At 36.7% G+C, this 126,989-nt stretch overlaps 1 protein-coding gene across 4 annotated transcripts; it reads right to left on the bottom strand.

Annotated features, from left to right (window-relative positions):
• Positions 1 to 11,017: 11,017 nt before the first annotated feature.
• RFX3 (regulatory factor X3) lies at positions 11,018 to 124,364 on the bottom strand. Of its 4 annotated transcripts, none has more exons than XM_014252298.2 (17): positions 124,158 to 124,364; positions 67,653 to 67,777; positions 59,588 to 59,685; positions 50,958 to 51,216; positions 38,823 to 38,897; positions 34,423 to 34,604; positions 33,750 to 33,869; positions 31,149 to 31,270; positions 29,841 to 29,953; positions 28,968 to 29,083; positions 28,244 to 28,398; positions 24,035 to 24,132; positions 23,622 to 23,771; positions 21,931 to 22,139; positions 20,812 to 20,965; positions 18,692 to 18,734; positions 11,018 to 17,788 (listed from the first exon to the last, which is right to left on the bottom strand). In XM_014252298.2, exons 2-17 carry the CDS (start codon positions 67,767 to 67,769, stop codon positions 17,550 to 17,552), a joined length of 2,250 nt encoding a protein of 749 aa, XP_014107773.1. In that variant the 5' UTR covers positions 67,770 to 67,777; positions 124,158 to 124,364; the 3' UTR covers positions 11,018 to 17,549. The 4 variants fall into 4 exon arrangements, with proteins under 4 accessions (XP_014107773.1, XP_005522752.1, XP_087910304.1 ...); XM_005522695.3 differs by lacking the exon at positions 124,158 to 124,364 and adding an exon at positions 123,851 to 123,909; XM_088054178.1 differs by lacking the exon at positions 38,823 to 38,897 and having other exon boundaries at positions 124,158 to 124,256.
• Between the last annotated feature and the right edge of the window lie 2,625 nt (positions 124,365 to 126,989).

Here is a 126,989-nt window from a genome sequence, read left to right as displayed (position 1 = left end):
AAAAATCTTGGAGAGCATGAACCTGGTGTAAAGTTACCAGATTTGCAGAAAGAGAAGGCCACACTGCTTTTCTGATTACAGATATATTTATTTTTACTTTATTTTTGCTAATTCTGTGTCCACACCCTTCTGAGAATATCATTACATTTCAACTATAGTTTTATGTGAGTAAGACTTAAAGAGAATGAGCTACATAAATAAAACAGTGAAGAAAAGGTTGTGATGACACATGAATTCTGATGCTTTAGATTTCAACCATAACAACAAGAAGACTGAAATTATCAGATCATCATAACCTCAGCAAAATAGTTTGCTTTCCAGACATCTGTATTAAAAAGCTGCAATTTGCTTTCAGCACAAAAGAACTTAATCCTATAAACACATGCAAGTGTAATGCCACCCATGCACCTTCCAGGTATAAACTTGAAGTCAGCTGAAGCTGACTGAAGTCAATGGCAGTAGAGTTAACTGATGATGTTGTTGGACACAAAAAATTCAATATATCCACACTGTAGCATCGATCTTTTCACTTGCATCCTATGTGAGTCCTTCCATTAATATTAAAAAAATCCCCAGACCAAGAAATTGTTAATTTTGAATTTTTCTCTGCTTCCAGCAGGTCTTTCACATGCAAGAATGTGTGTATAAAAGGAAACACCAAGAGAACAGTAGCTACAGATCAGTCTTCTAAGGAATACAATGCAAGACAGAAGCCCATTATCAGCTGTGATTAGTGGTCAATTTATGCCTTCTTAAATGATATGTTAGATGACTGAAAACACAAGTCCATATGCCAACACTAATACTGATTCATTTACATTGCTGACCAAAAACCAAGCACAACTATAAAACATCTATTCCATCAATCCTTTCAAAAGTTACTGAGATCCATTTTGAAAAACCAAAGAAAGCAACAGGCACTGCATGTCTAGAACAGCTCCAGATGGGTCACATTCATCCACCTCACTAACTACTTTCAATACATACACCAATTTCAGGTGGGGTTTTTTTTTCACCATCTTTCGCCCACCTAGATTCAAGCAGTTGGTTTTATTTCAAAATTTCAGCTGCGCTGTTGCCCTTTAAAGGCATAAATTTTAAAGATAGATTGCTTTCAAGAAAGTCAGTAAAGGTGTCCATGCAGACTTCACTTGAGCATCTTAATCCAGTCTACCTACAAATAGCAGAGCCAGAGAGAATTTCTTCTCATGGGCTAACCATGGACAAATGTCTGGACAAATTTGGATTTTCTCAGCAGCACAGTACATCTGAAGGCACTGCTGTGCTTTGCTGCCGTCTCAGAAAAGCAGTCCAGCTAGCAGCAGCAGGAAAACAAACGTATAATGTTCGTGCAACTACAGATTGGCTTCCGTTACTTCCCTTCCAGCTGGTTATTTTGTCTCTCCTATTTGGCTTCATAGCAAGAAAAGACCCTGTCCTTCAGGTAAAGGGGGTAAGACCTCTTCTGATCATCCCTGCCTGAAGTTGCAAACTCAAGAACAGGGAACAGAAACGATCTTGACATGCCAGTCTGCGTTTCCCTGACGGAGCAGCTTCCGACAGCCGAGAAGCGTTTCCCCGTTGCTGGACTCGCTGCTAGCCGGGACACCTGTGCCGGGGCAGCGCTCCCAGCGGCTGCCGGCTAACCCTACCCTGGAGTGCCAGAAGACCCTCCAGGATGTTCGGCAGCAGTACCAACGTCCTCGCACAGCCAGTGCTCCAAGGGCTGAAGTGACCCCTGCCTGGCCGGGGCTCTCGCTGCCGAGCCCGGCATCCCCCGGCGCAGCGCCGAGCCCCAAGCCACCGCACACCGGGAGAAACGCGGCCCCGGGGCCCCCCGGCCCCGCTTCACGGCCACCGCCAGCACTTGGGGAAGGCGAGGGAAGACGGCGGGAGCCTCTCGCACCGCACCGGGGCTGCGTGAAGTGCTGACAGCCCGTGAGCCACAGCACCTGTGCCGGCCGAGCCGTCAGCAGGAAGTGCCCAGTGACCGTAGGGACCAGCTGCTTCCCGGCGGAGTGAGATGCGGAGTCCGCCCCTGGGAGAAAAAGCTGAGAGGCTTCGGTACCTACCTACCGAATGTTACAGTAACCTCCGCGCCCCCTCTCTCTAGCTGCAGGACGTTCTGGCCGGGGCTGGCGAACTGCAGTCCCGTCGGCAGCTCCTCCCTAGCGTGGAGCATCCTCACGCTTCAACTCTGCTACTGCGGAGACAGCACAGCCGCGATCCCGCGCCTCCCGCCCGTCACCCCCGTCCGTGACCCCCGTCCGTGTCGCTGCGCCCAGGTGAGGAAGCGGGGCACGCGAGGCGAGGAGGCGGTGACACCGTGAGACCCCTCCTCCCTCCCTCCGTGTATCCCTGCTGAATGGGCACGGCCACTGGGGGCAGCCTCGTGTTAAGACCGGAACTTGAGGTTCGCAGCACCCCTTGCGAGCTCGGCTTCCTTCTCCCTGGCGTTTTTCCCTTTGCTTTATTTTCGAGGAGCGTAAGGGTGCAACTGTGATGTGCAGCAGTGGGTGTCGCTGTTTTGCTATAAAAGTTTTTCTGGATTGTGTGGGGTTTTTTTTTGGAGTTCGGTAGTGCCACCCCCGCCCCGTCGTGGTAAAAGGAGAAAAAAAACCAACCAAACAAAACCCCAGTTAATTAATTCGGTATATACGCCTCTGTGTCAAAAATACAGTAGGAAGGTTAATTAATCAATATTTGAGAAGTGCTCTTGGGTTTAAAAGTACCGTGTGAATTTTAAGTTGGCCTCAGCTCACTGTATTTACAGACGTTTGTAGCATGTATGTCAGTAATGTCTGGGCCCAAATGGTTACTTGGGCTGTCCTGTCTGGAAAGGAAGCAGATGTACCCATCCTGACTGCATTCAAAGGACTGTATGATTGTACGAAGTGATGATATCCAGCTACATAGAGAACTGTTCATCAGAGAATTGCTCCTCTGAGCTTCTTTAGCCACAAAATGTACAGAAGTGGCACACACGTTGCTGAACCTCTGTTGCACTAATTACTGAGAGGTTTCATCTATAACAATTACCTCTTGATTGTTCCGTGAGGGAATTTGATGTTAGCCCTGTGTGAAGGAGGAACCAGGCTGTCTGCATATGCCATCAGGTGCATAGTGCACTGCACACAGTACTGCAGCACTAAGCAGGATTATTTACACCCAAAACCAGTTTCACAGCCTCTTAATTAACATCTAGTCCAAATAACAGAGATTTCTGGGCTGTCAAATTTATTATTGCAGTGAAAGGTTGAATAAAGACAGGTAAGGCAACACTGCATTTGTTTAGCACAGAAGAAGGTATCTACAGGTAGCTGAAATACAGGGCAAATGCCAGCTAAGAGTTGTAGAATTCCAGTGAATAAGCAGGAAAGTGACATGCAGAGAGATTTTACCTCTCCTAGATGTGAGAACTTAATGACACACCAGTAATAAAATGGAGCAACAGGCAAGATGTTGTTGTTGCTCACAGCGCTCTGAAAAAGATGGTGGCAAGGCTGGTTTGGAGTTTTTTCACACGTACAAGGAGACAGAAGAGTATCTTTTTTTACCAGGATCTTTACTGGATGACTACCTCACCTCAGCAGAAGTGTGATATTGATTACCTAGTCCTTGGCAACTTCTCACACACCTTAAAGATAAACAGTGTCCCGCAGAAGAGGCCAACTTCAGGCAATGGCTGTCGCTGCTTTTACTGCCTCAGCTTCAGCTTGCAGCCTTGGTTCCAGCTTCAGGCACCACCACTAAACCACTGAACAGTTATATGCCTGTGGCTCCAGTACACTAGTTTTTAGCTTCAAGAGTGAGTGTAAGGCAACAAGCTTGCTTCGTGAACCAAATATATGTGTTTTTGAGGAAGGAAGTGGGGAACGGGGACATGTGGGGAAGAGTTAGGAGATAATTTCTGTATTGCAGCCCTTTATCAAACATACAGTGGGCAAATGTGTTTTCTGAAGGCATAAATTATTTTTAATTATCAAACAAAGTATGAGGGCAACGTGTCTGAAAAACCCTCCTGTATTCCTAAAATTTTGAAGAATACCACCTCGTGTGAACTTGGACTACTGAAGAGAGGAAATTTTGATCATTCCTTTTAGCCTTTAATGCACATGTTGAATTCTTTGGCAAATCAGAAAAAAACCAAAACAAAACAGCACTAGTGATAATCAATTAATGTTCTGCCTTTTTAATTTCCTATCATTTTCCTATCCAGATTTCCATCAGTCTCTTTAAACTATGGTGTTATTCAAGATTGTGAGGGAATAACTTCAAGGGTTATTGCTCAAACAAGTCACTACAATATCCCTCATATGGTCAATTCCATACAATTTGCCTGTGAATACTATACAAGATGTTGCTCACCTGAAACTGCTACCTTGTTGTGAATGCTTTTTTGTGTGTGCACCATTTTGGTTTCAAAACTGATCCGTGGAAGTAATGGGAAAACAGTTTTTAATTCAGTTTTGTCTTTCATTGGCCATCAACAAAGTCAGCAGTATCTGGAGTATCAAATTAATGCTACCAACAAGCTCATCACTAATCCTATAGACACTAGATTTTCAGTGTCTCTTGCTAAATCAAATATTTTGTACTTAAAACCAAATATAAGTCCAGAGGTGCAACAATATGTTCTATTAAACATTATTGTTGAGCTGCTGCTTTGACATTGAAGACTAGAACAGATCAACCAGCATTTGTTCTGTGGGCATACTCTGTGCTGTAACACAGAACTGGGTTTGAATGTCATAGTCTTTCCCATCTGGACTGTTGTCTCTGCAGAGACACACTGCTTTTAAAGTCGAGAGCAACTGCAGTTACAAACCTGCTTAGTGGGTTTAAAGGTATCAGGTCTGGTGGTATTAAATGAGAACAGTTATTTCCCCTTCAGGCAGCACAACAGGATTTGGATTACTATTTGACCACTTTTTAACAGAAAGAAAAGTCCATCCACACTTTAAGGACATTTAAATCAATTAAATTCTCTTTAACAGGATTGATTGATCAGTAAAGCTTGATTGGGGTACGTTATTCAGCATGGATGTTGTTAGCTATTCTGTCAACTTTGTCAGCAGAAACATCCAAAACCAAGGCTTTTTTTGTCTACTTGTTGGTGTAGTAAAGCATGGATTTGAATTTGCCATAATAAATGAATGGAGGTAAAGTGTGCAGATAGAAGAATTATGCTTCCCAAAGACACACAAAATAGTCCAAGTTAACAGGAAAGGAATGTGGTCATTTATGTGGTGATGATTACAGCTGTCCCATTTTCTCACAATTTTAATTATTGCACCTTTTGATTTGGGCTGTTTGTCTTTCTTGGGTGAAACTGGAGGAAGAAGGGAAGTCTAAATTTTTCTCTGGCATTGGAAACCTGTTGCTAAAGGACACAAAACAATTCACATGAACACTTTTCAGTGTTAGAACAGGAAAGAAGTAACCTTTATTCTCTGACTCAAGTGTTTATAGATTCGCAACAATGACCAAGGATTGGATAATTAAGTTACCACCTTCCCAAGCACACTGGTCATGCAAAACATCCATCAAAAGACATTTCTTAGAAGGAATGTGATAAACAACCTGTGTTTATAGAACTTTCATGGAAAAGTAACTAAAACTATGAAAACATTATCAGAAGGCTTTAATTTTCAGGGCAACAGGAAACCATGTAAGACCAGGGAAATCAATTGGTGAAGTGATTGCTACTGTTCTGAGCAAGTCACCTTGTCACTCACATGGACCAGTAAATTCAGTGCCTGTGTTGCAACGACACAATTTGTGATCCTAACTTCAACATGTTATTGCAGCTTTTTTAGCTGTTTCTGACACTCTGCCAGGACACCATTTATTGTGGGGAAAGGTAACATCCAGCTGCAGAATATTGTGACAGCAGTCTTGTAATATCTCTTCCATCTAGATCATTGAAAATAAGTCTGTTTTACTAACAAGTAGGTTACCAAGTAAGTACTGACCAACTACATCTGCCATGAACTCTGAGCATAAAAGCAGCAGCAGCTCTTGTATACAGTGTGCCTGTGGCAAATACATAGTTACTCTTACTAGAACAGTTCTGCTTATAAAACATTTCAAATAAAATGTAAGCAGTAGCACACTTTGGTCAAGAAGGGATTGTTTAGGTTTTTGCACAGGAAAGTCCTACATGTTAGGTTAGTTAATGTATTGGAAAGTACATGTACAATGCAATTTAGCAAAATTTGAAACGAGACCAGTAGAACCAAGTCAGAATAAAAACTCTAGCATTCTGTTAACAGTGCCAAAAATAGATCTAGGTTTCTGCTTCCTCCATGCCTTGGTCAGATGCTTTTGTGGAAAAATAACTAGCTCACATTTCATGTGGTTCTTGGCATAGACCTTGATACAGGATTAAACAACTGATGCACACTGGATTGCTGCAGGCTCTATGTGATTTTACATAATGAAGTGAATGTTTTAGGTAAGTCAAATTATACATATGTTATAAAATAACTCAATGTAGAATGTATCTTACTTATCTGACAATAACATTGTGCAGAAAATTACCGTTCAGAAGTAATAGAAATAATTTATTACTTTTCTTACACTTCCGTTTTCTTACAGTACCCAGTATTTTCAAGTTTCTCCTACATTTTACCTGTACTTCATGCTTAGAAGTATGGATCTGTGGATCTGTTACTGTGAGCAAAACTTTCATAGTAAAATCAGTTAAATTACTATGAATAGCAGAGGTTGAATTTTGCAAGTTCTTCCTGGTAGCATTATCAGTGGAAAAGAGCTGAGCAATGTAGGTTGTTGGCTATATCAAGAGTTGATTGGTGTGTAGATGATCTAGGTCCCTCTACAGATTGTTTTCCCATGTATGTGTTAGAGAAAAACCTATTTAGTCTCAGCAAGGCACCTGCTAGAAAAGAAAGCCTCATCTCAATTAGCAAACCAATTAGGAGTATTCTGTAACCATAGAATAACATGAAGTAGCACTCTTAGGAAGTTATTTGATTGTATTGAAATTGATGATTATGATGAAGATGACAAGGTTGAGTGCCTACAGTAAGACAGGGGGATGATCAGTGGGGTGAAGTCATGGTGGGAGTCTATTACAGACAGCCCAACCAGGAGGAACAGGCATGATGAAGTGTTCTTCAAGTGGCTGGCAGAAGTCTTGTGGTTGCTCTTTTATATGAATATAACTTCAGCTTGCCAAATGTCTGCCAGAAATAGAACACAGCAGAGAGGAAGCAGACCAGGGTGTTCTTGCAGTTTGTGGAAGGTAACTTCTTGATACAGTTGGTGAAAGAGCCTACCAGAAGAGATGCCTTTCTAGACCTGGGGTTTTTTTTGTGTTTATGCTCATTCTGGCAGGGGTAGCGTTAACTTTCTTCATAATGGCTGGTAAGGGCTGTGTTTTGGATTTGTGCTGAACACAGGGTTGGTAACACAGAGATATTTTTGTTATTGCTGAGCAGGGTTTGCACAGAGCCAAGGCCTTTTCTGCTTTCGGAACTGGTTTGGGGACTGAGGGTGCTTGGAAGGCTGGGAGGAGACAGAGCCAGGACAGGAGACCCCAACTGACCAAAGGGAGATTCTAGACCATGTGGCATCATGTTTAAATGCGAGTGGTTCTTATTGGATTGTGTGTATGGCTTTTGCTTTTCCTATTAAATTGCCTTTATCTCCACAAGTTTTCTGGCATTTACCCTTCCAGTTCTCTCCCTGATCCTGCTGGTGGGAGAGTGAGCAAGTGGCTGCCCGGGTTTGGCTGATGGCTGGGCTTAAACCATGACAATGAGCAAAGAAGAACTGGTGGGTAATGCAGTGGTTGGTGGCTGTCTTGGGCAGAGAGACCATGAAATATTAGAATTTTCAGTTCTGGGTGGAGTAAGGAGGGGCACCAGCAGAACTTCTGCCTTGGACTTCCATTTAGCAGACCTTGGCCTGTTTAGAACATTGATTCACAGAGTCTCTTTGGAGTCAGTTCTGAAGGACAGAGGAGTCCAGAAAGGCTGGATGTGCTTTAAAAATGAATTATTAAATATGCAGGGTCAGGCTATCCCCTTGTCTAGAAAGACAAAACATCAGGAAAATAGACCAGCCTGGTTAAAGAGAACTTGGGGAAAAAAAAGAGAATCTATCATTTCTGGAAGGAGAGTCAAATAACTTGGGAGGACTGCAAGGATGTTGCAAGATCATGTAGGGAGAAAATTACAGGGGCCAAAGCCCTACTAGAACTTGATTTGGCCAGATCAGTTAAAGAGAGCAAAAAAAGTTTGTATAAATACAGTGATAGGAAAAGGAGGGTCAAGGAGTGTCTTCATTATTTGTGGAATGCAGAGGGTATAGTGAGTGACAGGACATGAGAAGGCTTTTTTGCCTTGGTCTTTAATATCATTCTCAGTTGTCCTTGGGATACCCAGCTTGAGAAATTACCAGAGCCGGAAATTGGTTGACAGGAAGATGAGTGATGTCCCCATTATCCAGGAAGAAATGGTTAGTAACCTGCTGTTGCAATTAGACACTTACAAGTCTATGGGCCCTGGTGAGATCCACCCCAGAGTAATGAGGGAACTGGTAAAACAACTTGTCAAACCACTCTCAATCATCTATCAGCAGTCCTTGTTACCACAAAAGTTCTAGGAGACTGGAAATTAGCAAATGTAATGCCCATCTGCAAGGAGGCTTGGAAAGATGATTCTGGGAACTACAGGGCTGTCACTGTCAGTCTTACCTCAGTTCTGGGCAAGACTATGGAAGAGATCCATGAAGCCCATTACATGGCACATGCAGGGCAACCAGGGCATCAAGCCCAACAAACATGGATTTACAAAAGGCAGGTCCTGCTTGACCAACCTGATCTCCTTCTATGACACAGAAATCTGCTTAGTAGATGAGGGGAAGGCTGTGGGTGTTATCTATCTAGATTTCAGTAAAGCATTTGATACCATTTCCCACAGAATCCTTCTAGAAAAAATGCTTGTGGCTTGGATAAGTGGACTCTTTGATGGGTGAAAAACTGCCAGGACAGCTGGGCCCAGAGAATGGTGGTGAATGGAATTAAATCAAGCTGATGACCTTTCACCAATGATGTTTCCCAGGGCTCTTTTTGGGGATGATTTAAAGATGTTTAACATCTTTATCAATTATCTGGGTGTTGCAACTGAGTGTCCCCTCAGTCAGTTCACAAACAGCACCAAGCTGTGTGGGAGTGTTGATCTGCTGGAGGGCAGGCAGGCTCTGCAGAGGGATCTGGACAGGCTGGATCATGGGCCAAGGCCGTGCTGTGAGGTTCAACAAGGCCCAGAGCTGGGTCCTGCCCTTGGGTCACAACAGCCCCAGGCAGTGCCACAGGCTGGGGCAGAGTGGCTGGAAAGCTGCCCAGAGGAAAAGGCCCTGGGGGTGCTGGTGACAGCAGCTGAACAGGAGCCAGCAGTGCCCAGGTGGCCAAGGAGGCCAATGGCATCCTGGCCTGTGCCAGCAATAGTGTGGCCAGCAGGAGCAGGGCAGGGATTGTCCCCTGTACTCAGCACTGGTGAAGCTTGAATCATGTGTTCAGTTTTTGGTCCCTGACCTTAAAAAGGACATAAGTTGCTGAAGATTGTTCACAGAAGGTCAACACAGTTCGTGAAAGCTTTAGAACATGTCATATGAGGAACACTTTTGAGAGCTCGGTTTGATGAGACTTGAGGAGGCTCAGGGTGGACCTCACTGCTCCCTACAGCTGCCTGAAAGGAGGCTGCAGTGAGGTGAGGGTTCATCTCTTTTGCTGTGCTTGCAGTGAGAGGACAAGAGGGAATGACCTTAAGCAGAAAGAGGGGAGATTCAGATACTAGAAAAAATTTTTTGCTGTTAGGATGGTCAGAGAGCAGACCAGTTTGCCCACAGAGGTGGTGGAGTGACTATCCCTAGACATGTTCAAGAGGCATCTGGGTGTGGTAATGCGGTTTGGTGGCTCATGGGTCACAAGGATAGTGGAGAGTGGACAGTTGGACTGGATGATCTTGAAGGTTTTTTTCAACCTTGGCAATTCCATGACTCTTTAGTTGCAACTGGTTACTGGTGTGGTTGTAGTCTTGTAAGGTATGATGCAATGCAGGGATCACTATTGTACTATACTAAGCTTTTGGTCCTTATTTGAAATTAAAGATTAGGCAATATGAGTGTACCATAATTTATGGCTGAACATCCTGAGAAAAGTAAGCTTTAAGGTGGAACTCTTCTACCTTTACCACAGTTTTGTGTAAAATGCCTGTTTTAATCTTGGTAGCCAATAGTTATTTTGATGTTCTGGCTTCTATCACTTGGTGGGTCCTCCCTGTTAAAATAAAATTCAGCATTTCTTTATATGGAATATATGAAACATATATGGTGCCTGCAACACATACTAGAGATCCAGAGAATATATGAATCAGTAAGATTAGGCCTTCAACTATATTTTTTGAAATTGTCAAAATATCTAACACATTAGCATATTGCAGAATATTTACAGCAAAAATCGCAGAAGTAGGTTCTGCTGGTGCCAAACTGACACCACTAATTCCCGGAGGCCAAAGTCTGCATGCCTCTCACTGTTAGCTGTTAACTACACAAATTTGTAATGGGAACTTACTGTTAACATTGAAATTAATAAATACATTACAGTCTCTATTTACTGGGAATATGACAGTAACTCAGTTGAACTGGCACTTCATAGGTGATCCTGCCTTGGCAGGGTGGGATGGATTAGATGATCTTCAGAGGTTCCTTCCAACCCTAGCAGTTCTGTGATTCTGTGATTCAAAATTTTTGCCATCTGAGACACAATTGTTACTTAGTTTTGTTGTTGTCAAATAAAAAAAAAGTGATCTCATTTCAAAGGTGTAAGTGAAATAATTTTTCTCTCAAAATCAACAGTACAACAGTCCAAAATATCTAGCTATATAAAAACTGAAGCCATTCAGGTATGTTTGTAACAAGAAAACAAATTTATTGATTTTAAAAGACAAGACACAATTTTGTTTTGAAAAACACAAGAAAGCTAGCCTGAGTTCAAGTCTGAAATATTCAGAAAAATCCTACTGTCTTTAGTATGTTCCAGTCATTTTTTATACAACACACTAAAAGTTAATATATATTTTTATAATTATAAAAGGTCCCCAGTTATTGTACAGTACACAATACAAATTGCCAACAAACTATTATTTAGCTCCTGCCAGTTTTGAGAGGACATTATATACTAAAGATTTAGCATTTGTCACAAAAATCACATCAGGAAATACGTATTTACAAAATCAAATACATTATACAAAAAAAACCATCACGTTATTCTGTAAAGATGTCTTCTTTAAATAATTAAAAAGTATATTCAACTGTAGCCCAAAAACTGGAAAAGAACATTACATTATCTCACACATACAATCTACAAAAAGTTGCTTACCTCATTTACATAATATATTCAGTCAACTGGAAAATAAGAGTTTGAATATGTCCTAGTGTTATGATGTTTCTGTGCTGTGGGACTGAATAATGTAATCTGCCACTTACTAAGTGAAATTTAAATGATGGCACTTAAAAAAAATAGCGTATAAAATAAATGCAACAAGGGAAGTTTCCTAGAAGGTAAGAAAGCCCTGAGTGATGATAAAATTACTGATTGGTAGCTCTAGAATTAACCTAATTAAAGTTTACCACCTCAGGCACAATTTTCCAAGTTTTTAAAAGGCACTCGAAGTTTCTTTAACAGCCTCATTGGTTATTAACTGTAAATCCAAATTTTCAGTGGATATGAGTGGAAATGGGCAACTTGCTTTGGTACAAAGTGATATTTTCCCAACGTATTTTAAATTGCTTAACTGGGTCACTTTAAGATGGGTATTTAATGTTTAAATACAAGGCAGTCACTTTAATATTGTATGGAAGGAAACTTTACTTGGGGAACCCATTAAATATTCTTTGTGTAAGAAGCTTTTGCTGGTATAAGTGAGTCAAAAAGAATTGAACTGAGTTCCTGTTAAAAACCAATCCATTCAAGGTTGTTCCTCTGAAGTCTAAATTCCTCCTAAAATAACATTTATTATTTCAGAGCAATATTAATCTAGAACTGAAAATTCCTGTAAGATGTTTGCACCATAACCAAGAAAGTGCTTAAGAACATACAAAGAACTTCTTCCTGAATTAGTGTTAAGTGAGGCTCATTTGATGCCCACAGTTTTTTTCTGGGCCTTGTTTTCTACAATGAATTTCAGCCTTAATGAGCAATCTCCAAGAACAATTCTTACCAAATATTTAACTACTCAGGGCTTCCAATCCCAAAATGCCAATTTATTTTTTTTTTCAACAGGAAAAGGAGAAAAAAATCAGAATAAAACGAGAGTTAAAATGATCATTTTCAAACTAAGGCATATTTTACTTCAAACAAACACTAGGCAGTCACTTTGTAAGTGGCTTTTACTATTTCTTAGTTAAACTGGTAAATTAAACTCAGGTCTACTGGCACATAAAATCACTAGCAGCAATGATCAAGGCATGCAAACTCAGAAGCATTTACAGTAAATTATGAATAAAAAAAGTTGTTAAATTAAAACCCTTTGAGTATTGCATTTATGTTAATTAATTATGCATTAATTTGCATGAACTGACTAAAAATGTTTACAACTTACTTGCACTATACTACTGACGCAATTCCCTTAAATAACTTTGAATGATACCCTTTTTCTTTGCCCTCAGCTGGACTTAAATAAGTACAGCTGCTTTAGTGTTTGCTGACTGATATTGCAAGAAACCAGTAGAAAATGTACTGTAGTCTCACTTAGTAAGTTGGCATCAGTATTTCTAAGTTAAAAGAATCTTTACTTGCTAACACTTGTTCCCTTGTTCCTGTAAGCAGTCATTTTAAGAACAAAGGGGCTTTTAAAAATATTAGCTCGTGCAATTTCTAGGTTGCTTTTAAAATTCTGACATTCAATAAGGGCCATCCAAACTATACCCTTGTATGTGAAATTTAATTAAATACCTTCATCTTCTAGCTAGTCATTATTGCAGTGACTGAGTTTTAAAAGGAATATTAACATAATTGTGCACTTTTTGTTCCTGTTTCTCACAAACACTGCCAAAAATTTCAATGCAAACACATCAAATATTCTGCAAAATTTATTATTACTAAACCTTCTTTTAGTCCTAAAGATTTCTCTTTTACAGTACCAGAGTATTCCAACACTAATCTATCTCAGGAAATTTTCAAAATAGCTGAATATATTTTCTAAACCTTTATCTTCTAAAGGCATCTTAAAGTAGACAACTTCATATCTGTAGAATCATGTTTGATTTTCTTTGTATATATATGCAGTTACGAAAACCAGGGAGCTGAGGTACTGCTTTATATTACACAGTACATATCAATGGCAATGAATATTTTGCCTACATCTACTGAGCCCCCTATTAATAAAAAATCCCCATGTTGTATGCAAGTTTTTGCAATCTATTTACTTTAGACATAATAAAAAAAATTTACAACACTATAAACTATTTCAGAGTATATGCTCAGTGGACTAGTTTAATTATCTAAAAATCTTTGTTCTCATCATGTTACTTACAATGCTCAAAGGGTTAATGCAAGGCATTATATCAAATTAATTTCCTAATTCTAGAACTAAGCACTGTGTGTTTATGCTTCTATTCCAGTTTTCATTGTCAGTGTTAAATCACCAAACAAATTAGCAGAGATACTAGAATTCCATGTATCAATTTGCTTTAAACTGTATACAAAGAGCATGTCCTGTTAGTGTGACAAGGGCCCAATTTTCAGAAATTCATCTTGCTCTCTCAAATTTGTATTTTAAACTCTGAAATGATTGTTGTATACTTATATTACTAATAAATCTGGGGTTTTTGTCAGCACATTTATGGCTCTCAGTGGTTCGTTTTGTTTTGTAAAAGCATTCTGAACTAAATTAGATTGCAGTGCATCTCTAACATGGATTTTTTTCTAAACAGTGCAGATGTCAATGGTGAGAATGATAAAGATATCTGATCATTTCTTCTAGGGAAAACAAGATAAAACAAAAGTGTTACAGATATTTAAAAATACCTCGCTTTAAATTAAATTGGTATATAGACCTATGAATTCCTGAATGACAGAACATTATTTTCTTGGTTTTTTGAACTAAAGGCAGTAATGCTGTAAATAATAATTTCATAGGCAAATAATTTAACATCTATTTCCCAAATTTTTATGGAACTTTTTAAAAATGAAGGTGCTTAGAGCATGCTACAGTACAAGCAAAAAAACTGAAAAAAAAAAAAAATGTTGAAAACTGATTTACCACAAGATGAAAACAAGATGTAACAAAACACTTTAACAAATACAAAACTTTTGAAAATTGGGCCCTGTGCTTTGAAAAGGTAGTTCAACAAGACCTCTTCCCCCACACTGTTCACCGTGCTATTTTGTGCTAATGGGGGAAATGCCTCTAAAATAATTATTCTGGATTCCATTTCAAGGTTAGATAAAACACACAAATCATGTCAACTCTCATAATGCCTACCCTGTGGACACATGCTACACCGCTCCATAGCATTGACAACAGACTTCAGAGCTGGTGTGGCAATGCAGCCGCACGCTACACATTGCAGAATACACACTGAGGTATTCATATCTCTCTACTTCAACGATTACTAAAATCCAGCTATTAAACAGCAAGAGTGTGCAAAAGGTTTTATCTAAGTGTTTGATTGAAATTTCAGTAAAAACAAAACAAAAGACCCCCAAATCTGTAAGTCTACAACATAATAAGATAGTCGCTCTAAAAATATCTGGTAAAAGCTTTAGAATTTAAGCATAAGAATACAGACTCCAGTCAGTTTTCTGAACCTGTGAAAGTTTCAATTTGTCTTGATAATTCCTTGTTTTCAGAAGCTACGAAATACATTCCATTTCATGTATTCAGATTTTTGTTCAGTTTTGTTTTTTCACTTTATGACAGTTAACAACTGAGTGGAGTGGAGAGCTAAATAATGAAAGAAGACTCGAGTCCCAACATATTTAGCAATCTAATTTACCTTTTACAATTGTAGTCTTTTCTCAGCAACAACAAATTCAACATTAAAGCAAGAAACAATAAGAATAAGAGAACACAAACAAACACAAAAATTTAAACAACTACTACAGTATTAAAAAAAAGTTGAAAATTAAAAAAATGTTGAATTATTTTACTTTATTTTACGTGTAAACATCTTATAATGCACAATGAAGGGGAGTAAATATTTATCACAGCTTAGTTTTAGCATTTTTGGTGAAGGGTACAGATGTGCTGATTTCTAAGCAAAAATCAGGACACACTGAGTGATATATGTGACAACAAAATCTATAATGAGATTCAGTGCATTTATGAGTTTAGAAATAATGAATATAAACCTCACTTTTACTTTTTACTGAGGCAGAAGCCATCTACTGACATTAGTAGGAATTATGCCAACACAGAATGAGCTGGATGGGTTCACAATTCTGCAAAGGAATTAAAATTTATTTTTGTGCATCAATAGTGTTAGGACATTTTAGTTTATGTGCAGCTGTATTTGGAGCATATGTAAACTCTAGCAACAAACTTGTTTGCTATAAATACACTTCCATTTTACATGCTCTTCTCCCATTTGGTATATATGACTTAAAAGTCATTTTCAGACACACTAGATAAACCAGAATAAAAGAATCCTAATTTTTTTACAAAGTCTTTCCTGTAAAGTTGATCTTTTTGTGTTCTCATTCACTTTTTGGCTTTTTTTTTCTTATGTAATTTCACTACGTTAGTGTAGCAAATTCATGTGTCTGCATAATGAAATGTTTGTGAAGAAAAACTCGAGTTCTTTTATGTTAATTAATATGGTTTCTATAAACTGATATTATTTAACCATTAAAATGTAATATCTGGCTGATACACCACAAAATATAGAAATTGAAAACATGCACTGCATTATGTACCTGCTCATTTATTTCTTTTTAGTTTTTAAAATTAAAAGTAGGCAAGGGTTTAGAAAATATATAATCATGCCTGGGACTATGGTCAATCTATTTTGACATTTGAAGTTGGTATTAAAGCTAGTTTTGCTTTCCAAATTCCCAAGCAAATTTTATTTCTATTAAAGTGAAATCCAGCTAGAAACGAGAAAAAATAGGTCTATTGTCATTCTAAGAGGGATATTAAAATCATTTAATAATAAAAAAATCCTTTTATTCTTTTGAAGGCTGTGTAACCTGTCCTTACTTCTTAGGGAATTTGAAAATGACAGGCACACCTTGTTGAATTAATTTAAGAGTTAAGAATAACAAAAAGTACTAAGTCTTAGCTTCAGTTCTGTTTAAGGCACCATGTAATAGCCGAGGTACAATGATCCCTGATGTACATTCTTAAATGGCAATGGTCCATCTAGCCACCTATTCAAATTCTACACAATTGGGAATAAGTACAAGTGAGGTGTGCCAGTTACACTGCCTTGTCTAATTTTTGTAAAAATTTAAATCCACTTTGACAACAAGGAAATGTTTTTGAAAGGAAAATGATGCAGGTTGCTACATTCCTTGCATTCTATAAATCATCTTTTCTAAGAGCAGCAGATTGAACCACTAGTAGGAAAAGACCTGGAATAGAAGAAAGTCATCCAAATGGAATGTTTTCCTGTATGTCCAGTTCAGCATAAGTAGCACATACACTTAAAATTAACAATAATCAAGTCACTTCTTTTTAGCTTCAGTTTCTAACATCTGCAGTGCCACTGAACAATCAAAAGTTCAGTGGCCTCACATACAGAATCAGTAGTCTTCAAAACAGAGGAACTGGTATGCAAATAATATCTGAAACTGTTGATTATAAATGAAGCTTGCATTGTTTACATCATGTTCAGATAATTAGGTACATTTATGCCATTCAGATTACCACATTCTGATACAATTCTGTCATTTAAACAGCTTCTTCCTCACAGGAAGAAACTAGGAGATCTTCTCAACCCTCCAGCATTATTACAAAAAAATCCCCCTGAATACTCACAATTTTATCAAAATAGTGTCTTCTCGTAGTACGATGAAAAGCACCTTTTATAACAAATTTGATACATCTGCTGTCAAATAAGTATGCCTCCAGTGTAAATCAAAGAAAATAGTTCTTTTGATATTTCACAGAAGTGCATCTAATTAAAAACCTATCTATATGAAATCAGCATAACTAATAATTAACATTAAAATATTTTTTTAAACTATGAAAAAAAAATTAAATTATTATAAGAGGACACAACATTAACATTAAACTTTGCAAAAATCTTCCTTGCATTTGATACAAAGAAACCTCTTCATATTGAGTGGCCAATGTAAAATGATTTCGTTTACAAAAATTTTTTCTAAATTTTTCTAAACAGACCTGGCAAAATACATACACCCATTCCATTTAACAACTCCAACAAAATAATGATCAGAACAGTTACATTTGACAACAGTCAACCTTCGGACTTATTCTCTTTTTTTTTCTTTTTCATATTAAACCTAAACAGCTAATGCAATGGGGCATGTGTTGGAGGCCAGGGGAAGTTTCACATTAGACTGCAGTATATGTATTTCCAGTAGCACTGCATTGTCTGATAGTCTGAGTAGTTGCAACAATGTGCTCATTATGAATTGGGTTCAGGAGATTCTGCTGGACTCCACTCTCAAGCACCGGCTGCATGCAGCCCACCTGGAATGCCTGGTTTAGCTCAGTTTTCTCTCTCTTAGCTTGTGGCTCTCCACTTTCATCCAGCTCTTCATCTATTTCACTTTCAACTTCGCTGCCCTCATCTGCAGAAACAAACCAGCATGTAACTACCACAAAGTGAGAAGTTTCTAATACAAGGCTCTTTATTTTGGAAATAATAGTTGAAATACAGGGGAGCAATCTGATAAAGCACAAACTGAAAATTAAAATTTTAATGGAAAAAAGTCAGCTGTTATCTCAAATAGACAAACAGATTCAGGTTTGATCACTTGAGCTGCACACTTCTGATGTGAAAAAACCCCCTGCTATCTCAAAAGGTCTAACAAACAATGTTAACTTCACATTGGAAAATGCCTCATTTCCTAAACATGATGAGCAAGAGTTGCTACTTTTAGGGATAGATATGGAAACTGAGGTGAGGAGAGTTGTGGTCACTTAACCCCAAATTTTGGCAAACATTGTTATACTCACTAGTTGAGTGTTCTGAGGTCAAATCACCGCAAATCACTCAAGCAGTCAGTACAAGAATGCATGTCAAAATAGGGCATAAAGAGAATATAAGGAACTAATTTCCCCCTGACTACCTGCATACAATTCTGCTTCCTGACTTAGCGAAACATTCACTACAGTTCAACATCCATAAGCATACTCTTGTCTTTCTTCCCACAGCTGTTACCCTCCTCCATCCTATTACATATAACAAAATTTGCATAAAAATTGGAATATTTCTTTGTGACAACAATAAATATCTTTAAATTATTACTGTAGAACAAACCTACAGTATTCCAGTCATTATGACATGTGGCATATTATATACATAGCTATTGTGTTATATCAGTGTATCCATTAATCATATACATGTACTTTAAAGAAGGATACAGCTCTAAATTCTGTTTGACTGTGTTTTTGAAACATAAGGATTTATTTTGTTCAGAGACACATTAGCTCTACACAGAAATACACCCTGGAGATACTAAAATGCTTACCTTTATCCATATTTCCAGGGGACACAGCATTTAAATCACCAAACTGTAAAATAAACAATAAAAAAAAATGGACACAGTCTTAAGGAAATGAGGACTTAGAATATCTATGATGTAGGGAATCTGTGCTCCACTGGTTTGATGGTTGCATTCATTCAAATGCATGATCTTAGCTGCAGCCACATCCATAGCAGAGCAATTTCCCATTCCATTTCAGTCTTGTGCTTATTAAGACAATTATCACTAAGTAAACCCTCAAAAATTAGAATGGAGAAGACCAACCTTTTTTAAAGATTGCTTCCTCAGGGCCTTTGTTGTTTCAAGTGAACTATTTCTGTGTTTTATAAAGCCATAAATTATATTGGATATTCATTCTGAACTGCCAACATTACAACAAAAAACTCCTTTAAAATTTCCCAGGCACCAGTTTAATTGTGCTGGAACAAAAATGAAGCATGTCACAGTGTTGTTAATCCACCTGTAAGGCAGATGAATGGCACTGCTGAGAAGGGGTTTATAACTTGGTAACTGATTTACTTCAAAATTTTCTTTTAAAAGAAGCAGCATGTAAGTTAGAAACCTTCTTCCCTTTCCTTCCTCCGTTTCTTTTGTGTAAAATTTGGAAGAGTAAAATGCCACCAATGGATATCTAAACATTGTTTAGATAGATACATTTCTAACTTATAAATGATGATACTAGTCTTTTTCAGAAGAACTTTGCCGATACCTGTGTCCACAGGTGGAAGAAGAGGAAGGGAGAAGTATGAGAATGCTTTTCTCAGCTGCAACCAGTTTATACTGTTTTACAGTGCTTGTTGGACAGTAATCTTCCTCATTTTATTTCAGCCATTGAACACACAGAAATGTAAGAAGACATGCATTTCATGCATTACTTCTATTCTGCCCTCACCTCCAAAAATTTTGCAGTACTTACTTCTTCACAGTATTTCCACCTTCAGTCTCGTAAACTTTGTGGAAGGCCCTGTGCTACATTTATGCCTAACATATTAAAGTATGCTGAGACAACAAGAATGTAGTACCTGCATACTTGTGTAGTACCTTCTGCAAATGTAAGGCAAGAAATGTAAGAGCATGTACACTGATGGTGGGTCCTTCTACTAAGTAGAAACATTATTTAATTTTTCTGAAACATGTCATGACACATGATATAAAAAAATTGACAAAGCAAGATGAGAGATTATCCAACTTCCCTTGAAAGTATATAATATCTTTATAATATTTGGTAAGTCTATCAATATATCTTGTGGGAAGAATGACAACTTAACTGACAAAATTACCTGTAATTTATAGGTAACACAGAACATGATAGAGTGACTTGCAAGTGCGAAAATGTAACAAATCCGTCCTATTAACAATTTAGCATATTTTCAAATCTATCCATCTTCCAGCACCTTTGAAGCATTATTCTTTGGGAACAGTTCATGCTTTCCTTACTTTCTTACTCAAAAGAAAAGGTCAGATGAACTACTGAAAGGAAGAAGATAAGAGAAACTTTGCCCTGCAGATACCATAGCTGAGTATAAAAAAAGAGTTATGAATTGAGACTCTAGATCTGCTTTTTAAACCAATTATCTTTGAAACAACTGTATGAAAATGAAATGCGTTGCAAACCTCTATGTATGTCTGCACTGGTATGTGAACGGCCAAAATTCCGTACAGCCAAAATTCTGCATGTAAACCAGCTTTCATATGTCAAAGAGGGTATACATTTTGTGTGGGAATTATGTATGCAAATGCATGTAAACATATCCACAGAAGTAACGTTTTCCTATTACTATGCTCTTTTTTATTTTCACATAAAATGTTTGGATTTCAAAAAGTGGAAAATGGCTGTGGGTTGATCAACATGCTTCAAACTATGCACATGAATCTGTGTGCAGATTCATAAAAGAGCAAGTTCATTTAGAAATAATTGATTTTAAGAATTCAGTGTGATTTTAGTATTCTTACAATGAACCAGTGAAACAAGTTTGAAACCACTGTATATATCTGTAACTTAGTCTATTGGCCTACCATTCCACAAACACACTTAAATATGTGCAGAAACACTTTCTCCAATTCATCACTAAATCTATCAGTCTAGTCTCTTACAATTATCTTACCTCTCCCATAACTGCAATAGGTGTCTCTCCTGTTGCCTGAGCAACACGATGTTCTACTAAGTAAAACATGTATTCATCGTATAGCAAGCGGATCAGATGAAAAGAGCCAAAGCTAGCAGCACTGCGCAAGGTTAAATCCCGAATCACCATTGAGCTATTCGAAAATAAAAAATATATATATGTTTATGTATTATATGTCACAGCCATTTTAACATTTATCCATGTAGACAGACATTTCACCTCAAAACCAATATTCTCAAAAGCAACATTATCCTCAAATGTCTGATTTAAAGGCATGACCAGGAAAGGGCAATTGTTTGCTTCTCTCCTTTCTCTGAAGATACTGTTGGACACCACATAAGAAATAACCAGACTGGATTGGTTTTGGTATTGACCTATGCATAACTACCACTAATTCAGCAAGTGTAAAACTTAACTTGAAAAAACTTTGTTGAAAAATTAAACAACTAAAATGGTAAGAAAATGATTTGATTTTAAAGAAACTATTGCTTAAATAGTGTCTCTTGTGTCAAACTTTCCAGGGCAATGGTTTTAATTGCCAGAATTTAAAAAGCTTTGAATCTTAGAATTCAAAAACAATAGGCTTGTGTGTTCGTAATATCTTTGTATCTTCAGCAAGCAGTTGCTACAGTCAGGTTCAAAGAACAAGGTTTACTCTGATAACTGTTTCAATAAGCAGCTAACATGGAATGCTTGTCTTAATGTTCTTTTCATATATTAAAAACAGCTTTTGCCTTTCTTATCTAATAAACATTAATGCCACAATGTTTTAATAAGTAATACTAAAAACAGTGACTTGATGACTGTGTAGTTTTTTAACCAAAACAATTCATAATATGTTTTGAACTCTGGACAAAATTACACCTGTATTCATTTTCAGATGGCCTTTAAATCAATAAACAAGGGCCATTTAGGTCCCTGTTAATTTGCTGATAGCCTTGAGTTCAATGTTAGTAACAGAAGTCCACTGAAAAAAACCCCATGTTTTTCATGATGTACCAAGCCACTGTTTGATATTAGATTTGTCAACTTCAGTACAATGCACAATTCATCAATTAATAGAATAGTTAGAATGTTTTAAAATATATTAAATACTACCTGTAGAAAGACCATTTTAACAGAAATTGCCGTGCTGCTTTAGGAAAGCTGGGTCTTCCTTCATATGGTTTCAATGCTTGCATCATTACATTATCCAGCCAGGCAGCCCACTGCTCCAGAGTGCTCTGCTGTTGAAGAGTCATCTTGAAATCTGTTTCCAGTCTCTGAACCATGTTGTCATCACACTGGCACACCCAGGAAGCCTGCTCCTGTTACAGCACATGGCAACTCTTGAATTGACAATACATAAGCCAAAGCACACAATGTAATTGTATCTCAAAGGTTAAGCTTTTCAATGGGTGAAAGAGATTGGACCCACTTACTAGACAGACTAAGAAGTGGTTTTTATTTTACATCTACTGTAATTTTGTTGAAAGCAAGTAGCTGGGAAAAGCATAGCAAAAAAACCAGACATCAAATAAAGTAATTAGAACAAACAATGAAAACAACAAAGGTTTCCTGTTTCCCACATTAATTTGTGAAAAAAGGCTTCTACTTTTGTAATTTTTCTGCTGAAATACTTGTATCTTGTAATTTTTTTCTGGGATTTCAGTCAGGGCAAAGAGGAAGAAGAGTCAAATTCAGGGGGCTAAGGTAATAAAAGAAGTAGCAAGAAATCAAATGCAACATTCCTTTTATTCTGAAGAAGTTAAGCTTAAAGACAAATCCTCTTACATCTTCATATAAAAAAAAATTTGTATGCAAACAAGGATTGTTTGCTGATTCTACGCAGTAATAGATTACACATTACTTAAAGACAACATAAGCTGCACACAAGTGGAGAAACACATTATGCATATAGTAATCAGCAATTTAGTCAGTGTTACCAAGTTTAAATAAAGCTAACTTTTCAATTCAGAAAATGAGAAAAAATGACAGCTCACTAACTGCAAGCCATTTCCATTTAAACTCTAGCTGTCATGTGCCACGTTAACATCTCATTCACAGACTCTGTATCCATGTCAACATATTACTGTACTTAATATATTCTATCTTTGGTCAAGAACTTTTGACTAGATTCCTGTTAAGTGTGTTAGCAAGTAAATATTTGTTCACAATGAAGAGAAACAGAGAACTACCAGGAATTGGAATTTTTCACATTACTAGCTAAAAGGACAAAATTATTTTTCCTCAGACAAGCAAAAACACATAGAGAAATTAAGCTTAGTAAAAACATTCATTTGTGCTCTATAGGTTCTAACCATACTAATCTAATCTATTATTCAGGAGTGTTCAGGAGATCTTGTAAATTCAGGCAGAGCAAGGTAGAAAAAATATACTAATGTATAGGGTTTTAAATAATAGAGACAGTCTCTACTGAAAACACAATGCATTTAATAACTTTAAGAGACATTCAGAAGATACGCTACTGTGATCAAATCCTAAAATACCATTTTTGCTATTAGTAAGCCACGATTCATGGTGAATCCAAGAAAGTATCTGCTCTACATTTGCACAGAAGTTGGAAGAATATGTGCATTTCAAGAGAGTAAATGGAAACCAGGTAATGGTTCTGAGCTCTTATCTTCCTAAAGTGTAAGCTGTCACATTTGGACTGAGTCACTACATATATGAATGAACAAAATATTAACGCTTGACATTCTTGATAGAATGACGCCTGACAATGATGTTCAAAAATCACAGACGAAGTAACACTTAAAAAACCCCTGCTATTCAAAACTAAATTTTACCTGAACATTGGCAAAATCAACACGGTTGAGATCATTGAGCATCTGGTTGATTTGTGAAGTATTTTGAAGCACAGCACGAGCTGCTTGAGCCAGGTGATTAAGAGATGTGTATCTTCGCAGAGTCTGGGCAAAGGCACTTACAGCGGCAACCTATGGAGAAATTTATTATTTTTAAATATTGTACTCCACAGAGTAATTCTACAGATTGGCTTCCATCTCAATGGTGTATATTAATGGATTGTCATATTTATATTATATCATGTAGCAGATCAAATAATGTTATTGCCTCTCCCATTATCTGATGCTTGATGCTAAACATGAAATTTAGCATTAAAGTTAAAATGCATCTCCTTGAAAATGCTATTGCCCACTTGGTTTGCCACTGCAAGAATAGTACTTCAAGTTTCATCTACCTTGGTTTGTATCATCCTCTGTGGAATATTGTTCATGGCATTTGAAAGCCAACCTTCAAGGCTTTTTGCAAAATTGCGAATGGCTTGGGTCAAGGCACCTGTGCATTGGAGAATAAAAACAGAATGAAAAGAAAGCAATGTACCTGTCTTGAAATGTTTTACATCCTCAGAACTCTTGAACACAACTTTCAGGTCTGCTGCGTTTACTTACTAGACAAATCTAGTCTAGGTTCGAAATGCCTAACTGAGAAAAAGATTACACAATCATGATTTTAGTTTTGGTTTAATAGGCAGTTGTGACTTCTTCGCCAGACAATCTTCCAAAGAAGTTTGCGAATTTGCAGTATTGTTTTGGGCACTCCTATACAAGAACAACACAAATTGCAGCAGTTGTGATGGAATTTTCCATCACAAACTTTCAGCTTTCCATTTTACCTAAGCACCTATTTTAAAAAACGAAAGTCTGGGGATAAATCCACTTACAGGAGAACTGCAGTTTTCCCTAAGTCCAAAGAAATCTTAAACTATGTTGTAGCACTGCTTAATTCAGTTTTAAAGAATAAATTCCATTCACATGCAGTACTTAAGGATACCTTCAATAAGCAAGATACAGGAGTGTGTTTCACTGACAGAAAGTGAAATTTTATAATTTCAAATTACCACAATTTCATGTTACAAAGTATTTGTGTTAGCTGAGCCCTCTTACGATATCAGTTTTTTTTCTTCTTTAAGGTTTACACATGAAGAAGCAGCTTTTTTCTTCAACTGCCAATCCCCTAGCTCACTTGTGCTGCTTTGTAAATTATTTCTGTGCACTTACTGACTATGTATTCACCCACATTTTCTTAACTACTAGACAAGATGGAAGTAATATACATAAATTCTGTATGAATGGTACTTAGACATTTAAGAAAAATATTACTGCTTTTTCACTTCTGGTGTTCTCATTACTCCTTTTTACCCAAGTATATATATGTCACAAAATTATTTGCATCACTGCAATGCTGATGTCCTTTAAAAATAAACATGGAAAAGCAGCTCAGGCCTTAAGAAAGGCCTTTAACTAGAAAGAAAAATAGACAAATAAAAGGAATTCCAAGTTCTGAAAAAATAAAATAGCTAAAGTAGCTAATCAGGTACCACTACTGTATAGAACCAACAGGAATTTCAAATGAACTTTGGAGATATATTAAACATAGATTTTTCTCATATCCGTATGTATACATTTAGCCATTACCAAAACCATAAGTACCTAAATCCTTGAACTTCTTGAATTCCTTGAAGTTCATCTGAACCCTTCCAGAGGATTGTTGCATGATAAGCATGATGCAAAGTAAATGGCCTAAATCATTAACTATTACTAGTCACACACTAAATGATGTGGCAATGGCTGAAAGTTGATTTGCATATGTACCTAAAAAGCTTAATTTCTAAACCAAAACCCCTCTGACTTGTACAAAACTGAACTCTACAGTCTTTCCAGTACTTTAATGTTTTGTCTGTCTGGAATTGTGTAATATGGTGTGGAAGTCTATTTTGCATAAATTCTCCACCTATCATGGAAACTAACTCAGAAGCAAATTTGTTACTGGCCATTCTGCCATGTGTGAAGATGCAAGATGTCCATTCTAAAACATAATAGCTCTTGTCTATTGTCAAGGACGTTAGATAATTATGGTATTTATTCCTGACTCAAAGGGACAGCATTTCACCTTTGTCAAGAAAAGGAATTTTGTTGTTTTATACACAGCAATTCTTCACATTCTGTGGCTGCGAAATATTTCAGCTGACAAATTTAATACAGAGGTTAAAAATAAAACCATTTTTTCCCTCAACAGCCTCTTTTTTCTGCTCCAGTAATATGTATCAACAATAGGACTTGTCTAAAAGAAAAAACACTGAAGATCTAAACAAAAAAAAAACCTTTGCAAAAATTATGCTTTCTTCAAGCCCCTTTCAAATTAATATTTTTCCCTGTTTTGAGCAGCAGCTGCTGCTATCTTTCCATTTATTTAAAAAAAACATAAACATGCCTTTAATGAAGCATTTACAGTCCCAGCTCCTCTACTGAGTGCAAACTTTCCTACAAACTACTATTTTCCCACAGAGGATGATGAATTTGTCTGCTTCATCCAGCTGCATTTTTGTTGTATTCAACCTTAATCCATTATCTCAGTCTCTTGTAATGACTGGAGATGCTTTTATTCAAAAACAGGAATTAAATTGTAAGATTTTAACCATTTAATAGTGAAGAAGAACCTCAGATGGCCCGTCATTAAAGGAAAGCTGCTTAATAAAGCCATTTAGTTAGCTGGCCCTAAAGGGTAAAGCAAGAAAATATGTTAGCGGTCTTCCAAATTGCCAGTGAGTGCAATTCTAAGCATAAAACCACTGGACCATTCACAAAAAAGAGGCAGAAGTCTCTTGGAATGAATTTGTCCAGGCATCAGATAATGTATTTGAACCCAACAGTCTGATAATCATTTCCAATAACACAGTAGGTATTAATTATTTAAATATGACTGGTAATTCTAGAAAGAAGGAAATAGCATGAAAAGGACACGATGCATCTAGTTATTGATATTAATTGATTTCGTCCCATTTTCTTGAAATCCTGTACTGGCAATGTCCAATGCACCTTACGAAGCAAGGCAGGAAGACAGCATAATGTCATTTAAGCAGCTGTCTAGGGATTGCCAGGCTTTGCAGGAAAAGCAACTGAGAAGGAGAGGAACAGGTTTGATGAAAAACTGTGTCTGCATTACCTTTTTATTCAGAAATTAACTTGCTTTTGCAAGTGAGAATTTTCACTCAACCTCTTTAATTTATAATTAAATTTGTGGGGGTTTTTATTTAACAATTATTACTACCTAATTGTTTATGATACACTGTATTACTCTAAAATCCTCTAAAATACATAAAGGTATTCTCATTAGAGAAGCAAAACCTGAAATATAAACCAATGCAAAACAAATTACACAAGTAATCATTGTCAATAATGGCATGCATTTGAGAAAACATTTTTCCTCTTTTCTGCTATATAGATGCATAAATTATGTCAATTGCTACCAAGAACTTACTTGTTCCTAAAAAAAAAAAAAAAACAAAAAAGTAACATGTGCATTGTAAATGGCAAACATTCATATTTTATACATTTCCAGTTTCACTTTTTTTTGGTATTATACACAATTTGCTAAAACCTGGTTTTATTCCACTGGCCAGCAAGAAGTCAATAAAACTTTTTTGCAAGGCGCTACCACCAAATATTCTTACCGAGTGCTTATTACTGCTGGAGTCACTATAGCAGAGGAGGTGTTCACAGCATGAAAATACAGCTTTGTTACCTGAAAAACTACTTATGGCCCTAATTGAAAAAAAAAATAAAAATCCAACTTTCTAAAGTAAATACTGTTTTTCATTGGAAGAAGATAATACATAGGAAATATGAGGGTTTTAGTGGATTGCTAACATGATTTCTTTATAATATTTAGGACAGTATATGTGAGACAATAAATACTTCATGAAGGAGTTGAACTTCACATAAATTTGTTTTCAACCAAAGATAGCCATAAAAATACACTGCTAGAGCAATGACAGGTTCCAGTAAAATTAAATTTAAAAAGAAAGCTCTACTCCTGGTAATGATGGTATGACTGGACAATTACTCACTATTTCATGCAGGATGTATGACAGGAAAACAGTAGATTGGAGTAATAAATTGGACTAGGAATTTCTCATTGACTTAACAGAACTGACTTCAGCAGTCAGGGACAAAGGACCTCTCCAAACATGGAATCACAAAGACCACAGTTCTCTTCCAGACTAATCAAAGATTAATATGTGATGTTTGAACTGAAAACTACTGAATTTAGTGGAAGGATTGACTGACAATAGTGCACATTGCCACAGGACTTCCTCCTATCAGGCATCCTGGAGCCAGGGTAAAAGGGAAACATTTTTACCTGAAGACATAACAGATATAGAGAAAGAAGTACATTTAGTATGAAATTTTATCCTAAAAACTGGATCTACCAACTTTTAGAATTCAAGGCATTTCCCAGCACAACTCCTCATACAACAAACTAAGGATAAACTATACATGGTATTTTGTAATTTTCAAACTTTTTTCTTAAGCTGCCCTGTGAGGCACAAATCCACTACCATACACATGCTTGCAGAAAAATGTAATGATTTAGGTGTTGAACTTACTAGGAATAGGTCTAAGGACGTCAGGAATGAGAATCTCCACCAAAGCCTGGTACATCACATGGTCACAGTTACACATCCATTTCAGAATAGACTCATTCTTGCACAGAGTAATCAGCTTTGCTTTAGGAAGTCGACTTTCTATTTCACTCAGATTGCTGGTGTTAGAAAAAATGTAGCAAATTATAAATGATAATGCAATTATGGCACCCAGGTACATGGTTTAGCGCTAACACGGCAGTGCTAGGTTAACAATTTGACTTCTCTGACCTAAAGTTTCTATGATTCCATGATTTACAGCACGTAAAAACCTCGGTGTTAAAACATACTTTTTTATACAGGCGTCATGGATGTCTCAGTTGCACCCAATATAACTTATTTATGTGTTGTCTCACACGGAAATGGATTTAAGAAATGTCTCCATAATTCTTCTACAGCTGATAAATGGTGCAGACATATGAATGATCCTTTTGGCTTAAAAGAAGTGTATCAAATATTGGGAAGAGACACCTTCACTACAGCTGTCCATACCCCCATGGATGACACAACCGTTTCATGACTGCCCTCTGGCATATGCCCAGACTATACAAAACTGCCAGACAATATAAATTTAATTTGGAAAATAATTATAGGAGAAAAAATTATTAAGTTAAAGCTAATATGATTTTTTAAATTTCACACTTAGATTATCATGAGACACATTAAACAAAGAGAAACATCTATTGACCTTGGTTCATTAACAGGAGTGCCATCAGGTGGAGCAGAAGGAGAATAGCGCCAGAAAGTTTGCCACAATTTTTCTATCAGGCTGAATTGAAGATTAACAACCACATCCAGTATTGCCTGAAAAAATAAAACAAGAGATCGTACTGCCTTTTACCCAAAATCCCTCCACTCCCTACTCCAACTAGATCTACTGCTCTTTTCCTTCACCACATAGTGGAACCAAGGCAAACTGGACATTTTATAAATGGTATCTGTTTTAATACCGTTGATATCCATAAATTACCCAGCACTCTGTTGTGCACAGAGACTTGCAGAAGACTTGCATGGAAGCCTCCTGGAACTAGTATGGCCTATGTAAACATATCAGAGGAATTTAAGCACAGGAAATATTTACTGCTACTGCAAATAAAATAGTAAACCTGACATGTTGCTCCTTTTCATAATGCCTTATAAGTTGGAAGCGCCTTCAAAAATAATTTTAAAGGACGTATTGTTCAGTATCAAATGCAGCTTAAATGTCTCAATGTTTCTTTGATAAGAGAAAAAAGTTATTGCTTATAATGTCAAAGAAAATAAAATTATAATCTATCCTGATTTACATTTCCTATTGACTAAACCAAAGATCTACATGCACAATCTGAAGTTTAACATTCTGAAACATTTAATTCTCAGTATCTATTACATATTACTCTTTCTCCTGAAAGGGGATCCTCAAGGAAACCCTTTTCGTTATCCTTTTCAATGAGATAAATAAAATATAGTGGGGAAAGTCACACGCCACTACCATGGCTGCAATATATTTGGCACTATTCTCCTGTACTGACCTTTGGTAAAAGTCGTGGAGTTTCAAAAATAAATGGTTTAATAGAAATACCTCACAGTGCTCTCTATAAAGACTCTGTAGTGATTTGATGTCCTCAAAGGTAGTACCATCTGGCAGAGAAGATATTTCAACTTCTCCAAACTCTGGCAGTACTCGAGATGCATCTGTTGTCATGACAACATAATGACAGAGGTGCCAGTTACAGTATGGTTAAAAAAAAAATTAAGGATTATACAAAGAAATAAATAAATTCCAAAAGGTCATAATATTAAAATATTAAAGTATTTAATATCTATTGTATGCCAAAACACTAAATACATTAATAATTTTTAGTGAAAAAAAATACAAAGTTATACTTGAATAGATTAAAATGCTATCATGTACACAGTATATCTATATAGAGAAGCTAACATGCTTTTTCAGATTATTACAGTGTGAAAAGAAAATATCTAGAGTCAGTGCAGGAGAGACTAATTCTTGAGTAATTTTTTTGTTGTTCAGCTGAAGAGTTTCTATGCTGCCAGGTATGAAGGGGCTTAATAAACTCAATATACATTTTTACTTGACATTTACTAGACTTTCAGGTAGAGCTAATATGTGCTTTTACTATTTGCCAAATGTTTCCAAGAGACAAGCTGTTAAGATAAAAATACTGGACTGAAAGGTACCTGGAAAAGAAGACTCAAAACATTTTAATGCTACCCTTATGCTCCAAGTAGTTTTATTAAAAGCAAAATCCCAACCAAATAAGCCTACACTAATAGCAAACTCTATCAGCACAGCCAAGGACTCCTTTCACATGAACAATTAACTAAATTATGATTTATTTCTATGACTGGAATACATGCTTAACTGGATCAACAAATCCATAATTTGGATATTTTTAAACATGACCTTTAGGGTTTCAGTTGAAACTATTTGTCTCTTTCCACTTGCAACACTAGAATATCTGCTCAAAACAGCCAGGGGTGGCTAACCTGCATTGAACATAGTAGTTCAATGCCATCCTTCTACCCCAACTTTCATGAAATAAAAGACACTGTAATGCATGTGAAGGAAACAACTTTCATAGCAAGAATTTCAATAAGCCCATTTAATATAATTATGCAAAGCAACTTCATTTATGTAATATGAAGTATATCTCACCCTATTTTTCCTTTTATACTTACATGATGCATATTAAATATTGCATAAAGCTCACATGTGTGAAAGTGCCTTTCTGCTCTGTTGAGAAAAAGGATTTTAGAGAGGGCAAGATAACTTCAGAAGCAACTATTGTACTTGTCTGGCTTGATATTCACTGTGATAACAAAGTTCATCTTACTTATTTATATAGCAGTATAAAACCTGCTTTCATACCTAGAAACTGCTGATGATGTTGACTTTGGGCAATTACAGTTTGTTCAACAGATGTGCCTGTCTGTTGACCACTTCCTGTGAAGCCATCTGCAACTCCATCCACTTTCTGCATAGGCTTATACCTGCAAAAATATCAAGTACAAAATTATCCTTTCTATATACTACTTCATAAATGGAACACAGAGTTTGCTTTTTCCATCTCAAAATAAAATTTTCAGGACAAGTGACAAAAAAATTTAGAGATTCTTACTTACTTTGTAAATAATAGAAGAATAATAGAAGCTAGAGTGTTAACAACACATTACAGAATTCACAAAGGTGGTATTCCAGCAGTGCTCCAAATTTCTGGTAGAATTTAGCTTAGTAATAGCATATTGTAACACCGGCAAATTTATATCAAAAACAATCAAATCCTTCCCTTTCCACACAGCTTGACATAATTTTGTAATACAAAGGTAATGTTTCATTCCTTTTAAGAAGAAACAACATTACTGTCTAAGGATAACGAAGACTTCAACATGAGCACTTTGGGATACTGAAGTTATGCAAATAAAAAAGGTGCATGGTTCCCAAATTAAGAAAAGGAATGAAGAAAAATGATGTGTGGCACACATTCAGTCTACAGCCTTTGCTGAAGAGGACTAGAAATGTTTATTCTATTAGACGTACCTGACAGAGATGGTAGAATTGGTATAACTACCCAGAAAAAATATTGACTGCAATTTACCACTAATTTAAAAGACAAAAGAACCACGAGAAATATTAATAAGCTGACAAAAGAGCAATATTACTATAATCATAAAAATTACAATATTCGTTCTTTTAGTTCTCTCTCAATAAATCCTCCTAGAATTTTTCAATACACTTGGATAACAATGCTAAAAACACATACAGTCATATATGAAACACTGAAGTTAAATACTAAGCCTCCTATAGCACAGTATTTTTCATGTAACAGCTACCTATTGTGCATAATGGTACCTTGCAGTTCCCACCCCTCATCAACACCTTTACAGATTCTTGCAGCAGAGCTTAGGATTGGTGTGAATTGAGCCCTAATTGGGTGCATGTTGGTGCAGGTAGATGTGTGCAAGTGCACAACATGAGGCACAGGAGAAGTGTGCAGGAACTGCACACAGAGCCATATGTGTGATTTCAGATATAATTAAGGAACATACTGACACAAAGTTAAGAAAATGATGCCAAACAGACTTAGGTAAGGAAAATAAGGGAACTATGTAAGACATATGGTGGTGTTAAGTAAAAGAATCAAGCAAATAATACAGAAAGAAATATGCAACTATATAATGAAATTCCAAAATCACTTTTTCATTGTGAATCATGAAGAAGACAAGAGATATGACAATGTTTGGCTGACTAGCATAATTTTTCCAGAAATAATTCTAGTTAGACCACTGTAGCAAACGTTTTGGTGCACATATGTAATTCTGAATCCAAGTGAATGAAATGTCTAAGTCAATGACATTAAGTTGGTCAAGTAAGCTTGCTGGGAGATTTTGTAAATATCTATTATCATTCCTTACTATATAATTCTGCCATGATTTTTGCAACAAGCATTTTCTACATAATGTTATTATGAGACATCTCTTGCTCCTGCATTATGCTCAGAAAAAGGCAGTTAAGACCATATATCCTACCATGAGCTTCCATTTAGTGTTGTAGCTACTCTGTACTGTCTGGAAATGACAGTAAAATAATTTCAGATAAAAGTGACCTTTGTGTTTGAAGTTAAAGTTTGAAGTTCCATATCTCAGTCGTGTACAAGGACACAAAATATACTTAGTACACTATACCAAACAGTTCATTCAACTGAATTTTTTTGAATGAATAAGTGTTCTAAAGGTGACTTGCCTGACATGGTGCTCTCCTATCTGTGAGTGTCATGAAATCATGCATCTAATATATTTTACTTTAAGGTAATATGGATGGCTAGTGACACCTGTCAAATCAAAATTAATTTCAAAAAATTTTACTCATTTCCATTTTTTCCCATAAAATTTTCTGTATAACATAATTTTTAATATGCATATTCACACATTCTTTCACCACCAGTACAGCCCTGTGCCACTGCCTGCAGCTAGTTCTGAGCTATCACAGGTTCCTCAGGAGCCACAGATACTAAGGGAATATACTTACATGTACTTGGAGGCAAACCATTGTGGTCACATTAATTCTTCACAGGGAGATGAAATAAGTACCAAGCAACTTAATAATAAGTTCTCTGATACAAAGTGTGAACATAAAATGATACAGCAATGAAAAGAAACAGGAATGTTTGAATTTAAAGCTCTTACTGCTTTTATTCAGCTTGTGGGACAAGAACGCAGTATAGTTAAGAAGAATCTGTTCATATTATAGGTCATTTTATTATTATTTATTTTCTAAAAATTTACGACAATTTCTAAATAAATATTCTTTCACATTGATTGGTGCCTGACGTCACTGACATCAACTGGCTATCCAGCACACTTTTATTTTCACAGCAGAAAAGCTGAACAGGAATTCCAACTTGTCCATGTAAGGAAAAGTAAGGCTTGATGAACTAGAAATTGCAGTGAATAGCTGTGTTTCACACTTTACCTTTGTTTCTGCTGCATGGGCTGCTGTCTCATGGCCATATATTGCATGTCCTCTTGTAGTCGATTAAGAGGAGAATCTGGCTTGACACGAATCCCATAGTAATGATATTTGGAGTTCCCCCTTTATGAAAGAGTAAGAGTTAAAAGAGCAGTAATACTAGTTTTACATATTTACATTACAATTACTTTACAATTTACATTGACTGGAAAATAAAACACAAAACAGATCTGGCCCTCCTGTCATACCTGTTTTACATGAATGTCATTTTACTACCTTTGGGAAATTAATTTACTCTCTTAAATATTATCAGCATATTAACTTGCACTTACTAGAGTAACAAAATAAAATGCAAATAAATGCAATTTATATAGTTATGGGTAAACAGTATTCTTAGTGATTTCCAAATGGCAATTTATGTTTTATTTGTAATGATAAAAATCTGAAATGTAGGTACCAAAATATAAGCACAGAAACCTTCAAAAGCAGAAGAAATAAAACTATAATAGCATCTTGAGAAAACATAAAACTCTTCAACATGAAGAAATATAACCGACAGACAAACAATAATATTTTAATGCAGGTTTTGTGTATTCTCTTGCCTGGCAGACAAGTTTGTTATTCATAATTACTACCTTGTTTTTTTACTATAATTCAGGATTTTAACGGCACAAACCTAGTTCCAAGTCTTCTGGTCCGCAGTCCCATGAAGATTGACCGTATGAGTTTTCCAAAGGAGGCAGCATTGACTGGATCCAACTTGTGCTCCTGACAGTGTCGTAAGTAATGGTTGTAAAGGGTACTTCTTGGAAGGCTCACTCCTTCTGCAGTTTCATAGTTGTCTAAAAGCCACTGAAGCTATATCACATACAAAACAGAAAAAAACCACCCTATTACATACTTTATTAAAAATATTGTAGCCATACAGCATTAACTTCTGACTATCGGAACCACTCTTCTGGTCTATTAAAAAATTACTTCCTTCCTAAGATTGTCTTTAAATGTTAATTAAACAATAATGCTTTAATATATTCAGAATTACCAGGAAATAGCAGAACTCATTGCACTTGTGACCTCAAGAAAGTGTCCTTTTCTTAAAATACTTTTGGTTCAGTACCACACATCAGTACAAAGTGACAAAGGTATCTATGCTTTGAAGACAAATTGTTAGTACCACAAAGAAATAAAGTAGTCATGAATGTAATGCACATAAATTGCAGAAAACAAACTCCTTGGACGCAATAGGTAGTTAATGTATTTTTAAACCTGGAATACGATACAGTTGGTCAGTTATTAAAAACCATTAAGATCCAAATAAGATAAAAGTTACTGCATAAAAGTCAAAAAGCTACCTAGGTAACACTGAAAATAACTGGTACAATCATTAGGGATACAAACCCATTCAGCTGTAGCCTGCTTGCCTTTGACTTCCAAAAGGAACATAATTAATTTCTTGGTAATCTTAGTAATCTTTTCATGTAATTGTGGTAGATAATTAGAAACATGCAAGAGACTTTATGTAACATCACAGCATGTTCTAAGAACAGCACACTCATGAAAAACCTCTAGTTATTGCTATTATAAAAAAATGTAAAAAGGACAATTTAATACTCCTAGATTAAATATTAAAGGAAAATGGCAAATTATATAAAAACCAATATAGTCTGAAAATATTTATTTTTTTTTATAATGAATATTATTTTTTTTATAATGAAACAATTTTTATTTTTTTTATAATGGAACAAATTTCATTGTTTTAGTTTTTTTGATAAGTCAATATTTTCCCTATATTTCCCAGTACTTGTCATGGATCCCTAGCATTTTCTAAGCTCTGGAAAAAATACAGAAAGAAGATGCAAATGATTCCAAAACAAAACATTTTTAGCTTGGTTTGCAGGCAATTTTGCATTTCAAATAAAGAAAATGGAGTACAATAAATTATCTCTTATCGTATTATTGTTTTATATGTCCTAACACTCACAAGTTCTTCCAAACTGAGCGTCTGTCATTTTGAAATAAAGCTGAAGAAAAGGTGTAACTGTAAATATTTGAGTTTTGTGAGAATGTATTAAAGTTATTTCACTACTAATCTGACATAAACCTGTCTTGGCTTACAAACAAAGGTAATTATAACTTTCAATGGTTGCAATCTATCCATATTGAAAATCTGTATTACATATATATATAGTATACATATATATATATATATATATATATAGTATAGAGATATACTATATCTATATTTATTATATAAATCTGATATTGAAAATCTACTATTACAACTCTATTTTTATTAAAACATTTATATAACATTTTTCATATATTATTGGATCTAGAACTGAATCAAAATGATACAGAACGTGAAGTACTTCTGCTTTCCCCAAGGGGGAAAACTCTGTCAATCCCCAAAGACTGACAAACAAAAAATAATTATTTTGTAATTAAGTTCTGCATGTATCATTAAAGATATTTTCTTCCAGATGGTTTCTAATATATTATTAATCACTTTGAGTGCACTTCATTAATTATATGAATTTCTAACAGATGTTATTTCAAACATAACTTGCATTATTCAACACACAAAAAGCTCCAAATCGAAAGTTAAGTTCAATATAAGAATTTTTGGTCTTGGAAGGAGTTACTAAGTAGCAAGGGCTTGAAATCCTTACTTGATAGATTATAGTCTGGAAAAAAAGTGTAGTTAATTCATGATTTTAAGAGAAAATTGAATCCAAGTATTATTGTAAATAACTTTAGAAATAACCCAAACATTTGTCTACCAAGCTGAAATACAATTCTAAAGCTGTTCAGGTTTGAGTCTTGGCTTATAAATTTGTAGTACTGACCATAATGTATTGGTAAGATGGAGAAAGGTATGAAATATTTACAGAGCCAGACCTGTTAAACTGAGTGTCACTTCAATTAAGCTTCAATGTTTATAAAACACTCAACTATCAATTAGTTGAATAAGTTGATCCCATGCAGAAATACACCAAGAAACGAAAACAGAGGAGAAATGACAAACTCCTTAAAATGAGAACTCATATATTTAGGAAGAAAAAAATCCTACAAAACATTGAGATATCAAAGGATGAAAATTTAAACCTGAACTAAAATATTCCCACAAATTAATCACCTGCAAAGTGTATAAGTTAATTAAAAACACAATTTTGAATTCTATTTTAAAATCTGTTAAGCCAATTATTTTAATAAATGCCAAACCAAACCATTAGAAGACAAATTCAAGAAAAGTTTAAAGAGACAAAGTGTACATCTACACTTAAACTTACTTTACACTGTCCTTGAGTTTAAAGAAAATAAGCATTGCTTTAAAAACAAGCAAAATATCCTGTAGGCTTGATCTAGATTTTAAACGTCTTTCAAAATGACGAAAAACAGAAAAGACTTATTGCCTCTAAAATATTCACAAGAGTTGTTTTAAATTTTTCTTTCCCCACAGAATCAAAGATACATCCCTATCAGAGTTATTTTTCACGAAGTGTTCACAGTCAAGAAATACCATTGTAAGTCTTTACAGCTGGAAGGACTGTGATCTTCTGTGCAAATCTTCTTATTAGGAAGACACTGAATAGTGCCTAGAACTAGAAATGAGTGAAACACAGTTTACTGAGGCACTGCAGCTTATCTTTTGATCTTTCTTGGTTTTACACAAAGACTGTGGACTTCCTAACATGTTTAAGCAGAAACTTACAATAGTTCTAGTGTTTTAAGTCTTTCCAGAAGGTTCTAAAACATTACCGAAAAAGTTATGATCTGTTAAAAATTATATTTAAACAATGACTTTGATATTATCAGTCTAATAATATCTATTATTATTTAAATAATAATTTTGATATTCTCTTATCTTCAAAATAATTATTTTGTAAGCACACAGCAAATCTAAATGTCCTACTGTATATAATTTCCTGTAAATTTTTATAATACAGCTTTCTTCTTACAATTTAAGATTTAAGAAAAAAAAAAAATTACCTAAATTCTCAACAAAACATTTTAAATTTTAACTTCAATAAAACCGGACTCCTACAGGGAAAAGAAAATAAAAAATTCAAACCCAAACCTTCTAAAGCATACATTTTAAATTTGATTTCCAAAGGACAATCTCTACCATCATATTCTACATTCAGACTGCAAACTAAATTTCAATTTCTTCTGTAAAGCAATAAGGGTATTTGAATTTTATATAATAAGTAAAGCTGAGAAGAAAAAAAAAAAGCAATATGAATACAAACCAATCAACATGGCAAAAATACAAACTTCAAAACTGTAAGTACCAACAGAAAAAAAAAACATTTCAGAAAGACTAACAAGTTACAAAGTAATAATATTATTTATATAATAAGTTTAAAATTAACATGGTCTTTTTCTTTTATTTTAAGATTATATATAATGAACTTTTCACTCTATTTGGAGATGATGTTTTTGCCCAAACATATTTTAGTTTTGTCTATGAGAAGTTCTTAACTTTAAGACTTGCAGGGTAAGAACAAAGTAAAAGGCAGATGAATAAGACATTTCTGTGTACTCCAAATTAAGGCACTGATTTCAATTTTTACCAGGTCATCATAAGGATCCTTAGGATTCTTAAATAAGTAATTTCAAAATACAGTCTCTAGTCAGAATAAATGAAGAAACACCTAGGAATGACCTAAGTAATTATTTAAGTGTGCTGTTTGTTTCTTCTCTTCCTCTTCACATGCCCCAAAATTAGTATATGGTACACAGTTCTTACGACATAGATAAAATGCCAAAAGCCAGCTAATTTAGAATTAATTGAACCTTAGCTTGACATTTACACTGTAACCCGCAAAACAGTCAAATGTGTTAACTCATCCTAACACAGGTGTTGAGCATAGGGAACAGGTAACACTCTGCAATATACCATAAAGACATTTAATCTGACAAAATAAAGCCATGGGAGGTGTAGTAAAAGATTACAAGCAACTAAGATGGGAAGATTAGAGCAAAAAGTAATAATAAAATAAAACAAACATTTAGAGGCAGGCTAAGCATGCAGAACAAGCAAGAGAGAGTGTATGTGAAGAAGAGACAACTTACATGGCTGTTGAGAAGAGAGCTTCTGTGAGTGGACAGACCATCAGACTTTTGCAGTGTCTCAATCGCCATTTCAATCTGATAATAGATGTCATTAAAAAAAGGACTCAAGATGGGATAGTAAAAAAGCCTGATCAGAGAAGTTTTGACAGATTCCTTACAGATCAACAGAAATGCCTGCTTTATTCCTGGCTAGGGCATATATTTTATCAAAAGGCCTCATTCTAGTGTCCCAGTGAACACAAGCCTCCTCAATGAGGTCAGAAAGTAATTTTGTTTTCCTTGTACATATACTGCAGGATCACAGCCTCAAAGTTCATTTTACCTTCCAAGCTGCTCAGAATGAGCTCAAAGAAGTAGAATTACTGGTGAGCTGCATTGAAATAAAAATAACCCAGACTGAACAAAAATATAATCACTGAAGTAAAAATAAAAATCAAATAAAAAATCCCTAAATGATTTTCAGAAAGGCCTCCATATGTTTTCCCTTCAACTAGACCAGGAAGAAACATGCAGAGCTTGCAATAAGAGTTGAATTAGAAACAAAATTTTAACTATCTGAAATCACAGAATCAAATCCCAAACCAAAGTAATTCAATAGGTTTTACTCCGTTAGCTTCACTGGGACAGGACATCAACCCTTACTCCTGTCAGCACCCATTGAAGATCCCCAGCTGTCAAAGTAAATGGAAAGTCAGGAGTTACACAGACTGCAGGATCCAGCCTTTAGAAAAGAGATTTGTTCACAATAATTTTGCTTTTAAAAAGGAAAAGAAATCACAGTATAACTAAAATACAAAGTAGATTTTTTTTTAAAATGCAAATGTATGGTTACTCTCACATCCATTTTCTTTCTTTTCCTTTTAAATAACAATGGGTATTTTGATTTTGATCAGTTTGGCAACAACATTAAAGAAAAAAACCTAAGTGCAATTTATCTGGGGGGCCAGAAGAGCAAAAACCAACAATGAAAATGACAGAGACAATGGAATGCACAGTAAGAAAAGGCACACAATTATTAGCTACAATAAATGGCCAAAATGAAAGCAATGGAACCACCACTTACACTTTAAAAATTACTTATAATTATCTCTGTAAACATTTTTAATGAGCCCTCTCTTTCTTACTTCAAATACCACAGTACTAATTATAATTTTAGTGACATATTTATCAATATTGTCTGAATTTACTCTCTGTATACTAGAAACAGAAAGCTGCTATAGCTGATATTTGAATTTACCTGTAAAATTAGTTTCTACTTTTTTTCCAGGGCAATTGACAAGTATTTTAATGTATTACCTGTGAGGAGTAATTTATTTTAATTGTATAATAGTAACTTTGCAAGTCTTTAAAGAAAGGTACATTATTAAATATATACAATTATTATGTAAGAAAACTTTCTTGCCTGGCAATTATGTTCTTCCTTTTAACAGTCTGACTTCTTCACTGACTTGCTTCCATGGAAAATACTATGAGGTCAAATTATTCAATCACACAGGAAAGATCAAATTTTAAAAACATGCCACATGACAACAACTACAAGCTGAAAAGATCATCATAAGGTCAGTTTACTATATATTGTAGCCAGAGAGTTTCCCTCCCTAACAAAATGCTACAATCAAACAATTGAGACTGTATAGACATTTAAATCCTAAATCTGAATGTCAGGTCACAAGTACCACAGTGCTTAATCCCCAGCAGCACTGTACACCAGGGTTACACGGCCTGCTACCCATTCCCACTACTGCCTTACTCTCATTTTGTTACTGCAGCTTGTGGACTTCTTTGTTCAGGGAACCAAATTGTTAAAAGATTGGCATCTCTAGTAATATCTCTTGAAAAGTGGCATTACAGATGACACTGACTCCTCACTGCCATGTTGATTCCAGAGCTTTTGGGGATTTGTCGGGCTTTTCATTATTTGGGAGATTTTTGTTGCTGGAGTGTCTTTTAGGAGATTTCATCAATATGACCACTGAAAATGAAGAATCTGTGTTCACATTTAGTACATCACACAAGTCAAGCAACACTAATCACCACTAAAAGATGTTAATTACTTTATCAAGCTCAGACATGGGATCTATATTTAAAATTAGTCTCCACCATATTCTATTAGGAAAAGCTTAAAGAGAAATTATTTTCACTACTAATTATTTTGTTCATAATTTTTAGGTTATATTTTGATGAAATAAACTTTCAACTTTATCTGGTTTTTTAAACACTAAGTGATTCACTTGCCCTTTCTGAAAACTTACGGCTGCTTCTTGTTTTACTCTATTGGTCCCCTGCAGGGCTCTATTCTAGGGCCAGTTCTGTTTGTATTTTTATCAATGATCTGGATACAGGAGTTGAATGCACCATTAATAATTTTGCCGGTGTTATTAAACTGGGAGGTGCTGCTGACTCTCCTGAAGGACAAGAGCCCTTGCAGAGTGTCCTGGGTTGATTATGATGTTAAATTGTATCCCCATTCGTCCACCTAACCCAGACACAGGTTTTGTATTCTTAAAATTCCATCTGAGAGTAAAAGTGAGTGGAAAAGAAGCACCAAGTCCGTTATCAGAGACTGTACTTGCTCCCCCCGCATCGGGAGTTTTGACTACAGCACAGACAGACAACAAGACACAGATCGCCTTGGCTTTCCAACTAGCCGGAGCACAGAGGTCTTCCTGGACTGTTTTCTTTCCCTTTTTTGAAACGAATCGAACCTGCTCTGGACTGGGGACCCGGGGGAGCACCGGGAGCTTGCACCCGTGGACTACCGGGAGCCCAGTCTGGGCAGCGGCATTCTCCAGCGCCAGAGGGACTGATAACAGAGCAAACACCCACAAGAAAGAGGTTTTGTAATTTGATATTGTTAATTTTTGTGCTGGGTAGTGCTGTGCCTGTGAAATAAACAGGTTTTTTCCACTTCTCTCAGAGAAATCTCTTCCCGAACCGGTTGGGGGGTGGGAGAAAAGGGCCACGTGGGTTTCCTTCCCGGGGGGAGCCCCACTGGAGGTTTTCTCCCAAATTTGCCCTAAACCAGGACAAATACACAGAGTGAGGGATCTAAATACAGTGGAGCACTGGGCCATCACCAGTGACATGAAAATGACAAGTCAAAATGCCAGTTTCTGCACCTGGGATAGGGAAATGCCAGATACAAATCTAAACTGGGAGAGGGGCAGCTCTGGGGTTGCAGGGAGGGCTCTGGGGGTGCTGGTTGGCAGCAGGCTCTGTGGCAGCCAGCAGGGTGCCCTGGCAGCCAGAAGGGCAGCAAACCCCATCCTGGGAGGACCAAACCCCATCCTGGGAGCACCAAACTCCATCCTAGGAGCACCACCCCCATCCCAGGTGCAGCAAACCCCATCCTGGGAGCACCAAACCCCATCCTGGGAGCACCAAACTCCATCCTAGGAGCACCAAACCCTATCCTGGGAGCACCAAACCCCATCCTGGGAGCACCAAACTTGGCATCTCTGGCCATCCAAAGAGGTGACCGTCCCTCTGTGTCCAGCACTAGGGCAGGGCCTCCCTAGTGCTGGGCCACCAGTGCTGGGTGCAGGTCTGGGCTCCACCATTTCAGAATGACAGGAAGGTCCTCGAAGGTGTCTGGAGATGGTAAGACAGCTGGTGGAAAGACTGGATACCATGGCCTGTGAGGAGCTGCTAAGGGCTTTGGGCTTTCTAGTTTGGAGAAAAGGAGGCTGAGGGGCAACCCCCTTGCTCTCTACATCTTCCTGAGGAGGGGAAGTGGAGAGGGAGGTGCTGATCTCTTCTCCCTGGGATCCAGTGATAGGACGGGTGGGAATGGTTCAAAGCTGTGCCGGGGAGGTTCGGACTTGCCATTAGGAAGCATTTCTTTATAGGCATCCTATATAGGATGGTCAAGCCTGATGATGCCCTGAGCCTGTCAGTGTGTAAGGGGAATTCGGACAGAGCCCTTAACAACCTGTTTTACCTTTGGGTCAGCCTTGAACTGTAGCAGTTGGGCTAAATGATTCTTGTAGGTCCCCCACAACTGAAATGTTTTATTTTTTTTGTACTCTGTTATTCCAAGATTTTGTGTTTTCAAGAGACTCTATGTGGCACAGAGTACCATGTGTACAGGAAATAGAAGCTACCCAAGTAAAAAGTTCCTTAAGTGAGGGATCTGTTCCTTCAAGCTTTTAGATTCTAAGTTCTGGCCAGGGACTTTTATTTAGGCTCTAGAAAAACTGAACATTACATCTCTATTCAAAAAGCACTTAAGCAAAACCACAGAATAACTACACAGGTAATACAGCGCATATTATTGTGATATTTTGTGGAAAGATGAAAGTAATTTTAACATTTAAAATTATATTCTGTGTAAATACAAAAGAAAGACTGATATCCTTCCATTTTTACATAATAAGCAGCAAGAGATTCCAGGCACAACTTTCTACATATTTATCTGATATATAAAATAAGAATTTCACATATTTGAATATGTGATCAGTCCTACATCCCCCCTTTTCTTCTCTTAATAAGACTAAAAACATTTCTTTAGAAGTTCTGATAACTGAAATGTACACAATCACGCCCACTGCAATTCCAACTAAACCATGTTAAATGTTACACTACATGTAGGAACACTAATCAGTTTGTACAGTTAATAACATAGGCAGTCACTAAATTAAGAGCATTATAGATGAGAAAACTATAATTGTGAATTTCTTATTCTTTGTTTGCTAGCTAAAATACCACCTTATATTCTGACACAATCATTAAGGAATAAGGATATTCTCCTGAGGTTAAAAAATTCAGCAGTTTGATCCCAGTATGTGCATCTATAATGTAATCCTTACATATCTACTGATTTGGAAGTTATTGACTGGTTTTGCTAGGTTGTCTTAGTATTCGTTAACATGTTACTTAGATAAACAAATTACACATAATAGTCTAAGATGCATATAGCCCAGACATAGAAAATACCTATCCCAAACTAACTTTGGAAAAAACTCCCTTCCTCTTAGGAAGAAGAAAGAAATAATGTTTTTCCATATGATTCAACTGACAGTTTCCATGATCAACTAACAATTTAACAATTAGTACAAAATGTTTATTGTAGTGAATAATCCAGGTATCCCACAATTATTTTTTTCTTTATCTGTTTACATTTGAAAACCACCCTCTACCACCAGCAGGGTAGGCAGGTGGTATCTTAGTATTCAATATATTCTTGCAACATGGTGCAAAAAGGATAGCTCCTGTCTCTTTTTCCCCAGGCACCTCTCATTCACAATGCCCTTTATCCACTTCCAAAGGTTCACCCTTTTAGGCTTTAAAGGAAGTGAAATTCTAAAGCAGCTATCATCACAATGCTCCATTATGAAGGAATTACTAATTCATCATATGTATACAGGAAAGACTGATTTGGTGGTACTGCTAGCTAAGTCCTGAGTACTTGTGGCAATTGTGCCTACCTAAATAAGGCAGAACTAATCTGAAAATAGAGGATAAATGGACACAGGCCTTTTGAAAATGTGGCACTTTCACCCTTATAGGATGTTACAAACATGTTTTATGATGGCTTTCAATTCTATTTCAGGTCAGAGTATTCATGTATGTCATACTGTTCTCTGAAACCTGTGCCAGTGGGTTGTGTTAGGCAGACAAGTGTGCCCCCAAGAAAAGCTTGAAAATGAAATTGTATTGTATTGTATGTGAGGAGAACTCCAATCTAGACCATACAGCTGGGAGAATTAAATCTAAAAGATTTGCATTCCTGTCAGTAGAAAAAGCTGTAGCAACACCTGCAAAGAGGTTCTGTGAAATTTTGCTCAAAATATTGAAACTATACTATTAAGAGAGACAGAAAGATAGTTCTTTAAGTCTGTGGAATGAAAGAAATGTAAATATGCAGAAAGAAAAAAAGAAAAAAAAAAGATGTAAAATAAGTGCATTATTTTACATAAAGATGGCCTTAAAAAAATACTGATAAACCTTAAAAACTTAGAAGAATAAGTGTTTTTTTTATTCCTAAAACTCCCCCCCTGATTAAACTCTAAATATGAAAGTTTAATATACATAACATAGGGGTCTACAGGTATGTAAGGCATGCATCCTGACTAATGAATACAGCACGTTCTCTAGTAATTATGAAAGAATATATGGTGTTGTTTGGGAGAAAAAGCACCACAGACTGGAAAAATTAAAAATGCTTGGAGGTAAATCCAATTACCTTTTCCTTCCCAAATTTTCAAATGTAACATTGCTGTCCAGGTCCCGAAGGACCATGACACACTTGAAGTGGGCTGATGCAAATCTCATTAAATTCAATAAAGTGAAGTGCAAGGTTCTACACTTGGGTCATGACAATCCCAGGCTACAGGTTGGGTGGAGAAGTGTGAGAGCAGCTCTACTAAGAAAGATTTAGGGGTGATGGCTGAGGAAAAACTCAGCAACAGCTGGCATTGTGTACTCTCAGCCCAGAAAGCCAACCATATTCTGGGCTGCATCCAGAGCAGCGTGGGCAGCAGGGCCAGGGAGGGGATTCTGCCCCTCTGCTCTGCTCTGCTGAGACCTCACCAGCTGTGCTGCATCCAGCTCTGGGGTCCCAGCACAGGAGGAACATGAACCTGTTGGAGCAAGCCCAGAGAAGGGCATGAGGTTGATAAGAGGGCTGGATCACTTTCCTTATGAAGACAGACTGAGGAATTTGGGTTTGTTCTGCCTGGAGAAGAGAAGGTTGTTTGGAGACCTCACAGCAACTTCCAGTATCTGAAGGGGGCCTACAGGAAAGCTGGAGAGGGACTCTTCATAGGGAACTGTAGTGATAGGAAAAGGAGTAATGGATACAAAATGAAAGGGGAGAAACAAAGGTTGCAAATTAGGAAGAAATTCTTTACTGAGAGGGGTGAGACACTGGAGCAGGTTGCCCAGAGAAGCTGTGGCTGCCCCATCCCTGGGGGTGTTCAAGGCCAGGCTGGATGGGGCTTTGAGTAACCTGGTCTAGTGGGAGGTGTCCCTGCCCATGGCAGAGAGGATTGCACTAGATGATCTTTAATGTCTCTTCCAACCCTTAACAATCTATGATTCTATGCTTATCTTCTTTGCTAGAAGTTCTCAGACATTGGGTCAAACCAACTAATTGACTGTCTTTTCCCCAGATCATGCAATTATTTGTATAACTAATGTCTCTTTCTTTAAACATATTTTAAATCTTTTTCTCTGTGGTCATTTTCCCTACATTTAGAAAACAAAACAAAAAATCCCATGTACAAATCTGTTGTCAACCTTGTCATAAAGACTTAAACATTCCATAAAGACATATACATTCCATCTAACACTGAAAAATACATGTAAATACATCAGAGTTATTCACACCAGAAACCCAAAATAGAGAAACTAAAAAGAAAATTCAATTCAGATTACTATTAAAATCAAATTTGAAAACATGCATGGCACGACAGCCTCAGTCTCAGAGAGTGGCCATATTAGGACAAATGTGTATTTAATCAAAAACAAAGACAACCCATAGTCCTTTAGAAAGGTGATGCATCTATGCCATTGATAACCAGACTGTTTTGAGAACATCATGGCAAGTCTCCTGGTATCAGGTGATCATGCACTTTCAAACAAAAAGAATTAATACAAATTCTTCCCATGGATTAAAAGATACCTATTTTTGACATTTTATGATTAAAAAACTGTGTTTCTTAAAATCTTTTAAAAACAGAAACTGGAATACTACATTGGAATAAACAGAGTTTCCAACAACTTGTGTTTTTGATAAACAAATACCAGAATAAACATTCAACTGCCAAAACTGGAAACACTGTAGTTGCTACAGGGCTTTTATGCAGAAAACACACTAAAAGCCAATGAGGCTAGCCTGTATCAAGGAGAAGCAGGGAGCATAGACAGATGAAGCTAGAATGCAGTTCGGATAGGTGTGTCTGACCTTAATAGCAATCATGCTCCTTTTCCTCCCACATTCCTTGTCTTGTTAAGATGACATAGTCTCAATACAAGATTTTACAGTGTAGCAGCAAGGCACTCAAAGGGGCAGAGAAATGCATAAATTATTCTGGTGACATTGCTACACTGAAACCTCTGGAAGAGAGGGGGAGAAGCCATGATGCTCCACAGCTCTGAAGTAGAAACCAAAGCAGGAGATCTATCCAGACACAAGATGCACCTGTACCTTTTTTTCACAAAAGAAGTCAATGTGCTCAGTTGCAGAAATTTGAAGTAAATATCTTGCCTGTATATGATGTCAGACAAAATGATCTAATAATCCTTTTTGCATAAAAGTCTGTGTGTCTTTGATTTCATCAGGAATGTTTTATTTTATGCTAAAATAGACTTAGGTACATCAAAATTACCAGAAAAGGGAAGAAATGGAGGAGGAAAAACCTCCTGTACTGAGAAAGAAATTAATAAATAAAATCCCATCTCAAACTTAAATCTAAATTATAACCTTTATGCCCTTATGTAAGATTTTCAAGTTTCTTTGAAATAGTTAAAATACTTCCACTAGGATTGTATTATCAGGAAATCATATTTACATTGGGCTTTCTTCTTGTTGTTTTCTCACCAATAATTACAACATATTTTCAGCAGGTATCATCCTTCCTTTAAACTAAATAACAACTTTTGCATGCTGTGTTTACTAGAAGAACTAATGGTTTGTGGTGATACACTATATGCATATTAATTTTGATTATATTTTCATGCAGATTTAGATTTGTACTGAAATAGGATGAATTTCTATAACAGCGTGAGTGGAGACCTCCTATGGCTGGTGATGACTGCTGAATGACAACTGTAAATTGAGGATCAGTCATAAAGCTTGTTAGAAAACAAGACTAATATATGGGAGCCTCTCACTGACTGACAAACATAACAACACATTTATTACTAGAAACTATGAATTTTTTAACCTTGTGATATTATGAAATATGGTGATTAGAGCACCCTTTTCATCACAAGGACAATCCTTCGGTGTTTACATATCAGAAAAAAATGGAAGGTGATTTACATTTCATTATTAACATGGCAATCCAAGTTTTTGGAGAGTCCCTTAAATGTAGTGGTTCCTTATTTAATGAGAGCTGCCAGTAAACCAAACAGATGACTCTTTCATACAGGTTTCAAAATGCAAATTTGTTTCAAATAGACATCCAGCTAGGCTAAATCAGTTCTTCTTCAGTGCAATCACAATATATTCTTGACCAATCCACAAACATACTCACATGAAAATGATAATTTTGGAAAGCTGCTAATCTACTGAGCATCTTATATAAAAGTTGTTATAATCTGAATGCCTTTCTTGTTTTGTGAAAAAAAAACTTTTTACCATGTACAGAAAGTAGTTTAATAGGCCAGCAAGGAATATAATGGGAAGAAGCAGTGAAATCAATGGAAATAAAAAAAGGAAAGAAAAAGCTAACAAACATTCTTCATGCATACCAAAAGAAACCACTACTGTATATATGTTGGAATGCTTTTGACAGAGCACAAGTCTTGATATTTTGGCTATAAAAGCAGTGCTACTGCATGCTATGGCTTACTAAGGAGTGCTTTCTTGTATGAATATTTGACAGAAAATTTAAACAAATTAAATATTAAAACCAAAATATTAGCTCTTTATATTAAAATTCTGAAGCAGAACTCAGAATTACATTAAACCATAAAGAAAAAAGTTGAAATAAACCTAAGTTACAAAGTCTATATTTAATTGAATTCTGCATAAAACAAATCGCTTACCTGCTAAAGAGTAAATCAGAGTTTTAGTTTAATTTATCTAAAAGACAGTTAAGAAAATTTACCTATTTTATATATTTGACTTTTAACCTGAATCTCTCTTGTTTCTTTCTTTCTTTTAACTTAAGCTAGATGTATCAGAAAGAGATAACATCATTCATACAATGATTTACCTATTACAGAATGTAATGATTTGATCAGTGAGGGTGATAAATGACAAAACAAGTGAAGTTATCAGCTGAAAAGAGTGAACAGAACTAGTGCCTCTATGGCAAAATAAAGAGAACTTGCGATGACCACATATATTAATAAATAAATTCTTATTAATTCCTATTTTCTTTTTCTCCATATGAAAATTCTCAAAACTAATTAAAAATTGGGGAAAAAAATCTGCATATTATTCTAGAAAAACAGTCTGGATAAAGGTTACTTTGATGGCTCCAATATATTATCTACACAAGAATGAAAAAAGTTATGATGGTAAAGATCAAATGAGGATCACAAGTGAAACAAGCTCTACCTAAGGTGCAATCCAATTGAAGTATTACATTGCTCTATTTAACTCAGTTTAATTATGCCCCCTAGTAAAATTAAAACAGACTTGATGCTTTCAAGTAAGTTTAAACTGAACCTTTAGTGATTCAATTAATTCTTGAATATTTCAGCTGAAACACATCTAGTCTAAAATTATGATCTAAAATCACGTTATGTCCCACTTCCTTAGCAAGAAATGTACTTCTGACGTACTCTAATGTATCATTCTTATAAAACTATATTATACAGAAGAAATAACACCCTAAAAAACAGAGGAAATCACTTCAGTGCCAAAATGGAATTTAATTTTAATTGCTATGTAACCAGTATTATGTGTAAGCAGTATTTTTTCCTATTCATAACAGTGAGTTGATACAGCAGTATGGAATATATTTTGGTCAACTAAAACAGGCTATTTCATTGACACATAAAGCAAGAGAAAAATTCTGCTGAAGACATGAACCTTAGCTTTTGTTCAATGTTGCTAAAAACTACTTTTAATTTTTGAAAAAAATCAAACCAGTTTTTAATTTGCAAAATATAGTGTGGAGTTCTGACATTCAAATAATTCTAGGATTTTCAGCTTAAAAGTAACTCTACTACTCTTCATTTGTGTTTACTGGATACATTTAATGTGAGAACATTTCACTTGTTTTCACAGTCTGTTAAGTATCTGAAATCTGAAAGAGGAACGACACTTTTTTCAGAAACTCTGTTCTTCTATTAAGTTATGCAAAATACAGGCAAAAGTTAATATACGCTCTTTTTTATAACTCAAGTATAAAATTCTCTGTTGCTGTGAAAGCTCCCACTATGTTCAAGTGGGATAGTTATACTATTCATGAATTATGATTCTTCACAATTTTTGTTTTCAGGAAATAATCCTGAAGTGTTTTTTTAGATAAAGTAGTAATTTCTAGCCTAGTACCAAAAATTGTATTTATACATACCAATCACCTAAGATTCAAAGTGGAGAGAATTTTCAGATTATCTAAATTATCCAATGCTTTTACATTAGTTCCTAAAGATTAAGTCCCCTAACTTTATTGTCTTTTTGAATAGTGATGACTCTGTATTATCACTGATGCTTTATCTCCTTTCTATATATTTAAACTGCTGCTACCCTATGTTTCACAATTCTCTTCCCCAATTATGTCCACATCTCTACATGCAGACCAGAATAATCAGAAGAATTATGGTTTTGCTCCTTAGGGCACCAAAGGTAAGATTATTATAAACCCAGTTTCCTAACTGAAATATAGCCTGATTGAGTAAGTTCTCAGGTAAAACTCTCCATGCTCATGTTTATGTATCTATACCACAGTTGTAACAGAATGCATCTTCCCATAACACTGTCAGACATTCCCACAATGAGCTTTTAATCTGGAACAGAATTTGGAGACATACCATAGATAAGTAAGAATGAAGTGTCAAAACATATTACCTCAGTATTCCGAACAATTGAAAATTTTTTGAAATAAGATACCAAAACTATACTAATATCAGGTAAACAAACTAATTAAATGCAGGGAAGTTACAGATACTGATCTATGACTTACATTATTTAACATTTACAACTACCATGGTTACACTCAACAACAATGTATTTTTCTTATGTTTTCAGAAAAATTATAGAATGTTAAAATTTAACATATGAAATGTAATTATTCACAAGCTGTTAAGGGAAAGGTATGCCTTCATGTATTCTTACTCCTGTATCTTATATATATATATATACAGTGCTTTTTTTACAAAAAGTACTACATAGTCCTTATTCTGTCAACATAAGACCACAACGCATTCTGCCACAAAAACTGTGTCAGTCTGCAAGAACGTCTGAGTGACTAAGAGACTGGTCTCAAAGGTTTTGCATCAGTCTGAAATACTTACTGTCGCTGGGGAGGCCCGCGTTGTGTGAGTCACTGTATGACCAGAATTTTCCATTGAATTGCCAATCAGATAGGTGCCTCCTGAGCTGCTAATGAGTTGTCCTCCTGTTACGCCCATCTGAATCCCTCCAGTGCCCACCATGCTATGAGACGAGACCACTGTTGTCACCTGTGCAGAACTTCCTTGAGTATCAAAATAATTTCCCCCAGTGTTTTGACTGTACATCTGGGTTTCTGTGTAAGGATAAGTTGTTGATCGGCTTCAAGAAAAGAAAACAAAAAAAAAAAAAAAAAAGAAAAATACATTATTTGTATTTCATTTAGTTGAGGGTAATGTTATAACTCTAGAAACTGATTTATAAAACTAAAATCAAATCAAGTAAGATTCACAAACAATCCCTGTCTCCTCAGAGAATAACAGTTAATCAAGTCAAAGCATGAAATAACTAACTCAGTGTCAATGATGTCAAGTATCCATGGAACATTACAGAAAAACTGTCAGTCCTACATGAAGAACAAGAGAGAAAGAAACAACAAAAACTGAAGGCAGGCACATAGAGCTAATCCAATTATTAATATATTGCAAAGTAATTTACAAAGTTCTGCCTGAATCAATATTTTTTAAAATTTGACAATAGAATTTCTATTTCTAGTCAGATGTTATATGTTTGCAGTTTGCAAAACTACAAACAATTCATACAAATGTCAGCTAACACAATGTTCAATAATCCTCTGTTGTCTATTTTTAAATCCATTGAAGCTCTTGACTGAAGCTTGAAATTCAGAGTCTGCTGGTATTTTGGGAAACGCAGTTATTTTTACAGGGCAAATGCAAAATTAGACATGAATTCATGTAATGATAAAAAATGGAATTTAAGAAACAAAACCAAACAGAACTATAACTCATAAAACAGTTGCAAAGATTAAGAAGGTAAAGGAATGCAACAGTAACATTTTAAAAATAAAAGTATGAAACATTCACACATCATTAACTAGTTCACCCTAATAAACTACTCAGCTACTGAAAACTTCTATCATGTGTTTCATGTTCTTATTCACCTATTTTGAATCATTATTCTTCATGTGTTAAAATCTACTTATAATTTTTGAATTTGTATTTGTTCCCACAAACTAAATTTGATATTTAACATATTTGAAATTGAAATTTTGACTTGAATTGAAATCTTTTGTATTTCAAAATGATAAAAGTTTAATTCCTTATTTCGAGGACTGCATCTCTGTATGTTGACAAGCATGATACCAAGTAAAAATCAGTTTATCCAACCATTAATTTTCTTATTTAAACATAAAAATCTGTAACATTTCTTGTAACCATAGGCAGTATCAATTTATATGGCATGTAACTAAACAAGTTAAAAAAACCCCAACAGCCAAACAACAAAACCCCAGACACTTTGGTACAGAAACAGAAGAGGTGGATGCAGCACTCATGTTTTATGCAGTAAACTGATGATTAAGACACCTATGCAAGAACCTGAAGTCAGGCTTTTCATCTCCCTTTATCTATGCAACACTTATTTTTTTAGTAATGTAGAGAAAAAATCAAGGCAATTTACTGTTGTTATTTTTTTTTAATTATGAAAACTTATGTAAGATTACTTAATTATTAAACAACAGACCCAGAAATTATAATTTCTTCTTTACCTTCAGAAAAGCATTTGTTCTGCATAACTGTAAAACATAATAGTCAGCAACAATCAAAGCCAGAAATTTTGCTTTCTTAACTAATAGCTACAACAGCTTCTCCCTTCTCCTGCAGAGACTTCCACAATCTGTAATTAGCTACAACAGCTTCTCCCTTCTCCTGCAGAGACTTCCACAATCTGTAAAACGTAAGTTTTAAAATCTGAAATGTTTCACAAGCCTCACAACTCCTTACTCCCTCTACCCCTCTTTAAGCTACTTAAACACATTCCATTTTATTTTGGATATTTCAAAAGCCTCAAGATCAGTGCAAAGTGCAAAAAACCTCAAAGCTATTCCAAACGCAATGCCCTGCAGTCTGCTGAAAACATAGCAAAATAGTTCTTTCAGGGACTAATGCTCAAACACACATTTAATCTATTAACCTTTTTTTTTGGAAGTTAAAATCAGTTGATCTTTACATTGCAATAACCTACACATATGTTGAGGTACTGCACATGTCCTGATTAATCTGTTCTCTCCAGCCAAGGTATCATGATGATACTTTGTGATACCTCTGGGATACTGTTTATCTTAGAACCATAGAATATATTTACTGAGTTACTAAGGTTGGAAAAAAACTTTGAGTCCAACCATTAACTGAAGGCTGCCATCTTTATCCCTAAATCGTGTTCCCATGTGCCTAGATGTTTTGTGAACATTTCCAGGAATGGTGGCTCCACCACTTCCCCAATCACAAGGTGGCTGGCACTGAAACTTATCCCAAGAGAGGAAAGAAAAATCTTGGTATCAACTTTCAGTAATGAAAGGATAAGATCATTGTTGACAGCAAAAACAGACATGGCTAGAGGAAATACATTGTACAAAAGGTGCAAGGAGAAAAATCTCACTTGCAAAAGTGGAATTGAATATTGGAAGCAATGCAAATCCTAGACAATTATTCAAATTTGGAAGAAAATTAAGTCACAGACTTGTTGTGGAATAGGAGACAAAATATTTGTTTGCTTTTGCCTTGTTTAGGTATATTTGTATATCATATGTATCATATGTAGACCTCCATATCACACATAGTCTCGAAATGTACAGCACCTCAGAGTGTAGCAGCACCTACTTCTGCTTATAATAGCACTCTGTATCACTGCATCAACTGGACGTATCAATGGGTTTGACTCCAAAATAAACACACTCTTCTGTTTGGTCCAACAACCAGCAGGCTTTTCTAGAACACCTAATCATTGGAGATGATTTAGCAAACCTTTCACAACAGAGATCAACCGTGTACTTAAAAGTGAGATGAAACTATTATTTTTACATGCAATAATAATTGCAACTTAGCAATGAGACGTTTAATTTAACCAAAATTATTCAATCTGAAAATTAAAAATGCAGCTGGATAAGATGATGTTTTAGAAAGCAGTTTTGAGAAATGATGTTTTTAGAAAGCAGATCTGAATGTTTTGTGGTCATTGCACATGATAACACGACCCTTAAAAATAAAGTTGCAGCAAAGAGGAAAATAATTTCAAATAAGAAGTAATCCTCTATTTCTTCGTATCACTTGTAGCACAAATACATTATACTTTCTCAAACGGTCTTACACATATCATAGTCAGTTCCTTCCCACTGCAAAGGTTGTAAAAGCATTCATAGCCCTTCTTTCCTTTAACAGCTGCATGTAAAATCACACAGGGAGTAACCTCAAAGATTTCTTGCTCTTATTGAGAGCATATTGATGATTAACTCTTGCTTGAGATAGCAGAAAGGCAACAGAATTTGATAGTTTCTGCCACTGAAACAATACGAAGTTCAGTGCTTACTAGAATGTGGCACTAGAAAGCTTATCAGTTACAAGTAAACTTAAAGTCTACTTAGTTAGGCTGCAGATTCCTAGTTTCCAGGAGGTTGTGCAAAGTAGATCATGTTTACCCTGAGAGCAAGCAAAAAAAAGTCAGGCACTGTGTGAATTCAATTTAGATTAAGCAAGCCCAGAACAGATGACACATGTTAAGGTCCCACACTGGAAATTAACAATACCGGCAAGAGTCGGACTAGCATTGCAAGGTACAATAATTCAAGGCATTTCCTACTATGCCTCATTGCTTGCTTACATACATTTTATAATGATTTAAAAAATAAAATGCTAGAAATAAAAGAGATGGAGTTGTAGTACAAAGTTTAAAACACTATTTTTTTTGCACACGAAAACAGAAAATGATTGATTTCTACATTCACTAAGTCCCAGCATTACCATGCAAATCAATTGCAATGCCTTGCCCTACATTACAGACTCTAATACAATGTTACTGAGCCAAATTTTTACAGACGTTTTTGTCTCTTCAAAGACACATTCTGAAAAAAAGGAGAAAAGTAAAAACAATGGCACAGAAAGAGTAAACTTGTTCTTATCCTCCCTTAGTCTTCAGTGTGCACTATTTGAATTATTGGAAATAATTTATTCCCATCTACACTTACGCAGATTCTACATAAATACCCAATGCACGACTATTATGTGTCAGTGTTCAACCTTAGAAATCCTCCAAACCAAGAAATTCTTTCATGCCAGAACAATATGCTCAAACTCCTTTAAGTTTTTAGGATAATTCTGTCCTTAAGCTAACACTGAGCTTCACGGAAACTTTGTCTAATACTGAGGGAAGGCCTTACCACAGCCAGATTCTGGAGGTGAGGTATCCTAAGCAAAGGGAAGAAAAGGAAGTGCCATACACCCTGAGACTGTCACAACAGAACATGATACAGCCATTAAATTATAATAGTGAGGCATTTATTAGCCATAAAAAAGAACTGAGATCTTCAATGCTCAGTCCAAGACCATTTTCCACATGGAAAAAAAGCAATAAAAGCACACACAATGCACAGCTACGGAATACCCTGCAAATCAGCGAACATAGTAAATTAAAACAAAGGTGCAATTCTACAAATTCTGTTCTCGGGATCTGTAATTTAGACAGTTAAGGAAACATTAATTACATACTTCTAAAATTCTGATGAAGTACAGCAGACTTGTGGTCCAAGAAATATGGTATTGCCACTGCTAGCAATATGTCAAAGGATACATACTAAATCTGCAAGACCTCAGGAGTTGGGCTTGTCAGGCTTTCTTTGTCTAGGCTTCTCAGTGTTAATCTACAGTTTTGTTCTAGCAGTGATTACTGAACAATTAGATAAATGTTACTTAATCTGTTTCCTTTTAATCTTACCTTTCTATGATTGTGTGGTATGAAACCTATAATTAAATGCTGAGGCATTGTTCTATCTAACAGACATAAATATCAAATAGCTATTCTGTACACAATGAACAATCCATGACCCTAGATCAAAACCGTAGCAAAGAGGACCAGGAGCTGGCATAACAGGATTCAAGAAGTATTCATTCTGGCAAAAACAGACCACATAAAACAAATTCAGATGAACTGTGGAAATGAAAACCCGTGAAGAACAGGTAAGATATAGACTGTGCTAGAACACATTAAAAATTGCTGCAAGTGGACACACTGTGGAGTGGCCCTCACCACCCATACATCCTCCACATATAACGCCTGCACTGGTGGTAAACTGCTGTAACTCTGTGTACAGGAAGACAGGAGCCTTCACCTTAGTATGCAAAAGGGTAATAAAAAGAAAAGGAGAATAATAAAGTGAGTAAGAAAAGGAAAAGGAGAATGCCAGAGAAAAAGGGATAGATACTAGTAACTAGTAGAAAGATAACAACTTCAACTTTATTGATAATAATTACTTCATTTAACCATGAAGATTTCAGTTAAGGTAGTACTAAATTTGCATAAATGGTGTGTTTTGCTAACATAAACACCACAAATTGCTGTACAAATTGGTGAAGAATGTGGCTTGGATCCAACGGCAATAGTAATCCTTGCACCATCCCAGGAATTCAAACCCTCTTTGCAGCATCAGAACTACCAGGTAAATGGCTCCATTTTATTCACGTGTTACAATTTGTAAGAAGAAAATTCCCCTCTAGTATGCGAAATCAATTGCCTTCCTAACATAGGTGCAGCAATAAATCTTAAAATATTCTGAACACCCAGGTAAGCCTGTACATGCCATTGCAACAACAATTCACTTTCGTTTCAAGATAGTGACATGCTTGACAAGCAAAACTGTTGTTAACTAGAGACAAATGTAGATAACATAGCTCAAATATTATACCATACAATGTATGAAACATACAAAGTTGTGGGCTACACCCCCTGTATTATTATATTGCCTCCAATTATAATAAAACCAAATAACTTTAAAGTGTAGACAACTCATGATATAAAATGAGTGGGAAGATTTGTATTAGGAGAATGCAACAGTTACACTTGACAAAAACAGTGAAACCTGATAAACTTCTTATTTTTATAATGCAAAGAATTAGGTAACATTTTCCTTATACATATTGTAACTGCGCCTTTTGTTGCTATTGAATATGTATTTAAATCAGTGCTAGTTTGTAAATGCTGTATTTTAAAATAGAGGATAATTCTTTCACAGAACTGTAGAATAGTTTAGGTCAGAATCGTCCTTAAGGATCTTCTAGTCCAACTCACCCTGCCATGGGCAGGGATACTTTCCATTAGTCCAGGATACTCAAAGTTCCATCCAACCTGGTCTTTGAACACTGCCAGGGATGGGACATTCACAGCTTCTCTGGACAACCTTCCTCACCACTTTCTCAGCCAAGAATTTCTTCATAATACCTGACCTATCTAATATTAATCTCTCCTCTTTTAGTTTAAAACATTGCCCCTTTAGTCTATCATTATCTGCCTGTACAAGAAATCCCTCTCCCACTTTTTTTGTAAGCCCTCTTTAAGCAATGGAAGGTCACAATAAAGCCTTTCAGCCTATTCTCACCTGTCCCCATAAGAGAGGATGTCCAGCCCTCTGGACATCTTCATGGCCCTCCTCTGTACCTGCTCTAACAGGTCCATGTCTTTCTAATTGCTGAGGACTCTAGAACTGGACACAACACTTAAACTGAGGTCTCATGAGAGCAGAATGGAAGGCAACGTCTTTCATCAGGCATGCTGTGACAATTTATTCCAGAGAATCCCATATGAATTAATGTCTTCACCCTAACTATGGTTTGTAGAATTAATCTGTTGCTAGAGCAGTACTGTTTCTTGACAGATTACGGAACAATCCCGTATCTGATTTTGAGTTAGAACTAAGATTTTGATTTATCATAAAGGATATCAAACACATAGGAAGACTACAGAAAATCTGGTGTATAAAAGCATACGGGAAATGTGCTTCTCTGTATAGAACCTTCAAAAAGTCTGAGTAGAAACACAGACTGGGTCCATTCTCTGTCAATGAAATTACACTTTTTAGAAAGGCTAATCTTTCTGCAAGGATTCAACAACAAATTGCCTGTCTACTACATTGCTGCTCACAACAACACAGGTAGAATCTTCTTTGTAGGATGGAAAAACAATCTAGATTTGGCTCACCCGCTAAAAGCTTTCTTCTTTTCTATCCTATTGACTGATTTTGCAGCAACTGACAGAGGGATTCAGATATAGAAATACAATAAAACAATGGAAACCTGAAGATTGATACCAAGTAATCAGTCACACCTGCTTCTGTTTCTCCCTTGGACTGTTATTAGTAGGGTAGTACACTTTCTATACACTGACAAAAGTCCCAACAGCACATATAAGAATTTAAAAGTAGTGAATGAAAAGAGAAACTTGAAAAACAACTTATTTAAGAATGATCTCTTTTGGAAGCTAATAGTAGACTACCATGGTCACAATGACGTTATGCGGCTGTATGTGTGTGCTGGCCTTGGCTGGGATAGAGTTACTTTTTTCACAGTAGGTATTATCAATGCCATTTGTAGCCTGAAACACAGCTGTGTACTAGTTACTAGGAAGAAAATTAATCTATCTCAGACAAAATCAGTACAATAGAGAAGTCTAATGCATATTTAAAATACATTGTTTAGGATTTACAAGAAAGAAAAAAAAACAGAGAAGACAGTATGTGAAAAATTAATAAATCAAAATTTGTTAGTAGAAGGGACCAAAAAACGCTATCAGTGATAGCATCTTAAGTCTCAGAACTCAAATAATATTACTCTTTTGAACTGCTTTTGGATTACCATCAATATGTAAGTACCTCAGGCAATCAAAAAGCTCTCTAAATTGTACTTCCTCATAAAGCCAGTTAGAAAGCAGAAATAGTAAATGAAAAAATGATGTTGAGAAGCTCCTTTCCAAGCAACACAGTCTACTTTGAAGTTTGAGCCAATTTCAATGGTGGTGTTGCTCCAAGCCTGTTATTAGACTAGGTAATGTCCAGAGGTCAGACCAAATCTATATTTTTTTTTTTTTTGCTTCTTTCTTAACTTGTGTATTGAAGAAAGAAACTTGATGAGAACGCTCATTCAGGAAAGCAGAACATGCAGAAATATGTTAAAGAAGCAGCAAAATGAGGCTGTTAATTTCCCTCCTCTGCTTTTCCTCATTCCTTCAGAAAAAAAACAAACCCTGATCTCATTTTATGAAACACAGGAATGAAATTACATTACTACTTTCTCTAGATAGTAACTACAACTGCTGCACCTTTCTATCATTTGCCACTAGGATTGCAGCCAGGAAGACAGAAGGCCCTGCCTTTTGTCCTGAAGACATAAGTTATACAACATGTCTTTCAGACAGAACATACCCATTAACTAGAAGATATTTTTTTAAACTAAGCCATACAGGCTGCAACTAAAACAATCACAATAATTCTACTTACACAAAACTTCTGACTTACTAAAAACAAATAGTGTGAATTCACATTTTCATCAAAAAAACTATTTTGACGCTAGAAGAACTGTAATTGATTAAGTTTTCTTTCCAATTTAATATACAGTAGTTGATAGAATATAACTGAAAATATATATTTGACTTCATACTTTAATGAACATTAAAATTCTGACCATATCCAACTTACATAGCTCCATTAGTGTAGACTGTGTCACTTCCCTCCACATACTGAACCTGGGCTGGATAGACATGCTGTACCTGTTGCACAGTCTGTACTTGCTGTACCTGAAAACAAGAAAACCAAAAGTTTGGGATATCATAAAGAAGTACAAATGCTTCAATGCCTCACGTGGCTTCTAAACAATTTGGGATATCTCTGTTCTCAAGATTGCTAAAGGTGTATCACAGCATTAGCAAAGAAAATTACTGTTCTTACATATTTGTGCTGGAAGTTTGATAAACTGAGCCCTAACACTGAAGATGCATACTCATGATGCATACATATCTTCAGTGCCAAAGACAACTACCTGAAGAGCACAAAGATGAGATGAAGTGTAACTTTGCTTTGCACCAAGCTGAAGAATTACATTTACTACAGAAGAAAGTATCATTTCATTACATTTATGCTTTTTCCATGTAAGTCCCAAATAACACAAGCCCTAAAATCATAGCTCAAGTATGTTACAGTAAGTTCAGAAATAAATGTTCTCATTAAGATGCTTTAGCTCTTGTTTAACTGGAGTTAAATTACAGTCATACAAGAGGTTTTTCTTTGCAGTGTACAATTACAGGCCAAAACCCCCAGTCCGAGTAACCACTTCCCCAGAATATTATCAGCTATTAAAAACTCCAACAGAACCTGGTTTTACTTCAAGAGCTAAGCAACAAGAGGTAGTAAGGCAAGGATTATCTTCACATGTAAGGACAGTTACTCATCAATTAGTTTGATTCATATGCTATTGTAGGAATGTTTCAGGTCATGGCAATTTTCTCTCCTGTCTCAATTTTTTGTCTTCTGCCACAGTCGAGATGGAGAATTTCACTTTTTACACCTTCCATCTTACAGAGAAGCCATATTTTGGTCTAAGAGAAGTCCAGAATCTAAAACATGCTAAAGGAGTTACAAAGACTTCACAGATTGACAAAATTTTGCCCAAGAAATTTAATCAAGAAAGAATCAATGCTTAATTATTCAGTAAGTAGATTTAACATTAGGTGACAATATTTTTTCTTTTATTTATTGTTATAAGGATACTTCAATCTAATTTAGTTGGTTCTTAGGACTGCAAACACCATAATCCTAGATCAGCCTGGGTTTCATGAATTTAATGAATCCCCTCCAAGAGCTCTTTAAAAATATCATAATCTAATACTTTCACCTGTGTTTTAAAAAGTTTTGCAAATAGGCACATTTCCTACTTTTTCATAATGCTGACTGACTTTGAAACAGAAGTCTAGATTTTCAGATAAACCTTCCCTTAGGTTGACAATAAAACCCAAAGTCTGAAAAAGAGACAAGATAGCCAGTTTAGAAAGTTTAGAATACAGCTGAACTACTACATATCTGATGAAAAATCAGATGCTTCTGTCCATTAACAGCAATGAGACAAAACATGATGGCTAAGATATATATTAAAATCTAGTTTTCTGATTTCCCACGTGAATTACATAAATTGAGAAATACACCTGAAACACAATTTTTCTACTTCAAAAAGTATACTCTGAAGATGTTTGCTTAATTATTAAGGTAAGGCAACAGTGTACATTTCTTCTCCTAACAATATTTAGTTATTTAACAGAAAGGTTCAATTCTGAAAGTAAACACAAAAAACTCCAATCAAAATTATTCACATTACTAAGACCTTAGAAAATTCTTTGAATTAAAATACATAAATAGCTGTATTGTGCAAACACCTTCCAAAATTAAAATATTCTATTTCCATCACTTTTGACTTACTAACTTAAATTAATTCAAATCCTAATTTCATGGAATGGGCTTGATCCAAATCCACAGTAAGAAAGACCTGTAAGCTCGTTATTAATCTGTACCTCTCAATATTCAGATCAGCCAAGCTCTGACAAACGCAATAATTGGCCAAAATACATATGTGCTTTATTATGAAACATATGTGCAACTTACTGATACATTTTTTAAGTTTAACTCTAGGCATATTTCTTCCTTTTGGGTGAGTGAATTGTATGACCTTCAATCAATGGGAGAAGGGGAGTCATTGTTAATCTGCCTATTGCAGAACACCAGACTGATCTACTTGACCTATGGTGTGAGAAAACACCTTGAAAACAGGCTTTGTTCTTAAAACCAGTAGCTTGTCACCTGACATGTAATGGATATGCCCCATATTCTCTCTCAGTAGCACAGCTGGGGAAACACTGTGGAAATGATGCTGTTGTCAGTATCAATTCCATGTTCTCATCCAACTACTCCCAAAATGCACTTTGTTCCCTATTCACACACACTGAATATGGCTTATTATTCCTATTAAGAATAACCCACACTATTTTGCTGTTAATAAAGGAGACATGATTTTCTCTCTGTAACCTGCATATACTGATAAGATGGACCTCTACATTGTATACAAACACAGCATTAAAACAGAAAGGTCACGTTCCCCTCCTATAGAAGGCATTATATCCCCCCATTATTCTTGAATACAAGCTGCTTCCCATTTCAAAAACATCAGATTCAGCACAGTGCAAGACCTTTCCATCAGAAGCAAGATGATGCTGCAGGGACAAAGTGTGTATACAGTACATCAACATTTGCTGTCTATTGGACAGGAAACTGAAAAAATCCAAAATGTGTTTCTCTTCTAATATGGAGTAAGAACAACAAAAATTTAAATTTGAAATACCAACAAAATACCAAAATCTGTTAAACTTAAAAAATTTCATTGCTTAATTTCAATTTTCCAGCAATTTTTATGGAAGTTCTTTACTAGCCTAATATGTAGTACTACTAGAAACTTCAGGACTATTTATGCTAGAAAGTAACTTATTTTTTAACTTTAAACTAAAGAATGGATATGCTATAGTGCTATTAAAACATTTTACCTACTTTTGAAAATCAAAACGTTTCTTGTTCACTGAAGTTCAATACAAAGAGGACCACTGATTTTTTTTTTCCAATACAGTAATTTAAAAGGTTTACAAAAAAACTTACTTTGCTTCAGCTTCTTTGAAACTCAGTACTGCTACAGTTAAATTTATTATCCTGCCAAATGAAGCTGTAGTCACTACATGGTATTGCAATATATTTAGAACTTTAGGTTAGGGAAGGTTATAGGCAAATATTTTTCCTGTCAAGCTATGACAAATAAAGTAAGTAAGGAGCCTTTAGGATGGCCTTGTATATGAAACTTCTGCCATAATGAAAATCTTTCTTATTTGATATTTCCAGTACTAATTTTATTTCTTATTTCATTTTTAATGCTTTAATGAGAATTAAATCTAGTGCCTCTGAATTTTCTTTTTAATGCTCAACAGAAAGAAATGAGACACATATATTTAGTCTCTATGAACACAAAATTATTTGAGAGAAGTTAGTTATAAGGAAACAAAACTCCATGAAAAAATGTGGATAATATGAAAAAAGGGTTTTTTTCTTCACTTCTGTTTTATTTATCATTATCCTTTCGCCTTTTAGTAAGCTGTTAAAGGAGTGGTATCAGCTGGGTCATGTAGTTTTTGGGGCAGAGCAGAAATTGTTGACTATCTTCCCAGTGTTTTCCAGAGACCTACACCTAAATGGCCTTTCCAATAATTAATTGAAGTGAGCTCAAAACAGAAAACACAATAAATAAAATATTTATTAAAGAGCAATAGTATTCAAATTCAAAAATTATGTTCTAGCGTGGACCAGTGAACTAGCCATGGTAATTTTCATTATTGTCTGGCTGGAAAACAGAAAATTAATAGCAATTTTTGACTTAAATAAGGTCAGCCAGTAGAGCATTCATTCCTCCTGCTTCAGTGACTCTAGCCTGAAATAAAAAACTGTAATAGGAATAGAAGCAAGCAACTGAAATGTTGCAGGACAACAAGAGGTGAATGAAAACTTAATTTATTATACATGTGTAGTTATATTTACTAGCTGAAAAAGAAAAAAAAAGGAAAAAAAAAATTCTATTTTTAATTATACTACCTCAGAGGAATAAACAAGGGACTAAGTTGTATTTTATCTATGAAAGTTTGTCAACAAAAATAAAGTATATAAAAGCATACTGAAATGCTGAAGAGCATGAATCAAGAGTGAAGTTTTATTTCCAACAAACAGTGTGTCTGTTCACAGTACTACTAAGCAAAGACTAGAACAACAGAGCAATATACAAGGATTTTTAAATTCCATTTTAAAAAGAACATATAATTATCCACTGTGTCTTTGCAAACAGCTTGGATGTGCAACATTTTCTGTCCTTGGAGATAAAAATAATTTTTTTCCTTCATTAGTATGGATTACTTTTGGCAAGTAACATATAAATAGCACATGCTCTAATATTCTAAGCACATTCATATTTATATAATGGCTAATGTCAGCTCATGATTATGTGTTTCATATGCTAAACATGATTTTGCATTAAGAGCAATTTTGATTAGCAGAAGTCTGCATCTCCAGTTAATGAATGACAGAATGCTTTGTGAATGTGATGGCCACAGAATTCAGTGACTGTGAAGAAATGCTTTGCCCAACTTCAGTTGCATGGATATATTTTTATAAAATAGCTTATTTATAATTTTATTTCTCCAATTCTTCCACATTGCATGGCATAAACTCAAAAGTGAGTTTAATTCTGAATCCTTAGATGCATACTGCACTGAGCTGAACATTGCCTCTTGAAAAGGGAATGATATATTAAAAAAAAATCCTTGTATTGAGAAAACAGAAGACTAAGAGAATTCCTCAGATTTTAAACAGAATTTAACTACATGCAAACATTTTTGGTCTTACTGTTGTTTTTTGCTTCTTATTCTCCTCCATCCCATCTCAATAGTGACTTCTGCTGTTTTGCATGAAACCAGCTGCTACTAGAGCCACTTTTGCAAGAAGAAAAATCCAGGTTTTCATAAATGGTACCTTCATTGTTCCTATTATTGGAACATTACAGCAGACTTTCATAAGCTGCATATTAATAGCAGGTATATGGAAATTAGGGATTTGTTTTAGCCGAAAATATCAAAAGTTACTCTTTTGTTTATTGCTCAAAAGACAGGATGCCTGTGTACAAACACAGCTGAAGAGAAAAGGCTCTTAGTCTGCCTTCTACTTATTCAGCTTGCCCTTTTTCAGGGAAAAAATGTATAATTTTGAAAAAAAATGTGCATTCTGTATGCATATGAAATCAATCCCAAATTAATGCATTCAGGTGATGTCATTTAAATATGGTGAAAATACATGAATAGAAACATGGGAAACAGAAACCTCCCTAGAAAAATGAAATACTATACATTGCTGTAATATTAGTTAAAACCAGATTCATCTAAAATTGCATTATTCACTAGAAAGCACTAATAAATTACTGCAAATCATAACATAGAAGTTTCAGCTTACATCAAATTGTTCTATATACACGGATACTCATGTTACAGTATCCTTGAATTTAACAAAATCCCAGAAGTGTCCCATTGTTTTTAGCAATGCATATTCACAATATAATATAATCAAAATTTGAATATTCATATGTAATTTAGATACAGTTGAAATCATTATGCATGTCCATTATAAACCTTAAAAAAAGAAACCATATTTTATATACTCTTGCCCAAAACCTTCTCTCCAGCTTTCATCACTGGTAACTCTGAATGTGCAGAAATAGTAAGTCCTCCCTCTGCCATCAAAAGAATGTCTTTATTAAAATAGCCATTATAATGGCTCTTTCTCCTAATTTTCTTTAGGCAAATAGGCCCATTCCTACCAAAGGTCCATAGAGACAATATTACTTTAGGCCAATGCAATCCATACACAGGTAATTCCTCAGGACAGATCATACCTGTTATTTCCTCAACACAGCAATTGTTTTTATATTTGCTATTCCTTTTTTTTCCCAACCCTGCAATTAAAATTACCTACCCCACCTACATTCTTCATCACATCTTCTACTGGCATACCATATTCACATCTTCACTATTCTCTTTCTCCTCACTACTTCTATAATCTAATCACCTCTCTCTACACATATCTCCTATATATATATATGTGTTTCAATCACTGTCTGCATTGGATTTCCCAACAATCTTGTTGGATCTTCAATCCCCAATCCTTTAGATTTCTTTTCTCAAACATTATGCTGATTATACAGTCAGTGTTAAGAGTCATTCAGGAAAGTATAATTTACTATGTCCACAGGAAGAAACAATCCAATATAATGATGGTGTATTCAATACAAACTGACACTTGAAAGTAGCAGTACTAAAGAAAATGTACATAAAGGTGATCAGGAACAGTTTTACACACTCAGGGCAACAAAAAAATACTGTTTGCTGCTCTTACTAAGGTATAATCAAAGAAGGAAAAAAACCATCTGATCCTCGGCTTCTATGTTTTGACACAAGTGTACCATTATTAATGGACAACTAGCATTACTTTAGAAAAGATACAGACAATTGGTGACAAAGATTAATACATTATTTATGTGGGAAAATACATTGAGGAAACTTCCCAGTCTGACCATTCATGAGCCTCTCTGGAAATCACACTTCCAATGCAGAGACTTCAACTGCTGTGTTTGAGGCCCCCTTCACAGCAGGAGGCTCCAGTCAACAAACGAGGAGACAATTCTATCCTAGAAGTTTTGGAAAAAGTAGAAACTTTGCACAAACAAAGTTTACAAATACCAAAGTCCTGCTCATTCTTCATTTGCTGTAACTTCATTTGCTGTAAGAGTAGAACACAAATACATAGAACATGACCTTACAGTTCAATCATACAAACACTAGGACTGCTATAAAGTATCCTATATGGCACTAATTGGTTACCAGTTTTCAGTCCTTCACACTGAGCAGTACTTCACAAATTCAGTATGTAATATTAGACTGTTATATGTGTATCTGATATGCTGAAAACAAGCAACCATGTAGCACTACCAAACTGCCATGTTGTATCTGAAAAAGTGAAATACAGGAAAAAAAATAAGTCATATAAACTACATGTATGAAACATCTGTCATCATGAAAGAAGACATAAATCAAACAAATTGTCCCAGAAAAAATGTCTTTCACTCACAAATCTGACAACAAAGCTACAGACAAATCTCCTAAAAAGTTAGCTAAGTTCAAGCATCATATGATAGTAATGGAACTACTACTCACTACAAACAGTCTACACAACAGGAAAAAAATATAAATTAAATGTATGAGACTGTGAAACACATATATAAAAATGCACTGGAATTTAATAACTCAAGAAATAGAGAAGTTTAATTTAGAGGTAAGCACTCCACAGAAATGAATGGCACTATTTAATAAAATATGTGTAGTTCTCATATTACTAATTTGGAAAATGGGAAGACAGATTTTGATGAAAAACATCAGATGTCATCCAAAATACCCATCACGTGGACAGCTAATTTCTGTGTTTTCTGGAAAAGCCCTGGACAGCCATCACGGCTTTCATACTGAGTCCCCATTTTCTACCTCCATACTTTTTCTTTTTAGCTCCCCATTTTCTTCCAGCTCCATTTCTTCTAAAGCTCATGGGTGCTGCACAGGAATAATCACCTCATGTAAAAGAACAGTGCACTGTGCTGGCTGCTACACCAATCTTCTTCCTTCCCTGGCAAATTTACATTATGAGTTATTGATTGTCATACCACAAAATCTTTCATGACATTGTGCATATATCTGCAGGCAGTCAAGCCTAGATGCACAAAGAACAATGCTTTTAATATTTACATTTGTATTACACTTGGACATTCAAACAGATGAAGAAACAATATCATCGATAACTTCAGAAACATGCAGTATTCAAAGGAAAAAATGTAAATATTTAGTAACATAAAGCAAACTTCTGTGAGCTACTGCATTAATTATATAATAAATAACAGTTAGAATCATGTAAGAGTACTAACAGAGCTTGTCAGATGCTCGAGTTAAGGAACAGATCCAGCAAACTAAAATTGATAAAAGCAGAGCAAAAGTTCCTTTAGCAGTCTTGCACAAAATCAAATTCTTCATTATATTGTAAAGAACTATAATTAGAATTTTTTTTTTTAATCTTCTCAAAATTAACAGCCACATACCTGTTGCTGAACTGGTACTTGCTGTACTACCTGTGTGGGCACTGCTGCCTGGCCAGCCACAGATGTCTGTAAAGTAACAGTCGAACCTGTATCCGCCCCAGTCTCTGATGTCTGCATTGTGATCTCTGAAGAAAATTAAAACATAAAATCATAAAGTTAGTGTATAAATGTTTTTATTTCGCCACTTACATTAGCACACTAATTTGTCCCTTATTTCTATTAGTATTTTAAAATCAACTAATAACAATCTTTTTAAGAGAAAAAAGATTTTTTTTTCCCCCCTACTAAGACACAAGTAGTATAAATGGGGTTTTATGTTATTTTTATCTTACTTATATTTGAAATATCTTTTGCTCACATATAAAGAAATGTGTCCCTTATCTGAGTTTTTTTTTTTTTTGCTTTAGGAATAACTCAGAAAAATCAACAGCAGATCTTCTCTCAGCTTGTAAATAACTGGTCAGCATTCAAAACCTTTTTTTCTCTGTCTTACTGAATGACACTGAAATCTCTATACATTCAAATTCAAGTTGAAGCAGGCCACAGAATGAAGATCTCTACTCCAGAAAGCAAACTCTGAAAAGCATCTAATGAGTCACAGTGAAAAAAACACTCAAATAACCTTCTTCAGTAGAAAGCATTAAAGCAATTAGTAAGAAACTTTTTGACACCAAAACCACTCAGAAATACATAAATGGTAGACAAGTGCCTATGATCATGGCCCTGATGTTTAAAGGGAACAACAAAATTTGGGTAGAATGAATAAATGGTTCAAGAATCAAGGAAAATGCCTGACAAAGAAAACTTATCAGAAAGACAACCAAGATTGACGTGCCTTCACATGAAACATAGATTGTGAGCTGCAGATTCCTCAATTTCGCATAGCCAAAATGACAACACAATTGATTGGTGACAAACCAAAATTAATTCAAAATTGTGAATCAGCCTTTTATTTCCCTTTCTTCTTAAATTAGCTACAAAATACTTTGGCAATTTGAGAACCACTGTCAGTAAAAATGAGTAGCCTTACCATGCATAATAAAAGAGATTCATATGAAAAAAAAAATCTATATATACTTAGAATTACCTATGCAAGTGATTTTTTTTACTCATGAGACCCAGATGGCTGACAGTGAAGAAAATGGACTTTAATCCCTACCACCAAACAACAAGCTCCTCCAAAAACTCTACAATTTTTTTTTGAGACAAAACCATAATAAAAAAATTGAGGGACATACCACTAGATAGCAGGAGGAGTTCATTACTGTGCCAAAAAAATTTCAGTGTTCTCCTTGCTTGACAACAGAACCACCTGTCAACAGCAAACTTTCATGTCAAAGCTGGGTTCCACAGCAGTTCAAGCTGATTTAAAGCTGGGTTTCTGAAGTTCCACCCTCAAACTATCTCTAGCTCACTTTGCATTCAAATGCAGCCACTGCAAAGCAGGAAACAGGTATATAAATATGGTATGAGGTCAGGCGATAGGGCCAGGACCTTGCCAATTGTGACCATTCTAGGTTTAAACTCCAGGAAACCATGCCTAAGGCACACCTGATAGATTTAAATTCTTCTTCTGAAATATTCAGAAAGACTGACAAATTCTTAATCAAATCAATTTCAGATTAATCAACAGACTCTCAGTTTCACGTTAACTGAACCCTCTACTTTTAAGCTGTGGATGCACTTCAGGACCCAGCGCACCCAACAAAAATCAGCATATGAAAGAAAAAGAAGAAAGAACCAGAACTTCAGATTACATTTACAGATTACAAAATCCTAACAATTAAAATGGATGTCCACATGATAAATATGGAGGATAAATATGGAAGTCTCCATGCTGCTAGAAAGTTACGACCTAGTTGTCATTATTCAAAGTTGGTGAGATGAACCCCATGGCTAGAGTGCAGCTGTCAATGGTTACAGGCTGTTCAGAAAAAAGAGGTAAGGAAGGGGAGATGGGTGTATTGCGTTTGTCTGGCAAGGTTTCAGTAGCAAATGAGGGGGGACTACATGGGTGGCTTCTCTGAGAAGCTTCCCCTATGTCTGATGAAGACAGTGCCAGCTGGATCCAAGATGGAACCAGCCCTGGAAAGCTGAACCTTGAGCCCATCAGTGACAGTGGTACTGCCTCTGAGATAACATATCTAAGAAGAGGGAAGAAAAAGTTATTGGGCAGAAGCAAACTGCAATTGCAGAAGAAAGGAGTAAGAATACGTGAGAGAACCTGCAGACATGTCAGTGGAAGAGCAGGAGATGGTGTCTGAGCTGAGACTAGAGCAAGTTTGCTGGCAGGACTTATGACTCCAGGGGAAAGCCATGCTGGAGCAGTCTGGTCCTGAAGGTCTGTACCCCATATAAGGGACCCATGCTGGAGCAGTTTGTGAAGAACTGTAGTCCACTGGAATGACTCACACAGAAATGCATGGAGGACTATGTCCTGTGGGAGGGACCCTAGACAGAAGCTGAGGAAGAGTTTGAGGAGATCACCCCCTGAGAAGGAAACAGCCACAGAAACAATGTGTGACGAACTGATGTTAATCCCCATTCTGAATTCCCCTGCACTGCAGGAAGGGAGAAGGTAGAGAATCAGGAATAAAGTTAAGCCAGGGAGGAAGTGGAGGGTAAGGGGAAGGTGTTTTGAAGATTTAGGTTTATTTCTTACTATCCTATGCTGGATCTGACTTAAAATAATAAATAAAATAAAATAAAATAAAATTATTTTTAATAGTAATTAATATTTTATATAAATTAAAATAATTTCCCTCAAATCAAATCTGTTTTGCCTGTCTTTGGTAATAGATATTTCAGTTGAAAGATTAATTAATTGGTACTCGATCTTTCCCTGTTGTTATCTTCATCAATGAGCTTTTAGTTACATTTTCTCTCCTTTGTCCAGCTGAGGACTGGAGTGATAGAGTGGTTTTGGTGAGCACCAGGCATGCAGCCAAGGACTACTTCCATTGTTCTGGCTTAAATCCTAAATGCAAAATTTTATTATAGCTCAGTACACTGTACAGATTTTTCCCTCTAGGTGCCATACAACATGGCTTGACAGTCAACCTTAAGTATCTTCCTATTTACTGGAAGTTTTTCTAGCATCATGTCAATGATGAAGTCAGTGTAATTCCTTTACATTGCATCAATACTGAGAACACACTTCTGGTTTTGCCTAGGGTAAAGTTAACCTTCTTCACAGTGTCTGGCATGGGGCTGTGTGATAAATGAACTTATAAAAATTCGTAGAGAGCTAAATAAATATATTTGTAGCGATAATAATATAAAATATAAAGTACAGTGTGGCCCACAAGTCCTTCCCAGATCTAGTCGCGAATTCCCACTCGAGAGATAACGACCCTAGCCGGCGCCCATCAACGGAAAAGAACGAACAGGACATGGGCCATCAGGCTGACAGGGAAGGGCTCGGACGAGATACTCATCACCCGACCTGAACACCCCGCCTTGCAGGCCACTGTTGGGGAAGCAATCAGGCAGACAAAGGGAAAAAAAAGTCCAGCCGAGATATCCATCAGCTCCAACCCGGATCCAACCATCCCATCCAGATGGCCTGAACCAAAATGAAATCAAGGAACACTCAGAACTTCTTTACATATGAGGAGACTCTGCCCGGACGTCTATTTGACTCTATTCTCCAACGCCAGGAAATCAATTCATCCAACAATCAAGGACCCTTGGTGAATGGTGCCTGCCTGGAATTTGGCCTCAGGACACAAAATCCCTATAAAAACCCCGGACAGTCTACCCTCCTTCGTGGATTTGGGAACACCTATACCTTTGGGTATAGACCCCTGTCCACCCAGCGCTGCGCTGTTTATTTTATTGTGGTTTTTCCTCATTGTTTATTTTTATTATAAAAATTGTTTTATAATAAATTGTTCTTTTATTTAACCCAAATTTGCCTTTGCATTTATAGCAGCTGTATTTTGGATTTGAACCCTGAACACAGGGTTGATAATACAGAGATGTTTTTGTTATTGCTGAGCAAGGATTTGCACAGTGCTAAGGCCTTTTCTGCTTTTTGTACTGCCACACTGGGGAGGGGACTGAGGGTGCTTGGGAGGAGACAGAGCCAGGACAGGTGACCCCAACTTACCAAAGGGATATTCCAGGCCGTGTGGCAGCAAGCTAAGTTAAGCTCACTATAAAGTGAGAGGAAGAAAGAGAAAGGAGGGGACATTTGGAGCAATGGTGTTTGTCTTCCCAAGCACTGTTACAGGTGATGGGTCCCTGATCTCCTGGAGCTGGCTGAACACCTGCTTGCCCATGGGAAGCACTGAATTAATTCCATGTTTTACTTTGCTTGTGTGTGTGGCTTCTGCTTTCCCTTTTAAACTTTAAATTTTACCATGAGCTTTTCAGCTTTTTGCCCCTCTCATTCTTTCCCCAGCCCCACTGGTGGGAGAGTGAGTGAGTGGCTGTGGGGGCTCAGCTGTTGGCTAGGATTAAAGCCACAACAATAATCTAAATGAAGACTCTCCCAATTTTCCTCTAACACTCCATGTAAGTAAAGGAAGTGAATCGTCATCCTTGCCTAATTGGACCGTCAGGTGTATGACAAACAACAGATGAATGTTTGACAAGGTCCTTTTTATTCTGCCTAATTAAGCAGTTGGACACACCCATCTGTTAATGGTATTGCTTTGTATATCCAGTGCTTGTTGCAGGATGTGAATGTAAGCTAAACAGGCCACATTCTGAAAGAAGACTAATTAAACCCTCCAAGTGGGAAAAGATACTGTTGGGACCCAGCTGCTGAATGCAACAAGGTTAGTATTTCCTCAGTATAATGGGCAGAACTTAGGCAAAGCTACTATGCTGAAAATTATTAATTTCCTATACATTCTGTGCAGTTCCATGTTGTCTGTTAAATTCCCTAAAGACTTTTTTAATATACCGAAATTCTCAGTTGGAATACTTCTGTTTTCTAGACTTGAAATGTGAAGACAGAATGATTTAAGAGCATAACTTGCTCTATTACTTATCAAAAGAGATGGTTAAAATGTGTCAGATTACAGTTTATTTTGTTCCTGGACTACTTCACACTGAACTAATTTACTTTTTTTAACCGACCAGAGTTTGCAAAGTTTTGTTCAGCTAGGTATGCTTTATTGTCTAGATCAAATAATGTAGCAGGCTTTTATTCAATGCAAAAAATGAAAGCCTGTAATTTAGCCTTTCAAGTGCAGCAGGAACTTTCTTTTTTCTCCTCTAGAGCCTAAACAAAACATCACAGAAGATAAACTGAACTAGATCTCATAATCACATGCAGTAATGGGAGGCTTTTAATAGTCAGAATAGAAGGCTAATCTTAAGATCTTATCTATTTACAATGATGAAAAGCCAATATACTAATTAAGAATTTGCAGCAACATAATGTGTTTCACAATAAAGAAAAACTTCTCAGAACATTAAATTTCAACAATTAATACAGAATGCTTGGTTCCTGAACAAGAGTATAAATGGAAATAGTTTTCAATAATACACTAGCTTAACGTAAGCATTCCCTTCAATTTTTGTATAAACAAAAATTTTATGAATAATTGACTTCATAATTGTGTTGCGTTAGAGCAGAAGATAGATTACGCAAGCTATTCACAGAGGAAGAACAGAATATTACAACAGTTTCTAGATACTAATGTATTTTCATGTTAGAACCCCAGTTTCTTACTGAACACTATATGACTGATTGTCTTCTCCCAAGGTTCTTGTGAATATCAAAGTAGGCAGCTGGACTCTGCCTGGTACTACTAGTAGCTGCTATATATTGCAGTTAGTACTACACATTTCCTTACTCTTATTTCAGCTTTTCACAGATTTATGGAGGAGTAACAGTTAACGGAATGGCACAGAATGAAGTTTAGAAGCTGCCTCTCTGGACTTATATATATATATACACTTCAGAGTAATAAAACCGTGTAAAAGTGTAACAAACAGAAGGGTGAGATACAGAGATGCACACTGGAAGGGACCTGTGTAAGTAGAATCTCCTGGTAATTCCTTCAAAGAAAGTTCATACTAGAAAAAGCACAGTCTTAATGATCAGTTTACTAAGTACCTAAGAACAGTCTTAGTCAGTAAGTCATTATGAAACTCCATATTGCCAGCAGATAAAAGCACATGGGTGCTTAGATTGAATGACTATTTCAAGATTTTCTCGCTTTGATCTACTTACTAATTTTACCTTCAAAACCATCAAAACTGTATTTACTCTTGCTGGCAAATAAACAGTATTACACAACAGCCCTACCCATTAGTACACACCAGCACCAAGATTACACAAACTATCCTGTCAGAAGGATAAACCTTCTCAAAATTTTTGTTGTGAGAATACAAGCAAACCATCAAACAATTACATTTATGCTATTCTAAAGGATTTGTTTGTCCATTAGAGATTCTGTGAGTAGAAAAGTCCAAGTGGTATTTTCCTTCATCCTGGGTAAAAGGGTGTTGGGAAGAGGACACTGATACTGCATTTCAGTGCTTAAATTGTAGAATTGGCACTGGCAACAGGACTTTGGTTTTTATGATCATAGGGCCTTCCCTAAGGCTAACAGCTTGGGAGAGAGGGGATGCACCTCATTAATTGGGGCACAGTTATTTTTGCCAGCATGATAGCTGACCTGGTAAGAAGGACTGGAGTGATATGGGGAGGGAAAGAGTTTCCAGCTGCTCTGTGGAGGAGTGGTGGACAGGTTCGACAAACAAAGGCATGAATGAAAGGTGACATGAATGAAAGGCAACACATAATCAAAAAATGAGGCTTAAGGAGGGTCCTTAAGCACATGCATATGAGCAAGGAAGCAGCTACAAAGCATCTTTATGAGAAAGCCACGCAGACTTTCTTTCAGAAATCAGCATGCTGAAGTGCCTGTCTGAAGAGCTCATATGCGAAGGGGTGTACAACAGACTCACACTCAGCACGGAGAATAAACATCAGGAATAGAGACCTCTCTGCACTTGCAGGACTATTATCTTGTTGAGATGAGAGTGATGTCCTGGGATAGCAAATACCAGTGAAGGGCAGCAATAGAGGGACATAAGCTATCTGACCTTACCATTTGTTTTTTTCAGAAATAAAAATATCTTCAGGAAACAATCTAGGATGAAGTTTACAGGAACATCCTTGTTGGGATGGTATTTTGTAGCTTAACCAGAAACAAGATTTGATAAAGAATTTTATTACAGCATATCTCTACAAGTTTAGTGTGCTTTCTAAATTGCTATTTACACCTCTAAGTCTAGTATATTATGGCTTTTAATTCACAGTTAGTCAAGTATTATCCATCTTTAAATAGTACTCAGATACTTTTCAGATACTGAGGCATCTGTCTTTATTATATTAGCATATATATATTAGCATAACTGTCATGGGCTGGAATGAGCATGCTCACAATCTCCCAAAAATATGTCTATGCAAAAAGATAGTTACAATATCAAATGAAATTTCTAGCTTGAGCCAAGATCTTTTTCAAAGGCACTAATGATAACAGCAGAATTAATTATAAAGTCTAACATGTATAATGCCACTTCTTCACATCTTTCAAAGTTACTGACAACAAAATGTATTTTGATTACTTTCTGAGGAAGAATATGAAAGCAGGAGAACCACCTGGACAAAACAGCTTTTTTGCTTCTGCATAATTAATAGAGTTATGAAAGGAGATCTTTAGGTTGCTTCAGAAGTTAGTTATGGGTGTTTGGGTGTGATTTTTCCTCCTAGTATGATATTGTGCTGCAGTCCTTTCATCAAAAGGCTGAATGCGTGCCTGATAATAATGAAATAAAGGGAGAAAAAGTGATGTCAAAATGGAGACTATTTATTTTGACTACTCAGTAGATCAAAACATAAAATGAAAATTCAAAATATTATAGCTGGAAAAATCTGCTTTATTAACAGAAAGAGCAGTATTAGAGGAAACAGCTTATGTTCTCCATGTGTCACCTCTGTGTCACAGATTTTCTGTTTATGATTCTTACTGTTGGACTTCCACCAAATGACAGTAGAGTTCCAGAGACTGGAAGGAATCTGCTCAGGCAGTGCTATCTAAAGGCTTCTACCCTTCTGCCCAGGACCACATCCAGGTGACTTTCAAATACAGCCAAAGATACGAACTCCACAGCCTCTATGGACATCCCGTGCCCATCCTTGGTCAGCCTCACACAAAAAGCTTTGGTTCAGGCTGAGAGAGGACCACCTGTTCTTGCTCCTTGCACCTACACTGGGCACCACTGAGAAGAGTCAGCTCTGCCTTAGCCCATGTCATAATTTAACACTTAAAAGTTATGATTTTAGTAATACAATGACATCTTTCAAATGCTTCATTTAGCCATTTCCTCACCAGGTACAAGAAGGAAACAATTCATGCCAGAATTATTGCCCCAATGGCTGTGTTAGTTTTCTTCCTTTACCCATCACCTTAAAAGTAGTTAAACAGATGGTGAGACAGGTGACAAACCATGGTTCCCCTTTGAACAGGGATGGGGGAAGCCAATTAAGAAAAAAAAAAAAAAGGAGAGAAATAAAAAGAGAATCTAGTGGGAGACATATAACACTAAATTACAACTTCACCACATCATATTCAGGTTACCATCACTATCATTTGCCAAACTAGAATTTACAGTCACTGGAGAGGAAAAAAGGCTTAGTATAAAAACTGACGAAAGCTGATGAAAGGGCTATTTAGAGCTCTTTAGAAACCAAAATTGATTCAATATTAAGATATCTTTAAATGTTGGAACATATACAGAATAAGAAGATAAAGAGCATGATGCTGTCTTGCTACATCATATTAGAGAACAACAGTTATAATGCAGGATTGTGCATCTAAAGGAAAAAGAAAATTAAGAGAAACATGTTTTCCATTATTCTGAATTACAGCAAAGTTTGCTTCAAAATCCATGTATCACAAAACTATCAGATTCCAAGTAGCCAAATTTTTGGGTTGTTTTAGTTAGGATGCATAAATCTTAATATTTCAGTTTTTGAGAAGTTGAAGCAGTTGAAAACATTGAAAACAGTGTTACAGGCTCACACATACTTCACATGATTTTCATGCAGACAGCATGATACTGATCTATAATCCTAATCCTCACAATATTAAACTGAAGTGCCTAGTACACATACTATAGTTAGTGTGTAACTGTGTGATGGCACCTTGTGTATACAACACCTTTGAGTTAGATGAAATTCTCTATTTTTGCTAGAAGTATTACATTACAGTACAATTAAAATTTTAAATTCTTTTAAAATAAAGTGTTTTGGTAGTAGCACAAAAAACTAAGTTTATGCTAGAAAAATTTACTAATAGGAGTATGTTAAGTAGATGTTCAAATAAAAAAGTATCACATTGTCTAACAGCATTATACCAAGTTTTGGACATTTACTCTCTGCAGTTCCTCTTCTACTATGAAGAGTAGAAGCTCTTCATAGCAGCTTCTCTGCAGCTCCTGCTTCTACTATGTAATACTCTCTCTTGACTAAAATACAGAATACTGCTCTGAGATTTGAGGATATTAGTGAAAAACACTGTTGACACACTGAAGATTATTTGGAGACTAATACTGTAAACATCTCAGGTTTAGGCTGTGAAAAACAATGATAAATTATAACGGAATCGTAGAATCACTAATACTGGAAAAAACCTCCAAGATCAAGTCCAACCTTTGACCAAACACCACCATGGCCACTAAACCACAGCACAAAGCACCATGTCTACTCATTGACGGAATACTCCCACAGATAGTGACTCTAATGTTCCCTGGGCAGCCCATTCTAATGCTTAAGTACAGCCAAAATTTTTTTTCCCAATATCCAACCTGAACCTCTGCAGGCAACTTGAGGCCATTTCCCCTTGTCCAGTGACTTGCTGCCTGGGAGAAGATGCTGACCCCCATCTTGCTACAGTCTCCTTTCAGGCACTTGTAGTCAGTGTTAAGGTTCCCCTGACCCTCCTTTTCTGCAGGCTGAACACCCCCAGCTTCCTCAGCTGCTCCTCATAGGACTGGTGTTTCAGACCCTTCCCAAGCTCCACTGCCCTTCTCTGGACATGCTCCAGCACTGCAGTGTTCTTGCAGTGAGGGGCCCAAACCTGAACACAGGATTTGAGGTGTGGCCTCAGCAGTTCCAAGTATGGGGGGACAACCCCTGCCCTGCTCCTGCTGGCCACACTGTTGCTGATTCACATCAGGACGGCTTTCTTGGCTAACTGAAATCCTTTTGGTTAAATACAGAAGTACAAGCTGCAGAAGAATACAGCTGTCTTCTATCTATGAAAGTACAAGGAGGGAACTTGAATAATATTCAAGAAGAATATTATATCTCTGACACCAGTAAGGACTATATTGGCTTAAAACAAAGAAGCAAGCTAAGACAAATCCTTTCGATATTGACCTGGGAAACACGTAAATAGGCTTACAGCTGGGATATCTGCAGGCTTACTTCAGGGATAACTATATGCAATCTACTTAAACAATGAATAAAATCTCACCAGTTTCTCCCATTCCTTTCTTCCTCAATCTGCAATTTTATTTCATAAGGGAAAGATGTGTATCTTGTATGTCAAGAGACAAGTTAGTGACTATTTTACTTTGCTAATGACTGAGGCATCACCTGAGGCATGTCTTTTCTTGGAGATCTCGTTCCTGTACTGAGAAGGTCTATTTGTGAAATATATCTTTTTATTCTTCCTCTGAGACATTACACTACTTGCTTAAAACAGAAAAATAGAATAAATTCTTGTTCACCTTATACCCAGATACCAAAAAAGAATGAATTAGAATCAGAAGTACAGTATTTTATCACATTGGATTGTGTTCCACAGTCTGCAACTATATGCAGGAAACAGATGAATGGAAAGATGTCTGAAAAATAGGTATCAACCCTCTGAAGAAACCTGAAGACCAATGTACTTGATTAGTGCTTGATTCTTAGCATGTAACAGACTAACCAGCTGGTAGTAGAGCATAGAAAAATGCATGCCTGAAATCTGGAGATTTGATCAGTGTCTCTTAGAATATTACCATTACATTACATTACCATTACAACAGTCCCCAATTACCCAGTAATAATAGCTGCAATAATACACACTTAGCTCCAACCACTCTGCTTGGTGTGGTGTCAACTCACTTGAAAATGGAGAAGCAAGCACCGGGAATACAAGATGATTCTGAAATGCAATGCAATTAGAAAATAATTAAGATGACAGGGCAGGGAATGTAGAAGATGGTGAGAACATACTGTGTCCAGATGAACTTCATCATACTCATTTACATTTGTCATTTTGCACCTAGCAGATGTGTAGCCAAACAAGCCTTGTTTATCCTTACACCTTCTCTCAAATTACCCTCCTATCCTAAATTATTCTTACTCTTGCTTATGTTCCTGATGAAAGAGCATTAATTAAAGAAAAAAGAAAGAAAACAAGAGAAAAAGAAGTCTATAGTCATCATGTAATTTTGGCTGGAATAGAGTTAACTTTCTTCATGGTGGTTGGTGTGGGACTATGTGTTGGATTTGTGCTGAACACAGGGTTGATAAAATAGAGCTGCTTTTGCTATTGCTGAGCAGGGCTTACGCAGAGCCAAGGCCTTTTTTGCTTTTGACACTGTCATGATGGTGAGGAGACTGGAGGTGCACAGGAGGCTGGGACGAGACACAGTTGGAACATCAGCACATGAAGTGAAAGGAAGAAGGAGGAAGAGAGCGACATTTGGAACAATGGTGTCACCATTATGTGTGATGAGGCCCTATTCTGGAGACAGCTGAAAACTGCCTGCCCATGGGATGCACTGATCTAATTCCTTGGGTTTTATTCTGCTTGTGTGTGTGTGCCTTTTGCTTTTCCTATTAAACTGTTTTTATCTCAACCCATGAATTTTTTCACTTTTCCAATTCTCTTCCCACTCCCTGTGGCAGGGAAGTGAGTGAATAGCAGCATGGGGCTTAGCTGGCAGCTGGGGTTAATTCATAACAGTCCTTTTTGGCAGTCTATGCAAAGCACAAAGGGTTCAAGATAGCAACAGATTTGACTTGAATGTACTAGATCAAATTTATAGCAAATGTCCTTTAGCTAGTAATGAGCAGGCTCCTGTGCTTGCCATGGGGCTTTTTTGCCTGACTGAGTATTAGAGTCTAGTGCTCATTAGTAGCCACTTGTTGCCTTTGCTGCTCGCTGCAGTGCTGTGCTGCTGATCACCTCACTGTGTTGTGCCCAAGAGCATTTCAAAAACAGCCATGGCAAAGTGCCTGGGCTGGTAGGTGGCCAGGGTGTTGCTGCAGTTTTCTGCACTGCTGTACTGGACAGGCTGGAACACCAGTGTGGACTTGAGTAGAAGGATGAGTCTATGCAGGAGCAGGTATCCACTTGCAGACCACAGAGGACCCCATGATGGAGTAACTGAAAGCAGCTGTGACCCTGTGATAGGCTTATGCTGGAGCAGATTCCCAGCATCTGTGGATGCATGGAGACAGGAGTCCACCCTGTAGCAGGTTTGCTGGCAGGACTTGTGACCCTATGAGGGACCGATGCTGGAGCATGCTGTTTCTGAAGGACTGCACCTTGTGGAATTGACTCAGAGCAGGTCATGAAGAGCTGCAGCCTGGATAAGGACCCACATTGAAAAAGTCTGTGGAGAACGGTCTCCTGTGGGTGGTACCCCATGATGGTGGGGAAGCAAGAGATTCCCCAGCACCCTGTTTCAGTGAAGACCATGGTGAGGCACACTGTCTCTCTGCAGCCCATGGAGGTCAATGGTGGACCACAGCAGGAGCCCCTTGCTGTCAAGCAGGGTAGGAACAAGTGAAGGAGTTAACACTGCAATGTTAAACCATTAAAACATGGCCCAAAAGGATGAGAGACAGAGTTTGTAATGGATATACCTTTAAACTGTTGCTGTAAGCTATTATTTGAGTTGCATCTTATAGGAATTACCATGACAGTAATGGAGGAGAAGCCTTGCAAGAAGAAGTTTCAGTGCAGCAGTGACCTGAACTGAGCTGGCTTTGGTGCCCAGTTACTCCATGCAACACACCTGTTCCAAGTGACCACCAGAACAGATGGAGCCCAAAGTCATGGACTAAATAAACCCAATGGATGTTTTGTGGACATTTTATGAACATTTTGCTGAGGTGGTCCTCAGACTAAATGAATGCTATCTGTGTATTATATCAAACAATGCAAAGGGGGCAGTGGTTAATGAGGTCTTACTGAGTAGTATGGGATCTGAGCATGATGCAAATGACAGGAAATAAGGGCTGGAATGTGCTGGATTTAGCTGGGGTAGAGTTAATTTTCTTTATCGTGGCTGGTATCAGTTTGGGTTTTAAATTTATGTTGAACACAGGGTTAATGACACAGAGATATTTTTCTTATTGCTGAACAGCATTTGCACAGAGCCAAGGCCTTTTATGCTTCTTGTACCACCCCACTATTGAGTAGGCTGGGGGTGTGCAAGAAGTACAGTATTTTGTGTGGGAGGGGACACAGCCAGGACAGCTAACCCCAAATGACTACAGGGATAACCCTTCTGATTCTCTCCCTTATCCTGTTGATGAGGAAGTGACTGCATGGGGTTTAGGTGCTAGATGGATTTAAACCATACTTAAACCAAAAAATATTCCAAAGAATAAAATGCAGTGCTTCTGCATTCAGTCAGAAGCACTGATAATGAAGCCATAAAGAATGAACCAAGTTTTGTGAACACATCAGTGCAAAGCTTCTTTACTGATCACATTCAGTCACGAATTATGCAGAATGCTCTGGGCAGAGCATGCAAACTCTCTCTTAGCACCAGAGTAATTAATTCTGCCTTGAAGCTTCAGTCAGCCCTGAACACTGACATAGCTTGCTCATCATGGTCTGCACAACACCAGGCAGATGTATCCTCTGAACTCCCTAAACTGAAAAAAAATTCTAGAGGTATTTCAAGGAACTTAAACTTTCAGACCTAGAAACTGATCAAATAATTCACATGAACATGTGGAGCCTGAAAATCTGGAACTTACAGTGGAAAAATTTTAAAAAATGTAGCATTTTGAATAATTTCAGGTCCTAGACCAACCACAAATTGGTAGCTTAGTATTCCTGACTTATCAGAAGGCTTGTTTGTTCTTAAACCATAATCTGATATATTTTGTTTATCTACGGACAACATTCCTCTCTCTTCCTAAGACTACTTAAGACTGTTCCTCCCTTAACAGCACTTGTTATAGTAGAACATTAATCTTTCAAGATACTTTGACAACTTTATTTTATATTGCAAAGAGAATCTGCATGGACTAAATTGTTTAAAGAACACACAGTGGAGTGTATTTTAATTTATATCTGTGATTTTTAAAAGGTACAAATCCCAGCATATTATGTGCTCTCTATTTTAATAGTAATAGTGGAAAAAATATGCTTTATTTTGTGCTGACAGTTTTAATAATGACTGACTTTAACTTGCTTCAGATAAGTCTTTCTGATCTCCCTAAACAACACCACACTGTAATATGTATAAAGTGTTGACATTACTAAATAGACACAACTGGGAACTGTAGATTGATATATCCTTGCAGTAAAGAGAACCAAAAGCAGACTTGACTGTAACAGGTAAGTGCCTCAGCTGCAGACTGTAGACTCCACCTGAAATGCTCTATCCATCTTTGGACTCCATGGAGGGGGGGGGAAAAAAGGAAAAAACAAAACAAACAAAAAACAAAACAAAACAAAAAAGCACAAGTCTATTTGATGATTTGATGTGAAAGGCAGACCAAAAGACCAGAAGGGATCTGTTCAACCTTAATACCTTAATAGAAGAAGCTTACATACATATAATTTCATATATTTTCCTGAAGAAAGACTGACAAGTAAATTGCTTGCCTCCCAAATTTCATGGCATACCTTTATAACTTCAGAAACATCCAAGTATTTTTAGTGGTAAATATGATTATTGCATTACCAGCATTTCTCTGAGATAATCTCCCCACATACTCAATCTTAGAAGCAGCCAGTTTCCAGATGACCTGTGTTCTAAATGCTAAAGATGATGCTTATGCTGTAGCACAGTGACTATAATTCTCAAATAAATCAACAAACCAGTAGTTTTTCTAAGACACCCTAAACCTTGTGGATGCTAACTCTGAAACAGAGTGCCTGGAGAAATTACAGGCCACATCGTTTCTCAGTCTTGCCTGAGAAAGTGGCCTGAGAATTCATGGGGAGGATTTAAAACAATCCTCAGAGACAGAAAACAGCCTTGCAGGTGCTGTTTATCTGTTCCTTGTTTTCTCTGCAGGAGAAGGTCGGGGGGTGATGTGCCCCACTGATCAATGATGGTGATGTAGTAGTTTGCTAACCAATAAGAGTTTCTTTTCTGTACTTTCCACGTATCAGTCTATAAAAAAGACCTAAAGTAATACACTGAGAGAAATTCTCCTGATTGACTTCAAGAGAGTCTGTGTCGTTCAATCGCTGTTCCTAATAGAGCGACATCTGGTGACCCCGACATGATGTGCATCTGATGACCCCCCCGAGATCTGGTGTCCGCTGACGTGATGTGCATCTGCTGAACCCCTGAGGTTCAGTGCAGCCAGCGAACAATGAACCAGCCGCTTCCCTCAACAAGAGGGGTGAGAATCCCCCAGGCTCCCCTGGAGGGGGTTGGTATTTAAATCAACGGGACAGTGGAGCCCTGCCAGTGAGCGGGCTTGGAACAGCTTATCTCGACAAAGCAGAGCTTAAAGTCCCGGGTCTAAGCCACTGCATCTGCACCACTGCATTCGCGAGCCGTCAAGATAGACAGTTTTCACAATGGAGAACTGCAATTCAGCTAATGAACAGCTTGTCTACTCTGCGTGGCAGGACGCCTTGCCGTGCATGGGACTCAGTATTTCTAAAGATGCTATGCGCGCTTTGTTCCAGTGGGTAAAAGTGCAAGGTTTTACTGTGACTGTAGATAATGCCTTTGATCTCGAGGTTTGGCTGTTGGTGGGGGACCGTTTATGGTCTGAATTAACTGAAGGGGATACCAGCGTGTGCAGCCTGGCAGCCACCTGGGGCGCGCTCTTTAAAGTGCTGGAACGGTGCCAGTCTGAGGACAGTGAGGCTGGGATGGAAGACTTAGATGCCAGGAATGCCTCCTTTGTAACACCATGAGAGACTGGGGGATGAGACCATAGACGAGCAGCGTAACGCTCCCTCAGCTCTGCCCAGACCCTTAGAAGACTTTGGCCGCGGGCAGAAGCAGTCTGTGCACCAAAGATCTCCCTCACCAGGGGAGTTTGGGTGCCCATCACCTGCGGAGCTGGGCACGCGGGCTTTGCCAACGGAGAAGCGGCAGAGGAGCGGAGATCGTGCGTCCCTGCCTGCGTCCTCCGAGAGACGGCAGAGGAGTGGAGATCACCCGTCCCCGCCCGCGCCTTCTCCGGCGGCGCAAGCACCGCCGCGAGTGGCCGCAGGGCGCCCTTCGCTGTCGATGGGGTCCTTCGGGTCCCCTGCGCCCTCTGTGCCCCTTTCTTCTGTGCTGCAAGAGACAGCGTGGACGCCCCCCCTGCAGCCTGCTGGCACAGCAGGGGGAGCAGCAGCACCCCCACGCCCAACCGCGGGGCCTGCCGGTGCGGCGGGGGGAAATCAGCTTTCAGCCCCCCCGCGTCCAACCGCGGGGCCCACGCATGCGCGAACCTCGCCGGGACACCCATCGCTGCTTCCCTCATCGGGGGTGTCCTCTCCAGTCTCTGCACCACCCCTGCACCGCCCTGTGATGGCAACGACACCACCCACCACAGCAGAGGCGGGGGGGGACTCCTCCCTCCGTGCCCAGCCCGGCGTGGGGGAGCACACAAATCCACAAACAAAGCTGCTGCCCGTGCTGGCCATTGCAACCTTGTTGCCACGGCAACCACCGCTGGAAACAGCAGCAGCCAAGCAAGAACCCGACGAACAACAACAGCAGCCTGATCCTGACAAAACTACCATCTCTACTCTACAAACAACTTCCCTGGTTACTATACTGATTGCAGAGAGTCAAGAAACTTTTAACCATAACCATGAGAACTCTACAAGCCCCTCAATCATATTTGAGGGGAAAATCCGATGGTCAACAAAAAAAAAAGAAAAAGAAAAAAGGGGGGATCAAAGCATTGTGAATTAAATTGCATTGTTAATTGATCTGTAAAAAATTTATAGATTTTGCATAGTAGAATTAAGTAGAGTTTCACTGGGTCTAGACATGAGTGTTCTTAAAGTGAATTTGTCACTTTAGTGTTCTTTAAAACTACCTATCGACAAGTTAGACTGTCAGTTTGAACAGACTGTTTTATTTGCTGTGTGTGTTAGTTCACTGAACTAGTTGTATTAGAGTCAACCATCAAATCCTTGCAAAGAAAACAATCCTTAAACATCAAGAACATAAGCCAAGATTCTAAATCAGTATCCATTCCAATTTCTATTAAAAGAAACCTCTTGTGCTGTGTTTGTTCTCTTTCCTGCAAGGACCCAGCAGGAGATTACAAACGCTGCGCCTTTTTATTTTTTTTTCTAAACAAAAAGGGTGAATTGTGGATGCTAACTCTGAAACAGAGTGCCTGGAGAAATTACAGGCCACATCGTTTCTCAGTCTTGCCTGAGAAAGTGGCCTGAGAATTCATGGGGAGGATTTAAAACAATCCTCAGAGACAGAAAACAGCCTTGCAGGTGCTGTTTATCTGTTCCTTGTTTTCTCTGCAGGAGAAGGTCGGGGGGTGATGTGCCCCACTGATCAATGATGGTGATGTAGTAGTTTGCTAACCAATAAGAGTTTCTTTTCTGTACTTTCCACGTATCAGTCTATAAAAAAGACCTAAAGTAATACACTGAGAGAAATTCTCCTGATTGACTTCAAGAGTCTGTGTCGTTCAATCTCGCCGTTCCTAACAGAGCGACAAAACCTTGATTAAAAAAACAACGAAACAGAGTCTTAAGCAAAACACTTAGATTTCTTAATTCAACCTAAAGAAAAACTAACAACCTTCTTCCCATAACTCATTTATCTCTTCTTAACCCATCTAACATCTTGGAGGAAAAAACAAGTAAATCAGTAGTTACGAAATTACTATCCTATATTCAGATTTACTAGACATTCTTGCTTACCTACTGGTATCTTCCAGGCATCAAAAGAGCAGAGATTTTTATTCGAAAACTGGAATGCTTTTAGTTTCTTACAGATAGGTTCTCTTACATTTAAGATGCCTGTACAGAAAAGTGAAAAAAACCCATACTGACTGGATACAGCAACTCTCAAATTGGTTACAAAAAGAATGGACTCAAATCAACAAGTTATTGACAATATGGCTCCAGATTCAACAGTCTGCATCTGATCCAGTGTGGTTGTACACAAAAGAATAGTGCGACCCAAAAACAACGCTAGCAGACTGGAAGATGAAGTTTAAAACACTATACATAAGAAAAAAGATGTAGGTTTTTGAGGTAATAAAATTTCCTATTAAGAATGAGCTTGGATCTGTACATCATATTCACAAGCAAGAGACAAAAAGAAAGCTCTCAGATAAAAACAGAAATAAGAAGCAAATTTTTCCACCATTTGACAAATGGAAATAGTAAGATTTAATTCAAATGGTTGCTCAGGTATAAGAAATAGCTTAGCATACTTCCTAGTTCACATAACTTTGCCTTACTAAGAATGAACTTCAGCATACACAACATTATTATCTGCCTGGCTTGGACAGCATGATACCTCCCTATCTCCAGCTAAGAGACACAAAAATTATTTGTTCTTTCACTGCTTGCATCCTTGCAGCATTACAGCAGTAGACTTGTTATTCTTACTGAAAAAAACTGTTTGATTCCTTCTACAGCTTTTATTACAGCTTTTGCTCCATAAGGCTTAATCCTACACTGTGAGTCTTTCTCACTTTGTAAAACTTAAATTGGTGCTACTGTGCTGGTTTCTTTTCACACGGAAAGAGAGCATCCTGATGCCAACATGTGGAACTTGCACTGTATAAACCAGCATGTACTGCCCTTCAGTACAAGGAAGTTTTATAGAAGTTTGCAAGGAAGTTTGTTATAGAGATAATATTCCAAGTCTGTCTACAATTTCAAAGCAAATAGTTCTTACCTTACCTAAAAAATAAATCAGTATGTTTGTGGCTTTTTTTTGTAACTTTAGGAGGACAACTGTAGCATGAAGAGTTGAAAGCCTGAGCTCCTCTCAACTATTCCCTCATTTAGCATATAGAAAGACAAATATTACCAGCAGTTCTCCTACAGTTCAACAAAGTAAGCAAAAACTATCAATCATTGTAAGGCAAGTTCCTTGACTGCAAAAGAAAACTTGCCTGTCAGACCCCATATAATTACTTATGTGTTTTAAACAACTTTGCTGAAGTGTTACTGTTCCCAGTACATATGCCAATGCAGCTATTATATTTACATTTAGTATTTTAGAACTGACAGGTATCACACTGGCTACATCATGCTTAGGCAAGTGCTGACTTTTTACTTCTGTTAAAGAGCAGCTCTCCTTTAATTCTGCGGATTGTAGTTCAAGTTCCTGGTACCAACTAAAAAAAATGTGCCAAGCTACTGCAAGATTTACCTTCACTCTAAGTGAGTCAACATTGATTTGCTATGTCATATTGTGTTACTTCTATGTGAACAATACTGCCCATCTACCAAATATTTATTTTGTCTTCATTTTAAGAAAAAAACCAAAAAGCCCCAGAACTCTACAACCATAATTAAAATACTTAGCTAAAATGTCCAACTCTGATATGTTCCCAAGTGATTCTCCATTTTTGGGGAATCAAGATAATGACATTAACTACCTCAACTGCTTAGAGAAGGCAGGACAAAAAAAATGTAGTTTAACTCACACCAAGTACAAAATAAAATCAGTGGCCATACTTACAGGAGTTGAAAAATGTACAGATTTTGTTCCAGTTTCTGCTGTATCCACTACATTTTCATAATATAAATGCAAATAAGCACAATGGTCTACTTGAATTTGAAATGTCAGGGCTGCTTAGTAATCAATGAAGCAGACAATCATATTTACTACTTTTTTCAACTACAGTGTTTAAACACTCCAGACAAGACAGAAATTTCCTATATGAAGTACAAATTACACCAATCTGGAACAAACAAGGACAAACTGCACAGTTATCACACACCACACTTAACAAAATACTATTAAATGTTCTTCCCTTCTTTCAATTTGTTTACTAGAAGAGAGATGGTGTATCTCCTAGAATAAGGGGAAGCCAACTGTATCCTTACCTGGATATTTACAAGAATTGCTGTTTTTTTCTTCTTTCCCTTTCCATCTCTCCTCACACTTTCCCAAGACCCTCAAGCTTCTGGATAAAAGTTTTCTACACCGCAGAAGACTACCTGGACCTTACTGCTACCTAACACAAACCTTTAAAAATGCATTAGTTTTGAACTTCGGAATGTGCCATATTTTATATCAACAGAAACAATTCAGCATTTGCATGGTTTTCACTTAAGAGACGGTGCACACAAAAAATATTATACAACTACCACCTAACATGAGACAGCACAATAAAAATAAAGGTGTCTGGAAGTTCTCAGTGCAAGGTGTATATGACAAAGTTAAAATATTCCTATTAAGACTTTACTCTAGAAACAGAAATTTGATTTAAAATATAAAAAAATTGCATGTATTTTACATGCCATGAATATAATGAGCTGTTACACAGAATGCTAAAATATTAAAAAGAAAAATCCAAGAAGTTCTGTGCAGATACAACAAAAATAAGTTCCTGACCTACAGGGCAGAAGAAATAACTAGCAACCTTTACATACATGTATAAACGTATACTTGCCTAGAAACAACACAAAAAAAATTATAAAGTTATTTTTAAAGTTGCTCTCTCTAACTTGTTCTAGGATAGCCAGATATGCTCAACAGAACCACCTTCAAACCACCAAATATTTAAACTTAACCTTGCTATAGCTGGATGCCTTGTAACCTGAGAAAGCTATGTGCCAAGGAAACACTTTTATGTTTAAACTATTGATATGCATGTATATATGCACAACAGGTCCCACCCTGAATTTTCCCCCTTGAAAGAAGCTAACTTGTATTTTGCTACAGAAACGCCCAGCTGCGTTACGCAAAGTACTGAAGACAAGATAAGGGAGATGGTCATTGGCCTCTGCTTAGCACTGGTGAGGCCACACTTGGACTGCTGTGTCCAATTCTGGGCTCCTGTATCAGTTGGGTAGCAGAGGGGCTATAGGCTTGGCTTCTGTAAGCTTTCAGAAACTTCCTCCATGTCAGAGATAGCCGCTTCCACTTGGCTCCAAGATGGACTCACTGCTGACCAAAGCTGCGCTGAGCAGCAATGGTAGCAATGCCCCTGTGGTAACATAATCAACAGAGGGAAAAAAAACCCCATCCAACAGCAGCTGAGAAAGACAAGTAGACATCAAGAAGAAGGAGGGGGAGAAGGCAATTCAGGTGCTGGAAGAGATTCTTGAACCTTGCAGAAGAATATGGTGACACAGTTTGTGCCCCCACAACCCAGAGAGGTCCACAATGGAGCAGATGTCCATTCTTCAGACTGTGACTGAAATACAGGAGGGTCCTACTGAATATCAGGAAAAACATTTTTTTTTCTGTGAGGTTGAAAAACCACTAAATTGTTTGCATTATCTTCACCCTGAGGATTTTCAAAAGCTGTCTGCATCTGGTCCTGAGCAACTGACTCTTAAGTGGCCCTGGCTGAGCAGGGGTTTGGAAGAGTTGACCTCCAGAATTTACTTCCCACTGCTGAAGTTTTCTTACCACAGGTAGGATCTGTCTCCCCTGACAGATCTTTAAAGTGCCAAGAAGGAGTGCTTCATATTCACCACAAATTCCCTGCCTGCACTGCTGCACTGCCTGTTACTGAGTCCTCACACTAAGGGGAAACAGTCAGTCATTACACGATCTGAGGAGACTGAGGCTTAGCTCAAAAAGCCAGCACAACAGGACGAACATCCTACGATTCAAAGGTTTTCCCCCTTTCAGGGTGTTTACTGTCCTCCTCAGGTGCTGGTTGTGGTGCAGGCCCAGCGACTAATGTTATAACTGTGTGACAAACAGCCACAAACTCACTGCATTTCAGCAGCCAGTGCATTTGGTCCAAGCTCCTGTGAGTGCACTGGGGCCCTCGGCACCACTGAGGTCTCCCAGCCACTTCCTCCTTCCCGAGCGCCTCCTGCAGGCACCCTGTTTCAGGCACCCTGTGCCAGCCGAGTCCCGCTGGCTGGGCGGGAGCCGTGTGGAAGGCAGATTTCTCCTGGAAAGAGGGGCACCGTTCACCCGGGGGGAACGGAGGGGAAGGCCCCTGTGGAAGGCAGCCGAGGGGCTGCTCGGTCATTTTCCACTAAGTCGGTCTCCTTTTCCCGCAAGGACACCTTTCGGGAGGCCCCTGTCTCCCCTCTCTGCCCGCGCTCTGGGTCCTCCTCCCCTGCCCGGCCCCGGGCGCCCGGGACGCCCCACCCCCGGGCCCGTCTCTCGGCAGCACATGGCGCGCGGCGCCGAGGAGGCCCTGCAGGAGAGCGGCTCCGCCGCGCCGGCCGCCAGCAGCGGGGGGCAGCGGGAGGCAGCGCCGGCCGCGCTCTGCCCCATCTGCCTGGGCGACGTGGACAACGCGGCCCACGTGGACACCTGCCTGCACACCTTCTGCTTCGGCTGCATCCGCCAGTGGGCCGCCGTGCGCGCCGCCTGCCCGCTCTGCAGGCACCGCTTCGCCCGCATCCTGCACACGGTCAGGGCGGACGACGACTACCAGGAGTACGCGGTCGGCCCGTCCGGCTGCCAGCAGAGCGCCGCGGCCGAGCAGAGGGTGCGCGGCGCATCCCCGCACTGGCGCTACCAGCTGCGCCCGCGGCCCCGCCGCCATCCCGCTGCCGGGAGAAGGGAGCGGGCGGCAGGGGACCGAGGGACGGCTCCAAGCGCCTCTGGCACCTCTGCCCGATAGGCTGCAGAGCAGCGCTCGGCCGGCCCTGCCCGTGGCCCTGCCGTCCTCTTGCACATGCCGGGGGCGCGGCTCATGGTCCTCAGGCACTTGGAATAAACATCAGAGGCTTTTCGGAGCACGCGTCTCTCACAAACACTTGGTGTACTGCACGCTCCTCTTCGTTACCACAAGCAATAAATTAATTTTTTTGTTTAAATTAATAAAGTGTTTATACCTTAACCGATAAAGTTTACCTTTTCCCTCCCGCAGAGGGTGCATGGGGAGAGGCAGAAGTTGGGGGAGGGGAGAGTGCGAGAGGCTTCATAGTGGTTAGTTCCCAGCTGGGGTCAAACCATGACACTCTGCAACTTTTCAAAAGAATCATGGTGGCTCCTGCTATAAATTTGTATTGTGATATTTGCTTTTGCAGATGAATCTTATATGTTAAATACTTTTTAGCTATGTATGTACTTTTTTCTTGCTAACAAGTCTTAAGCTTAAAAGAATTTCCTAGGTACAAGGCAAGGAAACCCCAGAGGGCAAGGACAGTGAAGCCCAAGCTGCTTATCAGGAGAACAATAGAGCCCAAACTGTTATCAGCAGAAGATGTGAAGCCCAGCTGCTCTCTAAGGAAGGATAAGAGGCCCAGATGGTTATCAACAAGTGACCATTTGCAAAAAAAAGGAAACAAAACTCCAAAATAATGCTCATCAGCAAGAATAGTGCTGACCAGCAGAAAATAAAAATGTTCTAAATAGGTGGAACCACGGAGGGGACATGCTAAATACTTCTTGAAAAAGTTTGAATATGCATAAAATCCTCACAGCAAGAGGGAATAAAAAGAGTGTTCCCAAGATACCAGGTGTGTTCCTGGCAACCCACCAGGGCACCCGGCTGTTTTAACCCTTTGCTTTATTTCTTTTGTCTCCTAATGGTCTTTTTGTTTATATTAAATTATTTTTATAATTTATTAAGTGAATCTCGTTTTTAATACTCCCAGTGGCAAAAAGGAGGAGTGAGCTAAAACGATGCTAGTTTTAGGGGGCATATTAATATTTTCAAGAATTTCAGTCTGTCTTCTTAAAGGAACTTACTATATGATGCAGATACTGAAACAAATTGCATTCCAAATGTACAGTCCATTTTTTTCCTTTTTTTTTTTTTTACAAAAATGTTCCTTGCCTTGCGTTAGATTGCCTTATGCAGGTAAGTTGCATAGGTTAACAAGAAGATGGATTTTGTTGTTTTCTGTTTTTTATGAAATTTCCAACAAATGCTAACTAGTTTATAGATATATCTAAGCAAGAAAGAAACTCAACAAAAAAACAAACAAGAAAATCCCAAGAGATATCACTGAAGAAAAGGATGATTTTAACGGGAAGTATGTAAACAACCAGTATACAAAGTGCAAAAGTACAATGTGACCTCAAGCAAATAAGTGTATACTTCCTTTAGCAAGCTGTCATAAATTAAACTGTTACTGTTACCATACTCTGCCATAAATGTCAGATAAGAATACACTCAGAAGTTAATGTTACATCAAAGTCACAATATATTAGTATTTTACCATTTCAGTCTTAAAAATTACTAACTTTTGCATGAAGATTGATGTATCTTCATGATAATTAAATTATTAAAAATTTCTGTTGTGTGTTAGTTTAGGATAAGCAGCACATCATTTGAAGCCCGATTTTATTAGAGCCAAAAAACACACTGGAAGGAGTAAGTAATAACAAATAACAAATACAAACTCTGAAACAAGTAGCAAATGTATCCTCTGCAACATGTGTCATGAACTAGAATGTGAAAGAATGTGGTCTTTACAAAAGCCCAATAAAACCTCAATAAAATATAATAGCTTCAGAAATGATGCTATTATCAAGTTTGTAGGATATTTGGTCACTACCAGCAGCTCATTGAGACTGATTGTTTTCAGAGTTAAACTCATGTAGATTTGCAATTTATTGCCACATTCTGTCGAGAGAGCTTTAAAATAAGAATAAGGAAAGCTGAGCAGGATTTATGTAATTTCACTCATAATTTTAAGTAAATTAGAAAATTAGCTGATAAGTTAATAACAATAAAAAGAAAAGGAAAGAATACTAATACTGATGAAAGCACAAGGCAAGGAAAGTGAAAGTTAATGAAATGTTTGTGTCTAATCTGTTTAAAAAATGGATTTGGATAATTACGATCTTTTGTGTCAAAAAACCCCAAAGATTTAGTTCCCTCTCCCATTTTCCTGCTCAAAACCACAATAGAGTTACTTTGGGATACACCTGAAATCTGGTACTGTTTTGTCATCAGGAACATAGCCATCATTACCGGAAAAGAAAAAAATAGTGCTAAAATACGGGATTTGCAAAAAAAACCAGGAATTAAGATTATAATCAACCTAGCATAGTAGTAAGAATTTGATAGCAATGCCTGTCATTCAACCCTTATGAACCAGTCAGTGCACCAGGGCACACACAACTTCGAGAATGTCCTGTGATTGACTATTTCTTATAAGCATACAAGTGCAATATTGGCCCAAAAGAGAGCCTGCCCCACTAGTGACTTCTTACAACTAGAATGCAAGCATATTGAAGTATTTGAAGTTCTGGAATTTTGTGGGTATTTACTGACACCCACATTTCAAAAGACCTCTGAATGGAATTTAATAAGACAGTGTTGTCACCAGTGGCACAAAGTTCAGCAGGTGGCCAGTCATGAGTTCCAAGGATCAATACTGGGTACAGTACTGTTTAATGTCTTCATTAATGACCTAGAGGATGCAACACAGTGCACCTCAGAGAGCTTGTGGTTGATACATAGCTGCAAGGACTGGTTTGTAGACAGTGGTTGGTAGTGACTAAAAGCCATCAGGAAATCAATTTCCTTTTAAATTACTTTAGCAATTTACATTCTTGCATTGACAAACAACAATAAGGATCAATTTTTGTGAAATAAATGGATAAGATTAAAAAAAAACACTTATACTTGAGTTCCAAAATATTTTTCTGGAGACTAATAGATGCTAAACAATTTTAGCCCTCAATTTAGCCTCACTTCTTCTCTGCTGATTAGGATATTGTCAAATTTATACCAGTACATTATTTTTCTCAGCTAAAAGCTCTTCAATCTGATTGAAAAATACACCACATAAAAAGTACTAAAAAAATAAAAAAGTTAAGTCAAGACTGGTATCTTCTAAATCGTAGCCATTTCCTTCTAATTTTCACAACAAATTTAAAGTGCTAAACCTCAGTATGTTTAAACATCTTACACTTGTGAGAAAAAAAGAAGAAAAAATATCACAACCAAAAAAACTCCTAATACTTAGAAACTCTTACTAAGGATCAGCTAAGAGGAATTAGACTCCTGAACACCTTCAGGTATGTAGGCCTAAACAATTAATTCTGGATAACACACAGAGAATTAGCAACACAAGGAACAGAGTGTGAATTTCCAGATTTATTCTAGATCTTCTTTCCTCTTCATGACAGATAATAAAGGTAAGCCTTCAATTTAGAAAAACACATTATTAGCTCATAACCACCTCTCACAAAATATAAACACAAGTCCTACATGATTTCACATTAAAACAGTATTTTTTTAGCATATTAGTTTATTTTCCTGTGTGTTCCACTTTACCTATTTGGATTTGACAGTTTTGAGATTGACTTATTTCAAATGGGGTGAAATGTTATTTCAGAGTATGAAATAAACTTTCTTTTCTCTGTAATTTCCATTACTGATACTGCTGTCAAAAATTTTTAAAAAATATCAAAACCAAAAAAACAAAACCTTGTTTTCAAAGTAATATTTAAACAATTGTTTCCATACTAAAAGCAACCCAAACTAACAATTATTTTTCAAAGCTAACTTCTGAAACCTGAAGTGTTATGGTTTATACATTTAGGACATTCTTTAGGCTCTACCACACACTTTTTTTTTTTCTGTAGAGAGGGGTGTAGCTGTCAATCATGCTTTCTCTTGCAACACAAATGTTCTGCAACTTTTACTTATCACTTCCATTACATGTAAGTAGGAAGGTTAGCACTAAAAACAAGTGAAGAACCTGCAAAAGTTAAATACATAAATTATTATTATAGTGACAGAAAAGGAAACAAGTGTCTTGTGACTCCATTTGCTTTGTTTGTTAAGGAAGAGAAAGCTAACTAACTGCAAATGCCAGCCATAAAGACCTAGACCTGTTTATGTCAACATAAGCTTTGGAGAAGCTAAAATATATTTCACAATTAAACTTCACTCACCCTGCCCTGTCTCCTTTATGGAAAGAAGGATGTTATTACAAAACAGTAAGTATCTACAAAAGAGTGAACACATCAGGCATAAAAATTAGAATAATTTAATTTTAATAAGAAATTAATTATATTATTTTAAATATACATATATGAAATATCTTCATTTTTTGATTATCATATTTTAAATTTTGTTGTAAAGAATCTCTTTATATAAAAAATTTAATCCAAAAATCACAGCAAGAATACTGGTTGCAAATTTAAACTTTATGTGGCATTGTTCAACCTTTAGACTAAAAATGCTGGATATTTCACAAAAAAATGGAAAATACTGCAATTTTTATTTAATTTCAGATTTCAAAGAGAAACCTAAAGTCTTATTAAAGTACATATTTTAAGGACACTTACACAAAGTGAGAGCTTTAAAATGCTCTTCTTTCAGTGTGTTCTATTAGTTTCTTGTCTGGCAAAGTATAAGAAAGGAAAAAAAGCAAAGGTAAAGGAAGGGGTGTGGTGGACAGACAGGAAGAAAGGATGAAAAGTGTACTTGCTGTCCTTGATTTTCTAACTGTTTAAGGTATCAAAGTCATTGCCTCTAGAGCTTTCATGAAATCTTAGTTATTACTACATATTTTTCAAAAACTAAAAATTACTATCTGTCCTGAGGTGACTTTATGATGTTTGTATCCCAAGTCGCCTTGTTTATGTTACATATTAAATTCTGTACCTTTAAGAATGGTTCTGAGAGTAAAGGGGAGAAAGAAGAAGCCATAGTTTGTGTTCAGAAAGAGCCCTCACTCCTCTGCATCCCGCTCCTGGACTGTGTTCTCTGCAACATGGACAGACAGCGGGACAGAGCTCTCCTTTGCTGTTAGTTTTTAGCGAGCTGAGGCAGAGGAGTTCCCTGGACTGGTTTTTTTCCTTTTTTCTTGGATCTGTTCAAACCTGCTGTGGACTGAAAACCCAGACAAACCCCGGGAGCTCACACTTGTGGCCCACTGGGCCCCGGGCCTTGGCACTTTCCAGGGCCAGAGGGACTGATAAGAGACTGAGTGAGCTGAGCTTCATCACATGAAAAAGACTTTTCTGGATGTGCCATCTCTTTGAACAGTGAGAAGTTTAGTTGTTTAATATTATTTAATTTCTGTTAAATAAACATTTTTTTCCTCTTTTCTCCAAGGAAACCTTTTTCCCAAACCAGTTGGGGGAGGGGCCACTTGAAGTTGCTTTCTGGAGGAACCCCATTCAGAGTTTCTCTCCCAAATTTGCCCTAAACCAGGACAAATACAATTATTGGCGCCCAACGTAGGGCGCAAGAAAGTGGAAAAAACCTGTACTGATTATATTTTGGTTGTACTTAGTCTGTATTGTGTATACACTACCTTTTATAGAAATCTATCTGTGCTACAATAGTTCTCAAACTTTTCCTTCTCTGTACTGAATGCCTTGATTCCTTTCCACCTCCATCTACAGCATGTGCTTACTACAACATGCTTTCTCAATCCTCCATGCTAAAGGCAAGGTCTCACCAGTTGGCCTCACCTTCCTTTGTGTCTGCTATCACAAACACATTGTGACATTGATTCCCCTGCACAAAATTTGATTTTCAAAAAACATCTTCCATTTAGAAACTACTGTAACAGTCAACTGTCCATAGAGAAAGGTGTCCAAGTACAGAACATCAAATAAAGAGACCACGTTGTCAATCTGAAAATTGAAACTTCTGGCCGTTTTTAACATCTCTGTTCTTAAATTGACACCATGTGTTACAAAGTGAGCTGAATAAAAAAACACATTGCTAGAACCTTTAGAAATTCCAGCCATTGCTGAGAGAAACTGAAGCGATCAGGTTCCTAGGAGAGTTATTGCTGAATTTAAAAAACTACAAGGAGTTTTGTTCAACTTCAGCTCAGAAAATAAAAATTTGTAGAAAACAACTGCACCAAAAAACATGTAAGAAAATACACAATTATTCCTGTCCAGGAAATAAAGGAAGAACTCATTCTAGAAAAAAATAAATTGGCCCACAGGGTGGCAGAAAAGACACACGCACACACGCACACGCACACGCACACACACACACACACACACACACACACACACGTAAGGTGTAACAATGAGGTAAGGTACAAATTTATTCACATGGCTTTCTTACACCTTCATGGCAGTATGGAAAACTAGGTAAGTAGTATATTATAATGCTGTAACTGCACAGTTTTAAGAATACTTCTTACGCATTTTCTACAAGAACTAGTATCTAGAGATACTAGTCAGTTTAGTCAGCATAGCTCTTCCCCAAAGTGTATTCTGTCTTGCCCTTAGATTAAAAAAAAAGTTGTTCATGTAGTCTAGGGTTTCTGATAAAACTTTATTACAGAGAACGCTGTCTAGTTCTTGTTACAGTTTAGCACTGGTATAGTAGTATTACAGTTCAGCTTAAAAAAAATAATAAGGGCAGGGGACTACATGTTTTCAAACAAGGTCAAAGAAAACCCCAAACATACGAAGTTAACATTTCCTAGCTAAAATGCCCATCACCACTACTGTCATAGTATCTAAATTATATAACTACAATAAAGCAGTACAAAGAAAGCAAAACCGTTATTTACATAACCATCCTTGCATCCTTTAAACTCCCTGAAACCTTAAACACCAAGTGCATAAAAATAAAATTTGCTACTGTAGAGATATTTGAAAACAGGCTGAGACACCAATCCTTATTTTTATGACAACCACCTACTAGATTAACTACACACACCTGGTAGTTTTTAACTCCAAATGCATGCCTGCTTGAAATCTATCACCTAATTTTTTCCCACCTTCTAAGGATTACAGATACCTACAGAGAATTTGAAGCCATATGATATTTATTTAATTTTGCTTCTTTTTTGATCTTTCTTGTTGTAGTATGCAGAAATTTCTTTAAAACATGAAACACCTGAAATTAATGAAATGGAAGATTAAAATATTATCAGTGGCATGATCTTTCTTACCCACATGCCATTTTAAATGCCTTGAGTAGTTATCTCTCTCATACTAGACCATATTGATCTGACCATCAAGGTAACGTACTACATTAAGTGTTCCCCTATAGTGACTCAGCTTACGAAACTTACTTTTTAAAATTCAGTTAATGAAGATGTTACTAGGTCAACTCCAATAGTATCATTGAAGATAAACTGATAAACCAATGCAGCTCTATTATGTTACAGTCATGAATGAACATAAACTTCAAAAATTACCTTAATTACAGTAGATTCTGAAAAACAATTATGAACATGTGGATCACACAGACCTTAATACACTAAGAATATTGCTTAGCTGCAGCTAATCCTAGAAGTTCTAGTCCATAGAAACTCTGCTTTGGCTGCTTACTAACTTCATTTTAGTACAAACTGTGGTGGCTTATTATGCCACTTGAGTAGATTTGCTGATTTGGACAACTGCAAAATCATTACAGGAGGCGTGTGCTGTACAACGTGATAAAAATAAATCTCAGGTGATATTACAGTTTCTTCAAAATGCAAGTAATGTACTAATCCTCTTGCTTTTCTCACCCCTTTTTAGAATGTTTAGAATTTAACCCTCTAATAGGTCATATATGAGTGATTATATTCATCGTATTAGAGGGTTTAACTCAAGCTAGCAGCAGAACTGAGTCTCTTCAGCTCTAGACTCTAATAATATACACAAAATCAACATCTATCTCCATATAGCCACTTACTGTTCTGCATGTCCTAAGTATTTCACCGACTTAAGCATAGAAAAAAAATTGTCATTATATCCAGTTGATGTTTCATTCTTTATATAACCTCTAGGCTAGAAAAACAAAACAACTGTTAGGCATCCTGGCCCTTGCAGTGAAGATCCTTGTCTAAGAGCTGAAAATCTTTAAATTCAGTACTCTGTTTTCCCACACTCCTTTTCATGATCTTCGATACATCTCTTTGCCTTTCCTGCCATTCAATCCTCTTCATCAACCTTCCCATCCCTGAATGAGTAATACCCAGTAGTAAGGAAATGGCAATTTACAGCATAAAATAAATTATTGACACATATGTAGGACTGAAACTGTTGGCTGTAACAATTGACTACTGACAGGTATTTCCTATGGAAATAAGATCTACTTAATGTTTATGACCAATAAATCAATTCTGAAATACCTAATGGTTTTAGTTCAAATATTCACAGATGAACAATAGACACTGACAGCAATTGTATAACCTGCAAAGATTAGATTCCTCATTTAAAAGCAAATCATGAGGAATAAGCTCACTGCTGAGCAATAGGTCACATAGTAAGTTATGCAGTGACAAAACCATGGGAACATTGGCAAGGGATCTTTTTAATCACACCAGTGTAAATGAAAAGTAAGGAATAGTTCTATGCAGTTTACTTTAGCATCTGGACTTTGACTATGCTCTGGCATTTAGTTCAGATTTAACTCAACAGGTTTTTTAATTGATCAATGTTTTTAGCAGACTAAATTAATGACATCCAACTCACCATGAACAATTCTACTCTTGAATTACTTCCTTAGATTAGTCTTTTACTAGCAGAGTCTCTAATATCCTAAAGCATCTTTAAGAAACCAGATAGCAAAACAGCATTGAAAGCATTCTTACTAAATCATATCATGTTGCATTCAGAATAAATATTCTGAAACTGGTAGTTGAATAGCTTGATTATCCAGTGATAGTATGTTTCTAGTCAGTATTGTACCAAAAAAGAAAATATAATCTAAAGCAAAAGTGAACACTACATAGATATCTATTAATTTGAAAAAAAATATTTAATAAAAAGGAGTAAGACATGTGGAAGAATGTGCAGTTATTTTTAATAAGAATATATACATGAAACAACTGCATGTCTGTGGTAATTGTCTACAGATAGAAGCATGGATCAAATATGTAGTGAAAACATATATCCCCAGCCCCACACCTGGAACATCCCCTGACCACCATGACCTTTCAAACAATCGAGAGTGATCTCCCAGTGACATTGGTCAGCTCCCTCAGCATTATTGTGTGCATTTTCCCTGAACCAATGGACTTTTTGTATATCATGTTTGCTTAAACAGTCATGACCTGACACTCCTCTACAGAGGGCAAACCTTCCATGATCCACAAGTTTTCCACTGGTACCTGCAACACCTGAAGACAGATCTTACCAATAAAGACCAAGGTGAAGATGGTACCTTGTCCTTTTCTACCAGATCTGCCCCAAATGGTATCTAGAGAACTCATCTTCAATTAATATCTGTGCATTTCATTCCCTATCCTCCCTTCCACACATTTCTATATTTAAATAATCCCCAAAGAGAGCACTGACAGCAACTTATTTTTCAGTCATTAGCTGCTCCCTTGTGATCAAACTCACTGCAAGACTGTGACATCACAATTGTTTTAGTCATACAGCTACAGTTTGATGTTTTGTTGATTCAACTCAAAATTAGACTACTTGCTTTTTTAATTATGCATTTGTCTCACATACTAAAGAAGAAATAGAAGTGAAAAGTGCAGGGAAAAACTGTAGTGTGCAGCCATAAGAGACTAATGGTACAAGCTGGGAGTCAAACTCTCCACATTTAAGAAATCATTGCCTGGTAGAAGATACCTTTCCAACACTACAATGGTTTTGTTTCAGATATTAAAAGCAACAATATCAAAGAAAGATAAAATGATACTAGAATTCATTTGGAAACATTCCCTTCAACCCTTCCCGCAAGCTCAAATACATGGCACAACTGACATGTTAATAAATTCTGATAAAATTACCTAGTCGAATGCATTAAGGAACTGGAACTTTTCAAAGAACTGATGTATGTCTGAACTTAAAACATCATGTTTTTACAGTGAGAATTACTGGAGTTATAAATTAATATTTTGAAGTAACAACACCAGATACATCCTAAGTTTGCCACATTTATAAGAACACTGGCATAGCAATTAATTATTCAAAGGAACTACACTGATTTTAATGTCACATTTGTCATGTCAAAGCAACCTTCAAGTTCAAAAAAGACTGTCTTCTACAGAAAAGGAAAAAGGGCCTAGCTGCTGAGACTTCAAATAATTACAGTATTATTTATTTAATGGTTAGAGGCTTAATATATTTTATTTCAGTGAGATAATGATTGTAAGGTGGTATCACCACTATTCTCATATTCATGTAAAAACTGAAAGGCATGTTATCTCAAGACATGAATAACTTAATGTTACTGACTGATTTGGGCTTAGTAGTTCTATTCCATGATCAAGTAAGAGAAAATTAAAATTAGGTTTGCTTTATAGGTCAGCACCTTCAATGATTGTAATAGAAAATTTCTGTGCTTCTATAAAGACCTAAAATTTCATGCTACTAGAAATTACCCAAGTTCCAAACACAAGGTATTTTGTTCAGTATGCTTCAAAAATTTTATCATGAGAGACAGCAATTCACACTGTATCTGTAAAATTCTTACAAGAGAAGTCCTTAATGACAGCTTTTTCATCAACAACTAATACAAAACAGGTAGCCCCAAGGGCTACATCTAAGATTGCATGATCATAGTCATAATTTTCAAAATAGTCAAAAATTCAATTAAAAATATGAGACAAATGAAACACAAAGAACTAGTACATAAAAGTATAAATGTGAAGCTGTATGTAATATTTAGCAATACAATTAATTAGGTACTCTCCTATTTATTTCAACATAAAATGCATTTGGAAGAAAAATGGCAAAAGAGTCTTTTTTATCAGAATACCACAGAAATCTTAGATTCTCAATTGTCAGAAACACAGAAAAATACCTAAGAAAATCTGTCAATCTTAGGCAACTCAGAATTTTCCAGTAATGAAACCTTTGCAAAAAAAATCTAAAGCATGAGCTTTCTGAGGAATTACTTCCCAGAAATATGAAAATACATAAATATGAAATAAACAGGTATAAACCTCATAACCTGAAAATTCTCTCTCTCTCTTCGAAAGGTCACCATCAAAGATTATTTTTGTACATCTTTGTCCTCTCTAGATAAAAGCAGGTCTGATTCACAGGAATACTACACAGTAGCTTCCTACACCTACATTTCCTATACAAGTAACTTTAAAATCTTTAAGGGTGTATCAAAAAGATACTGATACAAGCTCAGGTCCAATGCACAAACAGCATTCTGTACTTATATGTGATTAACAGCTATATGATGTAGACCTATTAAGTTGGGTGTTAAGTATTCAATTAAGCAGAAAAACATCTCATTGACATTCTTCACTCTTCTTGGCAGATAAATGTGGCATAAATAACAGTATACGATCAAAGAATGAATATTGTACGTAAATTTATGAAAGAAAAGTATCATATATGCTCCAGTAGCATATAAATAGCAGTTAAGTCCAAAAAATTAATTAGATCTTTTAGTTCAATCCACACAAAAATTACATTTAATGCTAATATAGCTTTCTACTTGGAAGCATCCACTACTTCAGCCTGTTTCTTTACCCATTAAAAAAACTCTGCATTTTTAAACATCTTGTAATTTTACACAGCATTTCATTAACACTATATAAACCAACATTTTGCTTGTATTTGTTATTTTAGTCATAGTTAGTGTATTGAGAAAAGGAAGACATCACTACAAAAAATAAACAGAAAGCATATGAGATGTTTGTTTCAGAATTGGTGTCTGGTCAATTACTCCAAACTACGCTTTTAAACTTATAGATGTTAAACAAAAAAATAATCATTTTGACTTACAAAATTTTGATTTACAATTACTAAATTGTAGTGTAATTGTTCTTACAATAAATCAATATGAGAATAGAATATGTTTACATTAAATAGAAAGTTCTGAAAATAAAGTTGCATATCAACGGCACTAATTAAAAAAAAATAGGATTAAACACACAATGCCATGCCAGAATACATTACATTTCATGGTAGTTCAGTAGGAGGATAAATGTACAGCCCAACAGACTACACAGATTTTTTGCCAAACTTTTTGTTCTCTATTGTCCTTTGAACTTCAGAGAGCTACTTCCTCCCAGTCTTTCTTTCTACATTTCCAAACACCTGAACGAATTTCCTAAAATTACACATTCTTACAGTTAAAAATAAATAAATAAAATCAGAAGTATTCTTTTCTTTTTTGCTCACCATCCAGTTTTGTTCCTCAAGATTTTCCATTGTTACATGCTACAAGACTCTTCAGTCTGTTTTCTGTCCTCTCAGTTTTTAGTTATTCTATTAAATAATTTTTTTTCCCTTTCATAAAAATTGTAAGCTCTAAGAAATGCAAAGTATCTTTTCCAGATGTAAGTTCACTTGAACTCCCCTAAAAGCACAGGAAGCAAAGAAACACCATTACCATAATACCTGGCACAGAGTCATATATCCAACTTCTGCTCTTTTGATCTGAATAGAAAAAGGGTTTTTTGGGTTTTTTAAATTATGAGGCAAGCAGCCTGATAGGTTAGGTCTGGATGAAGTAAAAGTCTTAACCCACAAATCCAGTTATTTATGTTTGCCCAACAACAACAACAACAACAACAAGAAGTAACTATTCTAAGCAACATCTCTAGTCTAAAAGTAAAAGCAAGCATTAATACAACATACAGAAATCCAGTTATGTAGGAAAAGAGGCACAGGGAGCTGAAAAAAGTTAATGACCGCACTTCTGGAAAGTAAAGTACATTCTTACAGGGATTCTGATTGTATTGTACATGATTCAATAATGTGTATTTGCCATAATGAATACTAGATACTATTGTTACAATGTAAAGTCAAAATGCTTGAGACTTCCCTGAAAATATCACAACTGTACTATACAAAACAATTCTCATTAAAAATACCTTTAACACTCATAAATATGAATGCTGTAAAAGTTACGTTCCTGTGTTTTTAAATTTCTTTAATTCCATAACTTCAAATTTCTTCTTGCAATATTCTAGCTATAATTTCATTTTAACCTTTTTCTAAGTTACAAACCTCTACTAAATCCTTCAAACTCTCCTAGCTCTCCAGCTGTGGCAAAAGTTACTTTACCACAGAAATACCTCTGTAGTGCACAAAATTAGATGTCAATCCACAAATGCTAGTCAAGTGCTTTTGCTTAGATGTCAGACTCAGACTAGATTTCACTCCTAAATAACCTTTTAAGCTTCAAAAAGGTTCAAAATTCAAGAGTTTAAATGAGTGGAGTCTAAATTACAAACATAATACAAATTCAGAATGTTGTTCAGACTACCACTTAACTCTCAATTCAAATAACAGAACTCAATTTTAAAATACAATCACATAAAAGCATCTTGTTTCATTGAATATATTCAAAATATGTCTCTATCACCATACTAATACCTTCCACCATAAGAATTCTAGTGTCAAATGAGGAAAAACTTACTAAGAAATTCTTAACTGTGAGGTTGATGAGACACCGAAATAGGTTGCCCAGAGATACCGTGGATGCCCCAACCCTGGCAATGTTCAAGGCCAGGCTGAATAAGGCCTTAAGCAACCTGGTCTAGTGGGAGATGTCCCTGCCCATGGCAAGGGAGTTGTAACTAGACAGTCTTAAGGTCCTTTCAAATCCCTTAACATCTATGATTCTATGAAAACACTGAGAGAAACAGCTAAAATGAAGAATACTATCTGTAGTCAGACCTAAGAGGTCCACTAAAAAGAAAATCTTTTTTCAGTTTTTAAAATTCCTGAGATAAAACACTACTGATAAACAATCGAACATACTGAAACATCAAAATCCAGTGAAACATCTTAAGTCTGTAACTTCCAAATGTTTAATTTTATATTTTTTCTTCAATATTGTAGAGCCCCCAGAGTTGCCCCTGTTATTAGTAACTAAAGATTAACTTTTTATATTCTTATAACTGTTTTCTTCTATTCAGAAAACAAAGGGTGCCACATAAATGGCATATACCACATTAAAAATAATAATTTGTCCTTTTTGTTAAGGTAACTGGCCTTTACTATACTGACACTTCAGCACCATCCCAAAAACAGACACAGGAACTGAAAAGAGGTGTTAATCTAGTGTCAATCTAAATCTTTATTTAACAATCAGTGTTAAAATTTTCAACTGTTAGCCAGGTCAAAACGTTTAAACTGAAATATAGTCATCCAGAATTACAACTACTACTATTTTGTGAGATTATTTCTGTCTCTCATTCCAAGTCACTTGCTTGTCCATATATTTCTACCTTTCACAGTTAACAAATGTGAAATGTGAATATGAAGTACTGACAGATTAGCGACATAAAACAAATCTGTTACTCAATTTTATTCATTACCTTTTAACAGTATACTGACAAGATATTTCCTAACTTTTCTAAATAATATGTATATTGGTACAGCTAGGGGTTTCTATGAAGATTAGGTACAGGTCGATTTATAAAAGAAGTTGAGATTTAAAAGCAATTTAAAGTGGTTACTAAACACTCTTTTTCATTAACAACTAATTCAATGTTTATTTGTTTTCCCCAATGTTCCAAACTACTAGACGTCAAAGTCATTAATTTTAAGTACCTTGTCAGTGTTTTGGTACCTCAATTTTCAAAATTACTTTAATCTTGCAAAGAGGTTCACCGCTCTGAGAAACAGAATCTCCCTAAATTCAACACTAGTTTACTGTGAAAAGAAAACCATGACAACTGTTTGTACTCTTGCTTTATTATTACATCCGGCCTGGTCACTATTGGAAATTCAATCTATTATTGTTGCTAGGAGTCTGTTGCTAGGCAACCTAAAAGGGCTATGCAGCACTTTCAGGCTGAGAAGCCTTGAAAACACCACAGGCCTTTTCCTATGTCTCTAACCAGTTTATTTAAATAGATTAACACTCTCCTTAGTCAACCCCAATTCCAGGCATACCCTTCAAAAAAGTTACAATGACAGATTTGAATACTGTATACAAACACAAACCCCAAAAAATTACACAGAAGCAATATATCTGACTTATATTGCATGGTATAACAAAGCAGACAGCAGTATTTCCTCTAATCCTTCATTTAAATTAGCAAAGTTAAAATCTGTTAACGTGGCACCTCTTCAAAGTTTAACCTTCACATACTAATCAGCTAGTATAATTGAGTAGCTAAACACACTCTGCAAAGATATTTTATAATAAACTTTTGTCAGAACAATATATTTTCATGCAATTTTCATACTCTAGATCATGAAAGTGGGAAAAATGAACTTAATTAACTCTAAAACAGCAGAATATTTCTTATTTATAATTTGTATCAAAAGATGTCCAACAAACCTCTAAGCAGATTTCAAGTGAGTTCTGTTTTTGTGTGTCTTTGTTTACCTTTACACATTCTACATATTAGATATCTATGTAAATCTCTGCAGATTAAATTCTTTCAGCAATATTTTTGTAAATCTGCTTTAGAATGCCTAAGACATGACATGCAAAAGAGCTGATAATTATGGCTTTTCTTTCTAATACTTTGAGGCAGTTCCCGTCTGCATCAAGGAACAAGTTGTTCTATGGCACCAGAATTGAGAAAACAGTATTTCCTCCAGCTTGGTCCTTTAAATGGATCCATACAAGACTGTAGGATGGATTGTGAGTATTTGCTGCCTGACTATCCAGAATGCTGGGTGTGAAAAATAAGTTGAAAATGCCTCTTCTTCAATGGTAGCACCTATTGTTGCTTACATTTTCAAGCTAATTATTTTGTTAGTATGTTTTTCTGAAACTCATAATTTTCTTTTGAATAAGACAGACAGGCATATCAGAAAAAAACCCGAAACTTATTTTCTTCAGAGTACAAATTTAAGAAATTAATGCATTGTCCCAAAAATTATTGGAAATACTAAGATTAGTCATCTAGACAACAGATGTAAGAGATAATGCCACAAAATGGATTCCAGTAGTCATAGAAGGAAATGCTAGCATTTATCCTTTCCAAAATGCTTTGTACTACTTAGTGGCTGTTGTGTTTTAGGGGAACCATGAAAACAATAACAAATATGAAATGTATTCTGAAGACAAAATTCTCAGATGCTTGGGGGTAAAACAGCAAGTATCAGCAGAATGCATTCATGAATTCAAACTTTTCCAACTACAACTTCATTGCTTTTCCAGAATTTTTAATTTTGTAAAATCTTTTTTGAAGGGAAAACTGAACTTTACACCTGTGTCAGGATAACACTCAAACAACAAAAAACCTTGCCTTACCCCCTGTACTTAAGGGATTTAGCCTGGAACAATCGACAGCCACCAATCTAGTAGAGTGTGCAACCAAATGCCAGAATGAAACACATTCTATCGACTTCTGCAGCCAAATCCATAAATCTGAAGAACTGCTGTGTATAATCAGCATTTACTTCAATTTACTTAAATGGTGGTATAATGTGGTATAATAATATATAATGGTGGTATAACCACCATTTACTTTAATCAGTTTACTTTTTATGATTTTATAAAAAATGAATCTCTGTAATATGTTACTGCAGACATCATGACCTCAAAGATGACAGGCTGCTTGGACAACACCAACAACTAGATACAGCTAGAGGTGTAATAGAAGCATGTCATGCTGTAAAACTACCTGCAGGTTTAGAATTAAAAAGTAGGTACTGATTATCTGAATTAAGTTCTGCAGTCAACATTTTGTTAGAGCTTGTTACATACTTCTGTGTTGGCCAAGAATTTATTAGAGACAATGAAGACTTTTAAAGACAACAGATTCAAAGCTACGTTCATCCACCATTTTTCCTTAAATGTTCTTCTGTAAGTATATTTACTTACATTATATTGTTACTGAATCAAATGAAATTTGTACACATCAATGGTTTATTTACACAAAACAGAATAGGGCCTTGATGCCTTCAGTCTGGTGAGACACACTGGTTCTCTTCACTGACAGTTTAGTAAAAGAAATTTGACCAGAATCTCACTATCATTAGCTTAAGGATGAGCCAAAGATTTCTTCATCCTTTATTACAGAAGGTAACTCACTTGTAAACTGGCCATTCAAATAAGCTGTACAAGCTGAACATTCCCTTGGCTCTAGGAGACAATTCCACATTAATAAGATGACTTACGGAGATAACGTTTCTCCCATAAATCTAGAATCCTATTCTTAGGATATAATTAACTATCACCACAATTAGACCAGACCAAATGCATGTACTCTCCTGACTTCCCTAAAACAACAACAAATATATGCCCACCACCAAAACCCCCAAATAACTAAAGATCTTAGTTTAAGATACTCTTAAAGCATTCCACTCCTCAATAAGTGGGGTTGTTTTCTGCAGGGTCTGGAGATTTACCTGTTCTCATGTATCTGCTAAAACAAACAGATTCTGAATTTCTCAGTTCAAGTTACTTCAAATTACATCAAACTGACTAAAATGCCATTCTTCCAAATATATTTTTATTTACCAATTTTGTATACATTGCCATGAAGCAGGCTAAAGCACCCCAAAAGAAAGCTAGAGATTAGGAAACATGAAAGCAAAGTGGCTGCAGGCAAATAAAAAATCAGGCAGTCCCTGAAAGCCAATCTTGGCACCTGTAGGCTATTCCTACAACCAAAGAGATTTATGTCAGCATTGTGTGATGCTTAGCAGACTAGTCGCACCCCACTATCTCAGGTAAACTGTTAAATATTAAACCACATCCAAGCCGGGCTTGGAAACACATCTATTCCCCAACAGGGAAAAAAAAACCAAAACAGCCAAACTGTGGATACTGACCTGCAGTGCTTAATAACTAAGAGTGAGCACCATAAAAGTACTGAAGAAATAATTGTAATTGCAAAATATAAGTAAGCAGATATCACTGTCACCAATGATGATGTAATAAAGCAGCAAAAAGAGAACTACATTATAAACTGCAAAGGAAGGAAAAAAAGTTGACATAAAAAAAAATTCAAGACTTGCATATACTTTAATTTGAAAGAAGAAAAGAGAGAAAGGAACATTTACAAACTTAGAAATTTAGAAATCCATTTACAGAAAGCTGTCTCATTATAAAATACTGCTTTATGTCCTAAAGATAACCTTTACCCTGCCCTACCATCTGGAGTTTATCTCTTTAGAAATCTACTGCTTAGCTTTATAACCATGTATTTGAAGAACTACACCCGTAACAAGGCAACTAATATTTCACTATGCTTAACATGGTCTTTCTTTTTTTATTTAAGAAATTTATACTCAATTTAAGAGCAAATTCAGCAGCAACAATTCTACAAGAAATATGCAAGAAATTATGTTGAAAGCAATGACAGAAAAACTTCTGACTCTAAAAGTATTATTTTTCCAAACATGCTTGAAATTTACTCTCATACCTGACAACATTATTTAAGATATTAATTATAATTTTGTTTGCCTTCCTGTGTGACCTTTCCCTGTATCTTAGCTTTCACAAGCACATATTTATTCACAAGACACTGTTACTACCAGTGTTGATTTTGATGCAACATGAAATGAAATATATTTTAACATTTAAAATACATACAAATTCACATATAAAAAAATAAACCAAAAAATTCTGTAAGCCAAACATACAAAACAACTTCCCACATGGCTTTTTGTTGACCTCACTGTAAAAGACACTCAGTTCCAAACAGCACATTCTGTTCTGTTTTTCTAACCTAAAAGTACTGAGCACCTGAAAAGATAGTGACTTGAACAAGTCACAGCTTGTATTTCCTGGATAGATACCAATATTTTACTTTTATTCCATGTGTGATTTAGAACAAACCACTTCAACTTATATTTTCAGCTTCTTTATTTAAGGTGTTAATTTATAAACAATATCCTAAATTTTTTAAATCCTCTTTACTCACCACTACCTTTCTCTCAAAGAATCAGTTCTCTAAGTTCTTAGCTAAGACTGACTGTAGAAAACACTTGAAAACATGAAATTGTAAAATGAAAACATGCATAAGGATTCTTAATAGCTAGGCTTATCTAGCATGGCTTTTTTGCCCTCAAAGAAAAAACACTGAGTTAAAAAAAATGAAGTACAATATAAAACTCAAGTAAAGTAAAGCACAATGAAAAGAATACCAGCGCAGAGAAATGCAAGTAAAAAATACTAAAAAAAGTAAAAATTTCAGGGAAATTAATCAATTATAAAAAAAGAACAAAGAATGTCATTAATCAAGTTGGTATTGTACAACAGTGAATACTTAACTAATCTCTATGTTTACAGTAATTGTACTTATAATACAAATTGAGTATTGAGAATTGCATAATTGGATTCAAGGCATATTTGTTTATTTATTTGTTTTCTGCCTTCTAATGTTAAAAAGCATTCCTAACAAAAATTTTCATATAACCTGACAAAAAGCTTAATGCCCAGGAAGTTTAAGTAATATTACCTTCAAAACATTGTTTGACAAGAGGTAATGGTAACTGATTTTTATAATTATTTGGGTTTGGTTTGTTGTGGTTTTTTTGTCTTTTTTTTTTAATTAGGCTCCAGCCTACTTCAGGACTTAACAGGAACATTCTAAAAGATATGTGCCTTAGAATAGAGGCACTTGAAAAAGGTACTGACTATGCCATGCTATTAGATCATTTTGAGCACTTTGAGTTTCACTGTGCATTCATATACTTCGTTCAATCAGAAGAATTATTTTCCTTTGGAAAAAATTCACTGGAAACACTTTTTGGAAATCCTACATCCCTCTTTAACTTAAATTCTCAAATTTGACAGAGGTAAGTTTAACAAATTATGAATAAAATAAAAACATGTCCTAAATAATGCATTTGCTTACCCAGGCCTTAATCATTCAATTCAACTCAGCTTATTAGCTGGTATGAAACATCTCCATTTAAATAAAGGGATTACTTTCAAATATTGTCATGATTATCAAGACTACCTTTATCATAACTAGTAATGTATATTTATATTTTTGCTTATCCCTCAAGCAGTGATAAAAAAGAGTAAGAGAAATCAAAGTACATTAATTTTGCTATGAATCTGAATCATCATGATAAACTCCAACCAAAACAAACAAAAAACTCCCAAAGAGAACCGTTTCAGTCAACTGAAGTATCGATTATTAACCTATTTTTCTGATTTCACCAATAATAGTTACTGGACTAGACACTTCCTTAGATCCTTGCTCTTGATCTCTACCATTGCTATTAATTTTAAATATGCAGATATATGATAAAGCAAACTTTTTTTTAAAACAAACATTTCTTTACCTACATTTAAAAATCATTGTCCTTGCTTCTGAAATCCTTTTTTTTGGACACAAAAAAAGTCTAGTTCTTATCAAAATAAATACAGATATAGGCAAGTTACAGGAAAATATTTTAGATATCCTCATTACAAAGAAGACCCTTTCTTCAGATTGCTGTTATGTACACTGAGCACCATTTACAAATCACCACTCAAGTTAGCCAAATATAGAATGTTTCACCAACACCCCTGAACTTGTTTCAACAAAGAAAGGAAATGATCCAGTTTATTTTAAAATTCTAAAAATAAAATTGGAAATTAAAAATAATTTCCAATAAAAATGTTGTTTGTAGTTCTTCCTTTTTTTTCTTCTCTTTTGCTACAACAAAAGAATTTAAAACTGCATTTAAGACTTTGACACACAAATGTCCACAGAAATCAGCAACTGGGGTTTGGTTTTACCAGGTGTTCAACCAAGGTGCCTCCTTATTTTATAAAACCCTTTGTTGATCACTGTTTTTTCCTGAAGAGACCTAAAAAAATTTGCTTTCTTGCTAGTGCAATTTTCTCCACCGCTTTTATTTTTTTTGCCTCTGCAGGACTCCAGTGCAAAGTTTCAAGGTTTCATTCTAAAATATTGTAAATAAATATGAGGAATCCAGTCTATGTCCAGACCTAAGTTTGCAAAATGCATAGAATGAAGCATTCGACCAAAATAACAGAAATGTAACACACTGAAGAAAAAATTAACCCAAGAGTTGGGTTGTTAGAGAGATCATCTCCTAGGCAGCCAATCCAAGTCTTTGTGATACATATCAAGAGGACGACTGTGACTCTAGCTCTATCCTTCCACTTTTACCTCCATATATGAGGATGCAAATGCAGTCCTTGCAAACTGAACTGGCCAACAAGACTAGAAGGCAAGCTAGATCACATCTAGGATCTTCTGCTGTAGATCAAGAATCACAAGTAAAATCATAGTATAACTTGGGCTGCCATGGATTTAGGGAGCTGTCATGCCCAACTTCCGTCCCAAAGCAGGTTCAGACTTGGCACACATAAAACCCCGCAGAGCTTTATCCAGTCAGAGGTTGAAAATCTCCAAAGATGGAGATGGCAAAACCTCACCTGGTCTGCACTGTTGGGCTGTCTTCATGTGGTAAAAGGTTCTCCTTGTCCCCAATCCAAACCTCTCTTGTTTCAACTTATGAAATTGTCTCTCATCCTTTCACCACGCACTTCCACAGGAAGTGCATTTCCAGGGAAGGCTGCTGTTGGGACCCTTGTAACTCCCTCTTCTCAAGACTGAACAAGTCCATATCCTTTAGCACCTACTCACAGACACATGCACTCTAGTTCCTGACCATCTTAGTGGCCCTTTCCTGAACTTGCTCCAACCAACATCTTTTCCACAACTGCAGAAGAATGAGGGTAAAAGCAGAAATGCATGTGCATGTTGTATAATAAATACAGAAACTAGACAGTGTCCTGGTTTAGGGTAAATTTGCAAGAAAACTTCCAAAGGGGGTCCCTCTAGAAAGCAGATTCAAGTGGTGCCTCCCTCAACTGGTTTGGGAGAATATTTCCTAGGGGAAAACTGGAAAAAACTTGTTTATTTAACAAACAAACTATTTACAAGCATAAAAAAAATTGAATAATATCAAACAATAAAATGTCTTGCTGTTCTTAAGAGATGGCAAATCCAGAAAAGTCCTGGTCATGGAGTGTAGCTCAGCTTGCTCAGTCTCTTATCAGTCCCTCTGGTGCTGGAAAATGTCATGTCTCGGGCCCCAGTGGGTGTGAGCTCCTGGTGTTCTTCTGGAGTTTCAGTCCAGACCAGGGCCAATCAGTTCCAAGAAAAAGAAAAGCCACCATCCAGGGAACTTCTCTGCCTCAGCTAGCTAAAACCACTAACTAAAAGCAAAAGAGAGCTCTCTCCCGCTGTCTCTGCTGCAGACAGCAGTCCGTGAGAAAGAATGCGGGAGAGCAAGTGCTATTTCTGAAAACGAACTGCGCGCTTCTTCTTTCCTCATTTTGCTCTCAGAACCAGTCTTAAAGGTGCAAAAGTTAATATCCAGCATAAACAGAACAGACAAGCAGTATAAAGTCACCCTAGGACAGGTAGATAAACATTTCTTTCAAATTCCTGCCTATAGCTGTGCTCATACAACCCAAGAGACATTTTTGATCTTTCTACAGCCAAGGCACACCGCTAGCACATGTTCAACAACCACAGGCCACAGGGCCTCATCCAGCCTGTAGTCCCAGCCACTCCGTCCCCAGCCTGCAATCTGCAGCTACAGGTCTGTGAAGCCCTAGAGCTTTACAGGATTGGCATTCCAATTATTGTAATAATTTCAATAAAACTGTATTATTTTGTATAATTGTAATAAATACTTGTAAATAATTAAAATATATATAAAATATAAATATATTATAAAATAAAAATTATATATATATAAAATAATTGTAATAATAATCCAAGATTATTGTAGAAGTAGGTTAAAAGAGTATTTTTTTAGGGACTGCTTTTGTCCTAGATTTCACTAAGACAACTGTGTTTATAATAGGTAATCTGTATCTTTGCTGTAAGAAAATATAAGCTTTCTAACACCCTGTGAAAGATGGTTAAAAGATCATTTGAGAAAATATGCTCTATATAGAAATGACATACCACTCAGTGATGTGAAAACCACCAGTTTTACCACCTAACATAAGTAACCCCATTTGACAAGTTGAACCACCTGGATTAAAATAAAATGTCCTGTTTGATGATTCTTATTCCTATGAAATTATCTGCCACATTTCTTTCACTCTTCAAGGTGAAAGAAAACAATCAAGAGAAAAAAAAATCAACCAAATACAAACAAACCACAAACTGCACACTATACAGCACTGAATACCCTAAACACCTCCTGTTCCTTTGGTTTTAAAGGCTGGTCTTTATTGGAGGATTCCAAGGGGCAGGTATGTAAAAATGCCCATCGCACATAGGGTGAATACAGTTTTACAAGTTTAGTAAGTTAGCATAATTTAAAAGAATCTCCAAATAGAAGCACAAGCAATGAGGTAATTCTCCCTGCTTCTACCCTTTCATGAATTCCCCCCCACCTTACATAGGAAATAAACTTTATTTGTGAGAATGTATCTCCAAGACCTGGTTTGAACCTTGGCTCCCAAAGAGAACCAAGACAAGACAGGGGCCTTGGACACCCGGGGCTTAGAGCTTCTAGAATGTCTTCTTTCTTTCTGCCTATCACAGTAGGGAAAAGTACTGGAGCTAGCAAGGAACTATATAACTATACAACAATAGTCTACAAAAATATATATATGAAGGAAATATAAAAGCAAAAATATTTCTTGCATCATTATGTATGAAAACTTAACCATTTCCATACTACCAAGTTAAATGCATACAGAATGTTTTTGAATCAGTCTGTGGAAGACAAAAGTACTTAATGTAGAATGAACGTATTTTAAAAAACAAAATTTAAATATTAGCCAAAGAGAACAGATCATTGGGAGGTCAGAAGCATAGCTATAAAACAAAGTTACACTTGTGACCATGCAGTTTGTTTTATGGTGATGACACAGATAATTTTATTAGAAGGATTTAACATATTATGAATCAACATTCCAATTCCCATTAATAACACCAAATTACATCTTCAAGTCATTTTTAATGGCCAAAACCTGTTACTTTTCCCTTCTTATACTACAAATCCTGGGACAAGTACTAAAGCATTTCTGACCAAAACTTACACTTTCTTTATCAGAGATAACAAAAACATAACTTCTACTTTCCTATCTGCCAGATCCATCTGTTTTTCTGACTTGGACACTATATCTTTTCCCATTTAATAAAATATGGGAAGAAAACGCTCATACTTTTTCAAAATATTATTTTTAAGTACATAAAAAAAATTAACTGCTGGCTCAAGCTAAACACTTTTTTCAGTAGGCTACAGATGGTCAGTCTGTTGATGTTGAGCTTTCAACAAATTCAGCTGTGTCTGAAGAATTACTGTCGTTGGATCATAGCATGTAACAGGAGATACAACTACGCTGACACAAGAACTTTAGAGTATCTCAAACTTACAACTGTGATGATGACTCAAGATGTTAAAAGCAGCTGAGATTTACAGCACTGAGTTGTTACAAGTCTTAACCAAATAACCTAATATTTCATCCTGAAATCAAGCTGTGGGAGCCCTTATATGACAATCTTTCACATGCAAAGTAATCCTGAAACTCCTCTTCATCTCAGCTGCCTGACACATGTTTGTGATAAACAAACTTGTAACTGGTGATCTGAGACCACATGAAGAAACTATCTTCATCGGGTCATGAAAGTTGGTCACTGCACTGAAATCATGATCCTGTGTCCAGCTCTTCCCTGAATTCAAGAAATGTCAATTTCTTCAGAATTCAATAAGGAGAAATAAATACTAAAGTAAGCCAAGGAGTGAAGATACTGAAGACCTTCAAGCTCTGTTAAGGATAGGAAATTTGACTTAGTGGCCCATATCAAGATCATGGCAGGAAATTGTAATATCTGACATTTAAATCTGCCTCCACAGGAAGTATAGATATAAAACAGTAACATAAAATCTGGATATCTCAGACCACACAAGTTCACAAGGTTATAGTGTTTGACAACTGAACATCTGAAACAACAGCATTAAAAAGACCACTACACCAGATACAACTGAATCAGTGTAAACCCACAACTTTTAAAATACTTGAAGGTGTATTTCATAAGGCAGAATCATTACTTACATGGTAAATTATGCTATTGCTTTGTAGGACCATCTCTAATTCTGAGTTTACTGCAAATAAACCTTACTCAGTGGGACACAAGTTTGCTAGCAAAGGGTACTTCGGACTCAAAACCTAAATTCTGTGAACTAGCCTGATGTTCACAAAACCTTTTAAGCCTTTCTCATCGCCACACCACTACAGACCCAGCATAATGAAATATAATTTTATACATGTAAATATACATTTACTTGTTCACTACTCTTCCATGAAATGCCCTCTCAGGACTGTGCTCCTTACACTAGAAAGGAGTTTCAGATTTGGAGAAAACCAGAGCAATTCAGGACAACCATGCATTAGAAAGCACCTATAAAAAGACAATACCAGAAGAGCTGCGTTTTCATCTTAATCCATCCACTCTTGCCTCACTTCAAAATCCAGGCTTGCAGCTTAAAAGTATTTTCACAAAATAAGGGAATGAAGCTATCTATATTTCTGTCCTACTTAGCTCCACTTATTATTAAATAATAATTATATTAAATTACAATAAATCTATGATTTAACTAAGCATGTTTTACTCTCTAAAACAGCTGTAAAGATGACATAGCTCACAGAAGGCTGGTCCATGCCTTTCAGAAAGTCCAACAAACAAACTCCCTAGAAGTTACAGGGAATTGCTATTACTATTACCTAGAATCAACTCAGGAATTGGAAACATACTGGATTCTATATTTTTCCATTTATTAAATCTGAGAGGAAAACAATACAATTAATATGGAAGAGTTATTTCTCAACTCCTTTGCAAATTACAACTCAGCTGACTGATTTAACACCGAGTGGACAGAACAAAACAGAAGTGAACTAAATGCTAAAGACAAACACAAATGTTGATATGATCTTAGCTACTACAGTGTATCAACTCACCTCATGGCTAGTCAATTTGATAAATCAGCTACTACACAGGTAGCTCAACTGCTCCTCACTATCCAAGGCTAATGTAACTTTGAAGACAGCTGAACTTTCCTACAGAAGTAATCGAAATAGTTTTCATAAGTCATATATTTTCTGATTACAATAGTCTCTTGAACTATATATATATTTAAACAACACCTTCCTATAACTTAACTGTAAAATGCATAACATCTGATCACTAAGTTATTCCAGATTTTTCAATCAGAAATTTGGAGAAAATTTAGTTTTTAAATTGTGATTATAGAACAACTATCTTTTTTAAAAACACTATAAAGGAAGAATGGGATTTTAATCAAAGGAAGTAGTTCTAAGGCAAGGTTAATTTTTTATTGTATCTTTTAAATTCTCTGAGATACAAAGTAATTAACACTGACTTCCAGTAATAAACAAAATATATAAAATCTTAACTAGAAAGACAAATTAACAATTCTTTGTGCATAGCCACATGTCCTTCCTAAGGGAAGAACTACAATGTGCACCTCATCACCAGAAATGGGGGCTAGGAAACATTCTTGTTTCATTAAATCTGTAACTACTCAATCTACTCTCAAGCCACAGAACAATAAAGAGATAAGAATACAATAGACATCTTACTGGGAGAACAGAACAGTTAGGACTCTAAATGGAGAATTTTGAATACTTTTTGTAGCAGTTAAATAGAAAATAAGTCTTCAAATTTATGAAACATTTAATGTAAGACAGAAATCCTGACATTGACCACTGCGTCCAATGGTATGAGAACTACAGCTGTTTAGTTATTTTTGGTTTCCCCTACCAATAATGAATAGTTTAAGTCCTCTTTAGATAATGCTAGTTACTTTTTACCACTCAACTCTGTAAGTTTCACAGTTAATTTCACTCCCAGCTCTTTGCAGTGCAGAATGCTACCACAATGCAAGGAAGAAAAAGCTCAGGTGATAAGACTCCAATTTTGTTAAAATGAGGCCACACGGTACAACAGTAATATTTCAAAATGCTTTGTGGATAATCTGTAACAGGTCATGCCAAAAGACAGTAGCACAAATTGACAGTCCTAGTCATCTAATCGCTAGAAACTCAACTCCAGAAATTCGGTAAACATCTAATATTGTCAGATTAAGAGAGATATATAAGCAAGACTGCTCTCTCCTTTTCCTGCCTCAGACTTAGGAATTTTTGGGGAAGGTGGAAGAAAATCAGAGCAAAGGCATTAGAGAATCACCTGAAAATTCAGCAGATATGAACTAGCTCATTGGAGCCAAAAATGTATTTTTGAATAAATAGCTATCTATAATCTTAATAACTGTCTTGTAAGTAGTTCTGTCACAGAACCTTATACTTTGAAGTATAAACAGTACATAATAATCAGACAAAAAAAAAAAAAACAACAAAAAAAAACCCCCACAAAAAACCCAAAATATCTTAACTGAGGTAGAATAATCCGACTCAATGGCACCTGCAAACTGACATACTTCACCTTTTAACAGATTTGCCTGTTTCTATTCCTACTTTGCAGTATTGCATGATTTAACTACAGTGAGTTTCAGAGTTTAGAAGACACCCCTGAGGTGATATGTAAGAGAAAGAATAGTTAGATTAAATTTAATGAGAGAGAATCCATTTATTTGGTACATAAACAGTAAACACAGCTTTGAGCCATTAGTTGTAGTAGCAACATCCAAAGCCTGAAGAAAATCTAAATACATGGTTCTTGCCTAAAAGGCATTATAAACTTACTCAGTCTTCAATAAGAGGAAAATGAAATAATTAAATATACTGTTTACGCAGAGATGGTCTGAAAAGCTGAGATGTACTCAGCATACTGGGTCTATGGGTGAATGAAATGACCTTTAAAAATAGGGCTAAATTTCTCCTCTCTTTGATGAATGAATGAAGTTATAAATGCTACAAGTACACTCCAATTCAGTTACTCATATACAATATTTGGCATTCTCATAGCACTGCTATGAATGTCACGCAAGAATTTAAAGAAGACAGGTTGGAAATAAATTAGGTATTCAAAGAGGAAGTCTAAATTGCTAGAAATTAACCTTCCAAGTCCCACTAAAATTTATATTGTAAAACAGGAAATTTCTTTATCAAATCGAATACAATATATTCCATCCACTGCCTCTTGGTTTTAGGACACTAAAAATGAAGTTCCTAACTAACCAAACAACTTGCAATAGCGGAACAGGTAGAACAATGAAACTGTTTGCAACAATGTGCAAAACCAAGCAATTTAAGGTGTAGTACCAAGATACAGCTGGCATCTTTTCGCATGCTTCTAAAGGGAAATTACACTAAACTAGACACCATTAACCACCTACACACAGAAAAAAAAAAGTCTTACTAATCTTATGGGGTATGATAAAAAAACAGACACTACTAAACTACAGAAGTTACTACAATTAATTTCTAATCTGACAGGGTCATATATCCATAGAGAATTTTTTAGGATGAAACATAATGGTACTTATAAATATGTAGAGGCAGGGGGAGAGTGGGTTAGGGGGAGGTGGGTTCGTGGCTTTCTTTCCCAGAACTAATGAATGATGGAGAAAAATATCCTGTCCTTTTTGCAATTCATAAGTACATACCCCGCCACCATGTAAACCCCAGTTTCATCTAGGAAGAGCTCCAGTGAGAAAGGAAAAAAGTTCTATATACAGAAATGCATTTTTAAAAAATTGTTCACATATGAGCAAATTAGCTACATATAGACTTAAAAATGAAAAATATAGCATACAATAAAGGTCACTCCAAAATGCATGTGTGTCTCAGGTAAGTTCATGTAGTACTTCAAGAAGTACACAGCTTATATAGTTTCAGCTACATGTGAAACAGACATAATTTACATATAAATATTTGTTTTCTTTTGATGAACAGAAATTGCATTTTAAGTGTGTGAATCTACACACACAGACTAATCAGATCCAGAACAGCAAATTTCCTCTATGATTTTTAACATAATATTGTCAAAACAGTAAGTTTTCTATATTGCACTGCAAAGAAAAAAAAAAGTGTGAAAATTTAAGTAATGTTTATTCAAGCCTCATATGCATTATCAATGCATTTCAATGAACAAACTTTTAGGATTTTCTTTCCTTTCTGTATTTCAAATAGCATAGCACCCTCTGGTGCATCTGCTAGAAAGAAAACAACTAACAATAAACACCAGTCATTGTGATTAAAAAGTCAACGTAAAAAAAAGAAAAAAGGAATCCTTAGAAATAAAAATAACAAAAAATTATTAGAAAACCAACATCAATTTCATTCTTTTTTATTAAAATCTTTTGTAATTGAGGAAATTATTATTACTGAGCAAAAAAATTTAAAATAAAAGAAACCTTCTGATGTGCTAATACAGCAGAGTGCTAGGAAAAAAAAATTAAACATACATTAGTTTGAAATTAATACCATGTTCTTAATAGTAATTCCTTTTTATTAAAAAATATTCCAAAATGAAATAATCTTTAAGTAGAAAAGATAAGGTAGTGAAACACAATGTTACACCAAGCAATATATCTGCTCTTGGTCTTGCAAGAATAACAATTATTAGGTCTACAGCAATCCACACACTCAAATTACTGTATTTCAGATCAAAATAATCACATCTACTTTAAAATGAGAAAATGAGATTTCAAAGAGAAAATAAATTTTTAAATTATTATATTATACGAAACACTTGAAACTCTGCTATGACATTTTAACTATTAAAGGATAAACTCTAATATGACACATCAAACTACTATAATACGCCAAGTCACTAGGAAGATAATTTCCTACAAAAGTGCATTTTTCTAATCACAGAAGTGGAGATCACCATCTGCTTTAGGAAGCTCTTTTGTAAACCTCTGGAAGTTTCACCACAAGGCACAAGAAATGAAAGTGACACCTGTTTAAATCAGCCATCTGTCCCTAACAAACTAGATTTAGCCAAATCAGTATATATACTGATCCTTAAATTCCCAAAATATGGGTATGCATAGCATCTGTGAGAAAAGAGAAGCATTGTATTGATTGACAACCAACTGTAGGCAAAATACATAGACAATAAATGTGTGGCTAATTGAAATACAAGGTCTTAAAGATCAGTTATTCATTTTAAAAACCTCATTAATTTTTCAGCCCTAATTTTTACTAAAAAAAAAAAAAAAAAAAGGCATTTTCATTGATAATTTGAAAATATTCTTCTTTTTGTATTCTAGTATATAAATTTGACAAAGAGCTCAATTTTGAAATGGAACTCCAAGTACAAGAACGCTACATTGCCACTGAAAGCTTATTTTTTATTCTGTATTGTAGAGCATTCAGATGTCTTTCCAACTAACAATGATTTTTAAAAACCATTTTCATAGTCATATATATTTTTGAAGCCTATTCATTTTTTAAGCATTCTGCATGACATATACCTGCAGAAGGCAAGATGTTGAAGACTGCAGGTAAAAAATACAACTAATCTAGAATATTTTCAGAGCGAAGAAAGCCTTTCAAAATAAAGCATGAAAATGAGAAACACTAGCTACAACACTAAAAGGAACTACAATGATAAAGTACTATTGTATTTTAGACACTGGGTTACATTTCAATTAAAAGAAGAAAACAAAAGCAGCCTGACCTCTCAAATAGTTTAGTAAATGGAAATGAAGTGAAACATTTATTTCTTTAGGCAGGTTTTGATTAACAAACTACCCTGTCAGGCAGGAACAAGAAATGGTATAGTGCTAACAAAGCTGAACCTAATTATCTAACAAAACATCACGATTAAAATCTTTACCAGCTTTTAACTGTATCTTTGATGCCAACTGCTTTACCCACACTACCTCACAAAGGAATTCTCCAAAGTATCATAATGTAGGTTAACTTACTAGTAATACAACAGAGTATATGATACTGATTGCTTTGTTTGGATAGGCTGAAACAAAATTAGATAGTCACACTCTGTAAGTCATGAAAGCCAATGTATTTAAAAGAAATAAATAAAAATCACAAGCCACGTAATTTTCAAACACTAGTTAGCATCACAAACACCAACTATTTTGTTAGCTGTGGGCATTAGGGAATCAAAATGCATAATGTAGATCTCATCTGTGATCTGCAGTATCTCAGAAACAATAAAGAGTCAATACTTTCCTGAGTAAAGTCCATAATATTAAAAGCAGTGATTACACCTGCTTTATTATTTTCCAAACTGTAGTCACTGGCTAAGGAAAATGCAGCCAAATAGTAATATAAAGGTCTTTTCTTTCAGACAAAAACAAGTGCTTTTAATACGATTTTCAAGAAACATCTACATACATCACCACACAGGGTTAGAACAGAAACTCTGTCTCACACACAGGCACACACTTTCCTTTGCTACCCAGTGGCCTGGATACGTTCTGCAAAGACAGATTTCAACACCCAGTAATGATTCCATCCTGAGCAGTCCTCTGTCCTGCTCTAGGAGAGCTACTTAAGAAAGTTATGATGCAGAACTGACATCTTCTCTTTTCAACAGTAGATGCCAGTAATTATTTCAAAACCAATGAATCACAGAAAGTAATAACAAATTAATAAAAACTTAGATGTGCCATATAACAGATACCCTGCTAGAACTCACACTGAAAATTCTTAATGTACTTAGAACTTATTTACAGCAGGAACTACAAAATTAGCATGCAGTGGTTTCATCTCGGAGTAAAAAAATTAAAACATGATGATGTAGAGGCTTTTGGTCATTATCTAAAACAATTTATTTATTAAGCTATTTTGAACTACGAAATATTAAATCACACTAAAAAAAAAAAAAAGATCCAATATGCCTTACCTCAAAGAATATCAGTATCAAATAATGCACTATCTACTTAGCAGATTTTGTAGTTAACACCTGCTTGAAAAAATTGCCCCTGTCACACTCATCGATAATTCCAATGTGAGACAAATCCCATCTCTTACACTGGATAGCTAAGGATGTAAAAATGGAAAAGGTGTATATACAATTAAATGTAGGATTTAGATTAAAAACAAAAACATTATTTTTTTTCCTAATAATTTTGCTACGTTAAATAAGGAAATAAGTAAGTAACCACTTTAGACAGAATAAGGTTTGCCAAAATAAGACATCATTTGACAAGTCAAAGGGGAGAGTGCAACCGAGTATGGAAATGTTAAGATGTTAAATGTTTCAATGCCATAAAAGATGCCAAAAATTCACTTAATCCAAAGAATTCAAAAAGTATATGAAGTATGATTTGACATCACTGACAACACAAATCTCTTGATTTTAATAAGCAATCACTAAAAGGATGAAGAAAGCAAGCATTTTGGATTGAAAATAAAAAGCAAACCATACTCATTAATACATGAGTCCTACTACATCTCTTGGAAGGGTAAATAGCTACCCCTTCCTTCTTTCACTAAAGTACTCTTGAAAAGCAGCACCACTAACAAAATCACAGACTTCTTTCTCATACTGTTCTTTTTCTCCTTTCTTTGCTGCTTAACACTGAAGCTCACAGTATTGTGAATATCTTTCATCATGGAGAGTTTAAGGAAACAAATGGATTCTCTCCACATGAAGGTAACTCACTGTGCAATAAACTAGACCTACACACACACGTACACTGTCACTACGAAAGCATCATTTAAAAACAATTCCCTGCAGAAGGAGTGCAATAAGGAAAAAAAACCAAAACAACCTGCTACTCTGTGTGTGTATTGGTGGGGGTATTGAATAAATAAAACCCCACTTCACAATACAAAGAAAATATAGCTTGCATGAAAATAATCCGTAACATTCATTATGAATAAAAGAAAAAAATACACAGAGGAAGCACCCAAAAAAAGGGGGTTGATATGATCGATACCACGAAAGTATCATTAAAAGATACAGCAAGTTCACAAAAACCTCCAATATTTAGTCATTTGGTAGTCACATCAAATCAGAACAAGGCCCCTGTAAGTGAAAGGGGGAAATCAACCCCTACTCTTGCTGTCCTACAGGATGTGTCTCCAGCTGCATCTTTCCTCATAACCCTTCGGCTTTTTTCAGGTTTAAAGCCATTAACCTTTGGCTGCGGCCGCAGCGCGTCCCCCGATTTCGCCATCTCCCGACCCGTACAAACGAGACACAACTCAGACGCGCACCCACCGCATCCCAGCGATTGTCCTGGAGGTCCCGCAACGTGCCTGTGTCCCCGGCATCGCCCAGCCTCTCCTCCTCCTCAGCCCGCACGGCGGCCGGCCCCGCTCCCCGCCCGACACTCCCGTTTATGCCCGCCGCCCCTCTCCCCCCAACCGCACGGCGTTCCCGGGAGGGCCGCGGGGGGTCTGCGGGGAGCCCCGCGTCCCCTCGCCGACCCGCGAGCACGGGCGCAGCCCGAGGGCGCAGCCCAGGCCCGGATGCCGCCCGGAAAAGGAGGAGGGAGGGCCGGGGTGCGCCCGCCGAGCGCATTCACCTGTGCCGGGGCGGGCTGCGGCGGCGCTCCCGCTGTCGCTGCTGCTGCTGGCGGCGGCTGCGGTTGTTGTTGTTGTTGTTGTGGTGGGTGACGGTGAGGCAGGGGGTGCGGAGCAGCGGCAGGAGGAGGAGGAGCAGGAGCGGGAGCGGAGCGGCTGTTGTTGATGGGTAACAGTCGCCAGGACTACGGTGACTATGGCGCTCGACTCACAAGGCAACGGTTGCTATAACTCACAAAAGGAGAGCGGGAGCGGGAGGGAGGGACCGACGGGCGGACGGAGGGAGGCGGGGGCGGCGGCGCGGCCGAGCGCCCCGGAAGGGGCGGGGCCTGCGGTAACGGCCGGCGCGTGGCGGCTCCCCCGGCCCCCCGGCCCGGGGCGCGCGGCCGCCTGGCTCTCCGCCCGCACGGGGAGGCGCAGACGGCGGGCCCGGCGCGGTGTGGGGCGCGCGACGGTCGCGCGGGGCCCGGCAGGGGGGCGGGGCCGCGGGGGGGCCGCCTGGCGCCACTTCCCGCGGGGGGGCGGGCGGGGGGGGCCCGGCGCCCCCCGCCCCTCCCGCCCCAAGATGGCGGCGGCCGGGCCGCTCCCCCACCGCCCGTGGCCCGAGCTGCCATTTTCGAGGGAGGGAAGAAGAGGAGGAAGAGTGGATCGTCAAGCGACAAGCGGCGATGGAAGGAGAAGGGCAGCCGCCACCATGCGTGGCGTCTTTCCCGCCCCGCCGACTCCTTGGTGGCCTCGCGGCAGTTCTGCCAACCCTGGACTTCTACGAGGGGCCGAGCCAAGGCCCCGGAGTGCCCGGTGGCTGCTCTCAGCCCACGTGGCCTTCAGCCCCGAGTGCGTTCGTTGGGCCGTTGTTCCCAGCTGGCACACCGAGTCACAGAATCAATTGGGTTGGAAAAGACCTCTGAGATCGCCGATTCTATTTTATGACCAAACACCACTGTGTCATCTAAACACGGCACTGAGTGCCACGTCCAGTCTTTCCTTACACACTTCCAGGGAGGTTACCACTAAATGTGATAACCGGATGCTGTCCTGACAGGCTGTGTCTGCTCCTTCCTGGTGCCTCAGGGTTGGAAGGGACCTCTGAAGATCATCTAGTCCAGCCACCCGTGCCAAGGCAGGGTCACCCAGAGCAGGTTATACAGGAACATGTCCAGGTGGGTTTTGAATGTCTTCAGAGAGGGGAACTCTAGGACCTCGGTGGGCAGCCTTGTCCCAGTGTTTTGCCACTCTCAAGGTAAAGAAGTTCTTCCTGTGCGTAGGTGACTTTGAGGCTGTGTATAGTGCCCTTGCATCTACTGGCTGCTATTATATCTCCTGGTAGTCCCTGTACATCCCCATCTGCAGTCCTTTACTAACCAGAAAAGTATCTCTGAAGCTTTATACACAGCATCAGTCTGCATAGCCAATAATGCTTGTCTATAATCTATGTAAACCATAGAGTTCCCTCTTGGCCAATGTTCTGGTCTATGTCCTCACATGTTCTACCAACACATGGTTTACCAGTCACGTCTTACACCTTCTGCTAAAAGCACCTGACATTTGTGTGGAATGGCCTGCAATCAGCTCTATTTCACCTGTCCCTAGAGAAAAAAACAGAAATTGCTCTTGCATTAGTAGATTTACTCTGATTTTCAGGGCCCTGTGTAACCATCTTAAGCTGTAACAACTATTTACTAAAAAATACTGGGAAATAGGGCTAAGTATATATAAACAAGATCTTGACTGATAGAGATTTAAGTCTATAATAGAACAATCTTGAATTTATAAAACTAATTAAAGCACTTCTACAGCTGAGGCTGTATCTTGACACTTCTGCTGTGGAACCTAATTTTCATGAGATGCTAAACTAGTAACTTCAGCTGAGATCTTCAACCTCATTGGATGTCTGGGTGTTTTAAGAGCATACACTCACTTACATGACTAGCCTTTTCACATACATGAAAATGAGATACAGTTATAAGCAACCTAATTTAATAAAAATATGTAGCAATGTGTTCAATTAATTCAATCAAAGGTAAAAGATATTTTGATAGCATCTTTCATTTTATCTAGCAAATGCAGGTGCTTTAATTTAGCTTGTACATGGGAAGGTTTTAGGATTTGCATTTCATACAATTTCAAATTCCATATGAACAAGATGAAAACCAAATAGAGGTGTCAGATACTGAGTAGTTTTACCAGAAAATTGTTGCCAGAGTGATGTGACTTAATTCCATGGTAGAGCTTTAGCAACATTCATATAATCTATGTTGCTAAAGAAAGCATTGGCCTTAAGTATTTTAATTCTGGGTATTTTCCATTGTGTCAATTGTCACTTGCATAGTTATGTGCTTGGCAACCTTAGAAGGGTGAGCTGTGGTGAATGCAGTGAAGTTGGAGGATAAAAGCACTGGGCTGTTGATTTTTTTCCTGAAATCACGTAACTTTGTGTATCTGTCTGTGTGGAAAGAACAAATCAAGGCCTTGGCAGAAATTTAAAATATACATATAAATATCATTACACATCTTCTCTGAGCCAGTATATTTGCAAATATTTTAATCTATAACAACATTTCAGTCAATAAGAAGTAGATTGATCCTTATCAATTTCTTTGTTAAAGGGAAGTAGCTACTTTTGTTACAGGTAGATTATTTAATCACTTCAATATTTTGATGTTTCCATCTAGGAAGTTAATTTGCAGAGGTAACCACTTAGATCAGTCAGGACCTAAAGGAATCTGTTTCAAATAATTTCAAATAAATTTCTGTAAATTTGTATCCCAACATTTTATCAATTTGATCTTTATCCAAGAATACATGTGTCACCTTTATTTTTGGTGAGTTCTTTT

The sequence above is a fragment of the Pseudopodoces humilis genome, chromosome 4 (genome assembly GCF_049639895.1).
Source record: "Pseudopodoces humilis isolate 2021_Gansu_Grassland_sample_001 chromosome 4, ASM4963989v1, whole genome shotgun sequence".
Lineage (NCBI taxonomy): Eukaryota > Metazoa > Chordata > Aves > Passeriformes > Paridae > Pseudopodoces > Pseudopodoces humilis.
The sequence above is the reverse complement of the archived record's forward strand: the minus strand, read 5'-3'. Positions and strand labels throughout refer to the sequence as shown.

Bases quoted from the DNA above. Each gene is read 5' to 3' on its own strand.
- RFX3 (XM_014252298.2), bottom strand. From the start codon at position 67,769: ATGCAGACATCAGAGACTGGGGCGGATACAGGTTCGACTGTTACTTTA. The intron at 59,686-67,652 runs GTATGTGGCTGT...TCTTGTTTTCAG, and splicing joins AAGTACCAGTTCAGCAACAG to GTACAGCAAGTACAGACTGT. The intron at 38,898-50,957 runs GTAAGTATTTCA...ATCTATTATCAG, and splicing joins CGCGGGCCTCCCCAGCGACA to ATTGAAATGGCGATTGAGAC.